Here is a 132,945-nt window from a genome sequence, read left to right on the forward strand (position 1 = left end):
TGGCGTAAAATGGTTATTTCACTTCCTCAGTACCTATCGCAGTTTTGGAGGCCATGAAATGTCAAGATAGCACAAAACCCCCCAAACGACCCCATTTTGGAATGAAGACACTTCAAGCTTTTTGCTGAGAGGCATGTTGTGTCCATGGAATATTTCATATTTTGCCACAGGTTTCGGGAATTTTAATTTTTTTTTTTTTTACACAAAGTTGTCACTAAATGATATATTGTTCAAACATGGGATGGTTATATGTGGAATTACACCCCAAAATACATTCTGATGCTTCTCCTGTGTATGAGGATACCACATGTGTGGGACTTTTTTAGCCGTGTACAGGACCCCAAAAACCAAGCACCACCTTCAGAATTTCTAAAGGCATAAAATTGTGATTTTACACCTCACTACCTATCCAGATAGCACAAAAGTAGACACCCCAAGGTATTTGCTAAGAGGCATGGTGAGTATTTTGCAGATCTCATTTATTTTTGAAAATGAAGAAAGAAAAAAAAAATTTTTTTTTTCAAATTTCCAAACTTTGTGACTAGAAGCGAGATCATACTCAACATGCCTCTCAGCAGATAGCTTGGGGTGTCTACTTTCCAAAATTGGGTCATTTGGGGGGGGGGGTTGTGCTTATCTGGGCATTTCACGGCCTCCGAAACTGTGATAGGCAGTGAGTGAAATCAAAAACGTACGCCCTTAGAAAGCCTGAAGACTGTAATGGAAATTTGTAAGGTCTGTATATAATTGTATTCTATTTTATATGTATTGCACACTGCCCTCACTGTGCACACGGCACTAATAATGTTTTCAGTACATGTTTGCATTCTTTCGAGTCCTGATTAGAATTAGCCTGCCTATGTAATGCCCCTTGTTACTAGGGATGAGCCAAACACCCCCCCGGTTCGGTTCGCATCAGAACCTGCGAGCGGACCGAAAATTCGTATGAACTTTAGAACCCTATTAAAGTCTATGGGACTCAAACGTTCGAAATCAAAAGTGCTAATTTTAAAGGCTAATTTGCAAGGTATTGTCCTAAAAGGGTTTGGGGTTTTTCAGGAGCACTGATTTTAATGACGCTTAAAGTGAAAAAAAAAATGAAATATTCCTTTATATATGCCTGGGGGAAGTCTATAGTATGCCTGTGAAGTGGCACGTTTCCCGTGTTTAGAACAGTCCCTGCACAAAATGACATTTCTAACGGTAAAAAAGTAATTTAAAACTGCTTGTGGTTTTAATGTAATGTCTGGTTCCGGCAATACGGATGAAAATCATTGTGAAAAATAGCATGGGTAGCCCCCCTGCCCATTACCAGCCCCTTTGGGTCTTGTACGGATATTAAGGGGAACCCTGTACCCAAATTAAAAAAAGGAAAGGCGTGGGGCTCCCAGGCCCTATATACTCAAAACAGCAGTATACAGGTGATGCAAACAAGACAGGGACTGTGTAAGTTTGTTGTGTTAAGTAGAATCAGTTTGTAATTTTGAACTGGTACATTTTTAAAGTGTAGCTCCAGCCAAAAAATCTATTTTTAAGCTTTTTGGAAAACATAGGGAAGGGTTATCACCCCTGTATAATTTTGGCCATCCGTCTTTTTTCATCTCACTTCTTGTTGTATCTTTCCATTTGCAAGTAGGAAACGTTTGTAAGTTGGATGTTTGAAAGTAGGGTCCTGCCCTATATGCTCTGCAGAACTTTGGGCCTAAGGTGTTGGTGTTGCCACAACACTGTAAGCCCTCAAAGTGACTCTTGGTGGGCGCTGGAATGCCCCGCTGTGAACTATTATATCAATAATTGTAATTTCATGCCATTGTTGAACAGTGGTAGAAAAATTGGGCCTTTGGTGGTTGTGGTGATGATGGTGGTGGTGCTTGTGCCACAACACAGTAAGTCCCCACAGTTACTCTTGGTGCATGCTGGAACGGGCCCTGCTGTGAAATATGACATCAAGAATTGTAATTACATGCACCTGTTAAACAGGGGCTGAAAAATTGGGCCTTAGGCACGGGTGCCACAACACTGCAACCTCTCACAGACACTCTAGTTGGAGTGCAGGAATGAGCCCTGCTGCAAAGTATTGCATCACAAATTGTAATTACATGCCCCTGTTAAACAGGGGCTGAAAAATTGGGCCTTAGCCACTGGTGGCAGCGCCCAGAACCAAAAATGTTCTTCCAAGCTATCAGCAGGATCATTGAGGAGGAAGAGGATAGTCAGCATAACGGGATAGTCACTCAGCATCAGCATAGGCAGTCTTGAAGGGATATGACATTTAAAAAAAAAATATTTGGTTACATCAGCTTTAGGTGCTTGGTAGCTGGTGGTGATCCAAGACTGATTCATCTTATGAAGGTCAGTCGATCAACCGAGTCGGTGGACAGGAGCACCCTGTGATTGGTAACAAAGCCTCCAGCAGCACTGAATGTGCGTTCCGAAAGAACGCTGGATGCAGGACAGGCCAGTAGCTCAATTGTATACTGTGCAAGCTCTGGCCAGTGATCCATCCTCAAGACCCAGTAACCCAGAGGATTTTTGGTGGGAAAGGTGTCCAAGTCTGACCTTACCCCTAGATATTCCTGCACCATGTAAATCAGACACTGGCGATGGTTGCTGGAACGATCTTACCTTGGGGCTGCGGAATAAAAAATTGTCTGAACGCATAGGTCAAATGGTCACCTTCTCCACCGCTCCTTCCCTGACTGACCGAAGCCTCAGCAACACGTTGTCCAGGACCAGTCTCTGGGAATGCGTTGCACAGACTTTTCTGCAAGACCTCCCGGAGATGTCTCATCCTCTGCTCCCTCTGGCAACCATGGATCAAGGAGAGTTGCCAGACAGTAATGATCCCTCTCATTGATCCGCTGAATACGAGGATCCTTTCTCAGGCTTTGCAGGATCAGGGAGGCCATGCAGCATAGGTTAGCTGAGGCATTCAGTCCGGAGTCCTCTGGGTCACTAAGGATGACATGATCCGCAGCCACCTCCTCCCAGCCGCGTACAAGTCCATGGGTTTCTTGGGACTGTAAATCATCTCTAGAAGACTGCTGCTGATGCTGAGTGCCAGGCTCCACCTCCATGCTGACACAATCCTCCTCCTCCTCGTCCTCTTCCTGTGTGATCGGCGGGCCAGCAGGAACACTGTATGGATAAAGGGGGCCTTAAGAGGCAAGGAAGTCCTCCTCTTCCTGCCTCTGTTCTGCCTCAAGTGCCCTGTCCATTATTCCACGCAGCGTTTGCTCCAACAGGTGAACATGAGGTACAGTGTCACTGATGCATGCACTGTCACTGCTCACCATCCTTGTGGCCTCCTCAAATGGTGACAGGACAGTGCATGCATCCCTGATCATGGCCCAAAAAAACGAGCTCCCCTGACTTTGTCCTGGTGCCGTAGTCGCACAGGTACTCATTGATGGCCCTCTGCTGCGTGTGCAGCCGCTGCAGCATGGCCAACGTTGAGTTCCACCTGGTGGGCATGTCACAGATAAGGCGGTTCTTGGGCAGGTTCAATTCCTTTTGGACCTCAGCGAGCCGAGCACTGGCATTATATGACCGGCGGAAATGAACACACACTTTCCTGTCCTGCCTCAGGACATCCTGTAAGCCTGGGTACCTGCCCAAGAACCACTGCACCACCAAGTTAAGCACGTGAGCCAGACAGGGTACATGGGTCAGTTGTCCCTGTCGGAGGGAAGAGAGGAGGTTGGTGCCATTGTCGCAAACCACCATTCCTGGCTTAAGCTGGCATGGCGTCAACCACCTCTCAGCCTGCCCCTGCAGAGCTGACAGAATATCTGCCCCAGTGTGGCTCCTGTCCCCTAAGCACACCAGTGCAAGCACAGCATGGAATCTTTTTGCCTATGTACTTACATAGCCACTTGAACGCCTACGGAGCACTTCTGGTTCCAAGGGCAAAGCACTGGAAGAGGCCATGGAGGAAGAAGAAGAGGAGGGGGGAAGGAGAGAGGTGTGTTACTGTATTTTGGGGTGTAATTCCACATACAACCATGGCATGTGTGAGCAATATATCATTTAGTGACAACTTTGTGTAATTATTTTTTTGTCATTTTTCAATCACTTGTGACAAAAAAATAAAATATTCAATGGGCTCAACATGCCTCTCAACAATTTCCTTGGCATGTCTGCTTTCCAAAATGGGGTCATTTGGGGGTGGGGGTTATACTGCCCTGCCATTTTAGCACCTCAAGAAATGAGATAGGTAGTCATAAACTAAAAGCTGGGTAAATTCCAGAAAATATATCCTGTTTGTAGACGCTATAACTTCTGCGCAAACCAATAAATATACGTTAATTTAATTTTTTTTTACCAAAGACATGTGGTTGAATACATTTTGGTCTAAATGTATGACTAAAATTGAGTTTATTACATTTTTTATAACAAAAATAGAAAATATAATTTTTTTCCAAATTTTCGGGTCTTTTTCTGTTCAGAGAAAGCTCTATTGGTTGGAAAGAAGGACGCAAATTTTGTTTGGGTACAACATTGCATGACTGTGCAATTACCAGTTAAAGCAGCGCAGTGCCAAATTGTAAAAAGTGCTTTGGTCATTCAGCTGCCAAATCCTCCGTGGCTGAAGTAGTTAAACTCCCTTCCACAAAAAAGTTTTATCCCTATTGTCGGGTCACCAGTACAGTATTTGTAAATTGAAATCATATCCCCTCTCAAGCGTCTCTTCTCTAGAGAGAATAAGTTCAGTGCTCACAATTTTTCTTCATAACTAATATCCTCCAGACCCTTTATTAGCTTTGTTGCCCTTCTTTGTACTCATTCCATTTCCAGTACATCCCTCCAGAGGCCTGGTGCCCATAACTGGACAGCATACTCTAGGTGCCAATATTCTGTTTGCTTTGTTAGCAACAGCTTGGCATTGCATGCCATTCCTGTGCCTATCATCTACTAGATCTTTTTCCATCCTAGATTCCCCCAGAGGTTTTCCTCCTAGTATATAGATTGCATTCATATTTTTCCCACCCAAAAAGGAAAATTTATATCAAATACTTACCGTAATTTTCCTTTCCTGATGGACTCCATGGCAGCCTACGTATGGGTTAATCCCCGCCTCTCATACCTCATAGGACCCCACTCCCATAAATCTTTGCTTCTGAACAGAGACTGTGTTCCGTAACTTAGCCTACTCCAGCAAAAGGGAGGGAACTCCTGCTGCCATGGAGTCCATCAGGAAAGGAAAATTACGGTAAGTATTTGATATAAATTTTCCTTTTTCCTGACAGACTCCATGGCAGCCTACGTATGGGAAATAACTAGCCATACACACCCGGGTGGGAAATTGCTGGTTAACAGAAAAAGGTTTAATTGGCACCGTCAACAGATAAGACATGCAAACCAAAATTAACCGACGATAAAGAAGCCGGCTAAACACAATAATGTGTCATAAAGGTATTAATTGATGACCATGAGGCCGCTTTACAGATTACTTCTGGAGAAACATGACGAGCTGCCGCCCATGATGTTGAAACGCTCCTGGTAGAATGAGCCGTCACCGCCTCTGGAGGAGCCAAACCCTTAGCTTTATAAGCCCCTTGAATAGCCTGAACAATCCAAGCTGCGATGGTTCTTGAAGAAGCACGTGATCCCTTATTCTTTCCATGGAAGTAAACAAAGAGATGGTCAGAAGTCCGAAAAGGAGCTGTGGATTCCAAGTACTGTTTTAGAACTTCTCCAACATCTAAAGGAAGAATGTTAGAATCTCCGGAAGTCCGAAAAGTAGGAAGAACAATCTCCTGGTTCTCATGAAATACAGATGTGACCTTAGGATTTGACCCTAACATGGGAACCAAGACCACACGATCCGGGAAAAACGTCAGAAAAGGTTCTTTGCAACCCAGAGAGCTGATCTCGGAGACCCTCTTGGCCGATGTTATAGCCACCAGAAAGGCGGCTTTGAGAGAAAGAGCCTTGATAGATGATTGAACCATATGCTCAGGTCTTTCCTCTGAAAAGGAATCCCGGACAAAAGGAAGATCCTATTTGAAGAATCTTGGTTTTTTTCTGGGGTCTGAGTTTTATTGCTCCCCTGAAAAACTGTCTGACAAGACGGTGTTTGGCCCAGGAAACGCCAGTAAATGCGTAAGGAACTCACTGATAGTGACAGGTCTAGTCCCGTCTGTAGGAAACCCAAAATGTCTTGAATCTTCAGGTCACTACAGGAACTGCCAACGGAAGAAGTATAGTCAGCAAACTTCGCCCAAATTCTTTGATAGACTTTATTAGTACCTGGCCTTCTAGCATTCAGTAGAGTAGCGGTGGCAGTACTTGGACACCCTAATGCTTCCAACCTTCCCCTTTCAAGAACCAAACCATCAGATGAAGATGGGCCGGGCATGGGTGAAGAGATGTTCCCTGTAGCAGGAGATCTGCCCTGGAAGGGAGAGGAACTGGATCCCGAAAACTCAGCTGCATTAGGAGCGGAAACCACGGCCTGTTGGGCCAAAATGGAGCAACCGTCACCACCATAACTTTCTCCCACCTGAGTCTTGAAAGGAATCGCAGGATGACCGGGACTGGGGGAAAGGCATAAGCCGTGCGAAACCTCCACTGATCCGTCAGTGCATCCATACCGAAGGCCTGAGGACAACGACACCTCGTATAATATTTCTCCGGATTGAAATTGCACGGGGAGGCAAACAGGTCCACTTCTGGCAGGATCCCCAGAGACAGAATCCATGTGAATATCTCGGGATGGAAAGACCACTCATCCAGGGAGAACCTTAATAGGAAGTCCGCCTGGACATTCTGAATTCCGGGGAGATAAACCGCCATCAGATTTGACAAGTTCATCTGAGCCCAAGACATGATCGGGCTCACTTCCCTCGGCAGAGAGAGACTGCGGGTGCCTCCTTGTCTCTTGATATAAGACACTGCTGTCGTGTTGTCCATCCTTAGGAGAACCGAGGTCCCTGAAATCAGGTGAGAAAAGGCTTGAAGAGCATGGAGAGCAGCACAAAGCTCTAGAACATTGGATACTACCTCTTGGGCTGGAAATTCCCACACGCCCTGGGCTATTTCTGACAGACACAGGGCGCCCCAGCCCATGTTGCTGGCGTCCGTCGTTACTGTGATCCAAGAGACGGAAGCTATGGAATGGCAATTGAGGAGGTTCTTTCGTTGGAGCCACCAGAAGAGACTCTCCCGCATGGAGGGGGTTATCCTGACCAGGTGGTCTCGAGACCCCTGGTCCCATTGTAGAAGAAAACCCTTCTGAAAGGGACACATCCTCCATTGTGCCCACTTTATCATGGGGCTGTGGATACCATAGTGCCAATTATCTTGAGGCACTGTGAGGCCCTGAGAAGAAGAGAATGCAATGCAGGCCGAATCCTGTCTCGGATCACCGGAATTTTCTCCACCGGAAGGGAGATGGTACATTCGACCGTGTTGAACTGGGCTCCGAGAAAAATCAAAGACTGAGTTGGGTCCAGATGACTTTTTTCCCCCGGTTCAACAGTCAACCGAATTCCGTGAGTGTCGAGATGACTTGAGTTCGATGTAACAGTAGCTGTTCTCTGTCTTGGGAAAGCAATAGTAGATCGTCTAGGTAATGGTGTAATCGAATACCTTTGATCATGATTCGTGCTACCACAGCCAGTAAGAGCTTCGAAAACACTCGAGGCGATGTTGTAAGCCCGAACGGGAGACATACAAATTGAAGATGTAATTCGCCCACTGCAAACCGAAGGTACCTCTGAAACTCTTTTGCGATCAGAACATGGAAGTAAGCATCCTTCAAGTCTATGGAAATCAACCAGTCGCCTGGTTGTATTGACTGACGTATTGTTAGTAATGTCTCCATCTTGAATTTTTCCTTCTTGATGAAGGAATTCAGATGCGTTAGGTCGATAACTGGTCTCCAGGAGCCATTCTTTTGAGGACCATAAAGAGGGGGGAGTAGACCCCTTGAAATCTCTCTCTGTTTGGGACCGGAATGGCAGCGCCTTGAGCCAACAGGGAATCTGTGTAAGACAGGAGTACCTCTCTCTTTTTTTTTTTTTTTCTTCCACAAGTGGTAGGATTGTACCTTGATGTAGTTGACTTAGAGGATTTTTGGCTTGAAGACTGAGCCCTTCTCCAATTCTTCCTAAATTCCCGACCAGGCCTGTAACGGCGAGCATCTCTAGCACGCTCTTGTTCTTGTCTGGGCTGAACTTTCCTCTGACCCAAGAGGCGACGATCCTGGGGTAAGAACACTGATTTACCCCCAGTAGCACTGGAAATGGCAGAATCAAGTTTGTTCCCGAAGAGGGAGGGTCCCTCACAGGGAATCTTACACCATGCCTGTTTAGGGGCAGGATCTGCAACCCACGGACGAAGCCACAGAGCGCGCTTCGCAGTAACTGAGGAGAGCATGACACGTGCCACTAGGCGGATAATATCAAGGGATGCTTCCCCCAAAAGACTGATGCTAACTTCAGTTCATGTACTGGTGAATTCCGGATAAGTTCTTCCGAAACGCTTCCCAAAGCCGCACCAACATCATCCGTCCAAGACTCCATGGCTTTAGATAATGCTGCAAGAGCCAGAGCTGGCTTACAAGCCATGCCTGCGGTGATATAAATGCGCTTCAGGTCGATGTCAATCTTCCTCTCTAAACCATCCTTGAACGAAACGGAATCTTCAAGAGGGAGTGTAACATGTCTGACTAGACGCATTAGAGCCGCATCAATAAGAGGGGCTGAATCCAGATATTTAACTTCCTCGCTTTTAAACGGGTACATTTTGGCAATCTTGGAAATTAAGGAGTTCTTCCTCTCCACTTTTCCCCATTCGTCTGAAATAATCTCACCGAGCTCACCCAAGAAGGGGAAATTCGGGCGGTCCTTCTTAAGGTGTTTAAAGTACTTCCTCTGTTTAGAGGGTGCTTCAACTGGCTCTTCCCATTTTAGAGTGTCCTTGACTGCTCTGACTAACTGCGGGACAAGAGAAAAATCAAAACCTGCAGTTGAATCATCAATCTCACTGTCTGAAGATTCACTTGGAGAGACACTGTGTCTGGAGGGACCCGGAATTACGGGGTCTGCATCTACATCGACAGGAGCTGTAACGGAAGGAGGGTTAAACATCCGATCAGACTCTGCCTTGTTCAGAGATTCTTGAACCACCTTCCTGACCAATGCATCCACTTGCTGGTCTTCGGCTCCCCTTTCCTTCATAGCTCTGGAATAACAAGACTCACAGAGAGATTTACCCTCTGGAACGTGAGATTTACAACCCCAGCAGGCTTTCTCTAAGCGGCTGGAACGGTGGGTTGAATGACGACCAGATCCAGATCTTGATCTATGGTGTCTGGAGGGTGATCTAGAGCGTCTAGAACTTGACGTAGACCGACGATGATGTAACCTAGACTGGTCAGTATCTTTGCGTGCCGATAAATGACGTTCAGACCTAGAAGGGCTAAATAGAAAGAAAAAACTACAGCAAGAAAACCAAAAGTAATTACCGAAAACAACCCAGCAGAAGGAAATAATATTCCTACCTGCAGCGTAAGGGTTGGCCACTGGGGGGCGATGATACGTCCATAATGAGAAAGTCTGTATGCTGGAGAGATTTGAAAACACCATAAGCACCTGACAGGAATCAAATAATAGAGCTTCCTGGCGAACAGAACATACCTCCAAGCAAGACACACAGCACACTCTCGCAGAGCGATCCCAACCATAGCTGTATCTGACAGCTATTTAAAAGTTGGCGCCGATGGGGACGTCACCATGCCCCCCTGGCGTCGGTCAGCGTAGTTCGTGCGCATGCACGATCACCGCCGTCTTCCGAAAACTGCGCACGTTTGGACCAAGCCTCGATCCGAACGAGGCACGCGCCTGCGCAGAACGAACGGAAGAGGCGGCGGATTGGAACGCAAATGCGCTCCAGCCGCCATACATACCAGGAAATGGAAAGGAGGAGATGACAAACAACACACATAAACAGGCTGCCATAATGATAATGATTAAAATCAATACGATACCGCCACGGCACGATCCCGATCCATCCTGACTGGGGGTACTCCACCCACTGCACGAACGGGACATCAAAATAGAGGCCTCCTGCTAATAGCAAAGGATGTATGGCCAAATTGCCGCTTGCCTGCCAATGGAAGGTTAGTAAGCTCTTCATGGCATCGCATATATCGCCCGTTTCCACCCGGCTAATAGCTGGGACTGCTGGAATCACAATCACCCTCAGGATCTTCGTGCAAACAGGACTGGACCGGAACTCTTCGTAAGGTAAGCAAACACCTTGGTCCTAGGAGGAGGACAAAAAAGGAACACAGTCTCTGTTCAGAAGCAAAGATTTATGGGAGTGGGGTCCTATGAGGTATGAGAGGCGGGGATTAACCCATACGTAGGCTGCCATGGAGTCTGTCAGGAAATGCATTATTTTACATTTTTCTACATTAAACCTCGTTTGCCATGTAGTTGCCCACCCCATTAATTTATTCAGATCTTCTTGCAAGGTTTCCACATCCTGTGGAGAAGTTATTACCCTGCTTAGCTCAGTATTGCCTGAAAATACAGGGATTCAACTGTTTACAGCATCCTCCAGGTCGTTTATGAATAAATTCCAAGTACTCCCCATTTATCACCACCCTCTGAACTTGCCCTTGTAGCCAGTTTTCAATCCATGTACTCACCCTATGGTCCATGCCAACGGACCTTATTTTGTACAGTAAATATTTATGAGGAACTGTGTCGAATACTTTTGCAAAATCCATGTGCCTTCCCTTATATAGACGGCAATTCACTTCCTCATAGAAAGTTAATAGATTGGTTTGGCAAGAATGATTCTTCATGAATCCATGCCGATTACTGCTAATGATACTGTTTTCATTACTAAAATCTTGTATATAGACTCTTATCATCCCCTCCAAGAGCTTGTATACTATTGATGTTAGGCTAACTGGTCTGTAATTCCCAGGGAATAGGGATGAGCCGAACACCCTCCTGTTTGGTTCGCAGCAGAACATGCAAACTGGCAAAAAAATTTAGCAGAACACACAAACACCGTTAAAGACTATGGGACACAAACATGAATAATCAAAAGTGCTAATTTTAAAGGTTTATATGCCAGTTATTGTCATAAAAAGTGGTTGGGAACCTGGGTCCTGTATCAATGCAAAATATTTTTTTTTAAATGGACGTTTTTTCAAGAGCAGTGATTTTTTTAATGCTTAAGGTGAAACAATAAAAATGAAATATTCCTTTAAATATCGTGCCTGGGGGGTGTCTATAGTATGCCTGTAAAGTGGCGCATTTTTTCATGTTTAGAACAGCAAAAATAAGATTTCTAAAGGAAAGATTGTCATTTAAAACTAATCGCGGCTGTAATGAATTGTCAGATCTCGGAAATATAGATAAAACTCATTGAAAGAAAGAGCATGGGATGCCTCCCCCCCAGCCCATTACCAGGCCCTTTGGGTCTGGTATGAATATTAAGGGGGACCCCCAGCCAAAATTTGAAAAACATTGCGTGGGGGGGGGGTTCCCTAAAATCCATACCAGGCCCTTCGGGTCTGGTATGGATTTTAAGGGGAACCCTGTGTCAATTTTTTTTTTTAAATGGCGTAGGGTTCCCTCCAAAATCCATAACAGACCCTTATCCAAGCACACAACTTGGCAGGTCACAGGAAAAAGGGGGGATGAGAGAGAACCCCCCTCCTGAGCCGTACCAGGCCACATGCCCTCAACATTGGGAGGGTGCTTTGAGCTAGCCCCCCAAAGCACCTTGTCCCCATGTTGATGGGGACAAGGACCTCATCCCCACAACCCTTGCCTAGTGGTTTTGGGGGTCTGCAGGTGGGGAGCTTATCGGAATCTGAAAGCCCCCTTTAACAAGGGGACCCCCAGATCCTGGCCTCCTCCCCTAAGTAAATTGATAAAGGGGTAAATCGTACCCCCACCATTTCACCAAAAAATTGTCAAAATGGTAAAAAACACAAGAAACAGCTTGGGACAAGTCCTTTTAAAAAAAAAAAGAAAGTCCCACAATGTAAGTTCACCCTGCTCAACAGACTAAAAAAAAAAAACCTGCAACCGTTCCCCCTCCATGGAAGACTCCTGCCGACTGATGCGTCTTCAATATGAGACCTCTTATATAACTGAGGGTGGTACCACCCAGTGACATAACTGGGTGACCCTGCCCACGTGCTTCCCCATGGCATCCCCGTGGCGTCAGAGGGGGTGGGGTCACCGTTTTTTCTCCAATCAGCTGGTACTATTCCAGTCAGGCTGTCAATAAAAATTAGGAACAATGGTCTGGCAATTACTTGACTGAGAAAAAGTGAAAAAATTTGTTGCGCTAAAAAGCAAAATCAATCTATATAAAACAAAAATAGCTGCTAACACAAATATTGCTGGAAACAATATATAAAGATATATGGACAATGATATAGCGCTCTATTCAAAACAAACAAAATATATAAAAAAGTTCATAAACAAGAAAATAGTGAATGGCTTCAAAATACGATATCCTCAGATATGATGATCACATCCAAAGGCAGAAGAAGGAATAGTCATAATCCATTTCATACGCAGAGGAGGAGGGGAACCGTCACCAACACCCAAAAACACTGACTCTTACCATAGATGTACGGATAAAAACGCATGTAGTAAATCACCAAGGGGGAGGCAGTTTTCTATGCTGATTTCCCTTCGTCTACAGAAGCGCAATCATCTCAATGGGAATCGTCCAATGGGAAAAGAGGATTCTTATTTCTGTTTAGTAGGCACTTCACTTCCCAGGAACTGCTTAAATCTCCAGATCGACAGTCCTCCCAAAAACCATAGAAAACATAAAACAAAGTGGCCTCATTGCGCAGGTATACTGATAAACCAATAATCTTTTTATTCTCTAAAACCGTAGTTGAACTCACATTTAAGATGAGATATACAGGCATCAAATGACAATCGGCTACAGATGGAAAGAACGAATGAAGACCACTCCTGTGCTCCTTCTGATGTCACCAGGTCCCAAAAAACGCCCGACGTTTCGCCACCAACGTGCGTCCTCAGGGGCGTGAATAAAAAGATTATTGGTTTATCAGTATACCTGCGCAATGAGGCCACTTTGTTTTATGTTTTCTATGGTTTTTGGGAGGACTGTCGATCTGGAGATTTAAGCAGTTCCTGGGAAGTGAAGTGCCTACTAAACAGAAATAAGAATCCTCTTTTCCCATTGGACGATTCCCATTGAGATGATTGCGCTTCTGTAGACGAAGGGAAATCAGCATAGAAAACTGCCTCCCCCTTGGTGATTTACTACATGCGTTTTTATCCGTACATCTATGGTAAGAGTCAGTGTTTTTGGGTGTTGGTGACGGTTCCCCTCCTCCTCTGCGTATGAAATGGATTATGACTATTCCTTCTTCTGCCTTTGGATGTGATCATCATATCTGAGGATATCGTATTTTGAAGCCATTCACTATTTTCTTGTTTATGAACTTTTTTATATATTTTGTTTGTTTTGAATAGAGCGCTATATCATTGTCCAATTACTTGACTGAGTTCCCTAAGTACCCTCGGGTGCAAGCCATCCGGTCCCAGTGATTTATTAATGTTAAGTTCCTCAAGTCTAATTCTAATTCTGTCCTCTGTTAGCCATGAGGGTGCTTCCTATGACGTGTCGCTAAAGCCCCTCGATTCCCTCGTGAAGAATGAGGAGAAGAATAAATTCAATACCTTTGTCATCTACCCATCCTTTGTAACCAGATGTCCTTCCTTATGATTTATGGGGCCAATAGGGTCTGTTCTCCCTTTTTTACTGTTAACATACTTAAATAATTTCTTTGGATTTTTTTTGCTCTCCTCCTTATATGTCTTTTGTGTTCTATCTTAGCCTCCTTAATTCCACCCTTACATATCTGAATGCTGATGATGATCCCTCAACTTTGTATTTTTTGAAGGCCTTCTCCTTTGCTTTTATATGCATTTTTACATTGGAGTTAAGCCATCCAGGACATTTGTTCTCTCTTTTAAATGTATTACCAAATGGGATGCATTGGCTAATGCCTTATTTAATATGCTCTTAAAGCAAACCCATCTCTCCTCCGCGTTCTTTGTTCCTAAGAGTTTATCTCAATTGATGCCTTCTAGCAAGGTTCGTAGTTTAGGAAAGTTGGCTCTTTTGAAATTCAGTGTCTTTGTATTCCCCTAATGTTTCCTATTTGTGTGATTTATACTAAAGCCAATTGACCTGTGATCGCTGTTTCCTAAATTGCCCCGTATTTCTACATCCATGATCAGGTCTGTATTGTTGGTAATCAGTAGATCTAGTAACGCTTTATTTCTGCGCTACAAAGTCCCAATCATTGCAGGAAAATATTCATTAAAATTACATGTTATTGATCAACATTAAGGATGAAATGAATCATCTGCCCAATAGCACCAAAGTGACTTCAATCAGAAAGTGCCCTGCCACCTTAAGAAAAACCTGCTTACCGGATGGCAAGCAAAAAAGGCATATGGCTTTAGCCTAGCCAAGGCCTTTAGCTTGCATGGACGATCAATGACTAAATAGCCCAGTAGTACAGGATGAATGGCTGCAGATCTCCCCCTGTCACTATCTATAAAGTCAGTGGCAATCAGCCCAGAAATTGACCCATAAAAAAAAAGACTGACCATAGCGTAATACAGTCTAATCAATTTAATATATAAAAAAGTATTGCACTTACATAGGTACGTTAAAAAGTTTACATGTTAAAATCAAAGCCAGTCAGCAAACAACAGAAGCTCGTCCTAGTACACAGTGTGGTGACGTCAGCACGTACCCTCCTCCTCTAGACGTATTTCGTCATACGTGACATTGTCAATGGTGCTGATGTCACCACGCTGTGTAGTAGAAGGATGGGCTTCTGTTGTTTGCCATCCAGCTTTGATTTTAACATGCAACATTTTTAACGAGTGTGCTCGTTCCTGGCGTTGGAATAACAGCATTCAAGTAAGCTGCACTAAAGGAGATTTTTCAGCTTAATGCATAAAATGCATTAAGGTGTAAAACGCTGTGGGTTTACAACCCATTTAAGTTGTCAGCATATCAAGACATTTTGGACAATTTCGTGCTACCAACTTTGTGGGAACAGTTTGGGGATGGCCTCTTCCTGATCCAACATGAATGTGCACCAGTGCACAAAGCAAGGTCCATAGAGACATGGATGAGCGTGTTTGGGGTGGAGGAACTTGACTGGCCTGCACAGAGTCTTGATCTCAATCTGATAAAACACCTTCGAAATTAATTAAATCGGAGACTGCAAGCCAGGGCTTCTTGTCCAAAATCAGTGTTTGACCTCACAAATGCGCTTCCGGAAGAATGGTAAAACATTCCCATAGACACACTCCTAAACCTTGTGGACAGACTTCCCAAAAGAGTTGAAGCTGTTATAGCTGCAAAGTGTGCGCCAACTCAATGTTGAATCATACGGACTAAGACCGGGATGCCATTAAAGTTAATGTGCATGTAAAAGCAGGTGTTTCGATACTTTAGGTAATATAGTGTATGTCCCATTGGGGAGATTTTCTATCACTTTTTTGTCCCATAGCCAAACAGGAAGTGAGGGCATCCCTGGTTCTCATCAGAGTCACCAGAACTAGTGTCCCCATGGAAAGACTTCTTATTACTGTTCGGGTAACAACCAAAAATTATTATTTTATTCTCTCTTGGTGATAAAAAATACGCAGAACAATTAGAGAGGACAAATCTCCCTAATGGGAGCACAGACAGGGTAAAAAACCTGATAGGTGTTCCAATCCCTCTATCCAAAAACAAGTAAAAAAGTTCTCCTTTTAGTTATAATTAAGATCAATGACAGTATTTTTGACAGTTGGCACTGCTGGGTACCACAGAAGAGTCGCAGGGAGCCACATCAAACATTTGCTATGGCACCCCACGATATGCAGTTATATCCCTGCCTAGCATGATGTCTCCAACTATCCTCTTTCTTCAGTTCTTATAAGTAAAAACCCTGTGATGTTGGGAGAAAGATCCTTTATAAATATTTATAGTTTTATGGTTTTATGGTTCTTTAGTTTTTTTATAGTTCTTTTTCTCAGCTTGAGAATGTTTTCCAGTTTATACTTCACTACACAAGTCTAGTAAGTAGGACAAAACTCAGCGGTATAATCTTTTATAACCTTGGCTTGGTATTTATCACAGTTTATTAAATATTATTGCATTGTATATTTCGATAGATCATCATAAAAGCTAAGTTGGAGTATTGTTGTGGGTACTCCGTGGTGTTTCTAGCTGCTCTCATGAACCTTTCTTTCACATGAAAAAAAAAGGAATGCGGGCAATGGTGTCCCATAGGACAGTATCTGGCAAGTGAGTCGGTTTAGGAGGGCGGTGGATGAGGTCGATTACCAGCTCACCCGGTTGGGAATCAGGGAGGAATGACACTAAAGCCCCATACACACTATCAGTTTTTCTGCTGAGTTTTTCCTTCAGATTTACCAAAACCATATAATATGAGGTCAAACCTTAAGAGTTTCAATGTGTATGCAATCAGGCAGGCTCTTACACTACATGGTTTTGGTAAGTCTGAAGGAAAAACTCAGCAGAAAAACTGATAGTGTGTATGGGGCTTAAAAGTTGCGTGAAGCAATCTCTTAGCCCTTGTACACACGGTCGACATTCCGACAACATCCGTTGAATTTTGTCTGACGGATTTTGTCCGAAACTGGTGTTGCATACCGCGGACAAAGTTGTCGGAAAATCCGATCGTTTGGAACGTGATGACGTTATTTTGTTACGACGGGACCACGTTCAGGCTAGTAGCCAATAGCTTTGGTCTAGGAATTTGATCTGAGCATGCATGGTAGTTTGTCCGATCGGAATTCTCTACAAACTATCGGATCATGTTGTCGTAAAATTTTTATATCCAGGTCTCAAACTTTGTTGGTCGGACATTCCAACAGAAAAAGTCAGATGGAGCCCACACAGGGTCGGATTATCCGACAACACGGTCCGATCGGACATTTTCCGTCGGAATGTCCGACCGTGTGTACAAGGGCTTAGAGCAGACTGTGGGCCAGTCTCTGGCACACATCCCAACTTTTTTTGGGGAAATGAGGGACATGGAGGAGCAAAATTATGCAGGCATAGGACACACCCCTTTCCATGCCCCCTTAAAGAAGAAATGTACAAAAAAAAACAAGATTGGTTAAACCCACAAGTGCTTTTTTTAACCACCACTATTCCTTGATATCGGCTTTTGGAATTTACAAATGCAGCAATTTAGAAATCAGATGAAAGGTTTAATACTGGAAAACACTTTCTGATAGATAAAAAGTGCATTTTATATACATCTATATAGATCAGACCACAATGGGGGACAAATGAGGAGGGATGAGGGACAGAGGGACATTGCTCCAAATCAGGGACAGTCCCTCGAAATCAGGGGCAGTTGGGAGCTATGTGGAATGCTGCTATGATATTGTGCAGCGTTTTCCCCGTGAGGGAGGGCTGTAGAGGGAGGCCTCAGTTGCTCGATCCTCTGCCTGTGTTAACCACTTACCACCCAGGCCAGTTCTGACATTTCTCTCCTACATGTAAAATTCATCTTTTTGCTAGAAAATTACATAGAACCCCCAAACATATATATATATCCTTTTTAGCAAAGACCCTAGAGAATACAATGGCAGTCGTTGTAGCTTTTTATCTTGCACTGTATTTGCGCAGAAATTTTTAGAACACTTTTTTTGGGGGAAAAAAAACAGCTTCATGCTTTAAAGAAAAACAAAACATTACATTTATTTATTTATTTATTTTTTTGCATAATATGACAGATGAAGTTATGCCGAGTAAATAGATAAATAACTTGTCACACTTCAAAATTGCACACGCTCATGTAATGGCGCCAAACTTCGGTACTTAAAAATCCCCATAGTTGACGCTTTAATTTTTTTTTACTGGTTACATGTTTTGAGATACAGAGGAGGTTTAGGGCTAGAATTATTGCTCTCGCTTTAATATTAGCGGTGATATCTCACATGTGTGGTTTGAACACCGTTTTCATACGTATGTGTTCGCTTCTGCGTGCGAGCATGCGGGAACAGGGGCGCTTTACATTTTTAATTTTTTTTATTGTTACTTTTACTTTTATTTTTTTAGTTTGACACTTTAAAAAAAAAATAATAATAATTTGATCACTTTTATTCCTATTACAAGGAATGTAAACATCCCTTGTAATAGGAATATGGCATGATCGGTCCTCTTTACAGTGAGATATGGGGTCAATATTAGAATTAGAAGTTGATTGCATTTTAACCCTTTCATGACTAAGCCTATTTTTGGAATTTGGTGTTTACAAGTTAAAATCCATATTTTTTGCTAGAAAATTACTTGGAACCCCCAAACATTATATATATTTTTTTAGCAGAGGCTCTAGAGAATAAAACGGCGATTGTTGCAATATTTTATGTCACACGGTATTTGCGCAGTGGTGTTTTAAACGCAACTTTTTGGGAAAAGGGACACTTTCATGAATAAAAAAAAAACAAAACAGTAAAATTAGCCCAATTTTTTTGCGAAATGTGAAAGATAATGTTACGCCGAGTAAATAGATACCAAACATGTCACACTTTATAATTGCGCGCACTTGTAGATTGACGACAAAGTACGGTACCTAAAAATCTCAATAGGCGACGCTTTAAACATTTTTTACGGTTACCAGGTTAGCGTTACAGAGGAGGTCTACTGCTAGAATTATTGCTCTCGCTCTGACGATCGCGGCGATACCTCACATGTGTGTCTTGAACACCGTTTACGTACGCGGGCGCGACTTCCGCATGCGTTTTCTTTGTTTCGCGAGCTCGCGGGGACGGCGGGCGCTTTGAAAATTTTTTTTTTATTTTTTTATTTATTTTATTTATTTTTAAATGACTAAATTGTTTAAAAAAAAAAAAAAAAAATTTGATCACTTTTATTGCTGTCACAAGGAATGTAAACATCCCTTGTGACAGTAATAGGCGGTGACAGGTACTCTTTATGGAGGGATCGGGGGTCTAAAAGACCCCCCACCCCTCCTTTACACTTCAGTGTATTCAGATCGCCGAAAACGGCGATTCTGAATACCGGATATTTTTTTAAAACCGGCGCCATTGGCAGCCGAGTAAACGGGAAGTGACGTCATGACGTCGCTTCCGTGTTTACGATGAGGAGACTGGAACGAAGCCGATTACGGCTTCGTTACAGTTCCTCCCCAGCAGCCAGAGCCGACGGATCTTTAATCGGTGCTCCCGATCGAGCGGGAGCACCGGTAACAGCGGCGAGAGGCGGCGGGAGGGGGGGGCGTCCCCTCCCGCTCCTCCGGCATAACAGCCGAGCGGCTTTTAGCCGCATCGGTTGTTATGCCTGGATAGCCAATCGCCTGCTGTAAAAATCGGTACCGGGATGATGCCTGCAGGTGCGGGCATCATCCCGGTATAACCCCCGGAAGCCGAGTACGCAGATGTGCGTACGCTCGGCGGGAAAGGGTTAAACCACACAAAAATCACTGGTCAATGTGTATACGTTGAGAAGGTGCAGCTACTCACTAGTGTATTTTTCAGTCTGTTACACAGGTAACATGTTATTAAAATCTGATTGGCTACCATGCATAGCTGCACCAGATTTTAAACTCCAGTTTTAGTAAATCAGTAACATTATCAATTTTTTTTTTACTGATCACTACACCAACTCTGAATGAATCACTTGTATAGTGCTGCAAATGCGAACTGAATCGCCTCAAGGCGCTTGATCCGACCTGCGTTGATCCTTCTTAAAAGAGGTGGGTCTTGAGTTTTTTCCTGAAGGCCTGGTGGTTTCCTCCCAAGCGGATGTTGGTGGGTAGAGCCGTGGCCCTTGGCCCTTTTTTTTCCCATGACTACTATTTCTGCCGCGTTTTGGACGACTTGTAAGCGTGCAATCTGGATTTTAGGTAGTCCTATGTAGAGGGAGTTTGCGTAGTTGAGTCGAGAGTTTATGATTGTTCCTACTACTATTGCTTTCTCCTCTTCTGGAATGAAGGGGATGAGGCTACGTAGCAGGCGTAGAAGATGGTAAGATCCGCTGACTACTGATCCTATCTCTGCATCCATTGACATTTCTGAATCGAAGATGACTCCGAGATTTTTGACTTTTTTGCTTAGGGGGATGGTCTGTCCAAGGATGGTGGGTAGAGCTGTGGCCCTTGGACTGCGAATCTTCATTCTCCCCTTCATTTGTACCGGGACATGGGGATGAGTGGGAGGTTGTGGTTGGTTGATCGTAGGTTGCGATTGGGAGTGTAGGGTTTTATTTTTACCGCATAAGTATTGAGGAGCGTTTCCTTGTGTGCATTTGTGGGTCAGGCAGAGGGTCTTGAATGTGATCTGATCCTTTATGGTTAGCCAGTGTAGGATCCTCAGGGAGGGAAGATGGATTCCCAGGGTTTTTTTCCCATGACTAGACTTGCCGCCGCGTTTTGGACGACTTGTAGGCGTGCAATCTGGAATTTAGGTAGTCCTATATAGAGGGAGTTTGCGTAGTCGAGTCGAGCGTTTATGATTGTTCCTACTACTATTGCTTTTTCCTCTTCTGGAATGAAGGGGATGAGTCTATGTAGCAGGCGTAGAAGATGGTAAGATCCTCTGACTACTGATCCTATCTGTGCATCCATTGACATTTCTGAATCGAAGATGACTCCGAGACTTTTGACTTTTTTGCTTAGGGGGATGGTCTGTCCAAGGACTGTGGGTGGAATCCATGGGGTCGTAGATTTAGTATTACGGTTTGCATTTAGGAGAAGAAGTTCTGTTTTCGATCCATTGAGTTTGAGGGAGCTCGTGGATATCCAGTCATCTATTGATGTGAGGCACTTTTCTAATACCTGAGATTGGAATCATAGGTCCGATTTGCTGATGATTTTGAGGAGTGGATGGATGTAAATGTTGAAGAGAACGAGTGACAAAGGTGATCCTTGAGGGACTCCATTAGTGATGGACGAACTTCCGACGGGACGTTTCGCGAACGCGAAACGCGAACGGACACAAACGTTCGCGAAAACGACCGTTCGCCGCGGGCTCCATTGACTTCAATGGGAGGCGAATTTCGCAAACCTTTAGGTCGAATTTGCGGCCACGGGGTAATTATTAGGGGGTAGCACGTAGTCCCACCACCTGGACAATAGCATAATACATGTATGAGGTGAATTTGGGATCGATAACTACAAGCATTTTTTTTTTATTTGGGAAATTGTTCTGACAATTCAGGACTATGGAGCTAATGAAGGCAATGGAGGAGAGGGAAGGTCAGGGACCAGGGTAGGCAAACAAGAGGGTGCAGGAGATACAGAGCACTGACAGCAGCACCGTAATACAGAGCACTGACATCAGCACCGTGACATACAGCGCTGACAGCAGCTCCGTGACATACAGCGCTGACAGCAGCTCCGTGACATACAGCGCTGACAGCAGCTCCGTGACATACAGCGCTGACAGCAGCTCCGTGACATACAGCGCTGACAGCAGCTCCGTGACATACAGCGCTGACAGCAGCACCGTGACATACAGCGCTGACAGCAGCTCCGTGACATACAGCGCTGACAGCAGCTCCGTGACATACAGCGCTGACAGCAGCTCCGTGACATACAGCACTGACAGCAGCTCCGTGACATACAGCGCTGACAGCAGCTCCGTGACATACAGCGCTGACAGCAGCACCGTGACATACAGCGCTGACAGCAGCTCCGTGACATACAGCGCTGACAGCAGCTCCGTGACATACAGCGCTGACAGCAGCTCCGTGACATACAGCGCTGACAGCAGCTCCGTGACATACAGCGCTGACAGCAGCTCCGTGACATACAGCGCTGACAGCAGCTCCGTGACATACAGCGCTGACAGCAGCTCCGTGACATACAGCGCTGACAGCAGCTCCGTGACATACAGCGCTGACAGCAGCTCCGTGACATACAGCGCTGACAGCAGCTCCGTGACATACAGCGCTGACAGCAGCTCCGTGACATACAGCGCTGACAGCAGCTCCGTGACATACAGCGCTGACAGCAGCACCGTAAGCAGCCCCAGGAGGAAGTCAGCACAGCACAGGGATGGTGTGATCCCCTCATAATAAGAACCCCCAGGAGGAAGTCAGCACAGCACAGGGATGGTGGGAGCCCCTCATAATAAGAACACCCAGGAGGAAGTCAGCACAGCACAGGGATGGTGGGAACCCCTCATAATAAGCAGCCCCAGTAGAAATATGACACCGCTCAACCTCTTCAAAGAGGAGGGTAGGGGCATATAGTACGGTGTGCTTTTTTGGGTCAGGGAAGTGAGCCAAATGAATTAAGAAGGTCTGTGTGCTTGATTCCAAAAATTGTTTATAGACATATACATGGTCTACTGATCACATGTGTTGAATTCCTCCGAGATCCATGCCTCATTCATTTTTAGAAATGTGAGGTAGTTAACACTGTGGTGAGCTAGGCGAGTACGCTTATCGGTCACAATCCCCCCTGCTGCGCTGAACGTCCTTTCGGACAGGACACTGGATGAGGGGCAAGCCAACAGTTCGATTGCAAATTGGGCAAGCTCTGGCCAGAGGTCAAGCCTGCCCACCCAGTAGTCTAGGGGTTCATCACTCCTCAGAGCGTCCACATCGGCCGTTAACCCAATGTAGTCGGACACCTGACGGTCTAGGCGTTCCCTGATGCTGGATCCGGATGACACCTGTCGATGGGTCGGCTGAAAGAATGACCTCATATCCGAAGTCACCAACACATCTTCAAACCGGCCTCTTCTTGCAGGCGCTGTTGGATTGGTACCCGCAAATCCTTCTCTGGGAGTGGGAATTGCTCCTCTGCCAGCGCACGCAAAAGCAGAATGCAGCATTTCTCGAAGCAAGGCCTGGAAGTGCTGCATTCTGACAGCCCTCTGCGACGGCGGTAACATTTCCGCCATTTTGTGTTTGTACCGGGGGTCTAAGTACGTTGCCACCCAGTACTGGTCCTTGACCCTCATGCTTTTTATACGGGGGTCCCTATTAAAACACTGGAGCATGAAGGCCCCCATTTGCACTAAAGTGGAAGCGGTGTGGTGGCCTGGCTCCTGCTCATCATCCAGGATAATGTCGTCCTCTTCATTCTCCTCTCCCCATCCTCGCACAACAGGGATCCCAGAAAGGTTTAAAGCATGCTCTTCTTGCTCCTGCTCATCCGCCCCGGCACCATCCTCCTCTGACTCCTCATCAGACTCCTGTTGTTGACTTGTCTCAGATAGAGTAGCCCCCCCTGGGAATTCATCCAGCATTGCGACTTCCTCATCTTCCCGCTCCTGCTCCTCCACAGCCTGATCAATGACACGACGCAATGCACGCTCCAGAAAGAAGGCATAAGGTACCATGTCACTGATGGCGCCATGGCTGCGACTGACCAGTTTGGTGATCTCCTCAAATGGCCGCAGAAGTCTGCATGTGTCGCGCATGAGCAGCCACTGGCGCGGTGAAAAAAAACCCAGCTCCCCAGAACCGTTTCTTTCGCAGAGTTCATACAGGTAGACGTTAACTGCACGTTTCTGCTGGAGCAGCCTATCAAGCATATAGAAGGTTGAGTTCCATCGCGTCGGGCAATCGCAAATAAGACGTCTGACCGGCAGATGGTGTCGCCGCTGAATGTCAGCAAGGCGAGCCATGGCCGTGTAAGATCTTCTGAAATGGGCCGAGATTTTCCTTGCCTGCCGCAAGATGTCCTGGACCCCAGGGTATTTGACAAGGAATCGCTGCACGACCAAGTTTAAGACGTGTGCCATGCACGGCACGTGCGTGATTTTGCCCTGTTTCAATGCGCTAAGCAGATTGGCACCGTTGTCACACACCACTTTACCAACTGTCAAATTGAGCGGTGTTAGCCACTCATCTGCCTGTGAACGCAAAGCTGAAAGGAGTGCCGGGCCAGTGTGGCTCTTTGCTTCCAGGCACAACAGACGCAGCACGGCATGGCAACGTCTCACCTGGCATGTGGAATAGGTTCTGGGGAGCTTGGGCGGTGCAGTGGAAGAGACGCTAGCAGCGGAAAAGGAGGAGGCAGCTGAGGAGGAGAGGGAGGAGGATGGAGTAGGAGGAGGAGAAGAAGAGTCAGGCCTGCATGCAATCCGTGGCGGTAAAACCAAATCTACACGGGTGCCACGGGTTACATGCTTGACGGCCGTCAGAAGGTTCACCCAGTGGGCAGTAAAACTGATATACCTTCCCTGCCCGTGTTTGCTAGACCACGTGTCTGTGGTCAGATGTATCTTGGCACCGACACTGTGTGCCAGAGATACATTCACTTGCCGCTGAACATGGCCATATAGCTCTGGGATGCCCTTCTCTGAGAAATACTTCCTTCCTGGGACCTTCCATTGTGGTGTTCCAATGGCCACAAATTTGCGAAAGGCCTCCGAGTCCACCAGTTTATATGGCAGTAGTTGGCGGGCTATGAGTTCTGACAAGCCAGCCGCCAACCGTTGGGCAAGAGGGTTATCCGGCGTCATCATTTTTTTACGCTCAAACATTAGGCCCACGGAAGCCTGCCTTTTTGCAGAAAAATGTGAGCTTGGCGTGATGGAAGGTGGAGTGGAGGACAATTGTGAGGAGAGAGGAGAAGGAGAAGTAGAAGACGAGGCTGGACGGTGAGAGCCTGCAGTGTGGCTTTGTGTGTTCCGTTGCTCCCACTGGGCTCGGTGATGGCTGCTCATGTGCCTTCTTAAGGCGGTCGTCCCTAGGTGAGTATTGGGCTTACCGCGACTAACGCGTTGACTGCAAAGATTGCAGATGGCAACGCTATTGTCAGCAGCGGACACGTTAAAAAAAGCCCACACTGCGGAGCCATGTGCCGGTGTCCTGGGAGCGCCAGATGTGACCGTACATGGTCGATGACTCGCTCCTGATACATTTGCAGTCTGCTTTGTCCCTGCTGTGCAATGTAAGTCATTGCTGCTTCTCCTCCCTATCTGCTGGTCCATATCTCCCTCTGAACTCCCCTCCTCTTCCTCTCTTGTGGGCACCCACGTGACATCACTAGACACGTCATCATCAACGTCACCTTCCCCACCGCTATAAGTAGAGTAGGCAGCAACACCGGGGACCAACCTCCTCCTTGGGCTGATCTGGGTACTGGCGTCAGACTGCTGAGTAGCGCTTGTTGCTACCTCCTCTTCCTGATCCAATACCAAGAGTGGCTGCGCATCAGAAATGTCCTCTTGATATGGATCGGAAAATAATTCCAGTGACTCAAGCGGAAGGTATGTGGTGGTGGTGGTGGTGGTCGTGTTGTTGGTGGTAGTGTCTTTGGGGGTGCACATAGCAGAGAGTGAAGAAGAGGGTGCAGATCGAGAGGATGAGGAGGGTGCAGAAGAGTAAGGCTGAGCGAGCCACTCAACCAAGTCTGGTGCATCCTTTAAAGTAATTGAACGCACCTTCTGCAACTTCCCACTTTGGCTCAAGCCTGTTGCTCCTGCCCTACCCCTACCACCCCTGCGGAAGGGCCTGCCTCTTCCTCTGCATGTCATTTTTTAAATGACCCTGTGACAAAACTCTTAGTCCCTATACCGCTGAAGGACTGCTGCAGTATAGGTGAGCGGTCAGCAGTGGTGCACGTCAACCCTATCTATTGTGGACCTATAGCGGTCCTTACAGAACAGCAGACTGTACCGCACTCAAGCCTATGTACCGTAGCACCCTATACCAAGTTACCAGTCCTTATAAGAACTTTTGTGGAACAAGCAGGTTGTGTGTTAGTGATTAGCAGACTGTACGTCAGTCCCTATACCGCTGAAGGACTGCTGCAGTATAGGTGAGCGGTCAGCAGTGGTGCACGTCAACCCTATCTATTGTGGACCGATAGCGGTCCTTACAGAACAGCAGACTGTACCGCACTCAAGCCTATGTACCGTAGCACCCTATACCAAGTTACCAGTCCTTATAAGAACTTTTGTGGACCAAGCAGGTTGTGTATTAGTGTTTAGCAGACTGTACGTCAGTCCCTATACCGCTGAAGGACTGCTGCAGTATAGGGCAGCGGTCAGCAGTAGTGCACGGCAACCCTATGTATTGTGGACCGATAGCGGTCCTTACAGAACAGCAGACTGTAACGCACTCAGGCCTATGTACCGTAGCACCCTATACCAAGTTACCAGTCCTTATAAGAACTTTTGTGGACCAAGCAGGTTGTGTGTTAGTGATTAGCAGACTGTACGTCAGTCCCTATACCAATGAAGGACTGCTGCAGTATAGGGCAGCGGTCAGCAGTAGTGCACGGCAACCCTATGTATTGTGGACCGATAGCGGTCCTTACAGAACAGCAGACTGTACTGCACTCAGGCCTATGTACCGTAGCACCCTATACCAAGTTACCAGTCCTTATAAAAACTTTTGTGGACCAAGCAGGTTGTGTGTTAGTGTTTAGCAGACTGTGCGTCAGTCACTATACCGCTGAAGGACTGCTGCAGTATAGGGCAGCGGTCAGCAGTAGTGCACGGCAACCCTATGTATTGTGGACCGATAGCGGTCCTTACAGAACAGCAGACTGTAACGCACTCAGGCCTATGTACCGTAGCACCCTATACCAAGTTACCAGTCCTTATAAGAACTTTTGTGGACCAAGCAGGTTGTGTGTTAGTGATTAGCAGACTGTACGTCAGTCCCTATACCAATGAAGGACTGCTGCAGTATAGGGCAGCGGTCAGCAGTAGTGCACGGCAACCCTATGTATTGTGGACCGATAGCGGTCCTTACAGAACAGCAGACTGTACTGCACTCAGGCCTATGTACCGTAGCACCCTATACCAAGTTACCAGTCCTTATAAAAACTTTTGTGGACCAAGCAGGTTGTGTGTTAGTGTTTAGCAGACTGTGCGTCAGTCCCTATACCGCTGAAGGACTGCTGCAGTATAGGGCAGCGGTCAGCAGTAGTGCACGGCAACCCTATGTATTGTGGACCGATAGCGGTCCTTACAGAACAGCAGACTGTAACGCACTCAGGCCTATGTACCGTAGCACCCTATACCAAGTTACCAGTCCTTATAAGAACTTTTGTGGACCAAGCAGGTTGTGTGTTAGTGATTAGCAGACTGTACGTCAGTCCCTATACCAATGAAGGACTGCTGCAGTATAGGGCAGCGGTCAGCAGTAGTGCACGGCAACCCTATGTATTGTGGACCGATAGCGGTCCTTACAGAACAGCAGACTGTAACGCACTCAGGCCTATGTACCGTAGCACCCTATACCAAGTTACCAGTCCTTATAAGAACTTTTGTGGACCAAGCAGGTTGTGTGTTAGTGATTAGCAGACTGTACGTCAGTCCCTATACCAATGAAGGACTGCTGCAGTATAGGGCAGCGGTCAGCAGTAGTGCACGGCAACCCTATGTATTGTGGACCGATAGCGGTCCTTACAGAACAGCAGACTGTAACGCACTCAGGCCTATGTACCGTAGCACCCTATACCAAGTTACCAGTCCTTATAAGAACTTTTGTGGAACAAGCAGGTTGTGTGTTAGTGATTAGCAGACTGTACGTCAGTCCCTATACCGCTGAAGGACTGCTGCAGTATAGGTGAGCGGTCAGCAGTGGTGCACGTCAACCCTATCTATTGTGGACCGATAGCGGTCCTTACAGAACAGCAGACTGTACCGCACTCAAGCCTATGTACCGTAGCACCCTATACCAAGTTACCAGTCCTTATAAGAACTTTTGTGGACCAAGCAGGTTGTGTATTAGTGTTTAGCAGACTGTACGTCAGTCCCTATACCGCTGAAGGACTGCTGCAGTATAGGGCAGCGGTCAGCAGTAGTGCACGGCAACCCTATGTATTGTGGACCGATAGCGGTCCTTACAGAACAGCAGACTGTAACGCACTCAGGCCTATGTACCGTAGCACCCTATACCAAGTTACCAGTCCTTATAAGAACTTTTGTGGACCAAGCAGGTTGTGTGTTAGTGATTAGCAGACTGTACGTCAGTCCCTATACCAATGAAGGACTGCTGCAGTATAGGGCAGCGGTCAGCAGTAGTGCACGGCAACCCTATGTATTGTGGACCGATAGCGGTCCTTACAGAACAGCAGACTGTACTGCACTCAGGCCTATGTACCGTAGCACCCTATACCAAGTTACCAGTCCTTATAAAAACTTTTGTGGACCAAGCAGGTTGTGTGTTAGTGTTTAGCAGACTGTGCGTCAGTCCCTATACCGCTGAAGGACTGCTGCAGTATAGGGCAGCGGTCAGCAGTAGTGCACGGCAACCCTATGTATTGTGGACCGATAGCGGTCCTTACAGAACAGCAGACTGTAACGCACTCAGGCCTATGTACCGTAGCACCCTATACCAAGTTACCAGTCCTTATAAGAACTTTTGTGGACCAAGCAGGTTGTGTGTTAGTGATTAGCAGACTGTACGTCAGTCCCTATACCAATGAAGGACTGCTGCAGTATAGGGCAGCGGTCAGCAGTAGTGCACGGCAACCCTATGTATTGTGGACCGATAGCGGTCCTTACAGAACAGCAGACTGTAACGCACTCAGGCCTATGTACCGTAGCACCCTATACCAAGTTACCAGTCCTTATAAGAACTTTTGTGGACCAAGCAGGTTGTGTGTTAGTGATTAGCAGACTGTACGTCAGTCCCTATACCAATGAAGGACTGCTGCAGTATAGGGCAGCGGTCAGCAGTAGTGCACGGCAACCCTATGTATTGTGGACCGATAGCGGTCCTTACAGAACAGCAGACTGTACTGCACTCAGGCCTATGTACCGTAGCACCCTATACCAAGTTACCAGTCCTTATAAAAACTTTTGTGGACCAAGCAGGTTGTGTGTTAGTGTTTAGCAGACTGTGCGTCAGTCCCTATACCGCTGAAGGACTGCTGCAGTATAGGGCAGCGGTCAGCAGTAGTGCACGGCAACCCTATGTATTGTGGACCGATAGCGGTCCTTACAGAACAGCAGACTGTAACGCACTCAGGCCTATGTACCGTAGCACCCTATACCAAGTTACCAGTCCTTATAAGAACTTTTGTGGACCAAGCAGGTTGTGTGTTAGTGATTAGCAGACTGTACGTCAGTCCCTATACCAATGAAGGACTGCTGCAGTATAGGGCAGCGGTCAGCAGTAGTGCACGGCAACCCTATGTATTGTGGACCGATAGCGGTCCTTACAGAACAGCAGACTGTACTGCACTCAGGCCTATGTACCGTAGCACCCTATACCAAGTTACCAGTCCTTATAAGAACTTTTGTGGACCAAGCAGGTTGTGTGTTAGTGATTAGCAGACTGTACGTCAGTCCCTATACCAATGAAGGACTGCTGCAGTATAGGGCAGCGGTCAGCAGTAGTGCACGGCAACCCTATGTATTGTGGACCGATAGCGGTCCTTACAGAACAGCAGACTGTACTGCACTCAGGCCTATGTACCGTAGCACCCTATACCAAGTTACCAGTCCTTATAAGAACTTTTGTGGACCAAGCAGGTTGTGTATTAGTGTTTAGCAGACTGTGCGTCAGTCCCTATACCGCTGAAGGACTGCTGCAGTATAGGGCAGCGGTCAGCAGTAGTGCACGGCAACCCTATGTATTGTGGACCGATAGCGGTCCTTACAGAACAGCAGACTGTACCGCACCCAAGCCTATGTACCGTAGCACCCTAGACAGACCAAGTTACCAGTCCTGATAAAGAGCTTTGTGGAACAAGTGAGTTGTGAATGATTAGCAGACTGCAGCAGAAGGGCAGCAGTCAAGTATAATATTCTTTCTATATTTGGAAGAAAGAATATTATACGTGTACAAGCCTATTACCGTACCACTGATACCAGTCCTGAAAAGAACCTTTGTGGAACTAATAGTAACAGCAAGTCTTTAAAATTATCCTCACTGCCTGACACACTGCTTCCTGCCTGTCCCTATACAAATTGGCAAAAAAGAGTAGGCTGGAACGATTAGCTGGAACAGCTCTTTTGTGGACCTGATAGTAACAGCTAATGATGATGATGATGATGATGATGAAGAAAGACTAATCTGGCTGAGCTGTCCCTAAAATAGCAGCATACAGCGCTCTGTCCCTTTATCTAAACTGACAAAAGAAACTCAGGCTGCTGACCTAACACCTATACCAGTCCTGAAAAGAACTTTTGTGTACCAAATAGCTAGCGTTTTCTCTGTCCCTACTCCACACAGGATCCTTTCCCTACAGTGACAGAAGAAAGAATGTAAAATGGCCACCGGATCGGGTGTATTTATAGGTTAGGGGGAATGTCCAAGTGTCCATGAGCTGTCATGTCTCAATTGGTTGTCCTGTAACACATGATAAACGTGTCACGAAAGGTTAAAGTTCTTGTATACATTAAACACGTAAGTCCGCCGGGGCGAACGACGGAAAAAGGCGTTCGAACCCGCGGACGGCGAAAGTCGGAAATTCGCCGCGAAACGACCGCCGGGCGAACCGTTCGGCCATCACTAGACTCCATAGTCAACTGTGCGAGATTCGGAGGTGAAGGCTCTACGTTTCACTGTCTGTGACCGATTTCCTAAGAAGGAAGTGAACCATAGTAGGTCTGAATTTGTGACTGCTGCTACTTATTTGAGTCATATCTAGTGTGTCGAAGGCTGCACTAAGGTCCAGGAGTACCAGGAGACATGATTCTCCATCATCTGCTGCTTCCAAGGCATCGTCCCATATTTTGAGGAGGGCTGTTTCTGTGACAGGGCCCGGGCGGAAGCCTGATTGCAGTGGGTCCAGGAGGTTGTGTGTGTCCAGACTCTTCCGGGGAAGAGTCTTGGATGGCTGGGAGGCTGTGGTACCATAGCTGGGGGTCCGGGGATGAGTCCTGGATGGCTGGGAGGCTTTAAGACCGGATGGCCAGAGCTTTTTGCAAACACGTCTGCCTTTCAGTGCACGGCACGAAGTGTGATGTAAAACAAACAACTTGAACATCAATTCAATTATGCCTTTATGTTCAGATCTGCCACTGACATACAACACATTCACACACGCCGCTCATTTCATTTGTTTGAAGTGGCAGTCCAGGGAGTGGTTCTAGAATGTACACTAAGGTCCTAAGATCTGAGATTCTGAAAATGATTGCTGAGCTGCTAAGGACATTGTAGTTAGCTTCCTGTTAATAGTTTGCACTGTTTCCCCCTCATTGCTGGCAATTTCCATCTATAGCATTGCTATTTAGAAGTGTGACGACCATGTTGACAGCTTTACTGCTACCTGTCCTTGATTTAGGCATTTATGTTAAAGTAGAACTAACTTAATGTTTTGTTTCATTTTGTATAGAGAAGGGGAGAATTATAACATCTGTCAGTTTGTTTTTGGAATCTACACTATATTGTCAAAAGTATTGGGACACCTGCCTTTACACACACATGGACTTTAATGGCATCCCAGTCTTAATCCATAGGGTTCAATATTGAGTTGGCCCACCCTTTGCAGCTATAACAGCTTCAACTCTTCTGGGAAGGCTGTCCACAAGGTTTAGGAGTGTGTCTATGGGTATGTTTGACCATTCTTCTAGAAGTGCATTTGTAAGGTCAGGCACCAAAGTTGGACGAGAAGGCCTGGCTCGCAGTTTCCACCCTAATTCACCTGAAGGGTGTTCTATCGGGTTGAGGTCAGGACTCTCTGCAGGCCAGTCAAGTTCCTCCACCCCATACTCATTTATCCATGTCTTTATGTACCCTGTTTTGTGCACTGGTCCAAATTATTTGGTGGAGGGGGGATTGTGGTATGGGCTTGTTTTTCAGGGGTTGGGGATTGGCCCCTTAGCTTCAGTAAAGGGAACTCTTAAAAGGAGATACTAAAGGTTTTTTTTTGTTTGTTTTTTTAAATAACAAACATGTCATACTTACCCCCTCTGTGCAAGTACAGAGTGGTCCTGATCCTCCTCTTCTGGGGTCCCTCAGTGGCGCTCCTGGCTCCTGCCCACATCAAATGCCCCCCAGGAAGCGCTTCCCTGGGGGGCACTCGTGCGGGCGTGCTCCTGAGTCCTGCTGTTGCATCCATTGACACAGTCGGCAGGACCCGCCCCCAGCTCCTGCACCATTGGATTTGATTGACAGCAGCAGGAGACAATGACTGCACTGCTATTGATCTATCCAATCAGGACCCCAGAAATTTTCAGATGATGGATTGAACAGTGCTCCAACCCTAACCCTGCTTTAAATGTTTTCCCTGACCTGTCTGGTGTGTTCTGTGGCCTTCATCATGCTGTTTGTTCACTAAGGTTTTCTAACAAACTTATGAGGGCTTCACAGAACAGCTGTATTTATACTAAGATTAAATTACACACAGGTGGACTCTATTTACTAATTAGGTGACTTCTGAATGCAATTGGTTCCACTAAATTTTAGTTGGGGGTATCAGAGTAAAGGGGGCTGAATACAAATGCATGCCATGCTTTTTACATATTTATTCGTAAAAAACATTTGAAAACCATTTTTTATTTTCCTTCCACTTCAGAATTATGTGCCACTTTGTGATGATCTATCACATAAAATCCCAATAAAATACATCAACAATTACAGTGTCTTGAAAAAGTATCCATACCCCTTGAAATTTTCCACATTTTGTCATGTTACAACCTTAAATGTTAGAGTTTCACTTTAAATCTGAGAGCTTATGTGACTGTAGACAAAGGTTTCCCACAAAAGCTTATAACATTTCTAAAAATGGCTCCATGGGGGGGGGGGGGGGGGCGTGACCGGCAGCCAAGGAGTATGGCCACAGCTCTGTTCCACCACGGCTTTCCAGACCAAACTACAGCTTTCCTGAGCCTCTAAAAATATTGTTTTTTGGACACAGATTCGGGCATCCACTGGCCTCATGTCAAGGAAGAGAAAAGATGCTGGGAAACTGACCAGAATGACAATCTTCTTTCAGCAGCCCTGCCGCCTGCATGTCCAAGATGACGCCAGTAAGCAGCATGACAAAACCCATGACAGACGCTCGGGGCAGAAAGATAACTCACACAATTCCCCTGCATATAAACCCAGACCTAATCAAGAACATGGTGACTGGTCTAAATCTTTCTCCTCCTCCAGCCCAGTTTGTAGCAGACTAATACTGAAGGAGTGAGAGAAGAATTTGATTCCTCACTAAATGACACCAGGGAACTGCAGGACTCCATCTTGGAGTTCCCAACTAAAAATCAGCCTGTGATAGATACAACATTAAAAGATATGCTTGTCTCCCTGAGCAGCACAATCCATGCTGATATAATGTCCCTCACAAATCATTTCAAGTCTGAAATCAAAGAAGTTACTGGCAGAGTAATGCAGATTGATGAAGATAAAATGGTAGAGTTTGCTGATACGATAATTGAAGTCATAGATGCCCACAATGACAAGGAAGATGAAATACAATCAATCAAATCTAAACTGGCCGACCTCGAGGATCAATCAAGATGAAATAATATTAAAATCAGTGGGATGCCGATTAAAATGATTGATCTACACACACACTTCTAAAATATTGTAATATAGTACTCCCTGACACTCCTATGGCTGAACAGATTACCCAAGCCAAGACATCTGCCAGAGCACCTGCCAAAGGATACGATCGCCCGAATAAATTTCTTTCAAACAAAGGATACATTTTGAATGCGCACAAGGAATACTGATACTGCTCAACACTGCATCCAGGGCCTATCATTTTACCCTGATCTATCTGCATATACGATGCAAAGATGAAGAAACATGGCCACCATCACTAAGACATTTAGAAACCATCAGATCATATACAGATGGGCCTACCCAGCTAAACTCCAGATTAGAAAAGATGAGAAATCAATTAACATCAGCTCCGTAGAGGTTACTATGGGAGTGGAACATCCTGGATCCAGACGATAGCCCACAGGCTGCCTCTACTTCATCACATCCACACTCTCCTACTTGAGGTGTTATAATGCATGTTAGAAGGCTCAGGATATTAAATGTTCAACTACTCCATCACAGCTCAGGTAAGCTAATGGAACACAACCTAGCTCCATGTTCCCCCTTGTTTGATATTGCGCTATAAACTCCCTTCAGATTCAATTAGAACTACCAAAATCACATACTTTTGACATATGATATAGCGACAAACTTCTACCTTTTTACAGACTATCTGTGATTTGTTGAACTCTATAGAACAAATTCTCGGTTCACCACACTTTATCTGCATCCTCCGAGCAACTGTGACCATGAGTTTCCAAATCTCCTCATTCAATGTTCAAGGACTGAATAGTTCAGCTAAGAGAAGTATGCTATGGAAGGAAGCACAACTCCTAAACTGTGACTTACTATGTCTCCAAGAGACTCATTTCTCCTCACAAAAATCACCAAAATTTCAGCACCCACGCTTTTCAACAATGTGCTGTAGCTATTATTAAGGACACTGTATCCTTCAAAGCTATCCACACTGAAATTGATGCAATGGGTATATAAAACTAATATGTGAAGTTAATAACGTAATATATACTGTTGTATATGCATATCTACCAAATGTAAAAAAAAAAATGACATGTCTGGAAAAAATATGGAATCTGGCACAAGCATTGAAGTGTGGCGACTTCAATGCTATCCCCAACACACAACTAGATGTGTCAGATGTGTCATGAAACAACCACGGTAGGGCTGCCCTTTAGCACTTTATGTTATCAGCAAACCTCTATGATGTGTGGTGTTGCCAACACTCGACGGAGAGAGACTAATCCTATTTCTGGAGTGTGCACCACACATACTCGAGAATTGATCTCTTCTTGGTCGACAAATTTTTACTACAAAACATTAGTGAATCGACCATACAGTGGTGTGAAAAAGTGTTTGCCCCCTTCCTCATTTCCTGTTCCTTTGCATGTTTGTCATACTTAAGTGTTTCGGAACATCAAACCAATTTAAACAATAGTCAAGGACAACACAAGTAAACACAAAATGCAATTTGTAAATGAAGGTGTTTATTATTAAAGGTGAAAAAAAATCCAAACCATCATGGTCCTGTGTGAAAAAGTGATTGCCCCCTAAACCTAATAACTGGTTGGGCCACCCTTAGCAGCAACAACTGCAACCAAGCAACCAAGCGTTTGCAATAATGTGCAATGAGGCTTTTACAGCGTCCTGGAGGAATTTTGGCCCACTCATCTTTGCAGAATTGTCCTAATTCAGTTACATTAGAGGGTTTTCGAGCATTAACGGCCTTTTTAAGGTCATACCACAACATCTCAATAGGATTCAGGTCAGGACTTCGGCTAGGCCACTCCAAAGTCTTCATTTTGTTTTTCTTCAGCCATTCGGTGGTGGACTTGCTGGTGTGTTTAGGATCATTGTCCTGCTGCAGAACCCAAGTTCGTTTCAGCTTGAGTACACGAACAGATGGTCGGACATTCTCCTTCAGGATCTCTTGGTAGACAGCAGAATTCATAGTTCCTTTTATCACGGCAAGTCTTCCAGGTCCTGAAGCAGCAAAACAGCCCCAGACCATCACACTACCACCACCATATTTTACTGTTGGTATAATGTTCTTTTTATGAAATGCAGTGTTCCTTCTACGCCAGATATACTTGGACACACACCTTCCAAAGAGTTCCACTTTTGTCTCATCGGTCCACAGAATGTTGTCCCAAAAGTCTTGGGGATCATCAAGATGTGTTGTGGAGAAATTGAGACGAGCTTTGATGTTCTTTTTGCTCAACAGTGGTTTTCTCCTTGGAACTCTGCCATGCAGGCCATTTTTGCCCAGTCTTTTCCTGATGGTGGAGGCATGAACGCTGACCTTAACTGAGGCAAGTGAGGCCTGCAGTTCCTTGGACGTTGTTGTGGGGTCTTTTGTGACCTCTTGGATGAGTCGTCGCTGCGCTCTTGGGGTAATTTTGGGCGGCCGGCCACTCCTGGGAAGGTTCACCACTGTTCCATGTCTTCGCCATTTGTGTATAATGGCTCTCACTGTGGTTCGCTGGATTCCCAAAGCTTTGGAAATGGCTTTATAACCCTTTCCAGACTGATAGATCTCAATTACTTTCTTTCTCAATTGTTCCTGAATTTCTTTGGGTCTCGGCATGATGTGTAGCTTTTAAGGATCTTCTGGTGGACCTTACTGTGTCAAGCAGCTCCTATTTAAGTGATGCCTTGATTGTGAACAGGTGTGGCAATAATCAGGCCTGGGTGTGGCTAGAGAAATTGAACTCAGGTGTGGACAACCACAGTTATAGTATGTTTTAACAAGGGGGGCAATCACTTTTTCACACAGGGCCATGATGGTTTGGATTTTTTTTCACCTTTAATAATAAACACCTTCATTTACAAATTGCATTTTGTGTTTACTTGTGTTGTACTTGACTATTGTTTAAATTGGTTTGATGTTCCGAAACACTTAAGTGTGAAAAAACATGCAAAGGAACAGGAAATGAGGAAGGGGGCAAACACTTTTTCACACCACTGTATACAACATTGCATGGTCTGACCATGCTCCAGTTTCAATCATGGTGGAGGGGGCCTACACAGAAACGAGGGCAAATAGATGGAAAAATTATGACTTTCTTTTTGACTACCCAGAATATAAATCCAAAATTGCTTAAACACTACAAGAATTTTTTCACATTAACACCCTGTCTGTGTCGGAACCCCTTTGCCGTGTGGAACAGCCACAAAGCATACACGAGAGTTGTTCTTATGAAACTAAGTAATGTTCTTAAGAAAAAGAGGAACCAGCATCTTTCTGACTTATTATCTAAGATCCAAAAGCTGGAATCGGTAAACAAAAAAAGCCCAGACTTTCAGGTTAGCTCTCAGTTAGATCAGGCTCGACATGAACTCAGACTACTTCTCATATCTCATCACAACAATAATTTATGTAAATGGAAAACCCAGCTTTACTGCCACTGCAACAAGGCTGGGAAACAGTAAGCTAACCAAGTCAAAGAGAAATCAATTAAACAAAAAATACCCTTAATTTACCATCCAGTCACAGGAGGTAAATTATTAAATCCCAAAGAAATTTTGAATGCATTCCATGACTATTACAGTCAGGGCCGGCGCTACCACTAGGCGGACTAGGCAACCGCCTGGAGCGCACTGCCGCCTAGGGCGCCCGGCCGGGGGTATACCGGGATGATGCCCGCACCTGCAGGCATCATCCCGGTACCTTTTTGTTCAGCGGGCGATTGGCTATCCAGCCATAACAACCGATGCGGCTAAAAGCCGCTCGGCTGTTATGCCGGAGGAGCGGGAGGGGACGTCCCCCCCTCCCGCCGCCTCACGCCGCTGTCACCGGTGCTCCCGCTCGATCGGGAGCACCGATTCCTATTGCGGCGCCTCCGGCCGCTGGGGAGGAACTGGAACGAAGCCGTAATCGGCTTCGTTCCAGTCTCCTCCTAGTAAACACGGAAGCGACGTCATGACGTCACTTCCTGTTTACTCGGCTGCCAATGGCGCCGGATTTAAAAAAATATCCGGTATTCAGAATCGCCGTTTTCGGCGATCTGAATACATTGAAGTGTAAAGGAGGGGTGGGGGGTCTTTTAGACCCCCGATCCCTCCATAAAGAGGACCTGTCACCACCTATTACTGTCACAAGGGATGTTTACATTCCTTGTGACAGCAATAAAAGTGATCAATTTTTTTTTTTTAATTTAAACAATTTAGTCATTTTAAAATAAATAAAAATTTTTTTTTTTTTTAAAGCGCCCGCCGTCCCCGCGAGCTCGCAAAGCAAAGAAAACGCATACGGAAGTCACGCCCGCGTATGTAAACGGTGTTCAAATCTCACATGTGAGGTATCGCCGCGATCGTCAGAGCGAGAGCAATAATTCTAGCACTAGACCTCCTCTGTAACGCTAACCTGGTAACCGTAAAAAATGTTTAAAGCGTCGCCTATTGAGATTTTTAGGTACCGTACTTTGTCGTCAATCCACAAGTGCGTGCAATTATAAAGTGTGACATGTTTGGTATCTATTTACTCGGCGTAACATTATCTTTCACATTATGCAAAAAAAATGGGATAATTTTACTGTTTTTTTTTTTTTAAATTCATGAAAGCATCCCTTTTCCTAAAAAGTTGCATTTAAAACACCGCTGCGCAAATACCGTGTGACATAAAATATTGCAACAATCGCCGTTTTATTCGCTGGTGAGGCGGAATTGTTGAGCGCTGGTGAAGCGGTATTCTGGGGGTGGAGTCAGGGGCGGGGCCAATGGGGGGGGCGGCAAAATGAGGTTTCGCCTAGGGTGCCAAAAATCCTTGCACCAGCCCTGATTACAGTAGCCTCTATAATTTAAAAGATGATGCAAATACACCACAACCTACTCCAACCACGATTCAACAATTCTTAAATTCTATATCTCTACCCAAATTAAATGAGGATCGGCTACAATCCCTTAACAAACAGATCTCTGAATCGGAAATTCAGAAAACAATTATATGCCAAAAAACAAATCTCCAGAACCGGATTGATTCTTATCCGAATATTACCAGACATACCAAAATATATTGAAAACTTACTTGTTGAAAATATACGAAGCTGCTGTTTCCAAAATGTCATTGCCACCAGAAATGTTGGTCTCCACAATTGTAATGCTTCCTAAACCAGGTAAAAAAACAAATTCCCCACAAAACTTCAGACCCACCTCACTGCTAAATGTAGATTTGAAGGTATATGCTAAAATCACCACAAATAGATTAACCCGATTTTTGCCTACCCTGGTGAGACAAGATCAACTTGGCTTCATACCAGGTCGACAAGCACCAGACGCCACACGTAGAATTCTCAACCTCCTGCATATAGCGGAGTCCTCCAGAATGCCTTCTCTGCTCCTATCTTTGGATGCACAAAAGGCATTCGACAGGATACATTGGGGATACCTCCAGCACGTCCTATAAAAAATTGGCATATTGGAATCAATTAATGTAGCTATCACAACTTTATACACACCGAGGGCATGTTTTCGGATTGTTTTCACATAACCAACGGAACGAGGCAGGGGTGCCCATTGTCACCACTGATATTTGCCCTACTAATGGAGCCACTGGCCTGAAAAAATAAGATCCCACCCGGTCATGAGTGGTATTACCTCCTCACACCATTCTTATTTTATATCACTTTTCACAGATGATGTGATCCTCTCTATAACAAACCCAAGTAATTCCCTTCCTGTATTACATGACATTTTGGGTCAGTTCAACAAACTACCCTACTATAAAATCAACCCCTCTAAATATAATATATTAGGGATAGCTATAGAGGATAAAATTAAGCAAAACCTAGTGTTACAATTCCCTTACCGTTGGCCCAATAAACCCATACAATACCTGGGGATATTATGACTACCCCAAGCTCAAATTTGTATAAAATTAACTTTCTTCCCCTCATTACATCTTTACAAGGCGAACCGAATAGAATTTAATTCTTTTATCTCTCCTAGGCAGGAAGACTAGCGGCATATAAAATGCTTATCTTACCAAAAATATACTTCTTTAGAGCCCTCCCAATATCAATCCCAGCTTCATTTTTTAAAATAATGCAAACACAACTTAGCAAGTTCGTTTGGGCAGGCAAGAAACCAAGATGCTCCCAATCTATTTTAATGAAACACAAACGAATGGGAGGAATGGGACTACCCATACAACATGACTATTTTAGAGCATGCATCTTGGAACAAACAAAATTCTGGTTTCACCTTCTGAGCAGAAACATTGTGCTCTAAGACCTTGTATACACGGTCGGACATTCCGACGGAAAATGTCCGATCGGACCATGTTGTCGGATAATCCGACCGTGTGTAGGCTCCATCGGACTGTTTCCGTTGGAATATCCGACGGACCAAGTTTTCCAGCTTGGCTATAAAACTTACAGACAACATGATCCGATCGGACCTTGTCCGATCATGTGTAGAGAATTCCGATCGGACACAGTACCATGCTCAGATCAAATTCCTACACCAAGGCTATTGGCTACTAGCCTGAAATAACGTCATCACGTTCTGAACGATCGGATTTTCCGACAAATTTGTCCGACCGTGTGTATGCAACATTTTCGGACAAAATCCGACGGATTTGGTTGTCGGAATGTCCGACCGTTTGTACAAGGGCTATTAGTAAGCAACTCTGCATACCTTATCTCCCTAAGTTCCACACTTTTAGCCAACTCTTTCTCAAACACATCTACCAAGTTCACACACCCTATTGTACAACTAGTTGCTACTCCGATAATTTAGAAGGAGATCGGACTGATATCCCTACCCCACTTTCATCGATTAAAGTACAAAATTACAGACATTGCAATAGCTCAATGAGAACAAAAAGGGATTAAATTAATTACTGATCTTTTACACAAGAGGAAGGTTCTTTCATTCAACATACTATCACAGAAATATTCTTTACCAATTACAGAACACTATACGTTTACCAGAATAGAATCATTTCTCAAAGCGCACCCCTTCGACCCTATCAGGGTACCACATAAAGCATGGGCCTATTGGAACGATCCAAATGTGACTACAAAAGGGATATCTTTTTTTTACAATTTGTTACAACAAAAAATACTTTTTACAAAACTCCTCCCTCTTCAAAAATGGGAAGCCGACCTCTCCTTGCCCCTCACAGAGGACCAATGGAAAAAAGCTGTAAAACGTAACTAATGTTATACCAGGTTAGCTACATACTGGGAAGTTGCCTGAAAAATACTCCTTCGTTGGTATTATACCCCCTACATTACAGAAAAATGCAAATACTCTAGTTCAAACGAATGCTGGCAGGGATGTGGCAAGGTGGGCGCATTGCTCCATATGCTTTGGGAATGCCCCCATATTCTAAGTTTCTGGAAAGGAGTGTTCTGGCTAATATGCATAACTACGGGAATTATCACGAAAGGTACTGCTGAGCAAGCTATTCTGAGTATCCATGTAGATCACTTTCTGCCAGCACTTAGACCAGGGTTCCTCAAACTACGGCCCTCCAGCTGTTGTGGAACTACGCATCCCATGAGGCATTGTTAAACTCTGACATTCACAGACATGACTAGGCATGATGGGAATTGTAGTTCCTGAACAACTGGAGGGCCGTAGTTTGAAGACCCATGACTTAGACCAACAGTAATACATATTCTCCTAGCAGCTAGATTAATAGTGACCAGGGAATGGAAAGCTGATATGCCCCCATACATTAGTGAGGTAAATGAAACATACAGATATGAGCAAATTATGTCTCACAGAGAAGGAACCACAACCTGCTTTTACAAACAGTGGGAACCCTGGTCCTCTCGTAGATCACAATGCAGAAAAAAAATAATAATGGTAATATTTCAAATAAACTTCAAAAACAAGTTTTGGTAGTGAGTACTAGTCTTATGCGTCTAACTTTTGTTGCCTTTATATTTTCTGAGATTACAGTCTCTCGGTTTATATATACTGTTATAAATGTAGTAATTCGCATATAGATTTATGTCATTTCTTAACTCATTCCACATGGAATTAAGCCTTTGACTCCTTGTTATAAGTTAAAGCGGAGGTTCATACAAAAATTGAACCTCCACTTTTGGGAACCCTCCCCCCCCCCCCCTTGAGTCACATTTGGCACCTTTCAGGGGGGAGGGGGGTGCAGATACCTGTCTAAGACAGGTATTTGCACCTACTCTGGGCATAGACCCCCACGGAGTCTATGCTTCTTCCCGTCCCACCGCGCTGTCTGCTGGGACACACACGGGTCCCAGAGACAGCAGGGACCATTCGGATTGCACAGCACGACTCGCACATGCGCAGTAGGGAACCGGGAAGTGAAGCCGCAAGGCTTCATTTCCTGATTCCCATACCAAAGATGGCGGTGGCAGCATCCGAGGACCGAGGGGCGTTTCAGCCGCGGGTGCTGACATCGCTGGACCCTGGGACAGGTGAGAGTCCTTATTTTAAAAGTCTTCAGTATTTGCAGCTTCTGACTTTTTTTTTTTAATTTTTTGGGGATTTCCACTTTAAGCAATGCATTACAATGCAGCACCTGTACTGACAATGTTTCTATGTTGTGTTCCACCGTGAATTATACTTTGAAAATTGTCCAATAAAAATTCACATGATAAAAATGTCTCCATAATCAGGTTGATTTACAATAATCATAAATAATAATCATAAATCATATTCAGTAGTATAAAATATATATTCTGCTTTGTTTAACAGAGCTTCCTGAATAGATAAATGTATTCATATATACATTTGCCTTATTATCAGATGAACCAAGATTAAGTTCATTAAAGTGGTTGTAAACCCTTACAAAACACTTTGACCTGCAGGTAAGCCTAGATTAAGGCTTACTTGTAGGTACAAGAAATATATATAGATATTTACAAAAAGACAGCCACCACTGTCTATGGCGCATGCGCCATAGACAGTGGCGAGCAGGCGCACTGTGCAGGCCGCAGATCACTGCGATATGCCGCTCGTGTCAGCTGCCGTGCGCATGCGCGGGAGTGACTTCACCGCGGCTCCGGTGAATCACAGCGCCGGAGCAGCGAGACCCGGAAGTCACTCCGGGATGCATGGCAGCGGTGAACATGAAGACAGAGGACCGCTTCAGGGGCTTCGTTCTCAGGTAAGTTATTCATAATGAGAGCTAGTATGCTATGCATACTAGCTCATTATGCCTTTGCCTTGCAGGTTGCATTTTTTTTTTTTAAATAGCCTTTACTTCCTCTTTAAGTCAATCGAACCAAGATTAGCTCCATTTGTTTCCTTGTCTTCTAGATTAATGTATCAGTGAGCTTTGTGCATTATTTTACATGTATTCATGTAGGGAGGTGGGGTTTACACATAGGGGATTTTATCCTGTGGTATATACACTGCATATATATATGATGCATATTAATCTATCCATTCTATTGCTTTTTGGATATTTGCTAGGACTTTTCTCCAAATTTACATTTGCATAAACTTGCAGTCTAGTAAAAGTGAGGGCGTAGACCACACTATAACAGTGCCAGAGGGTGTACAAAAGTCCTTTTATATATATATATATATATATATATATATATATATATATATATATATACTCAATGGCCACTTTATTAGGTACACCTTGCTAGTACCAAGTTTGCCCCCCCTTTTGCCTTCATTCTTTGTGGCATAGATTAACAAGGTGTTGGAAACATTCCTCAGAGATTTTAGTCCATAGTGACATGATAGCAGCGCACAGTTGCTACAGATATGTCAGCTGCACATCTGCAAATCTCCTGTTGCACCACATCCCAAAGGTGCTCTATTGGATTTAGACCTGGTGACTGTGGAGGCCATTGGAGTACAGTGACCTAATTGTCATGTTCAAGAAACCAGTGGTGAGAGGATTTGAGCTTTGTGACATGGTGCATTATCCTGCTGGAAGGAGCCATCAGAAGATGGGGACACTGTAGTCATAAAGGGATGGACATGGTCAGCAATAATACTCAGGTAGGCCGTGCCATTTAACCAATGCTCAATTGGTACTAAGGGACCCAAAGTGTGCCAAGGAAATGTCCCCCACAATATTACACCACCAGCCTGAAATGTTGATACAAGGCAGGATGGATCCAATGCATATTGTTTATGGCAAATTCTGACGCTACCATCTGAATGTGGCAGGCAACATTTTTCCAATCTTCTATTGTCCAATTTTGGTGAGCTTGTGTGAATTGTAGCCTCAGTTTCCTGTTTTTGGCTGACAGGATTGGCACCCGGTGTGGTCTTCTGCTGTAGCCCGTCTGCTTCAAGGTTCAATGTGTTATGTGCTTTCATTCTGCATACCTTGGGTGTAGTTATTTGAGTTACTGTTGTCTTTCTATCATCTTAAACCAGTCTGCTCATTCTTCTCTGACCTCTGACATCAACAAGGTATTTTCCTCCACACAACTGCTGCTCACGGACCATTCTCTGTAAACCCAAAAGATGGTTGTATGTGAAAATACCAGTAGATCAGCAGTTTCTGAAATACTTAGACCAGTCCGTCTGGCACCAACAACCATGCCACATTCAAAATGCAATTAAATATACATACACAGTGTATATCTATCTATCTATCTATCTATCTATCTATCTATCTATCTATCTATCTATCTATCTATCTATCTATCTATCTATATATATATATATATATATATATATATATATATATATATATATATATATATATATATATTGCAAAGGATTAGCATCAAATGTAGCACTTGAAGGACACCGCCACTCGCTGGTTCTTCTTTTTAAGGGCTTTGTTTGCCCATTTTTATTAAAAGAAATTCCAACAAACAAAGGTGGGTTTTCCCTCGCAGGGGTTTCAGCATTCCTTTCTCACTTGCAGCACTGCAGCTCTGGCCTTACCCTCCAGGCCCTTGTCTGTCTCATACAGACTGTTTCACCGACCACCTTGGTGCACACAGCTAGCAGCCTCTTGCTGCACTGGCTCCCCCATGGAGCCCTCCTGACTCCTGGTACTCAGACTTCCTATCTGCCGGGGTGGAGCCCAGAACCATGGTCAGGTCACTACTAAAAGCCCTGCACACACCTGACCAATCAGTATGCTGGCTGTTCTCAAAATTCGGACCCAGGACTAGGGATTCCATCCCACCCGGATCTCTCAGAAATCCCTGAGCTCCAGGTCCCAAAGTGGACTTTAGAAAACACTGAGGAAACGGAAAGGCCAGTTTCTTCTTCATGTTACATGCTCCCTGGAGCCCCTCAACCCGACTGGTTGAGAATTCTGGGTCACATCCTCCTTCTAGACCCTGGCAGGGCAACGCTCTGCCACATATCTTCCCCCCTGTTTTGACCCCGGAGGGGTGTAACACACCAGCCAAACCTCTTCAAAATGGCACCTCTGGGCCAGTTACCACCAACAAGGGCCAAACCCAGTCTTATCAGGTGACTTTCCTTATGTCCCCCTGCTACACTGACTTGGGTGCTACAAAAACACCCCAGTGACTTTTTGCGGGTGTGCTTCTAAAAACGCCATCTGCCCATTTTCCTTGGGACCACACCTTCAAACACTTTAACACTAAGAGACTTACCAAGGACTTGGATATTGTTTCTCAACCTTTTTCTCTTTACTTCTAAAGTGGTCACATTTTTAAACACCTTTTTAGCCATAAGTGTGGGCACTTTTATTTGGGAATTAAACTCTTTTAATGACACCTTGTTAAGCTTTGGGCCAGTGTCCTCATACCTTTTACTCTTGCAACTTGGGATGTGCTCAATCTCTTTTGGCTCCTTCCATCTCCTGAGGAATATCCTCTGCAACAGCAGCAAGTGAGCCCTGGTCCAGAAGCTGCTCTGCAGTCCCTCCATTTAGCACAGCAGAAATGGTGTCCGCTCCATTGTTACACGTTAAGATTTCATTCAATAAAGCCAACTGACTTGTTGTCCCAGTCTACTTTCTCTGAGCTCCCATCAGAGGTACTATGCAGTACCGCTCCAATTGCCAAAGGAGACACAGGACAGAGTGACTCCACATCAGGCACATTGCACATATTACTTTTGTTTAAACTAACCTGTGGCAAAACATTTCTAAACACATCAGGCTGCAATACCATAGCTTCACCACCTTGCTCGGGTGGCGCTTCATTAAACTCTTGAAGTCTTTTGCTGTCAGCAGTGACAGACCGCAGTAACCCATTATCACCACAATTAATTTCAGACATTTTAGTTTTACCATTTGAAACATTATCACCAAGGTCAAGTACCCTCTTATCCATCAGAGTGGCACCGCAGTTGTCCCAGGCAACCTCTGGCGCCAACACACAGAGCTCACTTGAGGTTTCTAGGGACACCTCTACGGCACAACCTGTTGTTACCATGGGAGACACCAAACCATCAACATTGTCAGTAATACACTTTTCAACATCATCATTATCCACAAAAAATTACAATATATCCTGCCTTAATGTAAATGTATCCTCTGGGCACATTAGTTGATGAGCCCATAGATGTAATAGATGAGTTGGATAATTTTTGGATTTTTAAATCTGGTTCAAAAACGATTGGGTTCAGTCCAATTGTATACCCGATTGTTAATTTAATCATCACGATCATGATCCATTTTAGTACGTTTTCGTGTTTCAATTGACTTCCTATGCGTTAGTAATTTCTCATCCAGAACCTTTTCAGTTTTAAGAAAGTCCTACTGTCCCATCAAATCAGTTAATTGTTTCTCCAAATCAACAATATCTCGGGCAATGGTAACTTGTTCCATTTGTTGATGATTTGTGTAAATCTTTTTTTGTAGTCCTCATTTTGTGCAAATAAAGAGGGCACTATTCGTATCCTGAGTCTTCGCGGTATCAGCTGTGACTTGTAGTACTCTGCCAGCATCACTTCGTGAAGCTCCATCGATGTCGAGTTGCAAAGATGAACTTTCAACAAGGAAATTCCTTGATCCTGTTGTGCCCGTGTATATCCGAGCCCCATCCTCATCTGTGTAGGAAAACGAGCTACCTGTAGCCATCGTTTCTAAGATTCCAGCAATTTAGACCGGTGCTCAATCACAAGGGTGTATATAGAAGTTCAAAGGGTGAGGTGCATCCATATATATATATATAAAATATTGTTACATATCTGAGTGCGGATCCCCCCTTACATCAGGGTCCCCAGAGATACCACACTTATATCAGGGTCCCCAGAGAGCCTCCCTACTTACACCAGGGTCCCCAGAAAGCCTCCCCTTACATCATGGTCCCCAGAGACCCTCCCCTTTACATCAGGGTCCATAGAGAGCTTCCCCCTTACATCAGGGTCCCCAGAGAGCCTCTCCTTACATCAGGGTCCCCAGAGAGCCTCCCTTTACATCAGGGGCCCCAGAGATCCTCCTCTTACATCAGAGTCTCCAGAGTGTTTCCACTTATATCAGGGTCCCCATAGAACCTCCCCTTACATCAGGGTCCCCAGAGAGCCACCCCTTACATCAGGGTCCCCAGTGAGCCCCTCTTACATCAGAGTCCTCAGAGAGCCCCCCCTTACATCAGGCTCCTCAGAGAGCCCTTCCTTAGATCAGGCTCCACAGAGAGCCCTGCCTTACACCAGGGTCCCCAGAGAGCCCCCCTTACATCAGGGTCCCCAGAGAGCCCCTTCCTTATATGAGGGTCCCCAAACCCCCGCCCCCCCCCTTCCAGAGGTCCCCTGTGTACTTGGCTAGTCTCCGCTGTGCACCAGCAAATCTCTGTACCCCCCACCTGGGGAGAGGGGGGAGAGGGCGATTGGCATTTCAATTTTTCCCATGGGTGGTAGGGTCTCCCTGGGGCTTCTGGGGTTCTCTTCCTGAGTGTATACAGTGGAGAGGGGAGGGGACCCTGACCCAGGCATGTATTAGCAAGAGTGTACAAGCAGAGCGACTCATCAAAGAGTGAAGCAGATACATGCCTCAGTTAGAGGCCCCTCCCCTCTCCACTGTATACACTCGGGAAGAGAACTACTAGCCCCAGGTAGATCCCACTGCCCACAGGCACCATAGAGCTGCCAATTGCCAACTCCCACAACATACTAAACTGACAGCCAGAGGTGCAGGAGGAGATGCTGGGTCTTGGGCCCCCCCACAGCGGTAGAACGCCAGGACCCAGTCGCAGGTGTGACTTCTACAACCCTGGTAGTTCTGCCACTGGCAAAAAGACTTAATTACTCCATATATGGGGCTGTATGGTTAAAGCAGTGTGACTGCTTCCACAGATAATCCCGTGAGGTCAAGTCAGAGTTGTCCTCATCCATTGTGAATAGTTCTAGTTAGGAGTATCCCTTTCCCATCCAAGTTCTAAATAAAATTTAAAAACACAAATACCCTGGACTGGTTATTGAGCAATGAGCAAGCTGGAGAAGGGTGGGACAAACGGGATACCCTAGCAACCAAATGGGAGCCCTCAGCAACCAAGTGGAAACTATTAGCAACCAGCTGCAGGTAATCAAAAAGAGGCCTAAGAAGTCCATACTCAGCAAGCCCTACGGGAACAGTGCTACAAATGTTTTGTCATTTTTCCCCTTCTATGTCTTTACAAAGCACATGACAGATACTTTTGATACTTCTGAACACCTTTGTACCTCTAGCTTTGGTGTTCCAACGTTTCCTTTACTGTCCCCCAATCAGGAAGTTTTTTTTTCTCTGCCCTATGAACTGTTATTTAATTTTTTGCATCCTACAATAAATGTATGTGTCTATGCAAAGTGTGCAATGGTGATATAAGAGAAAGGTATATAAGGAGAGATTTCTAGTATCAGTCTCCATATTTCTGCTAAGGAAGAACCTTCTGCAATCTCATTTCACAAAATTAATCTTATCATTGGATTTGATTACTGAGCAGACACAACCATGAAGCTTCCAGTGATGACTGTGATGCTACTTGTTGCAATGATAGGTAAGTGAAGCTCTTCTAATTACAGCCATTTTTACTTTTTTGTAGCTGGGGGTGTGTATTGACTTCCTATTTTCTTCTTAATTAAAAAAAAAGATATAGAATGGCATGACAGTGTATATATATATATATATATATATATATATATATATATATATATATACATATATATATACATATATACATATATACATATATATATATATATATATATATATATATATATATATATATATATATAAAATTATGAATTTGTTTTTTTTTTGGTCTCCCTTAACCACTTCAGCCCCAGAAGGTTTTACCCCCTTAATTGCGTGGTCTTGTGACACTGTATCCAAATAAAATTGATGTCCTTTTTTTCCCACAAATAGAGCTTTCTTTTGGTGTTATTTGATGAACTCTGTGTTTCCTATATTTTGTGCTATAAACAACAAAAGAGCGACAATTTTTGAAAAAATATATATATATATATATATATATATATATATATATATATTTATTTATTATTTAAATTTTTTTTACTTTCTGCTATAAAACGCATCCAAAAAAAAGTAAAAAATCTAAATGTATTCATAATTTTAGGCCAATATGTATTCAGTTACATGTTTTTGATAAAAAAAATCCCAATAAGCGTATATTGATTGGTTTGCTCAAAAGTTATTGCGTGGGATATATTTATGGAATTTTCATTTTTTTACTAGTAATGGTGGTGATCAGCAATTTTTAGTGGGACTGCAACATCGCAACAGACAAATCTGACACTAAAGCCCCATACACTCTAATGCCCTGTACACATGGTCGGACTTTCCGATGGAAAATGTGCGATCGGATCGCATTGTCGGAAAATCCGAATGTGTGTGTGCTTCGTCTGACTTTTTCAATCAGAATTTCCGACAGTTTGAGAGCTGGATCTAAAATTTTCTGACAACAAAATCCGAATTGTTTAAATTCCGATCGTGTGTAGACAATTCCGACAGACAAAGTGCCACGCATGCTCAGAATAAATTCCAAGATACTACAAGCCAATGGTCCTGTCGACGTGTTGGACGTCACCGTGTAATGATTGGATATTTTCTAACAACTTTGTGTGGCCGTGTGCATGCAAGACAAGTTTGGGCCAAAATCCGTCTGAAAAAATCTGACGGATTTTGTTGTCAGAAAGTCTGACCGTGTGTAATGGGCATATCGGATTTTCTGCTGATTTTTTCCTTCAGGTTTACCAAAACCATATAATATGAGGTCAAACCTTAGGAGTTTCAATTTGTATGCAATCAGGCAGGACCTTGCACTACATGGTTTTGGCAAACCTGAAAACAAAAAACAGCAGAAAAACTGATAGTGTGTATGGGGCTTAAGCGACACTTTTTGGCGACCAGTGACCCTAATACTGTGATCAGTGCTAAAAAAAATGTGCGGTCACTGGCACTGGCAGAGAAGGGGTTAACATCAGGAGCCATCAAAGGGTTAAATGTGTCTCTAGGGGGTGTTTTCTAACTGTGTGTGTAATGCTCTGACTGGGGGAAGACAGAGATCTGTGTTCCTGCTTAGCAGAAGCACAAGATCTCCATCTTCTCCCTTGTCAGAATGGCGGTCTGCTTTGTTTACATAGGCAGACCGCTGTTCTGCCTCTCTTGGGAATGATCACGGGTGGCTGCTGGACTGACTCCCTCTCTGTGACCTGTGCATGGACTATGCACACTAAAGTGTTTAATAATTCTGCACAGCCCTCTGTAGCTATAAGTATTGTGGAGAAGACAGCACATGGCGGAGACAGCCTGGCAGACAGTACATCTTTCTAAGCTGTTGAAACCTGAATTTAGAGACATTGCTGTGATCTTTAAAGTGGTTGGACACTCTGTCCAACCACTTTTACCTACAGGTAAGCCTATATTAAAAGGGTTATAAACATATGGGTTTTTTCACCTTAATGCATCCTATGCATTAAGGTGAAATAACACCTGGCAGTGACCGGCCTCCCAGTCCTCCCTGTTTTACTTACCTGAGCCCTGAAACTTGACACACTGTCTCTGCCTGGGGGTTCTCGGCTCTTGATTGGATAGATTTATAACAGCGCAGCCATTGGCTCCAGCTGCTGTCAATCAAATCCGATGACATGGGCGCTGGAAGGGTGGAGCCGAGTCATGCATTCGGCCTCTATAGACGCCGAATCCTGGACTCGGGAACGCGCCCACAAGATAACCCCCCAGAAGAGCGCTTCTCCTAGGGGGTTATTTGATGTGGAGAGGAGCCGCAAGAGCCGCCGAGGGACCCCAGAAGAGCAGGTTTGGGGCCACTCTGTGCAAAACAAGCTGCACAGTGCAGGTAAGTATGATATGTTTGGTATTTTTTTTTTTTAAATGGACCCTTGCAATCACTTTAATGCTGCATACACACGATCAGACTATCCGACGGACTTAGTCTGGCGGACAAACCGAACGAGCGGACCTGCCCACACACAACCGGACTATGGCGGGAGTCTGCCGTACTTTTTATAATTAACGGACTTGCCCACACACGGAGGAAAGTCCGTTCATTTTGAACGTGGTTCTAGGTAGCCGGAACTAGCGCAGGAGGTCAATTTCGAAGCCTTCTTGGGTGACATTGACACCTCGCTAGCCCCGTCACCTGGTATGGACTTAAAGGGTAAGCCCTACGCTAAAATTATTTTGGGTGGTTTTTTTTTTACTTTTTTTTCACCAGGTGAATGGGTAGGGGTACATTGTACCCCATACTCATACGCATAGGGTGGGGGGCCGGTATCTGGGGGCCCCATTATTAAAGGGGGCTCCCGGATTACGATAAGCTCCCCCGCCCGTAGGCCCAGACAACTAACGGCCAGGGTAGTCGGTATTCAACATGGGGACAAAGTTCTTTGGGTGGGGGGGTCGCAGGGCCACCCTTACCCAAAGCACCCCCCCATGTTAAGGGCACGTGGCCTGGTACGGCTCGGGGGGCACTCGCTCGTCCCCACGCCCTTTCCTGACCGGCCGGGCTGCGTGCTCGGATAAGGGTCTGATATGGACTTTGGGGGGACCCCACGCCGTTTTTTTGGCGTAGGGCTTCCCCTTTAAGTCCTTACCAGGTGACGGGCCCAGCGGGGTGTCAATATCGCCCATGGAGCTGGCGACATTGACCTCCTGCACTAGCCCCGTCTACCTGGAGCCGTGTTCAAAAGGAATGGACTTTTCTCCGTGCGGGAAAGTCCATTCATTTCAAAAGTCGGGCGAACTAGCACACACACGGCTGGATTGTCCGCCGGACTGCAATTTTTGATGCAAAACTACTTTCTAAGTCCGCCAGACTTTTGGGGAAAAAAAAGTCCGCCGGAGCCCACACACGCCGGATAGTCTGATCGTGTGTACGCGGCATTAGGCTTACTTGTAGGTGCTGAAAATATCTCCTAAACCGTGGAGATATTTACAATAAAACCATGCGCCGATGTCTACGGCACATGCGCACTTTAGAAACGGCACATTGTGCCCTTTCTAAAGGGGGTCATGCCGTGACTAGCGGCTCCCGCGGACATGCCAGTCACAGAGCCAGAGTTTTCAGCCACGGAAGGAAGAGGGGTGAAGATGGACTCTCAATGATTTTGGGGACAGCGGTGACATCACAGGCTTCCTTTTCAGGTAAGTAACACATAATGTGCTACTATGTGGTACACCAATCGTTCCAAACACGGGTGAAAAGGAGATGGAGGACATTACAAAGAGTCAGAATAATACAAGAAGAAACAACAAGAAACTATTTAATGAAAAATAGATTACAGGACCCTTAAATAGTGGATGTGTATGGATTATTTTTGGAGATTAAGGATATTGTTTACTTTAACATCAATAGTCTGGTTATTTTAATAGCATCAAGTTAATATCCATAACATGGACAATAACATAAGCAGCCAGGATAGGGGTGTTGGAAGACCCTGGCACCCTGGGTACATGCCCCTGGTCTTCTACGGCCCTGGATCTCTCTTGCAGCAATCTATCCTGTCAACCCAAGAAAAGTTGTTAAGACAAACACATCCGAGCGGATTTTTAATTTATTTTAATTTATTGGTTGGTGCATTTTTTTTTTTTGGATGATGCATTCAATTTGTTTTTATAAATTATGATGTCATACTAATAAAGTGACAGTTAGGACTGTTTCCGATTACATCGGAAACAGATATGATCCAAAAAGGATTTTTTTGTATACAAATAAATCCATTCTTCATTGTCATCTTGTTAGTTGCAAGCCTAATTAGGGCACACAATATAGGGTGCAGTGAAAACAGTAGCCCTGGGTGGCTTTTTGCAAGTCTGTGGTCTTTAGTTTGCATTTTCTGTCAGCAAAGGGCTATATACAGTGCCTTGAAAAAGTATTCATACCCCTTTAAATGTTCCACATTTTGTCATGTTACAACCAAAAACATAAATGTATTTTATTGAGATTTTATATGATAGACCAACACAAAGTGGCACATAATTGTAAAGTAGAAGGAAAATGATAAATGGTTTTCATTTATTTTACAAATAAATATGTGAAAAGTGTGGTGTACATTTGTATCCAGCCCTCCCCTGAGTCAATACTTTGTAGAACATGAAAAAAGGGGAAAAGGCTGGACTTTATAAGAAGCATGCAGTCAATAGCAAGGGGACAAGAAATTGTATATTTAATAAAAAAAACATGATGAAAAATTCCATACAAATAGGTACATGGGTCAAAAAAATGTATCTGTATTGCATATATTTATATTATATCAGTATTGTACATTGCATATATAAAGGCTCATAGTTCATCATCAGTTTCGTGGAGTATTTATATCCACTCTTCAGGAGCAACAACATGTGTTATCTGAAATGAAGCATAATAAGTTTCAAGGTCAATGCTTTTAAAAATATAAAAAATATATAACTTGGGAATGAACCCTGGTTATGAAAATACTCACAGCTACCTTGCAGTAAGAGTGCAATAGTGAGGGCTGAAGGCTCCCCAAGGGGCATATTTTCCGGGAGCTGTGCCGACATCCGGTGCACGTGAAACCCCCACATGACAACACCGGGGGCAGACAGAACTTCAAAGGGTGGGGGTCCCTAGGAATGGTTGTGTATGTGATTGATGAAGACGTCTTCAATCACATACACAACCTTTCACTGCAATTACAGCTGCAAGTCTTTTTGGGGATGTCTCTACCAGTTTTGCACCATCTAGAAAGTGACATTTTGCCCATTCTTCTTTGCAAAATAGCTCAAACTCTGTCAGATTGGATAGTCAGATAGTTGTACTATATGTTGTACGTTAAGAAAGTTAAGCTTAGGTTAAATCTTAATTGCATATTTTTGGTGTTAGATTATCTTGAGGGTTAGGGGTTAGACTAGGCTATATTAGTATGCTTGCTTTGAATATTAGAAATCAAAAATAATGTTATGTTTGTTAAAAAAAATATATTCTTTTAGTATAAATATAAGTTTTTGTCCTTATTGTCCCGATTAACACGTGGATAAGGTGTTTTGCAGGGTGGGTTATCAGCTCACCTAGCAAGGTCACAAGGTACCTCCTGATCTTAAAGCCATGTGACCTGGTATAGTTCAGAAGGTGGGAGAACATGCTAATTCTTCGCCTTTCCTACAATAGATACCCATAATAAGCCTATGGGTGAACTCATCGCCCAGGCTCTGCAGCTATTATTAGCAATCTCTCTTCTTCACAGAAGCTGGGCATTGCGGTGATCAGGTGACTGGAGTGCCCTCAGCATTGATAAGTATACATACAGTGTGTCAAAGATCAGCTGCGGAGCTGATCTGTGTCTCACCTTTACCGCAGTAGGTCGGCTGGCATCTGTTGTTCCACTAGCTGGTGTTCAGCTCTGTGCACTCTGCAGCTATGGGTGTCACTGTCCATCACCTGTTGCCTAATATATGTTTCCTTCGTGCTACTTCCTGTCCGGCCCCTCATGTGCGTCTCTATTTAAATCCCTTTAAAACCAGCTACTATTGCTTGAGCAAAATTTGTTTCTGAACTCCCTTGTGTAACCTATTTTACCTGACCTCTCGTGAACTGATCTCTTGTGTACGGACCCAGCTTGTTCTGATTATGTTGTCTGCAGCCCGCCCTGACCTTGGCTCACTATCCGACTCTCCTTCGCTTCATCCATCCATCCTTGTCTAACAGTGTCTTCTGGTACTTCCCTAGTGAGCAGGGTGAACCCGGGGGTCGTGACCTGGGATCAGCACGCAGCTAAGCCCAAACCCTCATGAGGGGGTCCCTGGCGGAACACCAGCTGGCTCTTAGATTCCACACCCTGGGGGATCCCGTGTCACCTGCTTGCCTGTGGGCTCACTGTAAGTAGCACCGTGACACAGTGGATATATAAAGTATACACACCCCTGTTAAAATGTCAGGCTTCCATGATGTAAAAAACTGAGACAAAGATAAATCATTTCAGAACATTTTTCACCTTTAATGTAACCTATCAACTATGCAACTCAATTAAACAACAAATTGTAATCTTTTAGTGGGAGGGAGGTAAAAATAAAAAATAAAATAATATGGTTGCATAAGTGTGCACACCCTTAAACTAATACTTTGTTGAAGCACCATTTGATTTTATTACAGCACTCAGTCTTTTTGGGTATGAGTCTATCAGCATGGCACATCCCGACTTGGCAATATTTGCCAACTCTTCTTTGCAAAAACACTCCAAATCTGTCAGATTGCGATTGTATCTTCTGTGCACAGCCCTCTTCAGATCACCCCACAGATTTCCAATCAGATTCAGGTCTGGGCTCTGGCTGGGCCATTCTAAAACGTTAATCTTCTTCTGGTGAAGCCATTCCTTTATTGATTTGGAAGTATACTTTGGGTCGTTGTCATGCTTAAAGATGAAGTTCCTCTTCATGTTCAGCTTTCTAGCAGAAGCCTGACGGTTTTGTGCCAATATTGACTGGTTCTAATATCTCTGCCCCAGTGATTGGAAAATTCATGCCTTAAGCCATATAACTCAGGCAACTAACACCAGTCCCAGACTAGGCACCGTGGTGATTGGAATATGTATATATAGGACAGAATGGTTTCACAAATGTTCACCTCTTTCACTGTGATCTTAAAGATTGACACATCTCACAATGATTGGATTAGGGTGGTTGATACCCATGTGGCAATAAATACTGGAGTTTATTCCTAACACTCATTATAGATGAGTAAGCTACCTGAAACATCTTCACTAGACATGTGCAGAGTAAAATGTTTTGGTTCGGAATTTCGTTTTCATCCGAAAACTTAATTTATTTAGTTACTCCCGAAATTCGTTTTTATTTATTTCGTTTTTCGTTCAAAAATTGCATTCGTCCGAAAATCCACATGAATTACGATCGAATCTGTCTTTGAAGGCTTATGGTGTCTGTCGAATGTATAAAGAAGATTCTACGGAGCTAGAATATAGCATACTTTAGAACCCTATTAAGGTCTATGGGACTCCAACGTTCAAAATCTAAAGTGCTAATTGTAAAGACTAATTTGCAAGTTACTGTCCTAAAAAGTGTTTGGGGACCCGGTTCCTGTCCCAGAGGACATGTATCAATGCAAAAAAAAGTTTTAAAAACGGCCGTTTTTTCGGGAGCAGTGATTTTAATAATGATTAAAGTGAAACAATAAAAGTGTAATATTCCTTTAAATTTCGTAGGGGGGGAGGGGTTGTCTATAGTATGCCTGTGAAGGGGCGCATGTTTCTGGTGCTTAGAACTGTCCCTGCACAAAGTGTCATTTATGCAGGAAAAAAAGTCCTTTAAAATCACTCCCCTGAAGGGTCTGGTTATGGATATTTAGGGGGAACCCCACGTCAAATGTTTCTTAAATTTGAGGCAGGGTTCCCCTTAATATCCATACCAGACCTGAAGGGCCTGGTAATTGAATTTGGGGGGACCCCAACGCTTTTTTTTAAATTTATTTATTTATTTTTTTATCAATGACTTTCAATGAGTGTTCTCTGTATTACGGAGCCGACAATTCATAATAGCTGCAAGTGATTTTAAAGGACTTTTTTTCCTGCATAAATGACACTTTGTGCAGGGACAGTTCTAAGCACCAGAAACATGCGCCCCTTCATAGGCATACTATAGACACCCACCCCCCCCCCCCCCCCCCTACGAAATTTAAAGGAATATTACACTTTTATTGTTTCACTTTAAGCATTATTAAAATCACTGCTCCCGAAAAAAAATGACGTTTTTAAAACTTTTTTTTGCATTGATACATGTCCCCTGGGGCAGGACCCGGGTCCCCAAACACTTTTTAGGACAGTAACTTGCAGAATCTTTTCTCTCTGTCAAATCTTTTTTCTCTGTCGAATATTTTCTCTTTATATTCTTAGACTAATAGAGGTAAGGTTAGGCACATTCGACCACAGGTTCTAGAGACAGATTGTTATTGTCAGAGTCATGTCGAATCTCCTATTCTATATCGAACTGTTGTAACAATGAAAACGAAAATAAAGCATTTATTTATGTCGGATCTTTCGTTTTTCGGATTTTGTGCTTTCGTTATCGTTTGTCAAAACGAAAATAGCTGAAATTCGGACAAAAATGCATTCGGACGAAAACGAATGCACCTGTCTAATCTTCTTCACCATAAATTAGAACCTTCACATAAACTAACACATAAAAATAACTCTAATTATATCCAACTAGAATCCCTGCTAGAGCAACTCTGGTCCAGGATATAAAAACAAAGTTCTAAAAACATAAAATTCTAAATAGAGTTATATAAGATATTTGTATATTTATTACTTATTACGAATATATATATTTCTATATTTCACCCATTTTATTGAACATTTTTTTAAATGCCCTTATTTTACAGGTGCGGCATTGGGCACAACTACAGAGTCCACATCTTCTAAAACAGAAACTTCCGACACACCTACAGAAGACTCTACTACAGCAATAGATAACACTACTACAACAACAGGAAATCCTATCAGCACTACAGATGGATCCAACACAACTACAGAAGAAGCTACTACAGCAATAGATAACACTACTACAACAACAGGAAATCCTATCAGCACTACAGATGGATCCAACACAACTACAGAAGAAGCTACTACTACTATAGATGACACTACTACAATAACAGGAAATTCTATCAGCTCTACAGATGGATCCAACACAACAACAGAAGAAGCTACTACTACTATAGATAACACTACTACAATAACAGGAAATCCTATCAGCACTACAGATGGATCCAACACAACTACAGAAGAAGCTACTACTACTATAGATAACTCTACTACAACAACAGGAAATCCTATCAGCACTACAGATGGATCCAACACAACAACAGAAGAAGCTACTACTACTATAGATAACACTACTACAATAACAGGAAATCCTATCAGCACTACAGATGGATCCAACACAACTACAGAAGAAGCTACTACTACTATAGATAACTCTACTACAACAACAGGAAATCCTATCAGCACTACAGATGGATCCAACACAACTACAGAAGAAGCTACTACAGCAATAGATAACACTACTACAATAACAGGAAATCCTATCAGCACTACAGATGGATCTAACACAACTACAGAAGAAGCTACTACTACTATAGATGACACTACTACAATAACAGGAAATTCTATCAGCACTACAGATGGATCCAACACAACAACAGAAGAAGCTACTACTACTATAGATAACACTACTACAATAACAGGAAATCCTATCAGCACTACAGATGGATCCAACACAACTACAGAAGAAGCTACTACTACTATAGATAACTCTACTACAACAACAGGAAATCCTATCAGCACTACAGATGGATCCAACACAACTACAGAAGAAGCTACTACAGCAATAGATAACACTACTACAATAACAGGAAATCCTATCAGCACTACAGATGGATCTAACACAACTACAGAAGAAGCTACTACTACTACTATAGATGACACTACTACAATAACAGGAAATCCTATCAGCACTACAGATGGATCCAACACAACAAGAGAAGAAGCTACTACTACTATAGATAACACTACTACAATAACAGGAAATCCTATCAGTACTACAGATGGATCCAACTCAACTACAGAAGAAGCTACTACTACTATAGACAACTCTACTACAACTACAGGAAATCCTATCAGCACTACAGATGGATCTAACACAACTACAGAAGAAGCTCCTACAACCATAGATAACACTACTACAACAGGAAATCCTATCAACACTACAAACAAATCTAACACAACTACAGAAGAAAGTACCACACCTACAGGTAGGTAGAATAAATCTCACAGCATTTGCAGAGCTTTCAGCGTGTTTGGTGAAACTTTGAAAGCACCCTTCAACTCCAGTTTGTAAATGTTGAATACAGGTTTTAATGGGAGTGTTGATTGTCACTTCAAATATGCTGCTAGAAGGCTTCAGCACTGCTTGAAGCTTTTTTGTAATCATGCAAAAGCCTGCTAACAGCTTATTTGACCACTTCAATACAGCCCCTTCCTGCCCAGACCAATGTTCAGCTTTCAGTCATGCAACACTGTACCCAAACAACATTTTTATCATTTTTTTCACACAAATAGAACTTTCTTTTGGTGGTATTTAATCACAAATGTTTTTGTTTATTTTATGTGATATAAGTGAAAAAGAGTAAAAATTTTGCAAAAAAACAACAACACTATTTTTTAGTTTCTATTATAAAATTTTGCAAATAACTATTTTTTTTCATAAATTTGGGCCAAAATGTATAGTGTATTTAGTCCGTGTGAAGGTTAGACCCCTTTCACAATGGGACGGCTTTCAATCACTTTATCGCTGGAATTAGCCACTGCTAAGTGCCTGAAAACCTCCTCCCATTCATTCAAGTGTGATTTTTCACACTGGGGCTGTGTGCTTGCCGGACATTTCGAAAAGTTTTGAAAGCACTGTAATTAGTGTTCTCAAAATGCCCTGCCCATTACAATGAATAGGCAGCGCTTTCCGAAGCACCTGAAAGCTCTTCGGAATCGCTGCAACGCGGGAGTTTTTAACCCCTTCTAGCACCCCACTAGTGGCCAAAAAGCACCAATTAAACAGTGCTAAAGTGCTGCTAAGGCGAGCAGTGCTTTAGCACTGACACAGCCGCAGCCTCAGTGTGAAAGGGGTCTTAGAGAGTCTTAGGCCGCGTACACACGGGCGGACTGTTCGCTCAACTTTGTCCGCTGAACAGTGTTTCAGCGGACAGTCCGCTCGTGTGTGGGCTTCAGCGGACAGTTTCAGCGGACAGTTTGACGAACAAAGTTTTTCGGAAATCCCGTAAAACTGTCCGCTGAAACTTGGTTTGAGCGGACAGTCCGCTCGTGTGTAGGCTTGTTCGTCAAACTAAGTTCCGCGCATACTCAGAAAGGATTTATACGCCGAAGGTTGCATTGCAGTGTATAGGACGTCGTTTTCTAGTCCCGACGTACGTGCCGTTCACGTCATCGCGCACGGTTTCAGCGGACTGTTCGTTCATCGTGTGTAGTCAAGTCTGTTCATGCAAATTTTGAGCGGACTGTTTGACAAACTGTTTGACGAACAAGGTTGGGCGAACAGTCCGCGCGTGTGTACGCGGCCTTAGAGAGTCTAAAAGCTATGGTACCAATCATTGAAAATTGATCACACCTGATGTACTGACAGCCTCATCTCATTTCTTGAGGCCGTGAAACTTCAAGACAGTACAAATGCCCCTCAAATTACTGTTTCTGAAAAGTAGACAGTCCAAGGTATTTAGTAAGATGCATGGTGAGTTTTTTTAAGTTGTAATTTTTCCCACAATTCTAAGGAAAATGAAGAAATTATTATTTATTTATTTTTACACAACATTTTACAAATCAACAAGTTATTTTTCACACACGGCATAGGCATACTTGCAATGATACCTCAAAACACATTCTACTACTCGTCCTGAGTATGGTGATGCCACATGTGTGAGACTTTTACATAGCCTGACCACATAGAGAGGCCCAACATCCAAGTAGCACCTTCAGACGTTCTAGGAGCATAAATTACACATCTAATTTCCTGACTACCTATCACAATTTTTGAAGGCCCTGAAGCACCAGGACAATGGAAACACCCACAAAATGACCCCATTTCGGAAAGCAAACACCCCAAGGTATATTATATGAGTCATTATTAGTCTTTTGAACATGTCATTTTTTTACACAAGTTTTTTTTGAAAATGTGAAAAGAAAATTAAAACTTTTTTTTACACAAAGTTGTCATTTTATAAGACATTTCTAACACAGCATGTACATAGAAAAAAATGACACCCCAAAATACATTCTACTATTTGTCCTGAGTATGGCGATACAAAATGTGTGAGATTTTTCCACAGCTTGGTCACATACAGAGGCCCAACCTGCATGGAGCACCTTCAGGCTTTCTAAGAGCAAAAATTACACATCTAATTCCAGGGGGCATGCACAAGCGGCGAGAACTAAAAACAACACATGTGACCTGCTGTGATTGGACACAGACAGTCATGTGATGAAGAGCCAACTTCATTGGCTGTTCACCCTGATCGGGGATGGGCTGTGTCCCGGGGGACACGCCTCATCCCAAATCACTATTCACATTATAGGCTGTCAGTATGTGGATTAATTAAATGTAATGTTACTTTGTTTCATATTATATGCACTTTAACACTTCTGTTTACCTATTGGAATGTATTTAGGTGAAAGTATTGGGTGGTTGCATTAAACTTTATAATGATTGTTGGGTACTACTTAAAAAACAGCAGCTGCTGGTAAACACTTTGGTCAGTAGTATGTATTTTATAGCATGCACAGTGCAACAGTCAGGAGTATGTAACAGAAAATACAATGGGGTTAATTTACTAAAAATGGAGAGTGCAAAATCTGGTGAAGCTTTCTGAATAGAAACCAATCAGCTTCCAGGTGTTTCATCAAAGCTTAAAAAGGAAGTAAACCCTGATGGGTTTTACTTAATCTTTTGTTCCCTGCAAAGTAAAAGCATAATGGATTAGTATACATTGCACTTATCTGAAAATGAAGCCCAAGCTGTCCCCACTGAAGGCTGCATCCATCATTGCCCCTTTTCGTTCCGGGGCCACGGACTCCAGCTCTGTGACTGGCTGGAGTCACGTGACGTCGCTCCCACACATGTGCGCGGGAGCCACTAGTCATGGCACTCGCTAGTGAAGAAACGTCACGGATGGCCGTTTTTTCACAACGCATGCACAGATGAAAGCATCAACACAGTACAGAGTAAATATCTCCTAAACGGCGCATGTTTAGGAGATATTTACTGTACCTATAGGTAAGCCTTATTATAGACTTACCTATAAGTACAAATTGAAAATGGAGGTTTACAAGCACTTTGAAGTGGTTGTAAAGGCTGAAGGTTTTTTCTTCATGCATTCCATCACAGTCACCCGAAATACATACTACTAATAACAGGAGTGTGAGTATACAGGTTGCAACCCATAGCCTAGGTATCAGTGTGGGTATACAGAGTGCCCCTTAATGCCCAGGTATCGATAATTGATATATAGGGAGCCCCCCAGAGCTAAGCTATCAGTGTAGGTATACAGGGTACCCCCACAGTGCCCAAGTATCTGTGTGGGTATACAGGGTGCAAGAATCCCCTCTCACTCATCAACTTATATCCCCCAGAGCTGCTGCAGCTCTCAGGATAATTGAATGGAATCCACAAGCATAAAGTGATAGGGTTCTGACCAATAAGGGTAAGCCAGAGTATACAAGCGGCCAATATGACAGCACATGAGCTTGGGGATTGGCTGCTTTGGAACCCAGTGCTGCATAATGTTAGGCAGAAGATAGAGTCACATACTCCCCTATATTTGGAAGACACCAGGTATTTCATGGAACGACAGAAGGTAAATGGGGTGACTGGGAAGGATAAGTATCCATAGAAGCCAAATCAACTGCCTTATCTGCCTGTAGTTTTAGGTATCCCTCTCCTGTCTTATCCATTTTATGTTGAAGCATTTATGAGGGTCTGAGCCGCATCCATAATCTTCATTAATTTTGTTTTCATTTCTCCAGGAAACAACACAGATACCTTAACAACTACTGCTCAATCATCATTTTCAATTACAGAAACAATATCTATAGCTCAAACTACAGCAGCAGCAATCAACACAGCAACTGTCTCTAATACAGCGTCTACAAGTACAACCAATACAGCAACAGCAACAATGCCATCTCCAACACCCATAACGGCATTGACAAGTACAACCAATACAACAACTGTCTCTAATACAGCACCTACAAATACAGCCACTACAACAACTGCCTCCAATATAATATCTACAAGTGCAAACACTACAGCAACTGTCTCTAATACAGCAGCACCCTCAAATACAACCACTACTGCCCTTAATACAACAAATATTACAACTACAGCAATGCCATCTCCAACACTCATTACAACATTGACAACTGCAACCAATACAACTGTCTCTAATACAACAACTGACTCTAATATAATATCTACAAGTGCAAACACTACAGCAACTGTCTCTAATACAGCAGCACCCTCAAATACAACCACTACTGCCCTTAATACAACAAATATTACAACTACAGCAATGCCATCTCCAACACTCATTACAACATTGACAACTGCAACCAATACAACTGTCTCTAATACAACAACTGACTCTAATATAATATCTACAAGTGCAAACACTACAACAGCTGCCTCTAATACAGCACTCACAAATACAACTACTACAATAACTGTCTCTAATACAGCAAATATTTCAACTACAGCAATGTCATCTCCAACACCCATAACAGCACTTACAGGAACAACCACTACAGCAACTGCCTCTAATATAACATCTGCAAGTGCAAACATTACAACAACTGCAAATTTTACAAGTACAGCAATCTCATTTCCAACACCCATAACAGCATTGACAAGTACAACCAATACAACTGTCTCTAATACAGCACCTACAAATACAACAACTGCCTCCAATATAATATCTACAAGTGCAAACACTACAACTGTCTCTAATACAGAACCCACAAATACAACCACTACTACCCTTAATACAGCAAATATTACAACTACAGCAATGCCATATCTAACACCTATAACAGCACTTACAGGAACAACCACTACAGCAACTGCCTCTAATATAACATCTACAAGTGCAAACACTACAACAACTGTCTCTAATACAGCACCCACAAATACAACCACTACTGCCCTTAATACAGCAAATACTACAACTACAACAAAGCCGTCTGCAACACCCATAACAGCATCGACAAGTACAACCAATACAACAACTGTCTCTAATACACCAACTACAAATACAACCACTACAACAACTGACTCTAATATAACATCTGCAAGTGCAAACACTACAACAGCTGCCTCTAATACAGCACTCACAAATACAACTACTACAATAACTGTCTCTAATACAGCAAATATTTCAACTACAGCAATGTCATCTCCAACACCCATAACAGCACTTACAGGAACAACCACTACAGCAACTGCCTCTAATATAACATCTGCAAGTGCAAACATTACAACAACTGCAAATTTTACAAGTACAGCAATCTCATTTCCAACACCCATAACAGCATTGACAAGTACAACCAATACAACTGTCTCTAATACAGCACCTACAAATACAACAACTGCCTCCAATATAATATCTACAAGTGCAAACCCTACAACAACTGTCTCTAATACAGCACCCACAAATACAACCACTACTGCCCTTAATACAGCAAATACTACAACTACAACAATGCCATCTGCAACACCCATAACAGCATCGACAAGTACAACCAATACAACAACTGTCTCTAATACACCAACTACAAATACAACCACTACAACAACTGACTCTAATATAATATCTACAAGTGCAAACACTACAACAGCTGCCTCTAATACAGCACTCACAAATACAACTACTACAATAACTGTCTCTAATACAGCAAATATTTCAACTACAGCAATGTCATCTCCAACACCCATAACAGCACTTACAGGAACAACCACTACAGCAACTGCCTCTAATATAACATCTGCAAGTGCAAACATTACAACAACTGCAAATTTTACAAGTACAGCAATCTCATTTCCAACACCCATAACAGCATTGACAAGTACAACCAATACAACTGTCTCTAATACAGCACCTACAAATACAACAACTGCCTCCAATATAATATCTACAAGTGCAAACACTACAACAACTGTCTCTAATACAGCACCCACAAATACAACCACTACTGCCCTTAATACAGCAAATACTACAACTACAACAATGCCATCTGCAACACCCATAACAGCATCGACAAGTACAACCAATACAACAACTGTCTCTAATACACCAACTACAAATACAACCACTACAACAACTGACTCTAATATAACATCTACGAGTGCAAACACTACAACAGCTGCCTCTAATACAGCACTCACAAATACAACTACTACAATAACTGTCTCTAATACAGCAAATATTTCAACTACAGCAATGTCATCTCCAACACCCATAACAGCACTTACAGGAACAACCACTACAGCAACTGCCTCTAATATAACATCTACAAGTGCAAACATTACAACAACTGCAAATATTACAAGTACAGCAATCTCATTTCCAACACCCATAACAGCATTGACAAGTACAACCAATACAACAACTGTCTCTAATACAGCACCTACAACTACAACAACTGCCTCCAATATAATATCTACAAGTGCAAACACTACAACAACTGTCTCTAATACTGCACCCACAAATACAACCACTACTGCCCTTAATACAGCAAATATTACAACTACAACAATGCCATCTCCAACACCCATAACAGCATCGACAAGTACAACCAATACAACAACTGTCTCTAATACACCAACTACAAATACAACCACTACAACAACTGACTCTAATATAACAGCTACGAGTGCAAACACTACAACAGCTGCCTCTAATACAGCACTAACAAATACAACTACTACAATAACTGTCTCTAATACAGCAAATATTTCAACTACAGCAATGCCATCTCCAACACCCATAACAGCACTTACAGGAACAACCACTACAGCAACTGCCTCTAATATAACATCTGCAAGTGCAAACATTACAACAACTGCAAATATTACAAGTACAGCAATCTCATTTCCAACACCCATAACAGCATTGACAAGTACAACCAATACAACAACTGTCTCTAATACAGCACCTACAAATACAATAACTGCCTCCAATATAATATATACAAGTGCAAACACTACAACAACTGTCTCTAATACAGCACCCACAAATACAACCACTACTGCCCTTAATACAGCAAATACTACAACTACAGCAATGCCATCTGCAACACCCATAACAGCATCGACAAGTACAACCAATACAACAACTGTCTCTAATACACCAACTACAAATACAGCCACTACAACAACTGACTCTAATATAACATCTACGAGTGCAAACACTACAACAGCTGCCTCTAATACAGCACTCACAAATACAACTACTACAATAACTGTCTCTAATACAGCAAATATTTCAACTACAGCAATGTCATCTCCAACACCCATAACAGCACTTACAGGAACAACCACTACAGCAACTGCCTCTAATATAACATCTACAAGTGCAAACATTACAACAACTGCCTCTAATACAGCACCTACAATTACAACCACTACAACCACTGCCTCTATTATAACATCTACAAGTGCAAACACTACAACAACTGGCTCATATACAGCACCTAAAAATACAACCACTACATCAACGATCTCTAATACAGCACCTTCAAATACAACCACTACAATACCCGCCCCTAATACAGCAAATATTACAAGTACAGCAATCTCATCTCCAACACCCATAACAGCATCCACAAGTACAACCAATACAACAACTGTCTCTAATACAGCACCTACAAATACAACAACTACAACAACTGCCTCCAATATAATATCTACAAGTGCAAACACTACAACAACTGTCTCTAATACAGCACCCACAAATACAACCACTACTGTCCTTCTTACAGCAAATACTACAACTACAACAATGCCATCTGCAACACCCATAACAGCATCGACAAGTACAACCAATACAGCAACTGTCTCTAATACACCAACTACAAATACAACCACTACAACAACTGACTCTAATATAACATCTACGAGTGCAAACACTACAACAGCTGCCTCTAATACAGCACTCACAAATACAACTACTACAATAACTGTCTCTAATACAGCAAATATTTCAACTACAGCAATGTCATCTCCAACACCCATAACAGCACTTACAGGAACAACCACTACAGCAACTGCCTCTAATATAACATCTACAAGTGCAAACATTACAACAACTGCAAATATTACAAGTACAGCAATCTCATTTCCAACACCCATAACAGCATTGACAAGTACAACCAATACAACAACTGTCTCTAATACAGCACCTACAAATACAATAACTGCCTCCAATATAATATCTACAAGTGCAAACACTACAACAACTGTCTCTAATACAGCACCCACAAATACAACCACTACTGCCCTTAATACAGCAAATACTACAACTACAGCAATGCCATCTGCAACACCCATAACAGCATCGACAAGTACAACCAATACAACAACTGTCTCTAATACACCAACTACAAATACAACCACTACAACAACTGACTCTAATATAACATCTACGAGTGCAAACACTACAACAGCTGCCTCTAATACAGCACTCACAAATACAACTACTACGATAACTGTCTCTAATACAGCAAATATTTCAACTACAGCAATGTCATCTCCAACACCCATAACAGCACTTACAGGAACAACCACTACAGCAACTGCCTCTAATATAACATCTACAAGTGCAAACATTACAACAACTGCCTCTAATACAGCACCTACAATTACAACCACTACAACCACTGCCTCTATTATAACATCTACAAGTGCAAACACTACAACAACTGGCTCATATACAGCACCTACAAATACAACCACTACATCAACGATCTCTAATACAGCACCTTCAAATACAACCACTACAATACCCGCCCCTAATACAGCAAATATTACAAGTACAGCAATCTCATCTCCAACACCCATAACAGCATCGACAAGCACAACCAATACAACAACTGTCTCTAATACAGCACCTACAAATACAACTACAACAACTGCCTCCAATATAATATCTACAAGTGCAAACACTACAACAACTGTCTCTAATACTGCACCCACAAATACAACCACTACTGCCCTTAATACAGCAAATATTACAACTACAACAATGCCATCTCCAACACCCATAACAGCATCGACAAGTACAACTAATACAACAACTGTCTCTAATACAGCATCTTCAAATACAACCACTACAATAACTGCCCCTAACACAGCAAATATTACAAGTACAGCAATCTCATCTCCAACAACCATAACAGCATCGACAAGTACAACCAATACAACAACTGTCTCTAATACAGCACCTACAAATACAACCACTACAACAACTGACTCTAATATAACATCTACGAGTGCAAACACTACAACAGCTGCCTCTAATACAGCACCTACAAATACAACCACTACAACAACTGCCTCTAATATTATATCTACAGGTGCAAACACTATAGCTGTCTCTAATACAGCACCCACAAATACAACCACCACTGCCCTTAATACAGCAAATATTACAACTACAACAATGCCATCTCCAACACCCATAACAGCATCCACAAGTACAACCAATACAACAATTGTCTCTAATACAGCAACTACAAATACAACCATTACAACAACTGCCTCTAATATAACATCTACGAGTGCAAACACTACAACAGCTGCCTCTAATACAGCACCTACAAATACAACCACTACAATAACTGTCTCTAATACAGCAAATATTTCAACTACAGCAATGTCATCTCCAACACCCATAACAGCACTTACAGGTACAACCACTACAACAACTGCCTCTAATATAACATCTACAAGTGCAAACATTACAACAACTGCCTCTAATACAGCACCTACAAATACAACCACTACAACCACTGCCTCTAATATAACATCTACAAGTGCAAACACTACAACAACTGGCTCATATACAGCACCTACAAATACAACCACTACAATAACTGTCTCTAATACAGCAAATAGTACAGCTACAGCAATGTTATCTCCAACACCCACAACAGCACCTACAAGTACAACCACTACAACAACTGCCTCCAATATAACATCTACAAGTACAAACACTACAACAACTGCCTCTAATACAGCACCTACAAGTACAACCAATACAACAACTGTCTCTAATACAGCAAATATTACAACTACAGCAATGTCATCTCCAACACCCATAACAGTAATAACTAGTAATAGTACTTTAACTACTGGAGGAACCCCTACCAATAATACCAATGTCATAACCACAGTAGATACTGTGTCCAGAACAAGCACAGATGGAGTAAATTCAAGTACAAGCTCACTATTGACAATTTCAGATAATGTTCCAGAACCAAGTACCATAGAGATCAATACCACAACAGCAGAGACACCCGAGAAACCTTTTCCAGCAACCACCACAAGTAACAGTGAAACAACACCGTGTGAGTTATGCCTAAGTATTGGAGTATTCTTTTAAAATAATCTAAGTGAGGCCCCAGTCGGTAAGATGATCTTGATTTACAGTATGTAGTATAGAGTTACTAGACTGTTGGCTGTTTTGCTGAAAGTTTATGTGTATCTGTAGCTATTATTTTATTTATTTTTTCATTTCGGATAAAGTAGGAAAAGTCTTATATAATTACATAGTTGGTAAGGTTGGCATTAAGACACTTTCCATCCAGTTCAATGTGTGTGTGTATGCGTATCACTACCAATTTCCATAACCCTGTTTGCTGTGAAACACATCTAAAATGTATCTAGAATTAGATAAGTATTATATATCTAGAATTTATCTACACTCCCTGCTGACTCCATTAACTGTGGAAGGGAGTTCTGCATCTTTATTGATTAACAATAAAGAACACTTTATGCAGTTTAAGATTGAACCACTTTCCATCCAACTCCATTTAGTGGTCACATGTCTCCTTTAGAGACCTTGTATTATATAGTTTTTTTTCTCTATGATACAGTCACCATTAAAAGATTTGTATATTGTGATAATATTTTCTTTTAGGTTTCTCATAACTGTGGTCTTCCAGCCACTTATTAGTCTTGTCGCCCTTCTCTGGACTCCCACCAGTTCAAGGACATCCTTCCTGAGGATTTGTGACCAAAACTGGACTGCTTAAATTGGAGGTTCATGCAAAAACTAAAATCCCTGCATCTATGGGCACCACAGATCTAACATTAAACTCTCTATCCCTGTAAAGAAACTCTTAGTATACATACCCTTTGGAGGCCGATCTGACCCGCTCTGACCCAATCTCCAGCAGCGGAAGCTCTGCAGAGGACATGGCCGGCAACGGCTGTGAAATTAATGGGAAGTGACGTCACCCATAGATTTACTATGGGGCTTCCATTGTCCATCTCCTTTGCACCTGCATCTACAGTGAAGCCGTGGCTGACAGCTCAGCGTGGGTTCCGGCCGCAGCGGGTCAGATTGGCTTTCAAAAAGGTATGTATACCCATTATTGCTTTACAGGGATAGAGAGGTTAGTGTTAGATCCAAGGTGCCTATAGATGCAGGGATTTTAGTTTTTGCATGGAGTTCCACTTTAACTCTTATCAGGTTTTTTTTCTTTTGCTGTGTGTATCCATTGAGGAGATTTCTCTTGACTTCCTGTCCTAAAGACACAACAAAAAATGAGAAGATTTTTTTACAGAATAGGGGGAAATTCTTCACTTAGACAACTGTTACAGGAACCAGTTTCCTCATTGAAAGATTTATCTTCACCTCTGGTGGCATCTCTAAAATTTTAGATTTATCTTCACTTTCTGTCTTAATGATAATGCTCACAAAGACAAACCGATAGGGTAAACCTACCTACCTGGGACACAGACAGCAATACAAACTTGACAAAGGATCTAATTCTTCCACACTAATTCCAAAATGAAAAATACGCATACAGTTTAACCCGTTGCTCACCATGTAATTCATATGTTCTACAGAGGCATGGTGGGCCTTAACACCCTAATGTCACACAATTGCATTCATGGTGGTTGAGGTTTCTGTGATAGGAGCATGCTCACTGTGAGTTTCAGCACAATAAGCCAAGCTGTCACAAGCAGCTCCCATTCTCTTTTTTTTTTGACCGAGACTCATTAGGATTTATTCCAAATCATGTGACCAAAGTGACAGCCAATCAAAATAATTTGCCCTGCCCCCTGAGATTTAATACCCAGTTAAAGGGCTGCCAAGAGGGGGAAGAAAAGAATAAAAAGTATATGTTGCTGTTAGTGAGTCAAGCCATATATATCTGGTTAACATATAGGCACAAATCCCAAGCAATGTATTTTTTTTTTTTGTATATTTAATAAATCTTTAAAATGGAAATTCATTTAAAAGTTCCACTCATCTTACTAAAACCCCTCCTACTGTATATATATATATATATATATATATATATATATATATATATATACAGTATAAAAAAATTCTGGGAGTGGGTACCTTTTTCTGACAAGTAAGAAATATGGCCAATTTAGGATTGGGTGAGAAATACTGAAGCTTCAACCCCCATCCCAGGAGTCTGTGGGACCAATGTGAATGTACAGCATGATCTTGCACATGTACAGTGGGAAGCCAGCTGGGAAGCAGCAGGAAGTCACATCCTGCTCCAACATCCAAGATGGTGGGGCTGTGGATGGGAAGCCTGGAGGAGAACTGGCCCAGTTGAAGACAATGCTGGACTGGCAAGTGTCTTTTTGTTAATTTTTTAAAATGGACCAAAGTTCCTCTTTGAAGATCTGTTCTAAATACATTTTGATGATCTTAAAGTATACCCTCAAGGCAAAGATTTCCTGTTCTTAGTTTTGGATAGAGTGGTGAGGGTTAATTATGAACTCTGTTGGAGTTTTTACCGCTGTCTATCGCCCAATGGGGAGATTGACCCTCTCTTTCTACCCCGGTGACCAATGTCTTTGGTACAGAAAGTTGTGGGAAATCCAAAAGTATATCCTGGACCAGAAGATAACAGGAAATCTGACTGGATGGCAATTCTCCACAAAGGTTTTTTTTTGTAAATTTAAAAAGAATACGCATTTACTTTCTAATGTATCAATAGGGTCAGAGATGGGAAAAAATACTGACAGGGTTCCCTACTATATTCTAAACTTAAAATAATTATAGGTACAAAATAAAGGAAATTTGTACTGAAAAGATATAGAAGAATCATTGCCGATCCCTATATCTTAAAACGTTAGTTTTAGCTGGGTTGTCATGCTGGTAGATTTGCATAAAAAAAAAAAAAAAAAAATCCAGGCATTCTAATCAGCAAATCTATATGATCAGACGCAAACCATGGATGTGGATTAAAAGCTTAATTTTGAGTGTGACCAAATCTGGTTAAGTTTTTTCCTTTAGGACCGAAAATGGCCAACTGCCATTTACGATATAAAAGAGAGAACCATGTCAACCAATCGCAATACCATCTATGTTTAGCCAGTTCCAGGCCACAGCACTCTCCAGATCTGACCTCACGTTTCTCGGCTGCCGTTAAAAGAATAAAGCTTGGTCAAACACTGCCCCAGCCAGTGATTGGATAGCGAGCTTTCCCCTCCTATCAGGAAGCACCATGCGTACTGTGCAATGTAAGATGGCCTGATTGGCTTACAGTGCTGCTTTTTCTCATGATAGGTAATGTTTAAACCACAATAAAGGCAAATACATCTGTTTGGTTGCTTTTTAATAAGCCTGTATTGTTTCTTCTACTCCTCTAGCATGCCAGAATGAAGGTATCTATGAAAATGGCAAATGTAACTGTCCAAGCAATTTTGAAGGAAAATTCTGTCAAACCATAAAAAACAGTATAACTGTTGGTAAGTGTGGAAAGAAATAGTTGTATTATTATTATTATTCACGATTTATATAGCACCAACAGTTTACACAGTGCTTTACAATGTATAGGGGGGACAACACAATTACAGTACAATACAAAAGGTACAGGAGGGCCCTGCTCATAGAACTTACATTCTAAAGGGAGGGGGGTGGTGGTACAAAAGGTAATAGCTGCAGAGAATGATTTGATGGGGGCGGCTCAGGGACAGTTAGGTGGGTGTGGGATAGGCTTCTCTGAATAAATGAGTTTTCAGGGAACTCAAGGAAAGTGTTATTCAACATATAGTATATCTAACTTTGAAGTTAAAGTCGTATAGAGTAAACAGTTATTTAGTGTGCAGCTGAAGTCCCAATTAATTTTTAATTTTGCAAAGTGCTGTTAGCATTTAATAGGAGACATTTAGGAAAATTCTAACCTGCTTACTACGTTCACTGTGTTTAAGAGATTGGTGATACCTCATATCACCAACCCCCCCCCCCCCCCCCCCCCCCACCACTATTTTTCTCACTATTGGCCCCTCAACACCATGAGCAGTGCCAGTAGCTAGGCCAGTTCTTACTGCAATACTTATCTCCAGTGCTGTTCCTTGTAGAAAGTTCTCTTGATCACTAGATGGAGCCATTCCCTTCAGTGTTCTCTTCTGAGCCCAAGATATCAAAGACCCTTACCCTAGTGGCTCATCATCAGGAAACCCTGGAATCACAGGAGAGGGCTACCTCATTCCACCCCATCTTTGCCTCATTCTTGTTTTTTCAATGTGATGAATGACTTCACTGCCAATAATGAGACACAGGGGCCAGCTCTTACTGTAATACTTATCCTATCCCCGATGCTGTCCCTTACATAAAGCTCCCTCTGCCACTAGATGATGCTGCTGTCTTCAGCTTTCTCCTGTGAGCCCAGGGAGTCAAAGGTGTTGCCCCTTGGGGTACAACATCAGGCCACTCTGGACGCACAGGAGAGTGTTACCTCAGTCCATCCTGTTTTTGCCTCACCCTTGGTACCTCAGTATGATGAGCAGCTTCATTGGCCAACAGGGGCCAGTTCTCATTGCAATACTTATCTTAATTCCAGTGCTAACCCTTACAGAAAGCACTCTCTGCCACTAGATGGTGCCGTTGTCTGCAGCTTTCACCTGTTAGCCCAGGGTGTCAAATGCCCTCAGGGAGCTCATCACTAGGCTGCCCTGGACTTACGGGAGAGTACTGCCTCAATCCCTCCTCGTTTGAGTCAACATTATGCTTTCAATGTAATGAGCAAATTCAGTATCCAATGCAGAGGCACAGGGGCCATCTATCACTGCAAAGTCAATGTTTATCTTATCTGCAGGGCCGTCCCCTGCAGAAAATTCTCTTTGCCACTAGATGGTGCTGCTGATGGTGCTGGCTGTCACAGACCCTCCCCATGGGGGCTCATCATCAGACCACTATGGATTCACAAGAGAGTGCTGCAAAGATTGGCAACAGGTCATTACATGGCACCACTCAGGCATTGCAGTTTACAGAACATCATATTAGATTTTAAAGAAAAGGGAATTTGAATAACATTAAATGATAATATAACCTGTCTCACAATTGTATATACACTATATATATATATATATATATATGTGTATATATATATATACAGTGGTGTGAAAAAGTGTTTGCCCCCTTCCTCATTTCCTGTTCCTTTGCATGTTTGTCACACTTAAGTGTTTCGGAACATCAAACCAATTTAAACAATAGTCAAGGACAACACAAGTAAACACAAAATACAATTTGTAAATGAAGGTGTTTATTATTAAAGGTGAAAAAAAATCCAAACCATCATGGCCCTGTGTGAAAAAGTGATTGCCCCCTAAACCTAATAACTGGTTGGGCCACCCTTAGCAGCAACAACTGCAACCAAGCGTTTGCGATAACGTGCAATGAGGCTTTTACAGCGTCCTGGAGGAATTTTGGCCCACTCATCTTTGCAGAATTGTCCTAATTCAGTTACATTAGAGGGTTTTTGAGCATGAACGGCCTTTTTAAGGTCATACCACAACATCTCAATAGGATTCAGGTCAGGACTTTGGCTAGGCCACTCCAAAGTCTTCATTTTGTTTTTCTTCAGCCATTCGGTGGTGGACTTGCTGGTGTGTTTAGGATCATTGTCCTGCTGCAGAACCCAAGTTCGTTTCAGCTTGAGTACACGAACAGATGGTCGGACATTCTCCTTCAGGATCTCTCGGTAGACAGCAGAATTCATAGTTCCTTTTATCACGGCAAGTCTTCCAGGTCCTGAAGCAGCAAAACAGCCCCAGACCATCACACTACCACCACCATATTTTACTGTTGGTATAATGTTCTTTTTATGAAATGCAGTGTTCCTTCTACGCCAGATATACTTGGACACACACCTTCCAAAGAGTTCCACTTTTGTCTCATCGGTCCACAGAATGTTGTCCCAAAAGTCTTGGGGATCATCAAGATGTGTTGTGGAGAAATTGAGATGAGCTTTGATGTTCTTTTTGCTCAGCAGTGGTTTTCTCCTTGGAACTCTGCCATGCAGGCCATTTTTGCCCAGTCTTTTCCTGATGGTGGAGGCATGAACGCTGACCTTAACTGAGGCAAGTGAGGCCTGCAGTTCCTTGGACGTTGTTGTGGGGTCTTTTGTGACCTCTTGGATGAGTCGTCGCTGCGCTCTTGGGGTAATTTTGGGCGGCCGGCCACTCCTGGGAAGGTTCACCACTGTTCCACTGCTCTCACTGTGGTTCGCTGGATTCCCAAAGCTTAGGAAATGGCTTTATAACCCTTTCCAGACTGATAGATCTCAATTACTTTCTTTCTCAATTGTTCCTGAATTTCTTTGGGTCTCGGCATGATGTGTAGCTTTTAAGGATCTTCTGGTGGACCTTACTGTGTCAAGCAGCTCCTATTTAAGTGATGCCTTGATTGTGAATAGGTGTGGCAATAATCAGGCCTGGGTGTGGCTAGAGAAATTGAACTCAGGTGTGGACAACCACAGTTATAGTATGTTTTAACAAGGGGGGCAATCACTTTTTCACACAGGGCCATGATGGTTTGGATTTTTTTTCACCTTTAATAAAAAACACCTTCATTTACAAATTGCATTTTGTGTTTACTTGTGTTGTCCTTGACTATTGTTTAAATTGGTTTGATGTTCCGAAACACTTAAGTGTGACAAACATGCAAAGGAACAGGAAATGAGGAAGGGGGCAAACACTTTTTCACACCACTGTATATATGTATGTGTATATATATATATATATATATATATATATATATATATATATGTGTGTGTGTGTATATATATATATATATATATATATATATATATATATATATATATATATATATATATATATATATATATATATATATATATATATATATATATATATGTGTGTGTGTGTATATATATATATATATATATATATATATATATATATATATATATATATATATATATATATATATATATATATATATGTATGTGTATATATATATATATATATATATATATATTTTCTTTTTTTTTTTTTTTTTTAACGTGGAGTTATGCTTTAAAGGAGAGTGGCAGAAACAAGAGCCAGCAAAGAAGGTTCTTTCTTATCGGCAGTAGTCATTTTAAGTGCTTGAAAATTGTTTTATTTTTTAGCCAGGAGTTCTTCTTTTTCTTTAATAAAACCACCATTTATATCATTGTAGATAATGGCACCACTGCTGTTTTGAATGTAACCCTGAGATTCACCGAAAGGATTTATACAGACAATTTGGCAAATACTACAACTGATGAATATAAGGAGTTTGAAAAGGACTTCAAAGGAAATGTAAGTGGATTACAGCCTACACTTAAGGAGGACTTACTGTATCATTAGAAACCACATTGCACCTGGTAGTGAGCACATAAGCATGACCAAAAATCATTGAACTTTTAAAGTGTATCTAAACCTAAAAAATCAAAATATTATATATTACAGCTTGCCAGTCCTAAGATGTGGTGGCCACATTTCTTTTCTTTGTCCTAGCTTTTTTTCTTTTTTATACATGATGATCCTGCCAGTAACAGGACATACACCTCTCTTTCTTTTTCATAACTAGGGATAAGCCCGCGCTTCGAGTCGAATGTAGGTTCGACTCTAACATCGGGGGGCTGTTTGCTCGCAAACTAACATATGGGGACATTTGCGGCAACTTCGGGCACCCATAGTGCATTGCGAGATCGCAGTGCATTGATGTCTGATGATTGGCCAAAGCATACACCTGACCTGCATGCTTTGGCCAATCACAGCACACTCTGTTGCGAGAGCCATAATTGTCCAAAGGCAGGCCTTTGGCCAATCATGTTTCAGGGGGACTAAGTCCACGCCCCACACTATATAAGAATAGATTGAGCTAGATAAGGCAGGCAGGTTAGTTAGTGGCGTGCAGGTAGTGTATTTAATCTATATATACAGTCTAATATGTATATATATATATATATATATATATATACACACACACACACACACACACTCTGCGTTTAGGCTAGACTAGATATTCAGTGTAGAATCTATATTAAGGCAGTGTAGTATATATAGCACAGTGTATTAAAGTGGTTAAGGGGAACCCCGTGACATTTTTTTTCTTTAATGGCATGGGGGTCCCCCTCAAAATCCTTACCAGGCCCTTAAGGTCTGGTATGGATTTTAAAGGGAACCCGCGGCAAAATAAAAAAAATGGCATGGGCTCCCCCCCCAAATCCATACCAGGCCCTTCAGGTCTGGTATGGATTTTAAGGGGAACCCCACTCCAAAATAAAAAAATAGCGTGGGGTGTCCCCTCAAAATCCATACCAGGCCCTTCAGGTCTGGTATGGATTTTAAGGGGAACACCACGGCAAAATAAAAAAAATGGTGTGAGGGTCCCCCCCAAAATCCATACCAGGCCCTTCGGGTCTGGTATGATTTTAAGGGAAACCCCTGCCAAAATGTAAAAAAAAAAGCATGCAAGTCCCCCCAAAATCCATACCAGACACTTATCCGAGCATACAACATGGAAGGCCAGGATGGGGGGGTGAGCGAGCGCCTCCCCTTCTGAACCGTACCAAGCCACATGCCCTCAACATGGGGAGGGTGCTTTGAGGAGCCCCCAAAGCACCTTGTCCCCTTGTTGATGGGGACAAGGGCCTCATTCCCACAATCCTTGCCTGAAGGTTTGGGGATCTGTGGGCGGGGGGGGCTTATCAGAATCTGAAAGCCCCCTTTAACAAGGCAACCCCCAGGCCCCCCCCTCTATGTGAATGTTTATGGAGTACATTTTACCCCTACCCATTCACCAAAAAAGTGTCAAAAAGGTCAAAATGATAGAAGACAGTTTTGGAAAATTTCTTTATTTAACCGCTTGCCGACCAGCCGCCGCAGTTGTTCTGCAGCAACATGGCTCGGCTGTGCAAATTGACGCCATGTTATGTCGCTTTTAGATTTGGCCACTAGGGGCACGCACGCACCACCACACACCCCCTGCTCGTCCACGGAGCCGTTGCGAGTTCCCCGTGGTCACAATCACCGTCGGGCTCCTGCGATCGCTCAGAGCAGATGGAGAACCAGGATCTGTGTGTGTAAACACACAGATCCCGGTTCTCTGAGGGGAGAACAGGCAGATCGTCTGTTCATAGAGAGTAGGGATGAGCTCAGGCCTGTTTGCATGGAACACGTGCAGAGCCTGCCAGGAAGTGAGCGCAGCTCTGGGCTAATCACAGGCAGTGAGACATTGCCTGATCTCTGCAGCCGCACATCGAGGCAATGTTTCACTGCCAATGTCTCAAAGATCCACCTCAATGGGAGGCGCCCCGCCGACTGCTGTCTCTTGGCAGCTATGACAGCTGTTATATAGGCAAGGGCAGGGCCATCTGGTGAAGTAGCCGGGCCACCTGGCTGCATTCACACCTCTCTATTGCAAAAATGTAGTACAAATGCATGTGCATTTTTGTGGCATTTTTACTGTGTTTTTGCTGCGTTTCAGGTGTGTTTTGCGCCTGTGAAAATAGGGCACATGCCTCCAAAAACATACCAAAAATGCAACTGCATGTGTCTTTGTTACATTTTTGATGCACTTTCCATTCATTTCAATAGGGAGGTGCATTTTAGGTTATTTTACCACCACAAACATGCACCAAAAATGCAGCAAAAAACCTTGGACCAAAAATGCACTAAAAATGCAAATGACCTACAATTGGCTGGTGTGAAGAGCTCCAAAGGATTTAATGGTCATGCATTTTTCTTCCCTTTTTGGTAAGGCAAAAACAAAAGAAAAGCTTAACAGAGTGAAAGCAGCCTAAAGGTTCATGTACACTTGGGGTCGGAGGGCAGTAAAAACAGGTGGTGGAGCTGCATTTTTACAGCTGTCCTGGGTTGCAGTCATGCCATGGCTGCAATGCTTTCTTCACTGCTGTGGCCAAAATTATCCCCCCCCCCCCGGTCACATCTGGGTGCAGCCACTGAACTAGGGTGACCACTAAGGATGAGCCGAACACCCCCCTATTCGGTTCGCACCAGAACCTGCAGACAGACCTAAACTTCATGTGAACTTTAGAACCCTATTAAAGTCTATGGGACTCGAACGTTCAAAATCTAAAGTGCTCATTTTAAAGGCTAATATGCACGTTACTGTCCTAAAAAGTGTTTGGGGACCCGGGTCCTGCTCCAGGGGACATGGGTCAATGCAAAAAAAGTTTTAAAAAAGGCCGTTTTATCAGGAGCAGTGATTTTAATAATGCTTAAAGTGAAACAATAAAAGTGTAATATTCCTTTAAATTGCGTACCTGGGGGGTGTCTATAGTATTCTTGTGAAGGGGCGCATGTTTCCTGTGCTGCACAAAGTGTAATTTCTGCAGGAAAAAAAAGTCATTTAAAATCACTCGTTGCTATAATGAATTGACGGCTCCCGTAATACAGAGAACAGTCATTGAAAGTCATTGATAAAAAAAAAAGTGTGGGGTTCCCCCAAATTCAATTACCAGGCTCTTCAGGTCTGGTATGGATATTAAGGGGATCCCCGTGTCAATTTTTAAAAAAAAAATGACATGGTCAGCACGAACATGTGGCTATGCTGACCAATTAACACTTGCCATTGAAAGCTTTACAATAGCTACTCATTCCAAGCCTGTGTATTGTGCTGTACATTGGCAGCACCAGGTATCATATTCACTATGTGTAGCGGGGTCCAGAGGGGTAGCCAGGATTTTTGGATTGAGTCCCTCTTTGCATTTTTCGTGAACTTACCCTTTAAAGGTCCCATTTAGGCTCATTATTTTTTAATTATTGAAACTTACAAGGGATGTTGGTACCCCCCCCCCCCCCCATTGGGGCATATTCCCTTCCCAGATGCCGGACTTCATTGTCTATACTGCAGATTGTAATTAAACGTTTGTTTTATTCTTATTTTTTGACAGATGAGCGTGGTCTATGGGAATGTTACTGAGTATGAAGATGTAAAAATACTTTCTATAAGGTATGAAGGCATTTTGAAGCCATTTTATGATGAATAAATGATGATTCCATCAATATACTATAAAGGGTATGGGTAAAAACAAAAAAAAAAAAAACTGGTCAATAAACTGTTTGTGTCTTCGGCAGTAATGGAAGTGTTATTGTGCTTCATGAGATCATTTTGAGATTCCAATATAAGGAAGATGTGGATACAGATGTTCAGTTTAAACAAGTACTTAATGATGTAGGCAAATACCTGGATGAACTGCGGAAAAACTGCGACGCAAACCGTAAGTACTGTACAATATAACTGCTAGTGCTGGACCCATAGATTACTTTGACTTTTTTGGGTTTCGTGCACATGGCTGTATTTGCCCAGGCAACATAATAACGATGCATATTTCTGTTTCCTGGGATCATGCTCACTGGATGTTGCTGCTCTTAGGAGAGTTTGCACACTCTACCCACCGCCATACACTCCATACTCCTCACCTGCACATTCTACCCACCGCCATACACTCCGCACTCCTCACCTGCACATTCTACCCACCTCCATACACTCCGCACTCCTCACCTGCACATTCTACCCCCCTCCATACACTCCATACTCCTCACCTGCACATTCTACCCACCGCCATACACTCCGCACTCCTCAAGTGCACATTCTACCCACCTCCATACACTCCGCACTCCTCACCTGCACATTCTACCCACCGCCATACACTCGATACTCCTCACCTGCACATTCTACCCACCTCCATACACTCCGCACTCCTCACCTGCACATTCTAACCACCGCCATACACTCCGTACTCCTCACTTGCACATTCTACCCACCTATACACTCCGTACTCCTCACCTGCACGTTCTACCCACCGCCATACACTCCACACTCCTCACCTGCACAGTCTACCCACCTATACACTCCGCACTCCTCACCTGCACATTCTACCCACCTATACACTCCGCACTCCTCACCTGCACATTCTACCCACCTCCATACACTCCATACTCCTCCCCTGCACATTCTACCCACCTCCATACACTCCATCAAAAGTGTCTGATCTGTCTGCCGTAATGTTGCAGTCTCTCCAAAAATCTCAGATCACTGCCATCACTAGTGAAAAAAAAAATATATTATAAAAAACGCCATAAATCTATCCCCTATTTTGTAGATGCTATAACTTTTGCACAAACCAATCAATATACTCTTAGCCCTTGTACACACGGTCGGAGATTCCGACAACCAAATCCGTCGGATTTTGTCCGACGGATTTTGTCCGAAACTGTTGTATACACACTGTCAGACGAAGTTGTTGGAAAATCCGATCGTTCAGAACGTGATGACGTTATTTCGTTATGACGGGACTATGTTCAGGCTAGTAGCCAATAGCTTTGATGTAGGAATTTGATCTGAGCATGCGTGGCACTTTGTCCAATCGGAATTCTCTACACATGATCGGAGTATGTCCGATCAGAGCATTTTTTCGGAAAATTTTACCAACAAATACTCAGACGGAAACAGTCCAATGGAGACTACACACAGTTGGAATATCCGACAAAACGGTCCGATCAGACACATTCCGTCGGAATCTCCGACCGTGTGTACAAGGGCTTATTGCGATTTTTTTACCAAAAATATGTAGAAGAATACATATTGGCCTAAACTGATGAAGAATTATTATCTTTCTTGGATATTTATTATAGCAAGAAGTAAAAAAAATATTGTTTATTTTTAAATTGACTGTATTTTTTTGGTTATAGCACAAAAAATAAAAACCGCAGAGGTGATCAGATACCACCAAAAGAAAGCTCTATTTTTGGGGGGAAAAGGACATCAATTTTGTTTGCGTACAATGCCGCACGACCGCACAGTTGTGAGTTAAAGCGGCACTGTGCCGTATCGCAAAAATGGCCTGGTCATTTAGGGGATAAATCGTTCCGGGGCTGAAATGGTTAATGCTCAAATTCATGAATATATTAGAAATATACTGGGACCTTTTAGGTGCTGGAGATATATTCTACGTACAAAAAAGAATGATTTTGTGAAAATGCATGTATGTAGCTCCGGAAAAGTCCCAGTATATATTCCTAACATATTCAGGAATTTTACTTTCACGCTCACCATACCTGTCCTGCCGAGGTACAGCACAGATTTGCAGGGCCGTCTTTAATACTGATTGGACCCCGGGCAAAAAATTTCTTGAGGCCCCCCCATGCAATTTCGCTCTCCACCTGCTCTGAGACATACAATAAATAGCAGCTAGACTTAAAATCAGTTTACTGTATCAGATCAGGCAGCAATTGTGATTGGTTGCCAGTGGTTACAGCATATCATTACTGCTTACTGACTGGTTGCAAGAGGTTACAGCACACATTACATCTCACTGATTAGTTGCTAGAAGTTACAGCAAATGATTTCTACTTGTTAATTGGTTGCTAGAGATTACTGTACAGTAATACTGCTCAGTGATTGGTTGCTAGAGGTTACAGAACATCATCTCCTCACTGCAGGGGAGCATGATATACATATGAATGCCACTTTTATTTACATATCAATGCTGCCGGCCGCAGCTATTTACTTAGTAATGACGCCGCTATTTACATATAAATGCCAGTTATTTACATGTAATACAGGGTCTGCAGGTGAGTTATCTGTACACAACAATAGGGCAGAGCTGGGCAGCATTAGTACCAACACTTCACACTGAGATATCAGGACACAGAGCAGGACTAAAACTTCAAGGGAATTTAAACTGGGATAGTTGGCAAGTATGAGGCAGCTGCTTTGGGCCCCACAACAATGACAGGGCCCAGGGCAACTGCCCCTTTTGCCCTACCTTAAAGACGGCCCTGCAAATTTGTACAGTGTGGAAGGTAGAACAAAATTGCGCGAGGAGAAGAATGCTGCCATCTGCCCTGTTATCTTGCCTTGGGGGAGCTCTGGTGACTGCTTTATGGATAGCAATGAATGTGTTCTCCTGCTTGCTCTGTCCTCCCCCGGTCTCGGGTGCCGACACAAACACAAGTCAAGTAGAGATGGAGTTTCCCCTTTCTGGACATTCCTCTGCATGCTCAAAACCTGCTCCTCCCTTGTCCATGGACCCAAAGAGTGTCTAGGGTTGCCACCTCATCCCTTGTAAATCGGACACATATGAATTACACAGGTTCTGTGGCTGATTAGGGTGGTAATTCAACTCACTTAGTGCCTTATCTGCATTAAATTAGCCTCAGAACCTGTGTAATTCATGTGTTCGGGTTTAAAGGGATGAGGTGGCAACCCTAGGGGTGTCTTATCTAAGCAGTGGCAATGTACAGGCTCCGAGGGTTGCTCTCTCCTCCTCCCTCGCTCGCTCAGCCCTGTGACAGCTCAGTCTCCATTCTGTACGCTAGTTGTCATTTGACATTTATCATCCAGCTTGCTCCTCTGCTGCTCAGGACTCAGAATTGGCTCCAAAAAGACATCTCCGCTGGAGCCAATGAGAGAAGAGGGTTGTGGGTTGGAGGCTGAAGCCCCTCCCCCCGGCAATTAGTGAATATCGATACATCACTTCTATTTACACACAGCCACAGCACCGCTGCACCCGGTAAGAGACTCTGGGCTATGGTCCCCAGTAGCCACCCCCTAGCGACGCCACTGACATATGTCATCCTGGAAATCACAGCCCTTTTGTAGGGAATGAACTTGTTACGTAGCTTTGTATCTTCTGCCAACACAAAAATGGCTTTTAATGCGAAACTTTATGTCATGATCTTATTTTTTCCTGTCTTATAGCCGAGATGTGTATTGCCGACGATTTCAATGTGACAGCTGCAACGGAACCAATATCTCATGAAGGTAAATGAAATGTTTATGTGATATTCTTCAGTGACTTGTCCTAGGATGTTCCAGATACGATAGTAAGACAAACACACGTTCTATCTCTTGTCTCACCAGAGCAATGCAGGCAAAATGCTAAAGATTTTAAAGATTTTTTCAGTGCAGCTTTTGAATCTGGGAATCCTATCTGTGTGTCTCACTGTGACGAAAAATCTTCTCACTTTAAAAACTGTAATAAAGGACACTGCCAGATCGATAAAGGGACGGGGCCCTTCTGCTTGTGAGTATCCTTTACTCTAATTCATTTTAACCCTTTCATGACTAAGCCTATTTTTGGAATTTCGTGTTCACAAGTTAAAATCCATATTTTTTGCTAGAAAATTACTTGGAACCCCCAAACATTATATATATATATATATATATATATATATATATATATATATATATATATTTTTTTTTTTTTAGCAGAGACTCTGGAGAATAAAACGGCGATTGTTGCAATATTTTATGTCACACGGTATTTGCACAGCTGTGTTTTAAACGCAACTTTTTGGGAAAGGGACACTTTCATGAATTTAAAGAAAATGAAACAGCAAAATTAGCCCAAATTTTTAGCATAATGTGAAAGATAATGTTACGCCGAATAAATAGATACCAAACATGTCACACTTTATAATTGCACGCACTCGTGGAATGACGACAAAGTACAGTACCTAAAAATCTCAATAGGCGACACTTTAATTTTTTTTTTACGGTTACCAGCGTAACAGAGGAGGTCTAGTGCTAGAATTATTGCTCTCGCTCTGACGATCACGGCGATACCTCACATGTGTGATTTGAACACCGTTTACATATGTGGACGCGACTTCCGTATGCGTTTTCTTTGCTTCGCAAGCTCGCGGGGACGGCAGGCGCTTTAAAATTTTTTCTTTTTTTTAAATTTATTTTAAAGTGAATAAATCGTTTTTTAAAAAAAAATTAAAATGTTGATCACTTTTATTGCTGTCACATGGAATGTAAACATCCCTTGTGACAGTAATAGGTGGTGACAGGTACTCTTTATGGAGGAATCGTGGATCTAAAAGCCCCCCGATCCCTCCTTTACACTTCAATGTATTCAGATCGCCGAAAACGGCGATTCTGAATACTGTATATTTTTTTAAAACTGGCGCCATTGGCAGCCGAGTAAACGGGAAGTGACGTCATGATGCCGCTTCCGTGTTTACTATTAGGTGACTGGAATGACGCTGATTACGGCGTCATTCCAGTTCCTTCCCAGCAGCCGGAGGCATCAGATTGTGAATTGGTGCTCCCGATCAAGCGGGAGCACCGGTAACAGCGGCGGGAGGCAGCAGGAGGCCGCTACGGTTGTTATGGCTGCATAGCCAATCGTCTGCTCTAAAAAAACGGTACCTGGATGATGCCTGCAGGTGCGGGCATCATCCCGGTATACCCCCCCGGAAGCCCAGTATGCACATCTGCGTACGCTCAGTGGGAAGGGGTTAATATGCACTTGTTGTAGGTACACTAATGCCACGTACACACGCCCGGACTTTGACGGACTTTGCAGCTGAGGTCTGCAGGACTTTCAAATGAACGGACTTGGCCACACACGATCACTCCAAAAGTCCGATGGATTGGAACGTGATGACGTAGAATAAGGAAGTTCATAGTCAGTAGCCAATAGCTGCCCTAGAGTCGGTTTTAGTCTGTTGGACTAGCACACAGACAAATGGATTGTCTGCTAAAAGCCAAGTCCGGCAGACAAATTTGAAGCCAGTCTTATTTCTAGGTCCTCCGGACTTTTGGGAAGAAAAAGTCCGCTGGAGCCCACGTATGATCGAATTGTCCGCTGGACTCTGGTCTGCCGGAAAGTCTGATCGTGTTTACGCGGCATTAGATCAAATAATGGATTTCTTGGTTTGTGTCATGTAAGACAATGCATACTCTTCTGCTTCAAATGCCGCTTTATGCTTTAAAATGCCTCCTTAGACCCAGTCTGTCCAGACAGTATGGTCACCTGCTGACTTGGCACCATCCAAAGGCAGCTTAACTCTTCTGTAAGACACAGAAGTTAAATGCAATGCAATTTTACTTCAGCTAATTGCAGTACAGAGGATGTTTTCCTATCTTTTGAAGTGTAAGAAGACATTGACTTTGTTAAGCTCTGTCTCTGAAGTACAAACACTGACTGATGGAACTAGCACTAAACAGGAGGCAGCAACCGAAGGATAGCCCAAAATCACATGGTAAATAAGTTATAGTGGCCCAATACTGCCTCTAGGTGTCAGCATACTTCTGAACAATAATAACCTGATACAAATCAGTACAACATTTAAAAAATGCATGCAAGTGGGCAGAACACATACAGTATACTTACAGTGCTTTGAAAAAGTATTCACACCCCTTGAAATTTTCCACATTTTGTCATGTTACAACCAAAAACGTAAATGTATTTTATTGGGATTTTATGTGATAGACCAACACAAAGTGCCACATAATTGTGAAGTGGAAGGAAAATTATAAATAGTTTTCATTTTTTTTTTACATATATGTGAAAATTGTGGGGTACATTTGTATTCATCCCCCCTGAGTCAATACTTTGTATAACCAGCTTTCCTGCAATTACAGCTGCAAGTCTTTTTGGGGATGTCTCTACCAGCTTCGCACATCTAGAGAGTGACATTTTTACCCATTCTTCTTTGCAAAATAGCTCAAGCTCTGTCAGATTGGATAGAGAGCGTCTGAACAGCAATTTTCAAATCTTGCCACAGATTCTCAATTGGATTTAGGTCTGGAATTTGACTGGACCATTCTAACACATAAATATGCTTTGATCTGAACCATTCCATTGTAGCTCTGGCTGTATGTTTAGGATCATTTTCCTGTTGGTGTCTTTTGCAGACTAACAGTATTTGGCTTCCTCCATCTTCCCATCAACTCTGACCAGCTTCACTGTCCCTGCTGAAGAAAAGCATCCCCACGACATGATACTGTCACCACCATGTTTCACAGTGGGGATGGTGTGTTCAGGGTGAAGTGCAGTGTTAGTTTTCCACCACACATAGAATTTTTGTTTTAGGCCAAAAAGTTCAATTTTAGTGTCATCTGACCAGAGCACCTTCTTCCACATGTTTTCTGTGTCCCCCACATGGCTTCTCACAAACTGAAAACAGGACTTCTTATGGCTTTCTTTCAACAATGGCTTTCTTCTTGCCACTCTTCCATAAAGGTCAGATTTGTGGAGTGCACGACTAATAGTTGTCCTGTGGACAGATTCTCCCACCTGAGCTGTGGATCTCTGCAGATTCTCCAGAGTTACCATGGGCCACTTGGCTGCTTCTCTGATTAATGCTCTCCTTGCCCGGCCTGTCAGTTTAGGTGGGCAGTCATGTCTTGTTAGGTTTGCAGTTGTGCCATACTCTTTCCATTTTCAGGTGATGGATTGAACAGAGCTCTGTGAGATGGTCAATGCTTGGGATATTTTTTTATAACCTAATCCTGCTTTAAACCTCTCCACAACTTTATCCCTGGCCTGTCTGGTGTGTTCCTTGGCCTTCATGATGCTGTTTGTTCACTAAGGTTCTCTAACTAACCTCTGAGGGTTTTCACAGAACATCTGTATTTATACTGAGATTCAATTACACACAGGTGGACTCTATTTACTAATTAGGTGACTTCTGAAGGTTCCACTGCATTTTATTTAGGGGTATCAGAGTAAAGAGGTATGAATACAAATGCATGCCACACTTTTAAGATATGTATTTATTAAAAAAATTAAAGATCCTTTATCATTTTCCTTCCACTTCACAATTATGTGCCACTTTGTGTTGGTCTATCACATAAAATCCCAATAAAAATACATTTATGTTTTTGGTTGTAACATGACAAAATGTGGAAAATTTCAAGGCATATGAATACTTTTTTAAGGTACTGTATATTACCTCTGTGCAATAACACTACCGATTCAGGGCTTGCGTATGTCACTTCTTATTCCGCTTTTACTCTGCAATTCACTATGGAAATACTCAAGCAGTTCAAGCCACACTTGCAAAGTCTGTGTTCATACTATACTTATAATGGCACACTAAGATGACTCCCTCAGTGCCGGGACAAGGTCATCCAGCGCCCAGGGCAAAGATGCCAAACTGCGCCCCCCTTTCCCTTAGAGTTAGGGTCAGGGTGCCCCCTACCCCTGCAATAAACCATTGCGCCAGGGGCAGCCCACCCCTTGTCCCAGCCCTGGACTCCCTGCTCACCCATCTATCTTAGTTGGGTGGCCCTCTGAAGAGTGATCCTCCTGTTTTAATCAGTAAAAGGCTGCACCATTGTGCTGCAACTGCATGTTTTGCAGGTAGGTGGTGTGCGGCCCCATTCACTGACTGCAAAATGCATCAGCGGGATACTGTTTGCCTAGTCTGAGTGCAAAGCATTGGAGCTGCAGCATGTGTATACCCCAGCGTCACTGCCTTTGCAGCTTGTAAGTAAAAACACAACTCAATGGACTATTTTTACCCCCCCCCCCCCTCCCCAAAAGCAAGTGTAGGCTAAGCTCAAAAGATAAGTCTTAAAGCATGCACTGAGCCACATAGCACAATGCACCTATCAGAGGGCAATGCATTGTGGCACAGCAGGTCCAAGAGCCATTCCAAACTAGTAATCCTGATGCTGACAACCACTTGTTCTTCTCTTGTGGTGCCTGTCCCTGTGTCAGTCTGAGGAGGACTGCTTTGCTATCTATATACGTGGGGTGCAGGAGGGGATCTGGGTAGTGGGCTCTGTGGGGTTCGTGGCCCTAATGGGATCTAGGGGGCTCTGAGGGAGGAAAGGGAACTGGAGGGCTCTAAGGGAGAGGGAAGCTAAGGGGCTCTTGGAGGGTTCAGAGAAGTAGGAAGGGAAGATCTAGGATTGTGTTTTCCCCCCACCCTTCAGTTCACACCTCTCTTAATGAGGTGCCCAACAGAAATGGAGTTGGCTTCTCCTTCTTCTCATTTCTGATCATGTGATGCCACATGAGAAGGGAAGACAGGAAGAAAGGCAGTCTACCCTCAATGCCGCACTGAGATGAAGGTGAGTTCTCAGCACGTTTGCTTTTTTTCTGTTCACCATTGCCTACTATTGAAGATAGGAGAGAGCAGAATGTTCAAGAGCAGTTCCGAAGAATGGAGCAACTGAAGCTCCCAGTGCACTCCCTCTCCACATATCACTACTCCACCGGGGGGCAAGTGCCCCCTTGCCCCCCCCCCCCCCACACACACACACACATTTCTCCCACACTCACCAATAATAGAATTCTCAAAGAAAGCATGCTCCTTTAGGATTGTTCACTTGCTGGGCAAAACTCTGCAGCCCTGGATTGTCAGAGAAGAAGCACCTACAAGGTGACACCACAGAAGCCAATTATGCCGTGTACACACGACCAGACTTTTCGAGGGACTAGGTTTGACAGACTTTCGGTGGAGTTCCGACTGACTTTCCGAATGAACGGACTTGGCCACACACAATCACACCAAAGTCAGACGGATTTGAACGTGATGACGTACGACTGGACTAGAATAAGGAAGTTCATAGCCAGTAGCCAATAGCTGCCCTAGCGTCAGTTTTTGTCTGTCGAACTAGTGCACACACTAACGGATTTCTCAGTCCGGCGGAGATTCGGTGGCAAAATGTAAAACATGTTCTATTTCTAAAGTCCGCTGGATTTTTGGCAAGCAAAGGACTGATGAAGCCCACACACGATCGAATTGTCCGACGGACTCGTTCCGTCGGACCTTTGCTATCAAAAAGTCTGTTAGTGTTCTCTTATCCAGATCACCAGCTACAGGATTATTCGTTTATAAAAAAAACTTCAGCTAGTCAACACAGACAACTTGATTGTAAACTGTTTCCATCAATTAGAATCAAAACTGAGTATTTGGTTGCATACATGTAATGCCCTCACAGGTTTCTTACGGCCTGCCACACTTGGAATGTGATAAGGATCTTCATCTATTGGAACCTTTTTACTTTCTTTCTGCTATCTAACACATAGCCACATTTGTAGAAGAGACTACTAATCACATGTGATGTTCCTAGGCTCAGACAGTAATCCCCTAAAGGGTCATTTCATTCCTTGAACAATACTACTCGCTACATGTTTCCCTGAGTGTAACTTGACATGCGGCTAAATCCTCCTTCTGCAATAAGTCAGACGAATGCTGCATACAGACGATCGGAACTTCCGACAACAAATGTTCGATGTGAGCTTGTTGTCGGAAATTCCAACTGTGTGTATGCTCCATCAGACATTTGCTGTCGGAATTTCCGACAACAACTGTTTGAGAGCTGGTTCTCAAATTTTCCGACAACAAGACTTGTTGTCGGAAATTCCGAGCGTGTGTACACAATTCTGACACACAAAAGTCCACGCATGCTCGGAATCAAGCAGAAGAGCCGCATTGGATATTAAACTTAATTTTTCTTGGTTCGTCGTACGTGTTGTACATCACCGCGTTCTTGGCGATTGGAATTTCCGACAACATTTGTGCGATCGTGTGTATGCAAGACAAGTTTGAGCCAACATCCTTTGGAAAAAATCCACGTTTTGTTGTTGGAATGTCTGATCGTATGTACGGGGCATAAATGTAACCTTGAAGCTTTATTAACAAAAACAGGGTGGGTCAAACTACTGGGGGAAAAAAAGGAAAAATACATACAATCAATGTATGAAACATACAAAAACGCAATAAAATAACTATGCTGCAGATGGCAATAAGTCAATGCTCACCAACAATGCTGCCGGTAGGGGATGTAAGTTTAGCCCACAGCATGTGTTGTAGTTATGATGGCCTCTCCCTCAGTTTTTGTAAAGTCAGAAGTTCTATTTTTTAATCTTAATGCATTCTATGCAATAAGGTCAAAAACCTTCTGTGTGCAGCAGTGCCCCCCAGCCCCCCTAAAACGTACCTGAGCCCCATCTCGATCCAGCCATGTACACAAGGGTATTGGCTTTCTGTGACTCTTCCTCCTGATTGGCTGGGACACAGCGGTGGCACCATTGGCTCCAGTTTCTGCCAATCAAATTAATTTAGCTAATCAAGAGAGAGAGGGGGCGGGGCCGAACCGCGGCTCCTTGTCTCAATGGACACACAGAGCTGAGGCTCTAAAGAGTGCCCCAACAGCAAGTTGCTTGCTGTGGGGGCATTCGACAGGAGGGAGGGACCAGGAGCACCGAAGAGGGACCCGAGAAGAGAAGGATACGGGCTGCTCTGTGCAAGTCCACTGCTCAGAGCAGGTAAGTATAACATGTTTGTTATTTTTTAAAGAAAAAAAAAATCTTTAGTAACCCTGGCCCAGATTAAAACTCGTAGGTTTTAAACACGAGTCAGAATGTAAATTTTCCTGCTCTGACACTAGTAGCACACTACAGGGTGCTACATCATCTATTTGAGAGTGTAATATTTGCTTTTATGCATTAATAAATGTTACTGCATATGAAGGTCATGCACTAGGATAGTTCTCCGTATTTTCATTTGTTTTTAGAATTTTCATGTTCCCTGGAATTGGGCTGTAAGGCATTAATAAAGGAGGTATGTCCACCAATGAGGTTAACAGTCTTGTTACATCTTTTTTTTACAGGTGCCCGGCATCGGACGAGTATATGTACTCAAATCCAGACTGTACAGGCAAAATTCATAAGGATGCTTTATATGGTGGTGTGGGAGCAGCCATTGGTGTCTTGGTCGTCATGATTTGCACTGTACTATTCCTCCTGTACAGAGCTAAAAAATCAAAGAAGGACAGGTGAGACCATAAGCAATATATAGTACATCTACTCTGTGATTCTTCCTGCAAACAATATCTGTATAAACAGCATGTCCCCCCCCCCATATAACAATAAAGTCTAACTTTGGATAGAGTGGGGTACCCATTTCTATTTGTGAACCCATTAGGGACATTTTTTCATTACTACTAGTCCCTGTGGCACCCATGACAATAGAGGGGTACTGTTGTCACCGGAACAGGAATGCATGGATGGCACTAAAAAACAAATTCTCAGATGTTCTTACACTTTATTGCTGTTTGGGATGAGTTTGGAGTCCATCTTACCTTTGGGTTTGAGGTGACTTAAAAAAGCTCAAATGAAGGTCAGAAGGAGCTCGACTACAGGTCAAATGCACCTGTCAATGAATTCTGAATGATCTCAGAAGCGTCTCAAGCTCATTTCTCCAATGGGACACAAAACTGGTGAGGGCTACAACCTTTCTCAAGTTTCTATTGGGGTCTTTCTCTTTTTTTATAAGACTTTTTATTATTCTCCATTCAGAAGTAGAAACTCCCTAATGGTGTTGTGCACTTCAGTAAACCCTGTTCCATTTAAACCTGGTTTAAGCTTTAAAGGGGTAGTAAACCATGGCATTTAACAAAATACATACACACACACACACACATTATATATATATATATATATATATATATATATATATATATATATATATATATATATATATATATATATTGTAAGGGATCTTCCCGGGGTAGGGTGTGTTTGGACACAGTTCACAGCAGACTTGGAATTTATAAAGCAGATCTTGGCGTTTATTCGTGGTACAAACAGTCCAGCAAACAAAATATACAGCAACACCGTGCTTTCTAAGTACAACAAAAATAAAAGTCCTAGCCCGGCTGGGCGCTTACTAACAGGTTCTGCTCACCTATCTGACACTTACAAACACAGCGTCTTTCGCCTGGATATCGCAGGGTGAGTTTTAGCTCCAGCAGTGGCTGTGCTTGCAGCTTCCTTCAACACACAGATTGTTCATTCCCTGGCTGAGAGCAAACACCTGCAGACCCTGCAGAGCCTTTAGCTTCCCAGGCTAATTAGGATCAAAGCTCACCTGATCCCAAACCCAGAACTGGATCGGGGGATGTGGAATGACAGGTCCCTCTACCAAACCTACCTGCCATTCCATATAAACCCAGGCCCGGCAAAATTAAATAACAACTCAGCAGCATATCGCTGCTGAGAAACTGATCCATCCTGGATTTACCATCTCACACTGTGTAGCAACCTAGGTGAGATGTACACCCCCTCGATCACTTCTCCAGTGACATGTCTACATATCCCCCCCCTCTTTTTCAGACCGGAGGGCTGAGCCTTTTGTCCCCACAGACAACTTACCCTTGACAATGCGTCAGCATTTGCCTGTAATTTCCCTGGCCTGTGTTCCACAGTGAAATTAAAGTTTTGTAGGGAGAGAAACCATCTAGTCACTCTTGCATTTCTCTCCTTGTTTAACTTCATCCATGTTAGGGGGGCATGGTCTGTCACCAACTTGAATTTCCTGCCTAGCAAGTAATACTTTAACGATTCTAGGGCCCACTTTACTGCCAAACATTCTCGCTCCACAATGGCATAATTTTTCTCGGCCGGGGTTAGTTTTCTACTCAAGTACGTCACTGGATGCTCCTCACCATTCACTACTTGTGAGAGTACTGCACCTAAGCCTGTGTTAGAGGCATCTGTCTGGACCAGAAATTCTCGCCTGAAATCGGGGGTAACTAAGACAGGTGGTTGGCACAAGGCAGACTTAAGGCTTTGGAAAGCCTTCTCGGCCTCTGGGGTCCACGTGACCATTGCTGTCTTTCCGCCCTTTGTCAAGTCAGTTAGTGGAGCAGCAACTGAGGCAAAGTTCGGCACAAATCTACGGTAATACCCCGTAATACCCAGGAAAGCTCTAACCTGTTTCCTTGTCAGGGGTCTAGGCCAATTCTGTATTGCCTCAATTTTATTTAGCTGTGGCTTAATCAACCCTCTCCCAATAATGTAGCCTAGATATTTGGCCTCTTCTAGGGCTAGAGCACACTTCTCGGCATTTATGGTCAACCCCGCATCACTTATGGCATCCAACACGGCCTGTACCTTACAGAGGTGACTTTCCCAATCAGGGCTAAAAATGACCACATCATCGAGGTAGGCAGCTGAGTAATCACGATGTGGTTGCAGAATCAAGTCCATCAACCTCTGGAAAGTTGCAGGCGCTCCATGTAACCCGAATGGCATCACTACATACTGGAATAGCCCATCAGGGGTGGAGAATGCAGTTTTCTCTTTAGCCTCACCAGAAAGTGGAATCTGCCAGTAGCCCTTTGTGAGATCGAGGGTGGTTATGTACCTGGCGTTACCCAACTTCTCAATCAACTCATCTACCCTGGGCATAGGATACGCATCGAACTTGGAGATCTCATTCAACTTTCTGAAATCGTTACAGAACCTCCAAGTTCCATTGGGCTTTGGGATTAGCACAATTGGGCTGGACCATTCACTCTGTGACACCTCAATTACCCCCAGAGCAAGCATACGTTTTACCTCGGCAGATACGGCTTCCCTACGTGCCTCCGGTATCCTATAGGGCTTAAGGTTTACTCTGCTTCTAGGCTCAGTTTCAATGTGATGATGGATGAGGTGGGTACGCCCTGGGAGGTCAGAGAACTTGTTTTTGTTTTTCTGTAAAAATTCCTGAGCCTCCTGTTTCTGTGACACTGATAGAGTATCACCTACCTTGACTGGAGGGATTGGTGGTGACAAATTATTAACAGTATTTGTCGCCACCAAGGATTCCCTGTCTTTCCAGGGCTTGATCAAGTTTATGTGATAAACTTGGAAAGGCTTCCTTCTACCTGGTTGGTGCACCTTGTAGTTCACCTCACTGACCTTTTCTACAATTTCATAGGGACCTTGCCACTTCGCCAAGAATTTACTCTCAACAGTGGGGACTAGTATAAGGACCCTATCGCCTGGGTTGAATGTCCTGATTCTTGCGGACCGGTTGTAAATTCTACTTTGGGCCTCTTGAGCCCTCTGGAGGTGTTCCCTTACCAGGGGCATTACAGTGGCTATACGGTCCTGCATTTGTGCTACATGCTCAATAACACTCTTGTATGGGGTGGACTCATTCTCCCATGTCTCTTTTGCAATGTCTAGTAGACCCCTAGGGTGATGACCATAGACCAACTCGAATGGTGAGAACCCTGTGGACGCTTGGGGCACTTCCCTAATAGCAAACATGAGGTAGGGTAATAAATGATCCCAGTCACGACCATCTTTTGCCACCACTTTCTTCAACATATGTTTCAAAGTTTTATTAAATCTCTCCACCAATCCGTCCGTCTGGGGGTGGTATACAGAGGTACGGATGTGTGAGATTTTAAATAGTCTGCATAATTCCTTCATTACTTTCGACATAAATGGCGTACCTTGGTCAGTTAGGATTTCTTTGGGGATCCCAGTCCTAGAGAACATATAAAACAACTCACGTGCAATTGTTTTAGATGCAGTGTTTCTTAAGGGTACAGCCTCAGGATAGCGGGTCGCATAATCCAGGACTACCAAAATATACTGGTGTCCTCTAGCTGACTTTACAATGGGACCCACTAAATCCATGGCAATACGCTCAAAAGGCACCTCTATAATAGGGAGCGAAACCAAAGGACTGCGAAAATGTGACACTGGGGCACTAACCTGACATGTGGGGCACGACTCACAGTATTTTTTAATGTCATCATTTATGGCCGGCCAAAAAAACCTCTGGAGAACCCTCTCTCGCGTTTTGTCAGTCCCCAAGTGTCCCCCAAGAACATGGTTATGTGCCATGTCAAGCACCTGACGCCGGTACGGCTTAGGTACCAGAAGCTGTTCCACAATCTCATCCTTAACCTTATTGACTCTATAGAAAAGATCATTAGTCACCGAAAAATGTGGAAATCTTTTTTCAGCATCTGGTTCCTGAGGTACCCCGTTCATAACAGCAACCTGCTCTCTCGCATTTTTGAGAGTGGGGTCCTGTAATTGTGCAGCCCCAAAATTATCGCTAGACACCTCTAAGTCTAGTATATTTTGCTCAGTGGGAGGAGCCTCCTCCTCCCCAGCCAGGACCTGCAAAGGAAAACAATCATTTTCATCCTGTACACTTTTATCATTCACAGGGGACAAGGCAACCACCTTAGAGGTATCCTCACTCCTTTTGGGGATTTTTCTTTTTTCCCAGAGAGCCCAGAATAAAGGAAAATCGCGCCCCAATATTACATTATGCATGAGGTTTTTAACCACACCCACTTCATATTGTACTGTGCCTTGTTCAGTCCCGACTTTAGCCAGCACTATAGGGTACACTTTTGTATCACCATGTATACACACAACGCTCATATGCTTTTTAGACTCTAAGTCCCCAGTCACCAGGCTAGCATGCACCAAGGTTACAAGGCTTCCTGAGTCCATTAACGCTTTAACAGGAAAGTCATTGATTGTGATGTTGCAGATTTGCGGTTCAGTCTCTAGTCCAGGAACTGCAGCACAAGATGGTTCCGCAAATAGCGACTGACGCCGGCTAGCGTCACATTCCATGGGTTCAGAGGTAAGAGGGCAATGGGCCGACACGTGTCCCGCCTCATGGCATCTCCAACACTGGATAGGGCCTGGTCTCTTTGGCAAGGAGTCCTTTTCAGAGCCCCTTAGCCACCCGGGACCATCACCAGTCTTTTGTCCCTGAGACACCACTTGAGCCCTTTTCCCTCCATCAGCACCCCTCCACACTCCCCTAATAGATGGAAGTCTCTTACCAGCTGACGGCACAGATCTGGCGCTCCGGGGAGGTGAAGATGCTGCAGGAACATCACGGAGGTAGTCCTCAGTCGCCTGGAACCTCTCCACAAGGTTGACAAGTTCGTTTGCATTCTTAGGATCACCTTGTCCCACCCAGCGTTGCAGGTCAGTAGGAAGTGCTCGGAGGTAGCGATCCATCACGACCTTCTCTAGGATTTGTGCAGGAGTAGAAGTGTCTGGCTCCAACCACTTTCTTGCCAAATGGATTAGGTCATACATCTGGGACCTCGCTGATTTGTCCAGACTGTAGCTCCAGTTGCGTACCCTCCGGGCACGGACTGCAGTAGTAACTCCTAGTCGGGCAAGTATCTCCTCTTTTAGCCGAGTATAGTCCTTAACCTCTTGCTCACTGAGGTCATAGTAGGCCTTTTGGGGTTCACCTGTTAAATAGGGCGCAATTACCTCTGCCCACTCAGCGGCTGGTAACTTCTCTCGCTCAGCCACGCGCTCAAATACTGTTAGAAAGGCCTCAACATCGTCCTCAGCAGTCATCTTTTGCAGCGCTTTCTGCACAGTCCTTCTCCCAAAAAAAATCTCTGGAGCGGCTCCCATCACTGTGGGTGGATTAGCAACCACAGGCGCCTCTCGAATTGCTATCAGGTGCTCGATAAGTTGTTGTTGTGCAGCCATGGACTGTTCATGTCGTTGCTGTTGTTGCAAACTCACTTGCATAAACTGCTTCAGCATCTCCTCCATGTTGCTGGACTGTTCTTGGAGTGTAGTTGCAGCTTTCACCCAAGACATAAGCAGCTGTAGCCAAGTCTGTCCACACCGTTGCCCCTAGCAACCGTGTTGCCCGCTACCTCCACCAATTGTAAGGGATCTTCCCGGGGTAGGGTGTGTTTGGACACAGTTCACAGCAGACTTGGAATTTATAAAGCAGATCTTGGCGTTTATTCGTGGTACAAACAGTCCAGCAAACAAAATATACAGCAACACCGTGCTTTCTAAGTACAACAAAAATAAAAGTCCTAGCCCGGCTGGGCGCTTACTAACAGGTTCTGCTCACCTATCTGACACTTACAAACACAGCGTCTTTCGCCTGGATATCGCAGGGTGAGTTTTAGCTCCAGCAGTGGCTGTGCTTGCAGCTTCCTTCAACACACAGATTGTTCATTCCCTGGCTGAGAGCAATCACCTGCAGACCCTGCAGAGCCTTTAGCTTCCCAGGCTAATTAGGATCAAAGCTCACCTGATCCCAAACCCAGAACTGGATCGGGGGATGTGGAATGACAGGTCCCTCTACCAAACCTACCTGCCATTCCATATAAACCCAGGCCCGGCAAAATTAAATAACAACTCAGCAGCATATCGCTGCTGAGAAACTGATCCATCCTGGATTTACCATCTCACACTGTGTAGCAACCTAGGTGAGATGTACACCCCCTCGATCACTTCTCCAGTGACATGTCTACAATATATATATATATATATATATATATATATATATATATAGATAGATAGATAGATACAGTGGTGTGAAAAAGTGTTTGCCCCCTTCCTCATTTCCTGTTCCTTTGCATGTTTGTCACACTTAAGTGTTTCGGAACATCAAACCAATTTAAACAATAGTCAAGGACAACACAAGTAAACACAAAATGCAATTTGTAAATGAAGGTGTTTATTATTAAAGGTGAAAAAAAATCCAAACCATCATGGCCCTGTGTGAAAAAGTGATTGCCCCCCTTGTTAAAACATACTATAACTGTGGTTGTCCACACCTGAGTTCAATTTCTCTAGCCACACCCAGGCCTGATTATTGCCACACCTGTTCACAATCAAGGCATCACTTAAATAGGAGCTGCTTGACACAGTAAGGTCCACCAGAAGATCCTTAAAAGCTACACATCATGCCGAGACCCAAAGAAATTCAGGAACAATTGAGATAGAAAGTAATTGAGATCTATCAGTCTGGAAAGGGTTATAAAGCCATTTCCAAAGCTTTGGGAATCCCCCCCCAGAGTAGTACAATGTTACTCTGGTAACCCTTGAGTCCCGTCCCGTGTCCCGCCATGTGATTGGAGCAGAGATCAGTGTTCACTAACACAAAGCCCAGCCACCCACAGCTAGTAACACGCCCCTAGGAACACTTAACCCCTATATTGCCATCCCCTGGTTAACCCCTTCGCTGCCAGTGTCATTTACACAGGATTCACTGCATTTATATAGCAGTGATTGCTGTATAAATGATAATGGTCCCAAAAATGTGTCAAAAATGTCCGATATGTCTGCCACAATGTCGCAGTCACAATAAAAATCGCTGATCGCCGCCATTACTAGTAAAAAAAAAATTATTAATAAAAATGCCATAAAACTATCCCCTATTTTGTAAACGCTATAACTTTTGCGCAAACCAATCAATAATCACTTATTGCGATTTTTTGAAGAATATGTATCGGCCTAAAGTGAGGGAAAAAAATTTTTTTTTATATATTTTTGGGGGATATTTATTATAACAAAAAGTAAAAAATTATGCGTTTTTTTTAAATTGTCGCTCTATTTTTGTTTATAGCACAAAAAATAAAAACCGCAGAGGTGATCAAATACCACCAAAAGAAAGCTCTATTTGTGGGAAAAAAAGGACGTAAATTTTGTTTGGGAGCCACGTCGTACGGCCGTGCAATTGTCAGTTAAAGCGACGCAGTGCTGAATCGCAAAACGTGGTCTGGTCTTAAGCCAGCAAAATGGTCCGGGGCTGAAAGTGGTTAAAGTCCCTAGGGATAGATATACATGACTTTACCAGGTCATGGTTTCCTAAAAGTCCCTATTCCTCCAAAAAGCCCTCTTTTTTATTGATTACCTACAGATATGCTTTATTATAAGCAGACTTTACTACCACTTTAAGTAAAGGTTTGTCTAAAAGTTGGATTGCTTGAATGTTAGGTCCTTTTATTTATAGCTAAATTTACTATTAGTTATACAGATTATAAAGGATTTCTATTATTCATTAGGATTAAAAATTATACATTATAAATTTTGTTCTGTTAATGTAATCCATTTGTAATGATCTTTTTGTTATTAGAGAGGCAATTCTGAATGACACTGACCATTGGTTTGAAGAAGACAAAGATGATGAATGGCGTAACATCATTATCAGAAATGATTCAAATCAAGGCGAGCAAGGTATGTGGAATAGACTCAACTTCTTCTATAGTGGCTGAGGACCCCTGAGTTGGTCATAATTGATATTCTTGACATTTGAGACCTGGACTTTGTATTTTATTTCTCTATAAATCCTTGTATCACAGGTGGAACAACATTTGTGATATATTTATTAGACATGTGCAGAGTAAAATATTTTGTTTTGGAATTTCGTTTTCGTCCGAAAACTTAATGTATTTAGTTACTCCCGAAATTCGTTTTTATTTATTTAGTTTTTCGTTCAAAAATTGCATTCGTCCGAAAATCCACATGAATTATGGTCGAATCTGTCTTTGAAGGCTTATGGTGTCTGTCAAATGTATAAAGAAGATTCGACGGAGCTAGTATATAGCATACTTTAGAACCCCTGTTAAAGTCTATGGGACTCCAACATTCAAAATCTAAAGTGCTAATTTTAAAGACTAATTTGCAAGTTATTGTCCTAAAAAGTGTTTGGGGACCCGGGTCCTGCCCCAGAGGACATGTATCAATGCAAAAAAAAGTTTGTTTCACTTTAATCATTATTAAAATCACTGCTCCCGAAAAAACGGCCGTTTTTTCGGGAGCAGTGATTTTAATAATTATTAAAGTAAAACAATAAAAGTGTAATATTCCTTTAAATTTCGTAGGGGGGGGTGTCTATAGTATGCCTGTGAAGGGGCGCATGTTTCTGGTGCTCTCTGTGCAGGGACAGTTCTAAGCACCAGAAACATGAGCCCCTTCACAGGCATACTATAGGCACCCCCCCCCCCCCCCCTACGAAATTTAAAGGAATATTACACTTTTATTGTTTCACTTTAATCATTATTAAAATCACTGCTCCCGAAAAAACGGCCGTTTTTAAAACTTTTTTTTGCATTGATACATGTCCCCTGGGGCAGGACCCGGGTCCCCAAACACTTTTTAGGACAGTAACTTGCAGAATCTTTTCTCTCTGTCAAATCTTTTTTCTCTGTCGAATATTTTCTCTATATAATCTTGGACTAATAGAGGTAAGGTTAGGCACATTCGACCACAGGTTCTATAGACAGATTGTTATTGTCAGAGTCATGTCGAATCTCCTATTCTATATCGAACTGTTGTAACAATGAAAACGAAAATAAAGCATTTATTTATGTTGGATCTTTCGTTTTTCGTTTTTCGGATTCTGTGCTTTCGTTATCGTTTGTCAAAACGAAAACGAAAATAGCTGAAATCCGGACGAAAATGCATTCGGACGAAAACGAATGCACATGTCTAATATTTATATATTTCCTGGGGTATGCAGGTTGTGCTGCCCTAACTTAACAGAGCAAAGGAGGCGTTATGTTCTGTAAAGCCAAATGTTTATCTTGTTAGGTTTACTCTTGTTAGGTTTAATTTTCCTTCCTTTGCCTTGTCAGGGAGATTTTCATTTAAAGTGGTAGCAAACCGCAGTTGGTTAACCACTTGCTTACTGGGCACTTAAACCCCCCTCAGTCCCAGACCAATTTTCAGCTTTCAGCGCTGATGCACTTTGAATGACAATTGCGCGGGCATACAACACTGTACCCAAATTAAATTTTTATCATTTTTTTCCCACAAATAGAGCTTTCTTTTGGTGGTATTTAGTTACAGCTCGGAGTTTTATTTTTTGCTAAACAAACAAAAAAAGATGCAAAAAAATAAAAAAAATAAATCATGTTTTAATAGTTTGTTCTAAAATTTTGCAAACGGGTCATTTTTCTCCTTCATTGAAGTGCGCTGATTAAGCGGCACTGATAGGCTGCATTGGTGGGCACTGATGTGCTGCATTGGTGGGCACTGATGGGCTGCATTGGTGGGCACTGATAGGCTGCATTGGTGGGCACTGATAGGCTGCACTGGTGGGCACTGATAGGCTGCACTGGTGGGCACTGATAGGCATAGTTAAGGCGGCACTAATAGGCACAGATAAGGCGGCACCGATGGGCACAGATAAGGCGGCACAGATAAGATGGGCACAGATAAGATGGCACGGATGGGTGGCACAGATGGGTGGCACGGATGGGTGGCACGGATGGGTGGCACGGATGGGTACCACTGATAGATGGGACTGATGGGCACTGATAGGTGGCACTGATAGGTGGCTCTGATAGGTGGCACTGCTGGGCACTGATGGGTGGCACTGCTGGGCACTGATGGGCAGCACTGCTGGGCACTGATGGGCGGCACTGGGGTGCAGCACCTTTGAGGCAGATTGTGGGCACTGTGGGTGGCACTGTGGGTGGCACTGCTGGGTGGCACTGTGGGTGGCACTGCTGGGTGGCACTGTGGGCACTGCTGGGTGGCACTGACGGGGGGCACTAACTTTTATTAAATTGGCACTGCAGGGGGCAGGTGGGCACTGGCAGGGGGCAGGTGAGCGTGTACATTACTGGCCGTGATCGGGACTGATGTCCCGATCACGGCCGCCGGTGATCGGCTTTTTTTTTTCTCCTCGCGCTGTCAGCGCGAGGAGGAATAATAGCTGATTACCGGCTCCGTTCTATCACATGATCAGCTGTCATTGGCTGACAGCTGATCACGTGATAAGGGGTCGGGATCGACCCCTTGCACGGATCGGTGATCAGGCGAGTCTCATGGACTCGCCGATCACAGAGCGCGCCGCGCGCGCCACTCAGGGGGCGCGCAGGCCGCTCGTACACGGGACGACGTCAATAGACGTAGTCCCGGAAATGTAGGTCCGCGCTAATGCCGTCATTTGGCAATAGCGCGGTACCGAAGTGGTTAAAAATAAATAAAAAATCCCTGCAAGGCAATGTCATAATGTGCTAGCATGCATCATGCTGTCACCGCTGAGTGGGCTAACATCTTCCCCTGGTCTTCCTTCCGAGTTTGTGGGCTTCTGGCTACATGAGCGTGGGAGCCGCCGTTTATGATACGGGCTCTGAGGTCCGGCACTGTAAACAGTGCAAGTTTAGGAGATATTCATAGTACCGACAGGTAAACTATATTATAGGCTTACCTGTAGGTACAGTGGTGTGAAAAAGTGTTTGCCCCCTTCCTCATTTCCGGTTCCTTTGCATGTTTGTCACACTTAAGTGTTTCGGAACATCAAACCAATTTAAACAATAGTCAATGACAACACAAGTAAACACAAAATGCAATTTGTAAATGAAGGTGTTTATTATTAAAGGTGAAAAAAAATCCAAACCATCATGGCCCTGTGTGAAAAAGTGATTGCCCCCCTTGTTAAAACATACTATAACTGTGGTTGTCCACACCTGAGTTCAATTTCTCTAGCCACACCCAGGCCTGATTATTGCCACACCTGTTCACAATCAAGGCATCACTTAAATAGGAGCTGCTTGACACAGTAAGGTCCACCAGAAGATCCTTAAAAAGCTACACATCATGCCGAGACCCAAAGAAATTCAGGAACAATTGAGAAAGAAAGTAATTGAGATCTATCAGTCTGGAAAGGGTTATAAAGCCATTTCCAAAGCTTTGGGAATCCAGCGAACCACAGTGAGAGCCATTATCCACAAATGGCGAAGACATGGAACAGTGGTGAACCTTCCCAGGAGTGGCCGGCCGCCCAAAATTACCCCAAGAGCGCAGCGACGACTCATCCAAGAGGTCACAAAAGACCCCACAACAACGTCCAAGGAACTGCAGGCCTCACTTGCCTCAGTTAAGGTCAGCGTTCATGCCTCCACCATCAGGAAAAGACTGGGCAAAAATGGCCTGCATGGCAGAGTTCCAAGGAGAAAACCACTGCTGAGCAAAAAGAACATCAAAGCTCGTCTCAATTTCTCCACAACACATCTTAATGATCCCCAAGACTTTTGGGACAACATTCTGTGGACCGATGAGACAAAAGTGGAACTCTTTGGAAGGTGTGTGTCCAAGTATATCTGGCGTAGAAGGAACACTGCATTTCAGAAAAAGAACATTATACCAACAGTAAAATATGGTGGTGGTAGTGTGATGGTCTGGGGCTGTTTTGCTGCTTCAGGACCTGGAAGACTTGCCGTGATAAAAGGAACTATGAATTCTGCTGTCTACCAAGAGATCCTGAAGGAGAATGTCCGACCATCTGTTCGTGTACTCAAGCTGAAACGAACTTGGGTTCTGCAGCAGGACAATGATCCTAAACACACCAGCAAGTCCACCACCGAATGGCTGAAGAAAAACAAAATGAAGACTTTGGAGTGGCCTAGCCAAAGTCCTGACCTGAATCCTATTGAGATGTTGTGGTATGACCTTAAAAAGGCCGTTCATGCTCGAAAACCCTCTAATGTAACTTAATTAGGACAATTCTGCAAAGATGAGTGGGGCAAAATTCCTCCAGGACGCTGTAAAAGCCTCATTGCACGTTATCACAAACGCTTGGTTGCAGTTGTTGCTGCTAAGGGTGGCCCAACCAGTTATTAGGTTTAGGGGGCAATCACTTTTTCACACAGGGCCATGATGGTTTGGATTTTTTTTCACCTTTAATAATAAACACCTTCATTTACAAATTGCATTTTGTGTTTACTTGTGTTGTCCTTGACTATTGTTTAAATTGGTTTGATGTTACGAAACACTTAAGTGTGGCAAACATGCAAAGGAACAGGAAATGAGGAAGGGGGCAAACACTTTTTCACACCACTGTAATAGTGGTAGAACAGAGCGTACTACCACTTTAATTCCTATCCCAGAAGACATAGCAAAGAGAAGCCCTCTCCAAAACAAAGGGTTGTTCCCTCTTAGCCCTTCTACACACGATCGGACATTCCGATGGACAATGTCCGATAGGACCGTGTTGTCGGATAATCCGACAGTGTGTGGGCTCTATCGGACTGTTTCCGTCTGAGTATCCGACGGACCAAGTTTTCCAGTTGGGCTATAAAATTTTCTGACAACATGATCCAATCGGACTTTGTCCGATCATGTGTAGAGAATTCCGATCGGACAAAGTGCCACGCATGCTCAGATCCAATTCCTAGACCAAAGATATTGGCTACTAGCCTGAATGTAGTCCCGTCCTAAGGAAATAATGTCATCACGTTAAGTACGATCGGATTTTCTGACAACTTTGTCCGTCTGTGTGTATGCAACAGTTTTGGACAAAATCCGTTGGACAAAATCCGAGGGATTTGGTTATCGGAATGTCCGACCGTGTGTACAAGGGCTAAAAGCAGTTGCCATCAAAACAGGTTTCTCTTTTGGAAGATTTCCTTCACCTCCTGTTGATGTGAAAAGTCTAAAATGTTGGACTTCCCATCACTTTGCATCCGGGATACAATGGTCACCATGCAAATATAGAGCTTTAACTTCCACAATTTATCCAAAACTAAATCAAAAAAGTTTTGGAATTGCATACATTTAACTCTCATCTTTGAATAAGAAGAGACAACCATAGGTTTGGAATTTACAGTGCCTTGAAAAAGTATTCATACCCTTTGAAATTTTCCATATTTTGTCATGTTAAAACCAAAAATGTAAATGTATTTTATTGGGAGTTTATGCGATAAACCAACACAAAGTTGCACATAAAAGTGGAACGGAAATTATAAATGTTTTTTAAAATGTTTTACAAATAAATATGTGAAAAGTATGGCGTGCATTTGTTTGTTTTCAGCCCCCCAGAGTCCATACTTTGTAGAACCACCTTTTGCTGCAATTACAGCTACAAGTCTCTACCAGCTTTGCACATCTAGAGGGTGAAATTTGTGTCCATTCTTCTTTGCAAAATAGCTCAAGCTCTGTCAGATTGGATGGAAAGCGTCTGTGAGCAGCAATGTTCAAGTCTTGCCACAGATTCTCAATTGGAATTAGGTCTATCACATGAATATGCTTTGATCTAAACCAGGGATCTCCAAACTATGGCCCTCCAGCTGCTGCAGAACTACACGTCCCATGAGGCATTGTAAAACTCTGACATTCCCAGATATGACTAGACATGACTAGGCATGATGGAAATTGTAGTTCCTGAAAAACTGGATAGCCATAGTTTGGAGACCCCTTATCTAAACCATTCCATTGCAGTTCTGGCTGTATGTTTAGGGCCGTTGCCCTGCTGGAAGGGGAATATCCTCCCCAGTCTCAAGTCTTTTGTGGACTCTAACAGGATTTATTCTAAAATCTCTCTGTATTTTTCCTCATCCATCTTCCCATCAACTCTGACCAGCTTCCCTGTCCCTGTTGAAGAAAAGCATCCCCACAACATGATGCTGCCACCACCATTTTGTGTTCAGGGTGATGTGCAGTGTTAGTTTTCTATCACACATAGTGTTTTGCTTTTAGGCCATAAAGTTCAATGTTGGTCTCATCTAACCAGAGCACCTTCTTCCACATGTTTGCTGTGTCCCCCACGTGGATTTCCACAAACTGCAAACGCCACTTCTTATGGCTTTTTCAACAATTGCTTTCTTCTTGCCAATCCTCTATAAAGGTCAGATTTGTGGAGTGCACAACTAATAGTTGTCCTGTGGACAGATTCTCCCACCTGAGCTGTGGATCTCTGCAGCTCCTCCAGAGTTACCATGGGCCTCTTGGCTGCTTCTCTGATTAATGCTCTTCTTGCCCGGCCTGTCAGTTTAGGTGGACGGCCATATCTTGATAGGTTTGCAATTGTGCCATACTCTTTCTATTTTTGGATGATGGATTGAACAGTGCTCCATGATATTTTCAAAGCTTGGAATATATTTTATAACATAGCCCTGCTTTAAACTTCTTTGCAATTTTTTCCTGACCTGTCTGGTGTGTTCCTTGGCCTTCATGATGCAGTTTGTCCACTACAGTTCTCGAACAAACCTCTGAGGGCTTCACAGAACAGCTGCATTTATACTGAGATTAAATTACACACAGGTGGACTCTATTTAATAATTAGGTGACTTCTGAAGGCAATTGGTTCTACTAGATTTTAGTGATGGGTATCAGAGTAAAGGGGGCTAAATACAAATGCACACCACACTTTTCCGATTTTTATTTGTAAAAAATTTTGAAAACTATTTATCATTTTCCTTCCACTTCACAATTATGTGCCACTTTGTGTTGGTCTATTACATAAATCCCAATAAAATAAAATTTACATTTAATTTTGTAATATGACAAAATGTGGAAAATGTCAAGGGGTATGAATACTAAGGCACTGTATGTATATATGTATATAAACAAAAGGGAATTTTGACTTCGAATCCCAAGGGAAAGCACAGTTTTAAAGTGAAAGTAAACTCCCCTATCGTTTTCAGCCAAGGAAGCTGCCATCTTTGCCTCTGTTTAATCTTCAACTGCTATGGTGCTGCACATGTGATTCGTTATGACACCAGCCATTGGATGGTTTGATAGTTTGGCTGAGAGCACAGCCAATGTGCAGTTAGCATTCCCGGCATGCCTTTTTTTTTAACTGTTTAAATCAATGGGTTTACTTCCACTTTAACTAATTTTAGAACAACTGGCAAATATAGCTTTACTCATTCCTTGTTGTACCTTATTATTAAACAGACTCTTTCCAAGAAAACTTTAAACCAGCCTTGGAAAAAATCAACACACAAATTGAGGTATGGAGACAACTCTTATAATTTTTTTATTTTTTTTGATCAAGAATGAAGCTATATAATGTAAATATTTGGTTTGTTATTTCACAAAAAATTAAAAAACTCACTAAAAAAGCTGCTCCATTCATAGATGTTGTACTATAGCTTCTATGAAAGAGTATCTCTGAATGGAGGAGGCAGAGATATAAATCATCCACCCGCCCTCCATTCATGGATCGTATTTAATTCATAGAAGCTGTAATTGTAAGGTGTTCGTCTTCTAGATTCCCCTGGATAGCCTAGGCTGGAGTGGCTCAATGGAGGTCCCAATCGCCGGCGGTTAATCAATACACATACACTCCTGGGTACGTGGTGAAAGATTACAAGGTTTAATGGGAGAGTGGACTGTCTTTTATGTGGTATTCCACAAAGCCCTGCCCTGTGAGGGGCCAATCGGGTGATTTACACATACATCAACAATTTCTTAACTCATGATATTAGTTCGTTCCTGAAATGTAGGTAAAAGGTTATCTCCTGACAGTTATTTTGCCCTTTCAGCATCTACTGACTGACCATATTCTTGCGTAACCAGTCCTTATCTATCTTCGTGCCTCTCAGCAATGTATAGAGAAGAAAACACAGGCAGATATTTTCCTGAGATATCAATATCTTGCATAGACCCTTTGGAGAGACATACAGATATCAATCATCTAGTCACGCTACTTGGTACATAGTATGTCACGTACGCCAGTATGCTTGTGTCTTAATTCTGAAGCTATTGAGAAATGCAAACCCAAGCATATTGGTACTAGATTTTTGGTAATTTCAATAGGTATCCCCTTATAGTAATACTTGCTTCTATGAATGGTGGAGATGGGTGGAAAGGGCAGGCATAGATGAACTCCCTTGATAAGAGCCTGTGAAAACCCATTCGTTGTATTTACCCCCTTCCCCAAATCGAAAAATGATAGCGGGTGAGTGGGAAGTTGGAATGGAGAAAGATTTTTACTAACAAAAGATGAATTATCACAAGAGAAACACCCCACTGATTGTAAATGATGTCCCATGTGCTGTTTTTTTGGTTTGTGATTTTGCCCACACTAATGGACCGTACACATGAGCCAAAAAATTTCCGAAAAATACAGATTTCAAAGCGATCGTGCAAGAACCTGATCATTAGGACACAGCTTTCGATAACCAATCACGACAGTTCATCTGATATTATCCGATGGTGCAAGCACTAAAATATTCCTCATATGATACCAGATCGTACAATTTGTTTAATCAGCACAGTTGTCCGAAAATACAAATACAATGCAACACGTTACATCGCTTCTGAATTTTTACTCGTACGATCATTTTCAAAACTTTAGTAACCTATTCAATCGCTACTTGCGACGAATGCCCCATACACACGGTCAGAAATTCCGAAGGAAAAAGTCAGATCGGATAATGTTGTCGGAAAATCCGATCGTGTGTGGGCTCTATCGGACTTTTTTCTGTTGGAATTTCCGTCGGAAAATGTTTGAGAGCTGGATCTAAAATTTTCAGACAATAAAATTTGATCAGACTTTTTCTGATCGTGTGTAGAGAATTCCGGCGCACAAAGTGCCACACATGTTCAGAAAAAATTTGGAGACGAAAGCTATTGGCTACTGGCCTATACGTAGTCCCGTTGTATGTTTTGTACATCACCTCGTTACGAACGATTGGATTTTCTGACAACTTTGTGCGCCCGTGTGTATGCAACACAGGTTTTGGCCATGTGGCATTACAAGCAAAAAAAGTCAGACGATCTGTCATCCAATTTTTGGATCGTGTGTATGGGGCATTCGATTATACATTTCCTTTAAGACTCATGATTAACGTTTTTCCTCATTTTATAACATTGTTATATTTTCAGCTCTTTGTCTTTTTCCTTTGTTTGGCTTACTTACCTTTTCTTCTCTTTTACTTGAGGTGATTGTAGCCGTATTAGTGCAAATGTGACAAAGAAAATTTAGTACTGTCCGTGGTACTTTTTTTATTTGCACTAACGTATAATTTTTCAGGACTACCTTTCGGGGTATGTCTCCTTCTTCAAGGTCCAAGCAGTACTGATTCACAAAAGTTTTAGCAGAATGTTAAAATGTTAAAAACAAAACAAAAAAAAAACACAAAAAACCCACAATCTTTGAGGGAAAGGAAAAGAAAAAAAAGAAAAACAAACACATACAAATCGATGCATATGGCAATGGAAATAAAGCTAGCAGCAAATGACATAAGACAGAGGGAGAGATATAGACTGGGGGGTTTGATAGTCACAGAGGGGGTCGCAAAACTGTAGTATGATGGGTAAGGAAACCAATATTGAAATTTAGGCCATTATTTTTTGTGTAAAAAAATAAAATCATTCTTAGTTCAAATTTTTTCCTTTCCTGGATAGTTCTGAAGTTCCCTTTAAGAATTAAAACATTGAGGTCTTCTATAGTGTGGTCCGGTTGTGAGAAATGATGTCCCACAGGTGTGCAGAAACTGTCTTCTTTATGTTCCTTGATGGTATGTCTGTGCAAATTCATCCTCGCTTGTAACTTCTGTCCAGTTTCACCAACATAAGATCCTTTGCTGCACCTTTTGCATTGGATGAGATACACAACATTACTAGAGGTACAGTTGTAAGATCCCATGATATTGAAGGTCCCATTTGTGTGTGACACTTTTGGACTTTTCGTCCTCATAGACAACCCCAGACGATGTCTATGATGACGAAACGCGTCGGGAGGACTCCACTGATGCCTGTTTTATGAAAAGTGCTTGTTTAAACTACAGAAATGTGAGTTTGTTAAATTTGGATTTTAATGGAATTACGCTATATGGCCCCATGTTTTCCTTTTATGTGTCCATCACCTTGAATTGGGCCTTTATACATGTGGAGAAAACCTATTGTGGTTGGGAAGACTTCTTGGATGGTTGTTTGGCATTCTAGTATTTGCCAGTTCGCATTTTTGGCATTCCAATGCTGGCCAGTTCGAGTTTCCACAACTAATAAAAAGCTTGCAGGACCCTTAGAATATATATTCTCTTGGGTCATATTCATCTGGTAAGCCTGCATGGAGAACTACTGTCAATCAAATCCAATGATGCAAGCACCAGGGGGCCGGATCCTTCTGTCTGTGTCAGTAGATGCAGCAGCAGGATTTGGGAGCATGCCCACACAGATGTAATGAAGGAGAGCGCTTCTACGAGGGGGCACTCGAGAATAGGAGGAGCCACCAGCGCTGCTGAGGGACCTCAGAAGAGGAGAATCTGGGCCACTCTGTGCAAAACCAACTCCACAGAGGATGTAAGAAACATACATTTGTTATTTTTAAAAAAAAGAGGGTTTAGTAATCCTTTAATGTCTTATCTCCTGAATAGATACCCTTTTTAATGCATGCTAAAATTCTGCTAGCCGTGTTTGCTGCAGATGGCATTGCATGCTATTGTTCAGTCTGTGATCTGATAGGACCTCCCATAACTTGAATGCATATTTTAAGCTTCCAAGTGCATTTTTCAATACCAAACCTCATCTGCCATCTAGCTGCCCACTCCACTAGTTTAACTTGGTCTTATTGTAAACTTGCTAAATCTGGTTGGGAGATTATTGTCCTGCTTAGATTGGCATCATCAGCAAACACTGAGACAGAAATATTGATTCCAACCTCTATATAATTTAAGAACAAAATAAACTGAAAACAGAATTGGCCCAATGACAGACCAAAAGGCCCCAAATAAGTGCTTGGTTAGGGTTTACATACCCTTTTAGATCTATCACTGCATGGTGCCAGACTGCCAACTATTGTATTTCAGAACCTTTACTGGCTATTGGGATGCTTGAATATGAAAGCTGAATGATATGAATCACCAATGGAGAAAGCTTACTTTCTGTTTGTGGATAAATCTAGGTCCTGCGTACAGGCCTAGGCTCCAAGGTCCTCCATTATATTAGTTTACAAACTTTGGTGTACATGATATATTCACTTTAATGAGTTGATTTGGAAGCCAATAAAAAAAAAAAATCTGTAAGTATATTAATTGTTCAAACATAAAAAGAGAAAAATAAGTATCTAAGTTTAGGACTACAAGGGTGAATTAGTATCTTTGCTTCTAAGAGATCTAACCACTTCTTGCCCATCACCACATTAGCAGCAGGTAGACTAATGAGCTTACTGCCAGCAAGCAGTTCAATTTTACAGTAGCAATGAGAATAAATCATTAATGAAGTCTTAGATTAAGGCACATTTGGTGTTTTTGGAGAGTATTGTCCTATGAAATTCCAAATTTTATTTAACCTTTCTTATCTAGGTGAAGATACAAAGACCTAGCTTGGTCCATTCCTCAGACAATCAGTCTTCTTGACCAACCGAAAAGGAGAACGTCTGAAGATCTTCACACCATTGTGAACATTTTGTCCAATTCAAAGACATCTCCAGTAAAAGTGCCAAAATTATGGCCATGAATGCACTTTGGGAGACAAGGCCTTTCAGGAATTAAAGGCTAAAATGGACACATTAATGCAAAAGAAAAGGTGAAACATAGGAGAACAACCGAAGCCTGAATTGTATTTCTCAATATGAGACAGATAAAGAAATAATGGATCCAAGAATTATGACACCCTATGTCAATATTTTAAAAAAATGTATTGCACTCATGGAGGAAGAATGCTGTTTAACTGTATGCATTGGTTACATTTTAGCAGAACAGATCAATAAAAATAATAGATAATTTCATGTGTTCTACACTATATTAAGTTTGACTCTTCATAGTAGTTCCTTCCCACATCCCCTTTCACCTTATAAGATTTTTACTAAAAACCGGCCACAAATGTCAAGAAGTGGACATGTAGAGAAACAACAACTCTAACCCTGCTGGCCTGGGCACTAACCCATGAGTGCCATTGTGTTTAACACAGCCCTGGACAAAGATCTAATTATTTCTGACCTAAACACAGATATTAACAAAAATCAAAAAGGTCATTTGACTAAATACAAGTTCAAAACAGTTGTTATTGCTAGTTAGCGATAGGAAGTCTTCCCCACAAGACTCATACAGAAAAAAAAACATTAGTAATGTGAAGAGTGGTTCTAACTTCTGACCATGTTCTATTTCTGATTTTGCTTACCTGTCCTGGTTAAGACTGTCCTCCCCATTTCTTGTGCAGGTTACATAGGGAGAGGAAGTGAGGGACAATTTTGCCAATGGAGTTATGAAAAGAAATGAAAGCCTAAAAGGAATTATAACTCTTACCTACTAAAACCAATATTTTATTAAGTTTGATGTACAGGCAGGTTTTTAAGGTTAATTTTTCAAATGTGATTTCCTTTCTCAGTTTGACAAATGCATTTTCTGGTATAAAGAATTGTTTTATATCATATATTGTTGTACTAGCAGTATTCATTAATGCATTTAATAATATTAAAAACAATCCTGTATTAAATGCTGATCCTCTATATTCTCCGGGTCTTTCAGATTTAAGATATTTTGCTATTTAATAAAACTAAATTCCAGAAATATTACCAATATATTATACACTATTTTATTTGTATATATATATATATATATATATATATATATATATATATATATATATATAATGCAATAGCTTTTATTTATTATTTTATTATGTTATTTATGAAAGTAAAAATATTTTTGTTACAAATTCTAATTATAATATTATCACAAAATTCTACTTAATAAACTGTTACATATTTGTGAAACAGCTAAACATTCCAATTTTGGGGTATCCTGAATTTCCTTCCAATAAATTTGAACTATTTTAAAGGATATGTATAGTGACTTCTCCTTTAATTATTATGGTCAGAACTACAGTATATATATATATATATATATATATATATATATATATTGTTGTGATCGCCGCTATTCATCTCCTCCCGCAAGGGGTGGTGCTAGTTTGAGGCCCCCCAAAATATTGAGCACCAGCCACCACAGAGTATACATGGACAAAATGGGAACTTTATTGACAATGAAAAAAAATATGATTTATTTAATGAAGGACAGTGAAAATTGGGACATTTGCTGGCAGCGTGTCAAGTGGAAGTGAAGTTAGCCTACAGGAAGGTTGAAAACGATCCCTCTACTGTTCTTCTGCAAACACTGCCTTGCCAAACACTAAAAAAAAAGGTTCTGACTGTGGTGTTGATATTTTTGACAGTTATAAAACGTGCAAGGCCTTGATGATTTTTCATGATTTGGTTCATGATTTTCATGCCGTGGATGAAATAAATTATAGACCTAGTGACCATCAACATGATTGCTGCTAATCCTGAAAAATGTAATGAGATGGGTAAATGCTTAAGGTCAAAGCAGACATAAACATGGTAGCAAGGCCATGTTTCAAGAGGGTAGTTTGGGTAAACATTTCCCACAGTTTAGGACTCAGATATAGACAGTGCAGTGAGACTAGACTTCCTACTGTTCAAGAGGGTATTTAGGGAAAGCAACTCCTGGAATGTGCCCTGGACCCTGGAAGCTTCGTAGGGATGAAGTCTCCTATCCTAGATCCAAGTTTTGCCAGTATCCTGATTGGGCAGCTGTCCTTTTAGTTTTGTGGGTGACTGGAACTCAGCACTCTACCCTCCCCAGGAGATTGTGTGGCTGCTAGGGACCAGCTAGAGATGGGTGCCCAAGGCTTTGAAGGCTCATGCACACAGCTGTATGAAAATATGACAGCTAGTATGAAGGATCTTGCTGGCAGAAGTTGGCAGCAAAATCCTGCATAAACTATTCTCTGTATGCATGTATCATTTGAGCAACGTACAGCATTACAGCGTACAAGGCCCTGTTGCTGGGATGCAGGTTGCTTCTTGTATACGTTATCCTGTAAATAACACACTTCCTGCCCCTGGGTATCTATGTCACTCCAATGTATCTGGGGAGGAAGCCATAGTTGTCAACCTAGGCTGTTCTCCTGTAATGGACCACAAACACGTCTGTATCTCCACATCCATTACATGGTGGGCAGAACAATTGGTGTTTACAGAAGATGGTTGCAGGGAAGATATTCTTGGGTAAAGTTCAAGGAAAGTGACAAGAACATTGCATTTCTGACAAGATCAACTGGTATTGGAAAAAGTGTTCTTAGCGTAAAAAATTAAAATAAAATAAAAAGTAAACTAATGCAGCCACCACATCTAAGCCCTTGTACACACGGTCGGAGATTCCAATGGAATGTGTCCAATCGGACCAATTTGTCCAATATTCTGACTGTGTGTGGTCTACATCGGACTGTTTCCGTCGAAGTATCCGACAGACCAAGTTTTCCAACTTGTTGGTAAAATTTTCCGACAAAATGCTCCGATCGGACATACTCCGATCATGTGTAGAGAATTCCGATCGGACAAAGTGCCACGCATGCTCAGATCAAATTCCTACACCAAAGCTATTGGCTACTAGCGTGAACGTAGTCCTGTCATAACGAAATAACGTCATCACGTCAGATTTTCCGACAACTTTGTCCGACCGTGTGTATGCAACAGTTTCGGACAAAATCCTTCGGACAAAATCTGACGGACAAAATCCGACGGATTTGGTTGTCGGAATCTCCGACTGTGTGTACAAGGGCTAAGGACTGTAAGGCCCCTTTCACACTAACGTCCCGTTCAGGCCCGCCTGTCAGTTTTTCAGGCGGACCTGAACGGGTGCTCCATAGAGCTCTATGGAGCGTCGGATGTCAGCGGTGACATGTCCGCTGACATCCGACCCGCTCCGATCCGAAAAAGTGTGACGGAGGAAAAAGCTATTTTTCCATCCGTCTGCGGATCGGATCGGATGACGACGGGCACTGCGGTCCGTCGTCATCCGATCTCCCATAGGGGAGAGCGGCGCTGTGACAGGTCCGTCCCTGCACAGTGTGCAGAGACAGACCTGTCATCTCCCTGCTCAGCGGGGATCGGCGGAGTGATCCCCGCTGAGCAAACGGATATCCACGGGGCGGATCAGAACTGATCCGCCCCGTGTGAAAGGACCCTAAGCCGCATTTTTGCTCTTTGGTTTAGTTATGTTTGAGAAGGTGTTTGCTGAATTCAGCGCATGATATAAAGGTAAAAGTAGGTTGCTTTGATATCTCTTTTTAAAAACAATATAGGACTTCCTAACTGGACCATTTTTAAGGGAATTTATAATGAATATTTTCGTAATTTTAAGTTATTTTTAGTCTTGAACAGTCAGTAGCCAATCATATTTATAACAGGTAAATTAAATATTGCATATGAAAATTTCATATTATTTTTTTCTAGCCAGCTGGTAGAAACTCTAGTTTCCCTTTGAGAAGTGATCATTCTCAATAGCCAATGTAAATGTATGGGACTTTAGCATCTGATATCAACTGAGAAAGGTAGGAGGATCGTGAGAGCGGAAAACAATTGGCTGCCAGCAATCCTATCTTCTATTTTTAGAACAAACAATTTTAAACAGACACTTTATAATTGGAGGCCAAATATATCATATTCATCAACCACCTACCTATAATTTATTGCACTGTTGTGTAACTGCTATGCAGTGTTTGCTTTTTAGCAATATTGTGAGGAAGCTTTGTATGAATAGCTATGGATCAAAGTGCAAAGTGAGAGTCGCTTTGAGAATAATCTTTTAAAGCGGAAATAAACATTTACTTAGGGAAGAAAAAAAAAACAAAAAAAAACTGTGCTTGGTACTAAAATTAAATCAGATAAATTAAAGCTGTGTAAACTCAGCAAATAAATAAAAGAAAAAAGGTGATGAGTTTATGTGCACTCAGAACACAACAATACAAGTGTCACAAATATCCTACTGCTGCTCTTTATATATTTCAGTGTTAACCAATCTTTCAACAAATTAAACTATCCGCAAATTAAATCATTAGTCCCATCCAACTAATCAGAATATCGCCTATAAAAAAATAAGAAAATAAAAAAATGAAATAAATTTTATGAAGAAATCTGATTTTAAACATTTTTTAATTGAATATGTTTTATAGCTGAAAGTAAAAAATATAGATTTTTTTTTTTTAAATTGTCGGTCGTTTTTGTTTATAGTGCAAAAAACAAAAAACAAAAAAAACATAGAGGTGATCAAATACCACAAAAATAAAGCTCTATTTATGGGGAAGAATTGCATAAATTTTATTTATGCACAGCGTTGCATGACCGCACAATTGTCAGTTAAAGCAATGCAGTGCCCTAAACCTAAACCTTCCAGAGGTAAAGTGGTTAATCAGCGTGGCCCTGTTCGATTTAAAGCCCAACACTTTTTTTTCCTTCCATGCAGTGGGGCTGTGCTTGCACTGCTCAGGTTAACTGCGTGGTGTTTTTTTTTCTAGGGAAGAGGAGAGCTGAGATATACTTAACTGATCCTCCGATCTTCCCAGAAAAAGACTAGTCCGGCACCCCCATGCTCCAGTGGTATTGAATAGTGGATTGTTCCTAATGTCATCACGTCCAGAGCAGGTTTTATAGACCAGGACCAGTCCACCGCTTGGCCATGGGGGAGCACTGTTTTCCAGAAAATTGAAGTATCGGGTTAGTATGAGCTTTCTGCTCACCCCTAGACAAAACAAATAGTTAACCTGTGCAGTACGGGCACAGCCCCACTGCATGGGAAAAAAATTGCACCAAGCTGGCCTTTCATTTTTGCTGTGGCTGTGCATCAAACCACTGGGCCATGGCATGTGTGTTTCCCTGAGCAGCTTTTCCCCTTGTTCGGGTTGGTGGTCAGGGGGTGGCACAAACCCAGCTCAACCCCATGCTTTTGCCACACTCTATTCATGTAAATGAGCTCTAAGGGCTTTTTTACACTTGATTTTGGGGGAGGGTGGTAAAAACAAAGGCAGCCATATGGAAGGACAAAGAGGTGTGGCAAAAATGATCCCCAGTCACGTTGGACAGGCACTACGACCTGCCCATTAATGGGGCTGAGCTGCACCTGCCACACAAACACATGCAATGCCCCACAACTGCATGCAATGCATGTGGTTTTGGTGTGGTGGTGTGGAATTTTAGCGGTTAAAACCCTTAAATGAGTGGCGAGGAAATAAGAACAAATAAGAAGGACATTCTGCTAACCCTTTGTTAAAGTGGTTCTAAAGCCTCAAAGTTTTTATGCATTCAGGTAAGAAACCTTGAGGCTGCAAGATCCCCCCATCTTTATACTTACTTTAGCCCGCTACAAACCAGCGGCGTGTACAACAGCAGTGGCTCTCGTCACTGTCTTCCTCCTCATTGGACCGATTGATAGCAGAGAGAGCCATTGGCTCCTGCTCCTGTCAATCCATTCCAGTGACAAAGGAGCGGGAGGCAGGGCCGAGTCCTACTGTCCATGTCAATGGGCACAGCAGAGGGGCTTAAGGAGTGAGCCCACACGAGTGCCCCCATGGAAATCAGTTTCCTATTGGGGGCACCAGTAAATGTGGAGGAGCCAGAGGAGGATTGGGGGCACTCTGGGCAATTCTATTGCACAGAGCAGGTAAGTATAACATGTTTTTTATTTGAAAATAAAATAAAAATATTTCTATTTTACAACCATTTTTATTAGTGGAACTGATTGTGGCCCACATGGGCATCTAGAACTGTATTGTTAATTATTGAGAATTATTTTACTCACAGAACATTACATTTAATTCTAGAAAACCCAGCCATTTTATTATATTTCTACTTTTCTGCTACAGGAGACATCTCTCCTTCTGTGTAGCAACTCCTACACCAGAGAGGACATGGGAAGGCTATGTCACCCATTCCTCTGGGAGTCACTTCACTTTGTGAAGATCTCCACACATTTTCTTCCTTGAATTCTGTGACACATAGTAACTATGCCCTGTGAGTAGGCACTGCTGTACCAAACATTTCACAGAGCTTGCTTTCTGAACTACAGAGGTGCGGAGAGGAGGAGTTTCAGGAGGCGAAGGCAGTACAGGAATCACTGCCTGCAGGCAGCAAGGTGCCATGGGATATGTAGTCCTTAGAAATTGAGATGCTACAAAGCATGCAGGGAATCCAGGAGGTTGTGGAAAGAGGCGAGCAGCAGACAGGCAGAAGTTGCAACATAAAAGGAGACTTTCCAAGTAAGGTTACATTGGATTGTCATATGTAACCATTGTTTGTATTGTTATTACAATGCTGATGTTGTAAAATGAATGTGTATGCTGTGACCAGAGAACTCACATAATAACAAGGATGGCCTACTCGTGCGTGGTGGTGTGTGTACATGCCTCCATTCTACGCATTTTGTCACATCTGACATCATCGGGGGCACCAGATAATGTCAGCTGCGTCAAAATGCGCAGGGAGGAGCCATGTACACATGCGCAGCTGCATGATGGCCTTCTTTGTTGTTGGAAGCCCGGCCTTTTGGCATTCATCACAATGGTGTCATGTACCTTGGAGATGAGCCTGACATGCAGAGGAGACCTCTCATATAGCCCCGGCTCATGCACCACTGGAGTTACAACAGTGGCCGCGAGAGCGAGGTGAGGTACGAGTGCCTGCAGAGTCTCTTGCACACCCTCTTGCTGGAGGAGTTAGTAGCTGATGAGTAGCAGGTGCAGTGGGTGCAGGTGTGCTGCAGATGCAGGACAGCAGATGCAGGTGTGCTGCTGATGCAGAATGGCAGAAGGCTGTAGCGGAGTCAGACAAGCCAGGTAAAACACAGAGGGTCAATCAGCATAAGCAGCAGGCAGAGAATGGTCAGAGTTCAGGCCGGGTTTGCCAATGTAGAATCAGGCAAACAGGCAGGGATATCAGGGTCAAGCAGGCCAAAGATCAGGACTGTAGATTGCAGCGTGGTCAGGAATCCGGGTAAACACTGGATCAGATACAGGCACAGGATCAGAACTCAGGGTACCAGCTGCAGATCAGACAGCAATGCACTAGTGCAGCTGCTGTCTTTATATAGGCCACTTGACACCAGCATTAATAGCTAACATGCGTGTGTATTTTCATGCATGCACATATGTGTTTGCCTTTTAGCCTATGCCCGGCAAGACCAGCACCTGCAAATGCATGTCTGCGCATGCCATGTCCCTGACAGACAGATACATGCCTGATATCATTGATAATATGCGAGTACATATTTTTTGAACAATAAAGGGATAATAGTTTTACAGTATTACACTATTGGAGTGCTTTTCTTTCATTTCTGGGCTGGTGCTGCTCTGGAACGAGTGTTAAGCCTTTACTGTCACTGCTTGGTTGCTGGAGCTGGTTTGGTTGCCATCCTTAAAGGGACCCTCCGGCCTGCCTGAGGTGTTGGATTATCTTTGTGAGCACTCTTATCAGGGGGTCACACTATATCTGGTAAGCAGTGCATGAGAGTGAAGGGTGTCACCTGGCTTTCTCCTTTTCCATCATGGTTGTGGGATCACTGAGTTTCTTTTGGACTTTGTTTGATTACTACTATGCATATATTTTTTTCCTTTTATGGACTATTGACACAGGTACATATGCTTAGAAAACTGTTGCTTTGTTTATGTGCATGCAAACAGACTTTGATCTTTAGCCTGTAGTTGGAGATTTGATGCACATGCCAAGGGCTAAGGCCTCTTTCACACGGACGATCCATTCAGGTCCACCTGTCAGTTTTAGTTTTAGGCGGACCTGAACGGGCGCTCCATATACCTCTCTGGAGTGACGGATATCAGCGGTGACATGTCCACTGACATCCGACCCGCTCCGATCTGAAAAAGTGTGACGGTGGAAAAACCTATTATTCCATCCATCTGTGGATCAGGTGACGATGGACTCTACGGTCTGTCCTCATCTTATCCCCCATAGGGGAGAGTGGCACTATGACAGGTCCGTCCCTGCGCAGTGTGCAGAGACGGACCTGTCATCTTCCTGCTCAGGTAGAATCGATGGAGCGATCCCCCGCTGAGCAGAGCAGGCTCTGTACCCGGACACATCCATGTGAAGGAGCCCTAACACAGTTGCAAATAGTATTATGTGTTCCTGCTCATCAGGTGCAATCACTTTAGACATACATGAAGAGACAGATTGAAAGATACTGGTGGACGTATACTTCTATTGGGCATGTGTCAGTGTGCTAACAATACAACCTACCTTATATAAAGGGCTGCCGTGGGGGGGGGGGGGGGGTTGACAAGTGCAACACTGTACCCAAACAGAATTTTTATTATTTTGTTCCCACAAATAGAGCTTTTTTTTTTTTGTGGTATTTGATCACCTGTGCGTTTTTTATATTTTGCTAAACAAATAAAAAAAGACCTAAAATTATGAAAAAAATTTAAATGTTTTTCTTTTGTTTCTGTTATAAAATTTTGTAAATAAGTACGTTTTCTCCTTCACTGATAAAGCGACACTGATGGGCACTGATAAGGTGGCACCAATGAGGTGGCACTGATGATGGGCACTGGTAGGCAGCACTGATGGGTGGCACAGATATGCAGCACTGATGGGCATTGATAGGTGGCACTGATAGGCGGCACTGCTGGGCACTGATGGGCAATGATAGGCAGCACTGCTGGGCACTGATACGTGGCACTGATATGCGGCACTGATACATGGCATTGATAGACATCACTGATGGCACTGGCAGGCATTGGGGGTGGGCACTGATTGACAGCTGCCTGGGCACTGATTGGAATTTCCCTGGTGTTCTAGGGTGGCATACCTGGTGGTCCAGTGTGGTGCCAATCCCTGGTGGTCCTGGCGGCATCCTGGTGGTTCTGTCAACAATCAGCACAGACCCCCCTGTCAGGCGTGAGTGAGGAAAAGCCCATCAATGGCTCTTCCTGTTTACATCGTGATCAGCTGTGATTGGACGCGGCTGATCACGTGGTAAAAAGCCTCCATAAGCCTGACACACCGCATCACCAATCGCTGTGATGCACGAGAACGAAAGCCATGAGAGCCACCATTTGACGGCCAGCGGGCGGAAAGCGGTTAAAGGAATTTTTCATTTTTATTGTTTCACTTTAAGCATTATTAAAATCACGGGTTCTGAAAAAAAACGGCCATTTTAAAAACATTTTTTCCAATTGATGTATGTCCCCTGGGGCAGTACCTGGGTTCCTATACACTTTTTATGGCAACGAACTTGCATAAAAGCCTTCAGTGAGAACTTTGGATTTTGCAGGTTCGAGCCCCATTGACTTCCACTATTCCCACATGTGTGATTTGACAGGCATTTTTGCCCGCAATAGCGCTGCTTTCCATTAACATTAGCGCTCAGTTTCTGAGAGTTGAAGTCTTAATTGGCCTTAATTGGGCGCTATTTTCTGGCACTGCAGGATCATTTTTCGGCACTATAGTAAATGACCCCCTAAACATAGTTGTTACTATGCCCTAAAACGATTATCCCTCTATATATTTTCTATGGGCTTAAGGTCTAGAGACTGGCTAGGCCACTCCATGACCTTAATGTGCTTCTTCTTGAGCCACTCCTTTGTTGCCTTGGCGGTGTGTTTTGGCTCATTGTCATGCTTGAATACCCATCCACAACCCATTTTCAATGTCCTGGCTGAGGGAAGGAGGTTTTCATTCAATATGTGATGGTACATGGCCACATCCCTTTGATGCGGTGAAGTTGTCCTGTCCCCTTAGCAGAAAAACACCCCCAAAGCATAATGTTTCAACCTCCATATTTGACTGTGGGGATGGTGTTCTTGGGATCATAGACAGCATTCCCCCTTCTCCAAACATTGTGAGTTGAGTTGATGCCAAAGAGCTTGATTTTGATCTCATCTGACCACAACACTTTCACCCAGTTTTCCTCTGAATCATTCAGATGTTCATTAGCAAACTTCAGATGGGCCTGTACATGTGCTTTCTTGAGCGGGAGAACCTTGCGGGCCCTGCAGGATTTCAGTCCTTCACAGCATAGTGCGTTACCAATTGTTTTCTTAGTGACTATGGTCCCAGCTGCCTTGAGGTCATTGAGAAAATTCTCTTGCGTTGTTCTGGGCTGATTCCTCACCGTTCTCATGATCATTGAAACTCCACGAGGTGAGATCTTGCACGGAGCTCCAGACCGAGGGAGATTGACAGTTATTTTGTGTTTCTTCCATTTGCGAATAATCGCATCAACTGTTGTCACCCTCTCACCAAGCTGCTTGGCGATGGTCTGGTAGCCCATTATAGCCTTGTGTAGGTCTACAATCTTGTCCCTGACATCCGTGGACAGCTCTTTGGTCTTGGCCATGGTAAAGAGATTGGAATCTGATTAAACAATTGCTTCTGTGGTTTTATCTATATATTTTGTATATTGCTTTTATGCTGAAATCACCATTTTATGTACTAATCAATTCCCTGTATAATATTCACATGTCCATTCAATTTACAATTGCTATTTAGCCTATTTAAATCTGGCTCCTCTTTGTCCCCGTTACGCTTGAGAAAGGAGCGTGCACGCTCAGTACGAGCCTAGCGCATGCTCTGAAACATGTCAAATGCTTTGCTTCCTAGAAACGTCACACGCCATCCACGGCGCTGCCCTTCACGCTGCTCTCCATCATATATACACATAACGACATGGCTCTTTCTGGCTCCTTTTCCTGTCATACGGTCATACCGTGGTTTCTGTATACCTGGATGGGTGTGCTGCATACCATCTCTATCGGGAATCTTCTTTTTACAGACAAGCCTTTTTATTACATTCTTCATGAGAGTGTTCATTTGTCATTTCTGCTATTCCATGTTCCATTAAATGCTACACTTAGAGGCGCTTTTCTGTTTTCTTATGATTTTTTTTTTGCCTACTGTAGTTTTTTTGAGATTTCACAGGCGCAAGCAATTTTAATACTTGCCATGTTAGGTATCTATTTACGCGGGGCAACATCATCCTTTATATTTTGCCAAAAAAAGGGTTTTTAAATTGTGGATGTTTGCACTAAAATTCATTTTTTGATATTTTCCCCTGAACATTTAAGTTTAACCACTTTCAGACCGGACCATTTTGCTGGCTTAAGACCAGACCACTTTTTGGCGATTCGGCACTGCGTCGCTTTAACTGACAATTGCGCGGTCATGCGACGTGGCTCCCAAACAAAAATGACGTCCTTTTTTTCCCACAAATCGAGCTTTCTTTTGGTGGTTTTTGATCCCCCCCCCCCCCCGAGGTTTTTATTTTTTGCGCTATAAACAAAAATAGAGAGACAATTTTGAAAAAAAACGCATAATTTTTTTACTTTTTGTTATGATAAATATCCCCCAAAAATATATAAAAAAACATTTTTTTCCCTCAGTTTAGGCCGATACGTATTCTTCTACATATTTTTGGTAAAAAAAATCGCAATAAGCGATTATTGATTGGTTTGCGCAAAAGTTTACAAAATAGGGGATAGTTTTATGGCATTTTTATTATTTTTTTTTTTTTTACTAGTAATGGCAGCGATCAGCGATTTTCATTGTGACTGCGACATTATGGCGGACACATCGGACATTTTTGACACATTTTTGGGACCATTGTCATTTATACAGCAATCAATGCTATACAAATGCAGTGATTCCTGTGTAAATGGCACTGGCAGTGAAGGGGTTAACCAGGGGGTGGCAGTGTAGGGGTTAAGTGTTCCTAGGGATGTGTTACTAACTGTGGGGGGGTTGGGCTTTGTGTTAGTGAACACTGATCTCTGCTCCAATCACATGGAGCAGAGATCAGCGTCACTTGTTGCTAGGCAGAACGGGGAGATGTCGTTTACAATGGCATCTCCCCATTCAGCCACCCCGTGAGATGATCGCGGGTATCCCCACAGCGATCGAGTCCATGGGACCTGCGACCAGACTCATGGGGGTCCTGACCGGCACGCGAGCACGGCGTCGGCGGCGCGCATGCGATGGCAGGGCGACATTTAAAAATGGACGTACTTGTAAGCCAATATGCCTGCCCGTGCTATTCTGCCGACGTACATCGGCGTGCGCCGGTCGGGAACTGGTTAATAAACAGTTGCGCAAATATCATAAAAATTTGCAACTGTCACCTTTTTATGCTAGCAAGGCTTTTTTTTGTTTTCAGAAAATATATCATGTTCTGGGAGGGGTTTAACTAATGTTATTGCCAAAAAATGAAAATTTGTACATGTGTGCAAAATGAAAAAAATTCGATCTAGAGCTGAACTGGTTAACCACTTGAGACCCGCGCTATAGCCGAATAACGGCTACATCGCGGATCTCCTTTTCCGGGACTACGTCTATTGACGTAGTCCCGTGCACAAGCGGCCTGCGCGCCCCCTGAGGGGCGCGCGCGGAACGCTCTGTGAACGATGAGTCTATGAAACTCGCCTGATCACCGATCCATGCAAGGGGTCGATCCCGACCCCTTATCACGTGATCAGCTGTCAGCCAATGACAGCTGATCATGTGATATAACGGAGCTGGTAATCGGCTATTATTCCTCCTCGCGCTGACAGCGCGAGGAGAAAGAAAAAAGCCGATCACCGGCGGCCGTGATCGGGACTGATGCCCGATCAGTGCCCACCTGCCCCCTGCCAGTGCCCACCTGCCCCCTGCTTTGCCTGCCTGAATAAAAAATGTGTCCCCCCTGTCAGTGCCACCCAGCAGTGCCCATAGTGTCACCCAGCAGTGCCCACAGTGGCACCCAGCAGTGCCCACAGTGCCACCCAGCAGTGCCCACAGTCTGCCTCAACAAAGGTGCTGCACCCCAGTGCCACATATCCGTGCCCAGCAGTGCCGCCCATCAGTGCCCATCAGTGCCCAGCAGTGCCACCCATCAGTGCCCAGCAGTGCCACCTATCAGAGCCACCTATCAGTGCCACCTATCAGTGCCCATCAGTCCCATCTATCAGTGGTACCTATCAGTGCCCCTTAGTGCCACCCATCCGTGCCACCCATCTGTGCCACCCATCCGTGCCATCTTATCTGTGCCCGTCTTTGCCCACCAGTGCCGCCTTATCTGTGCCCATCGGTGCCGCCTTAGCTGTGCCTATTAGTGCCGCCTTAACTATGCCTATCAGTGCCCACCAGTGCAGCCTATCAGTGCCCACCAGTGCAGCCTATCAGTGACCACCAGTGCAGCCTATCAGTGCCGCCTCATCAGCGCACTTCAATGAAGGAGAAAAATGACCTGTTTGCAAAATTTTATAACAAACTATTAAACATGATTTTTTTTTATTTTTTGCATCTTTTTTTGTTTGTTTAGCAAAAAATAAAACTCCCAGCTGTGATTAAATACCACCAAAAGAAAGCTCTATTTGTGGGAAAAAAATGATAAAAATTTCATTTGGGTACAGTGTTGTATGACCGCGCAATTGTCATTCAAAGTGCATCAGCGCTGAAAGCTGAAAATTGGTCTGGGACTGAGGGGGGTTTAAGTGCCCAGTAAGCAAGTGGTTAATGTTGTAGTGATTTCTGCAAATTGTTTATGCTGATGTAAAGTAGCTGCAGAGAGGTCTGCCTAAAAATTGTAATATGGAGTGAGGATGTACTAATTTTCTTGCCTTCCGTATAGCAGCTTTCTCCTTAATATGAAAAAAGTTGATTTTGGCTAATATGTCTCTCGGGTGGAGGCAGAAATGGATTTGGCTCTTTGTAATCTGTGATCTCCATGTATAACTAAATCTTTAATGTTTTCCATGGGGAGTCATGTCCCCAATATTTGCTGAAGATAAGGGATAATCTATGTTGTAGATACATTATATTATCAAAAGTATTGGCATCCTAGTCTTAGTCCGTAGGGTTCAATATTGAGTTGGCCCACCCTTTGCAGCTATAACAAGTTCAACTCTTCTGGGAAGACTGTCCACAAGATTTAGGAGTGTGTCTATGGGAATGGGTTTGACCATTCTTCCAGAAGCGCATTTGTGAGGTTAGGCACTGATGTTGGATGAGAAGACCTGCCTCGCAGTTTCCGCTCTAATTCATCCCAAAGGTGTTGAGGTCAGTCGAGTTCCTCCACCCCAAACTCGCTCATCCATGTCTTTATGGACCTTGCTAGCGGGCACCACTCTCCCCATGTGTGCTCTCCTGCGGTTAGGCTTGTGGTGTGTTACCACACACCTTAGGTATGTTTTTATGCTTTTATTGGGACTCCCCCCCCCCTTTTTTTTCTTTTGCATTTTGAAATTGGAACTAAATTATTATTATCTGTATTATCTGCAGAGTAGACACAACCGCAAACATGTATTTTATTAATGAACATTTAGTTTATGGACGCTCCTATATAGCACTGAAGAGCTATGCACTATATATATGGTTGACTTATCTGTGATGTCATCTTTGCAGCACTGTAGTGCTTCTCAGGTATTAACTACAGGGGAGTGCCTTGAAATAAATATTATTTGACCTATAGCTCTAGATCTACCTACTTGCTCAAATGGTATTTGGAGCTTTTTCATTTGGCTGTTTATATGGCAGGTTCCATTCATACCTTTACTGACTATACATTTAAGAATATTTTGAATACTCTGGGAGAGCTAAGCATACTTGGTTTGATTCTATATAACAGTGTCAGAGGTGAGTCTATATGCAACCAGGTGATTTTTTGTCACCACCGCAGGTGATCCCCTGGTGGCGAGATAGCTGCTTCCTCCTTCCTTATTACTATCTATTCTGGCTAAAGTGCATTACAGGTTAAGGAGGAAGTAAACCCTGATGGGTTTTACTTCCTCTTTATTCCCCTGCAAAGTAAAAGCATAATGGCCTAGTATGCATCGCGTACTAGCCCATTATGTGGCACTTACCATCAAACGAAGCCCGCAATGTCCCCGCTGGTCGCTGCATCCATCTTCACCGCACTTCTTTCCATAGACTCCGGCTCTGTGGCTGGCTGGAGCCACATGACGTCACTCCAGACACGGCACATGCTGGGGAAGAAACTGCACGGGGGTCAGTTTTTCCACTGTGCATATGCCGATGACATCATTGGCGCACTACAGGGTTAAATTTCTCCTAAACGGTGCACATTATGGAGATATTTTTAGTACATATAGTACTTATTATCACTTTACTGATATGTAAAAACAGGTAGCCTTGGCTGTCTGGGGACTCTCCCTTCTCATTGACGGAGACTGTTGCTGCCAATCACATCCAGTGAGCCAAAGAGGAGAGAGAGGGGGTGGGACCAAACAGGGAGGTGTACGGCCCATCCCTTTTGGCTACTACACACAGTTGCACCAGATTCAATGCCCACCAATGCAGCCTCACCTATGCCCATCAAAGCAGCTTCACCCATGCCCATCAATGCAGCCTCACCTGTGCCCATCAATTCAGCCTGACCTTTGCCCATCAATGCAGCCTTATCTGTGCACATCTATGCAGCCTCACCTGTGCCCTTGTATGCAGCGTGACCAATGCCCATCAATGCAGCCTCACCTGTGCCCATCAATGCAGCGTTACCAATGCCCACCAAAGCAGCCTCACCTGTGCCCATTAATGCAGCCTCACCTGTACCCATCATTGCAGTGTGGCCAGTGCCCACCAATGCAGCTTCACCTCTGCCCATCATTGCAGCTGACCAGTGCCCACCAATGCAGACTCACCCGTGCCCATCATTTCAGCCTCACCTGTGCCCATCAATGCAGTGTGATTTGTGCTCATCAATGCAGTCTGACCTGTGCTCATCAATGCAGCCCCATCTGTGCCCATCTATGCAGCCTCACCTGTGTCCATCTATGCAGTGTGACCATTGCCCACCAATGCAGCCTCACCTGTGCCTATCAATGCAGCCTGATCTATGCCCATCAATGCAGCCTTATCTGTGCCCATCTATGCAGCCTCACCTGTGCCCATCTATGCAGCGTGACCAATGTCCACCAAGGCAGCCCCGCCTGTGTCAATAAATGCAGCATTACCAGTTCCCACCAATGCAGCATCATCTGTGCCCATTAATGCAGCCTTACCTGTACCCATCATTGCAGCATGGCCAGTACCCACCAATGCAGCTTCACCTCTGCCCATCATTGCAGCGTGACCAGTGCCCACCAATGCAGCCTCACCTGTGCCCATCATTTCAGCCTCACCTGTGCCCATCAATGCAGCGTGACTTGTGCTCATCAATACAGCCTCACCTGTGCCCATCAATGCAGACTTATCTGTGCCCATCAATTCAGCCTCACCTGTGCCCATCTATGCAGTGTGACCAATGCCCACCAATGAAGCCTCCCTTGTGCCCATCAATGCAGCGTGACTTGTGCCCATCATTGCAGCATGACCTGTGCACATCAATGCAGCCTCACCTGTGCCCGTCAATGCAGTGTGACTAGTGCCCACCAATGCAGCCTCGCCTGTGCCGATCATTGCAGCGTGACCTTTGCAGAGGAAGAGAGAGTATCATCACAGAGGGGGGATTGCTCACTGTAACAGCTTTTCTTTGAATTGTTGTCTGCTTACGGTCACCCACAGTCCCACCTTCTGACCCGGCGCCGTGACAGACAGAATGCCGGTCCAATGCTGCGATGTGTTCTCTCTGTCACAGGCGCTGGGTCAGGAGGTGGGATGGTGACTACGGATGGGACATAAACACAAAAGGACACTGATGCAGCGTGCTTAGTTGTTACCATCTCTCCTGGATGGCTTTGGAGCAGCGGCTGGTTGTCTCGGACGGGTCCCTTGTTAGGTAGTGTGCATCCCATATGTAATTATTCTTTTGCTATGTTCCTTGAATGTTGCCTCTTTTCCTGGTTGTCACTTACTAGCTTTTGTTTTTTTTCCCCCCTTTTTCTATTTCCAGATGACTCAGTGCTTAATGACTGGTTGGAGATTACTTTTCTAGTGCTGGCTGTTTTGTGCTTCCCAGTATTATTGATTTGTGACGCATATGGGAATGATTCACTTGATTACTATCACTATTTCTTGGTTGTGCTGTTGGTTGTCAATGGCTCCCCCTCCATAAGACATCACTGGCTGTTTAGCTAGGTAAGTTTGTATGCTCTAGCTTTTCCCATACTTAAGCCTCATACACACGGTCGGACTTTGTACAAACTTTTCCGTGGACTTTTGTACAAAGGGCGTGGTCCACAAGTTTGTATTGCATACACACGGTCGGACTTTTTGACAACAAACACGAACGTAATGACGTCACAACGTACTGACGCCGCTTCAAAAGAGGACGTTCAATGACTCCAGCGCCACCTTTGGTCAACTTCTGTATTGTAGTCTGATCTTTTGCATTGGTTCTGAGCATGCGTGTTTGTACCTTGTACAAAAGTCCGATGCTTTTGCATACACACGGTCGGACTTTGCTCCATCGGACTTTTGTTGCCAGAAAGTTTGTCCGTTCGCACAGCCAACAAAAGTCCGATGAAAACAGAAAAAGTTTGTCCGATGGAGCGTACACACAGTCGGATGTTGCTCCAAAACAGCTAATTTGCATGTTTGTTGTCAAAAAGTCCGACCGTGTGTACGGGCCTTTAGACTACCTCTACATTTATCAATAATTAGTGGGACTGCTTCAGCAGTCCCACTTTTATTTTTATTTTCTTATTTATTAGTGGGACTGCTTTAGCAGTCCCACTATTGTCATTTGTTGTTTTATTTATTAATCATCGTCTTTTAAATTTTATTATTATTCCGTACGTTGTTTGGCTCTACGTAACTTCTGCATACTTTCAGCTATTAAAGCCATTCAACTTTTAAAATGTTCAGCTCTATCAGATGATGATGGGACTTCTTCAACTTTTTTTCTACTATTTATACTTTTTAAAATATTAAGCTTTTTAACACTTTTTTTTAACATGAAGTCAATGAGAGCATGCTTAAAATCCATAAAATCTCCTTCCACTGCCAAAAGTTTCAGCTCCTTCATAATTTCACTTACAGACGCCAAACAAACTTTAAAATGATCACAAAATATTCCGCTATCTGGCTTTATCTTTTCAGTTTGATATCTTTTACAGTTTTTGTGAAAAAGCTGTTTAACCACTTGCCGACCGCCGCACGACGATATACGTCGGCAGAATGGCACGGGCAGGCATATGGGCGTATATATAAGTCCCTGCCTTCCGCGGGTGGGGGGCCCGATCGGGCCTCCCCCCCCGGTGCCTGCGGCGGTCGGCATTCGTTTGGGAGCGATCCGGGATGAGGGGGCGGCCATTCATTCATGGCCACCCCCTCGCGATCGCTCCCGACGAATAGAAATGCTCCACGACATCACTTCCTCTCCTCACAGGAGAGGAAGTGATGTAATCTCTCCTCCGTGTCGGTATTTTTCGTTCCGGCACCGAGGAGAGAGGATCGGTGAGTTGCACAAACACTACACAATACAGTAGAACATGCCAGGCACACTCACACCCCCCCTTTACCCCCCGATCACCCCCCCAATTACCCCTGCCCCCCCCCCAGTCACAGTGACACCAATTGCATTTTTTTTTTTGCATTGGTGTCATTTGTGACTGTAATAACTGTTAGGGCAGTTAGGGTTAGCCCCCTTTAGTTCTAATGTGCCCCCCTAACCCCCCCAATAAAGGTTTAACCCCCGTGATCACCCCCCGTCGCCAGTGTCACTAAGGCTGGGTTCACATTGCAGCGGTTTATGAGAACGAATGTGATTCGCACCGCACTGCAGTGCAAATCACATCCGATCTCTGTGCGATTCGAGTTCAGCCATACAGATAGTATGGCTGAATTCGCGCCGCACCCGCCGCAAATTCGCACGGGACCCTTTTTTTGGTCCGCAGCAGAATCGGATCGCATGGGTGTTCACACCATGCGATCCGAGTTTGCAGATCGCACTGTGATATGCGAACTGATCTGGGGGTGTCATTAACATTTCACTGACACTCCCAGCAGTTCGCATAGGGCAGTGTGAACTGCCGCCGGGAGGCATGCGATGCGGGAACCCGCTGCGGATTCGTGGCGTTCCCGCATCGCTCCAGTGTGAACCCAGCCTAATAAGCGATCGTTTTTCTGATCGCTGTATTAGTCTCACAGGTGACGCTAGTTAGGCAGGTAGGTATTTAGGTTCGCCGCAACTTTTTATAGCGCCAGGGACCCCCATATACTACCGCATAAAGCCCCCTGATTGCCCCCTAGTTAACCCTTTCACCAGTGATCACCATATAACTGTTACAGGTGACGCTGGTTGGTTAGTTATTTTTTTATAGTTACAGGGCACCCGCCATTTATTACCTAATAATAAAGGTTTAACCCCCTGATCACCCGGCGGGTGTCATTTGTGACTGTAATAACTGTTAGGGCAGTTAGGGTTAGCCCCCTTTAGTTCTAAGGTACCCCCCTAACCCCCCCAATAAAGGTTTAACCCCGTGATCACCCCCCGTCGCCAGTGTCACTAAGGCTGGGTTCACATTGCAGCGGTTTATGAGAACGGATGTGATTCGCACCGCACTGCAGTGCAAATCACATCCGATCTCTGTGCAATTCGAGTTCAGCCATACAGATAGTGTGAGCAATATATCATTTAGTGACAACTTTGTGTAAAAAAAAAAAAATTAATTTTTTGTCATTATTCAATCGCTTGAGGCAAAAAAATAAAATATTCAATGGGCTCAACATGCCACTTATCAATTTCCTTAGGGGGTCTACTTTCCAAAATGGGGTCATTTTGGGGGGGGTTTTGTACTGCCCTGCCATTTTAGCACCTCAAGAAATGAGATAGGCAGTCGTAAACTAAAAGCTGCGTAAATTCCAGAAAACGTACCTTAGTTTGTAGATGTGACAACTTTTGCGCAAACCAATAAATATACAGTTATTGACTTTTTTTTTACCAAAGACATGTGGCTGAATACATTTTGGCCTAAATGTATGACTAAAATTGAGTTTATTGGATTTTTCTAATAACAAAAAGTAGAAAATATCATTTTTTTTCAAAATTTGCGGTCTTTTTACGTTTATATCGCAAAAAATAAAAATCGCAGAGTCAGTCAAATACCTTTAAAAGAAAGCTCTATTTGTGGGAAGAAAAGGACGCAAATTTCGTTTGGGTACAACATTGCATGACCGCGCAATTACCAGTTAAAGCAGCGCAGTGCCAAAGTGTAAAAAGACCTCTGGTCATTTACCAGCAAAATGGTCCGGTCTGAAAGTGGTTAAGTTTTAATGACATTTTCTGAAATGATCACTAAATTTAGGGCAGCCAGGCTTTTGTTGTCTGTTTTGTTTCCATGGTTACCAACACTTCTTATATACAGTGATGTGCAGTGGGGGAGAGCACAGACACACCATGTACTGATTTATAATAGTGGAATATGATGGGCAGTTTTGATGGGGGCAATATAATGGGGCAGTTTTGATGGGGCAGTTTTGATGCTATTCAGCACTCCCACGCATTTTCTCCAGGAAATGCATTTTCTAGTTATCATATATTATAATGTTCTATTATATGCTAATCTAAGACTATTTTTTTGTAGATTTCTATATCTACACTTAATCCCGGCAAGGTTTGCACCTTATCCCTAAGCAGCCACCCTACCTCTCATAATATTTAATCATACTGTTGATACCTGCCTATACAGTAAGTTTGATTTTGGTATTTTGTTCTATTGTCATGCATATTTATATTATTCTATATACATAATACCATAGCTCCTTATATGCCCCCCTTAACCACTTGCCGACCAGCTCACATACATATACGTTGGCAAAGTGTCTCATTCCCGCAAATCCCTGTACCAGTATTTCGGCTCATAGCAAGTGGGCACACCTGCTGCATGGCGGGGGGACCTGCTGCACGTGGCTGGAGACCGCAATCACAGCCAGCACGAGAGCTAGAACACAAATCCTTGTTCTGACAGGAGAGAAGAGACAGATCTGCTGTTCGTAGCAATTACACACAGTAATCTGTCTCTTCCTCCAGTCAGTCCCATCTCCCCACAGTTAGAAACACTTATGAGGGAACACATTTAACACTTTGATCGCCCTCTGGTGTTAACTTCTTCCCTGACAGTGACAGTTACACAGTAATCATTTCATTTTTATAGCACTGATCGATGTATAAACGTTAGTGGTCCCCAAAAAAGTGTCAAAAGTTTTCGATCTGTCCATCACAATGTTGCAGTCCTGCTAAAAATCGCAAATCACTACCATTACTAGTAATAATAATAAAAATGACATAAAAATGACATAAGTCTATCCCCTAATTTGAAGACGCTATAACTTTTGCGCAAACCAATCAATATACGCTTATTTCCATTTTT

General features: G+C 43.3%; 2 protein-coding genes across 3 annotated transcripts; both read left to right on the top strand.

Moving 5' to 3' along the window:
* Positions 1-48,207: 48,207 nt before the first annotated feature.
* Positions 48,208-58,285, top strand: LOC143962300 (uncharacterized; the record flags this gene model as incomplete). Its single annotated transcript, XM_077471603.1, has 2 exons — positions 48,208-48,326; positions 57,159-58,285. Coding segments are annotated over exons 1-2 (1,173 nt in total), but the record flags the coding sequence as incomplete, so codon positions are not given.
* Positions 58,286-63,997: 5,712 nt separating this feature from the next.
* On the top strand, positions 63,998-112,329 carry LOC143961282 (uncharacterized). Of its 2 annotated transcripts, XM_077470534.1 has the most exons (12): positions 63,998-66,792; positions 67,372-68,958; positions 72,236-72,334; positions 76,050-76,171; positions 79,774-79,832; positions 79,958-80,100; positions 83,586-83,648; positions 83,748-83,910; positions 91,248-91,412; positions 99,293-99,393; positions 106,843-106,898; positions 111,198-112,329. In XM_077470534.1, the coding sequence occupies exons 1-12, from the start codon at positions 64,095-64,097 to the stop codon at positions 111,249-111,251; spliced, it is 5,310 nt and encodes a 1,769-aa protein (XP_077326660.1). In that variant the 5' UTR covers positions 63,998-64,094; the 3' UTR covers positions 111,252-112,329. The 2 variants fall into 2 exon arrangements, with proteins under 2 accessions (XP_077326660.1, XP_077326659.1); XM_077470533.1 differs by having other exon boundaries at positions 63,999-68,958.
* Positions 112,330-132,945: the final 20,616 nt, after the last annotated feature.

The sequence above is a fragment of the Lithobates pipiens genome, unplaced genomic scaffold (genome assembly GCF_037356315.1).
Source record: "Lithobates pipiens isolate NorthernLeopardFrog02 unplaced genomic scaffold, aLitPip1_a1.2 Scaffold_8, whole genome shotgun sequence".
Taxonomy (NCBI): Eukaryota; Metazoa; Chordata; class Amphibia; order Anura; family Ranidae; genus Lithobates; species Lithobates pipiens.

Excerpts from the sequence above, each read along its gene's own strand:
- LOC143961282 (XM_077470533.1), top strand. The coding sequence starts at position 64,095 with ATGCCATCTGCAACACCCATAACAGCATCGACAAGTACAACCAATACA. Across the intron at positions 80,101-83,585 it reads GAAAAACTGCGACGCAAACC|CCGAGATGTGTATTGCCGAC; the intron begins GTAAGTACTGTA and ends CCTGTCTTATAG. Across the intron at positions 99,394-106,842 it reads TTCAAATCAAGGCGAGCAAG|ACTCTTTCCAAGAAAACTTT; the intron begins GTATGTGGAATA and ends ATTATTAAACAG.